General features: G+C 45.8%; 3 protein-coding genes and 4 pseudogenes across 33 annotated transcripts; 1 reads left to right on the top strand and 6 right to left on the bottom strand.

Moving 5' to 3' along the window:
- Positions 1-22,785: 22,785 nt before the first annotated feature.
- Positions 22,786-23,926, bottom strand: Bod1-ps (annotated as a pseudogene).
- On the bottom strand, positions 32,101-32,529 carry Gm6048 (predicted gene 6048; annotated as a pseudogene).
- Positions 35,131-106,870, top strand: Med15 (mediator complex subunit 15). 15 transcript variants are annotated; one of them, XM_006522779.4, is made up of 19 exons: positions 35,148-35,322; positions 51,595-51,679; positions 60,384-60,471; positions 72,574-72,625; positions 74,890-74,919; positions 77,317-77,529; positions 83,420-83,673; positions 84,680-85,009; positions 86,405-86,533; positions 94,582-94,701; positions 102,273-102,400; positions 102,507-102,634; positions 102,797-102,931; positions 103,001-103,064; positions 104,087-104,153; positions 104,473-104,633; positions 104,721-104,887; positions 105,271-105,369; positions 105,815-106,867. In XM_006522779.4, the coding sequence occupies exons 3-19, from the start codon at positions 60,394-60,396 to the stop codon at positions 105,949-105,951; spliced, it is 2,292 nt and encodes a 763-aa protein (XP_006522842.1). In that variant the 5' UTR covers positions 35,148-35,322; positions 51,595-51,679; positions 60,384-60,393; the 3' UTR covers positions 105,952-106,867. The 15 variants fall into 15 exon arrangements, with proteins under 15 accessions (NP_291087.2, NP_001272813.1, NP_001345333.1 ...); NM_033609.3 differs by lacking the exon at positions 51,595-51,679 and having other exon boundaries at positions 35,131-35,322; positions 105,815-106,870; NM_001285884.1 differs by lacking the exon at positions 51,595-51,679 and having other exon boundaries at positions 35,131-35,322; positions 105,271-105,373; positions 105,815-106,870.
- On the bottom strand, positions 45,932-46,451 carry Rpl26-ps4 (ribosomal protein L26, pseudogene 4; annotated as a pseudogene).
- On the bottom strand, positions 54,487-55,143 carry Gm18335 (predicted gene, 18335; annotated as a pseudogene).
- Positions 106,871-107,339: 469 nt separating the features above from the next.
- Positions 107,340-111,624, bottom strand: Ccdc74a (coiled-coil domain containing 74A). 5 transcript variants are annotated; one of them, NM_001166164.1, is made up of 8 exons: positions 111,295-111,608; positions 110,426-110,470; positions 109,952-110,011; positions 109,118-109,283; positions 108,165-108,348; positions 108,004-108,083; positions 107,873-107,929; positions 107,340-107,711 (listed from the first exon to the last, which is right to left on the bottom strand). In NM_001166164.1, exons 1-8 carry the CDS (start codon positions 111,551-111,553, stop codon positions 107,468-107,470), a joined length of 1,095 nt encoding a protein of 364 aa, NP_001159636.1. In that variant the 5' UTR covers positions 111,554-111,608; the 3' UTR covers positions 107,340-107,467. The 5 variants fall into 5 exon arrangements, with proteins under 5 accessions (NP_001159636.1, XP_006522664.2, XP_006522666.2 ...); XM_006522601.4 differs by lacking the exon at positions 107,873-107,929 and having other exon boundaries at positions 111,295-111,624; XM_006522603.4 differs by lacking the exon at positions 108,165-108,348 and having other exon boundaries at positions 111,295-111,624.
- A 1,623-nt stretch (positions 111,625-113,247) lies between these two features.
- Positions 113,248-138,724, bottom strand: Smpd4 (sphingomyelin phosphodiesterase 4). Of its 13 annotated transcripts, none has more exons than XM_030249330.1 (22): positions 138,644-138,716; positions 137,448-137,492; positions 137,316-137,366; positions 136,553-136,636; positions 134,087-134,173; positions 132,216-132,358; positions 132,059-132,134; positions 131,540-131,648; positions 131,387-131,439; positions 131,125-131,276; positions 128,880-129,009; positions 126,021-126,092; positions 122,476-122,596; positions 119,437-119,582; positions 118,714-118,804; positions 118,233-118,333; positions 117,789-117,952; positions 117,017-117,213; positions 116,483-116,716; positions 116,249-116,380; positions 115,781-115,909; positions 114,250-115,604 (listed from the first exon to the last, which is right to left on the bottom strand). In XM_030249330.1, exons 11-22 carry the CDS (start codon positions 128,927-128,929, stop codon positions 115,275-115,277), a joined length of 1,767 nt encoding a protein of 588 aa, XP_030105190.1. In that variant the 5' UTR covers positions 128,930-129,009; positions 131,125-131,276; positions 131,387-131,439; positions 131,540-131,648; positions 132,059-132,134; positions 132,216-132,358; positions 134,087-134,173; positions 136,553-136,636; positions 137,316-137,366; positions 137,448-137,492; positions 138,644-138,716; the 3' UTR covers positions 114,250-115,274. The 13 variants fall into 13 exon arrangements, 11 of the variants coding, with proteins under 11 accessions (NP_084221.2, NP_001158081.1, NP_001158082.1 ...); XM_006522722.3 differs by having other exon boundaries at positions 122,510-122,596; XR_001781871.2 differs by lacking the exons at positions 137,316-137,366; positions 137,448-137,492; positions 138,644-138,716 and adding exons at positions 118,071-118,158; positions 138,418-138,605 and having other exon boundaries at positions 122,510-122,596.
- Positions 138,725-141,569: the final 2,845 nt, after the last annotated feature.

The raw sequence follows: 141,569 nt of genomic DNA, 5'->3' as shown, positions 1-141,569 counted from the left end.
AAGACTCTCAGAGGAGAAAAGCTGCACAGTAGACTCAGACCAGACCAGCTGCCTTGACAAACCAGAAAGCAGCTGGGCTGCCTGGAAGAGGTTTAGGCCATCTGAGATACCTGGAAAGGACTCTCCAAACTCCTCCCCTGCCTGCAGGCTGTGCAGTGTGCTCCAGGCTCCCAGCCTGCTGTGCAGCTGTCTTTGAGTCATTTCTGCTCCTTAAGTAACCTATCACCTATATCCCTGTAAGAAACCTCAATAACCTTGTTGGTTCACCAAGGAGGGCTTCGCTCTGTTGTGGGTTCCTTACCTGGGATGAGTAGGTGTGTGTTCTGTCTCCCCAGGAAGAGTTTTGTCAAACCCTTCAAGATCACATGCACCTAGGAGGAAGGCCAAGAGGAGTAACTAGAAACCCAGCTGAGGGACCTATGGGCCTCCCCTTTTCTAACGAGGGAGTATCATTACCATTACTGCAGACCTAGACAGTACTGTATTGTTCTGCTCAGTTGGTTATTGTGGCTAACAGGCACTCTCTACCCCAAGGTGGCTCTGGGAATGTCATGGAGAAGAAAGCCATACTACAATTGTTATCTTGTTAGTCTTACTGGAGAGCAATACCAGCAAGATCCACCTACTGTCACAAGCACCAGAGTGAAATGACACAAGACCAAGGGAGGCAAAAAGAGAGTTCCCGGTCCATCACCAAAATGTCACACTAGGAAGGACGGTGCCAAGCAGAAGATGTCATAGGAAAGGTGTCACAGAGAAATCAGGACTCTTTTTCCTTTGTGGATTCTTATTCTCACTGATAATTTATTTTCTTTTGGTTTTTGTGTGTTGCGGATTTTTGCCTTTATTTTTGAGGTGGTCTCTCTATGTAGCCTTGGCTTGCCTGGAACTCACTATGTAGACCAGAGTCAGATTCACTAGCCTCTCTGCCTCTTGAGTGCTGGGATTAAAGGCATGCTCTAACACACCTGGCAAGAAGAGAATTTGAAAACGGCCTCAGAAGGAAGCCTGGGGACGCTCCTGTTAGACTTTCAAAGGAAAAGCAACAAAGCAAGCAAGCTAAAGTCCCAAGCAGTGCCAGGAGGATGGAGGTGGAGAAGAGGAGGGAAGGTCAGGCTTGTTGCTCAGATCAACAACAGATGTCTGCAAAGATTTAGGGCAGGGGTCTTCAGAGAAGCACAGAGAAGCCATGTGCCAAGGAAAGCATGTGTCCCCAAAGGCTAAGGCATTCCAACACTTGGTCCCAGTTGGTTGTGCTGTTTGTAAAGGGTGGGGGTGGGGGGTGCAGCCTTGATAGAAGTATATCACCAAGGGCAGGCTTAGACCTCCTAAAGCCTCCACCCATTTCCCGGTCAGCTTCCTGCTACTGCCAGACCTGCCACATGTCTGCCATGTTCCTCTCCACCTTGGTAGACTTTTAATCTCACAGAACCTTAGGCTAAAATAAATTTTGTTTTCCTTAAGTTGCCTTTGGCCATTCTATCACAGCAACAAAAATGTAACCCATAGAGCATGTTAGTTTGCTATTGAAAGAGTAGTAAACTCAGTGCTCCAAGGTATGCTAATCATAAAACAGAGAGCGACATTCCTCCACCCACCTGCTTCCTGGGTTCAAAGAGTGTTAATTCAAAGAAAGTCACCCTGACCCACCCTGACCATTGCTGGAACCCACTATGCAAAGGTGCTATTGCTAGGGGCTCTTAGATTGTTAGGGGCTCTTAGAAACTGTCTTGAGAGATAACCTGACACTTGTGACTTTGTACTTCCTTGTGACTCTTAACTGGTATTTTCGGTATTTTCCAACAACACCCTTCCCACCTCCTTGAGTTGTGGTTTCTTCTTTTAAATACCCCCTTACTCAGCTACTCGGGGCACCACAGTCCTCTACCCCTGCGTGGTGTATGACCGTGGGCCCGAGAGCACTCTTGAATAAAAATTCTCTTGCAATTTGCAGCAAGTCCGTTTCTCGTTGGTGGTTTTGGGGTGTCGCCTCTCCTGAGTCAGAATGTGGGGGAGTCCTCACGTTGTGGGTCTTTCACTATTCAAAAACAAGATACAAAAGGAAACCTGGCAGTGGTGGCAGGCAACTTTAACCCCAGCCCTCAGGAGACAGAGGCAAGTGGAGTTCTGGAGACTAAAGCTGGTGTAGGACAGGCAGAGGTGCACACAGAAAGCCCTGTCTTAAAAAAACAGACAGACAGAAAAGGGAAAAGATAACTTACACGTTTTGAGTTAGAACTCAGAAAAGTGGGCCAGTTTAGCAGTTAAGATGTGGAACCAGCTGCCTTGAGGACCAGAGCTAAGGGGAATTATTGAATTAAGAGGATAATTATTCCTCACATGTCCTTATCATGTTTCCAGGTAAATCGTCTTTTTCTAAGCATATCATGGTCAGGTTTACTCTTAAAGGGGTAATAGGACAATAGTATGTAATATTCTGTTCTTTGGGGCAGAACAGAACATCCTGTCTCTCCCCACACCCAGTACTAGATAGAGAACTCGGGGTCCACGCTTTTGACGAAGAAGTAGCATTTCCTTAGTCCCAACAAGGTGCAGATGCCTCCACCTTCATATGATGCTTTAGATCTTCACCCATGGAAGTTGTGGGCAGGTGAGATGACTCAGCAATTAAAAAGTACTTGCACACGCTGGCAACCTGGGTATTATGTTGGAGAGAGAGAACTGACTCCTGTATGTTGTCCTCTGACTTCCACATCTGCATCCCGGTACATTATGCATACCCAATCAATCAATATCAAGTTTGTTTGCTTGTTTGTTTATGACATAGTTTCTCTACATAGTCCTGGCTGTCCTGGAACCCACTAGGTAGACCAGGCTGGCTTCAAAATCATAAAGATCTGCCTGCCTCTGCCTCCCAAGTGCTGGGATTAAAAGCAAATGCCACTGGCCTATCGATATGTAATTTTTTAAAAGGTGTGTGTGTTGTAACGCTTAGCTCTCTAATGTTACAATGGGAGGAAAAGTCCACAAATTGATTGTGAGGGGGGGAATAGCCCTCCTCAATGGCCTCTGAGCTGCTAATGTCTGGAGCTGCTTGTACTCTAAAGCTAATTGTGCCCCCCAAAACTGTTTGCCTAAGAGGGTCTGCACTTAGTTTCTGGGAACCTGCCTCTAATTGATTCTGATTGGCAAATAAAGATGCCAACAGCCAGCAGCTGGGGGAAAGGAGAAAGAAGTGGGATTTAGGATTCCCAGGCATGGGACCTAGAGGAAGAAGGAGGAAATCCACCATGCCTGAGGCGTGGTCAGGAGGGAGAAGCAGAGCCGTCATGGAGATCTACTGAGAACAGCCCAGAGGATCCTCACTTGGGTCAGGAGCAGGCAAGATGGAACATAGGAATTAGGAAGTAGTAAATTGGACTTCTCGGTGGGCGGTAGATCCTGACATCATGGAGGTCAGGCGGGTGCCCAGCTATGTGCTGCTTAAGGCATATTGAAATATAATGGCTCTGTGTGTGTCTTTCATTCTGGAGCATAAACCACTATGGCGGGAAGCAACCCTGCATCAGGATTTATTAAAAATTAATACTACAAATGTCTTTCTATGTGTCTCAATAAAAATATTTTCCAAGCTAGAACAGATTTAGGAAAGATTAAAGAGAACTTATTAAGAAAATATACTGATAAGAAAGATGTAAATGGGCTGGGCGTGGTGGTGCACGCCTTTAGTCCCAGCACTAGGGAGGCAGAGGCAGGCGGATTTCTGAGTTCGAGGCCAGCCTGGTCTATAAAGTGAGTTCCAGGACAGCCAGGGCTATACAGAGAAACCCTGTCTCGAAAAAAAAAAAAAAAAAGAAAGATGTAAATGAATAAAAGGGAGAAAGTCACCCCGAGACAGGGTAGATCACCTTCGCACTGCCTCGCTCTTTCCCTACCGGAAATCAGCTCGCGCCTCCTTCAGTCTGTCCCCTTGGATAAAAAGCTGAAGGTGTCTCTTGTGACAGAGCACTCAGGCCTTGGGGAGAAAAGAAATTCTACTCCCCCCTATAACTAAAAGCTAAAGTATGTTCCTAGTTAGTGCTGGCCTCTGTAGCCCTTGACATGTAGGCTAGGCCAGACATGACCTCCATGACAGAGAGCAACAACAGGATGTCTGAGAGGAGTCCCAATGAGGTTTCAGGATTAGAGTAGCAATAGCAGAAGCCAGAGGCCTCGTGCCAGATAAATGAGTCATTGCACTGACCATTGCAAGCAAAGAAGTGTGGACAAAAGGGTAGACTGTGGGACACAATGTGACACACTACAGCTTCCACAGAAAGTTTTTTTTTCCTCTGTTGAGGGGAGGTTGCAAGGGTGGGGGCAGGTAGTAGAGGAGTAGGATGGAGGACATGACATCAAATTCACCAAGAACCAACAAAAAAGTAAAGAGATAGCCAGGCATGGTGGCACACGCCTTTAATTCCAGCACTTGGGAGGCAGAGGCAGGTGGATTTCTGAGTTCAAGGCCAGCCTGGTCTGCAGAGTGAGTTCCAAGACAGCCAGGGCTACACAGAGAAATCCTGTCTCAAAAACCAAACCAAAAGAAAAAAGAAAAAGAAAATGAAAAAGAAAAAGACCGTGGAGCAAAGCTCTGCTGTTTAGGAACTCACATGAGAGAACAAAGGATGTCTTTAAGCACATGCATTGCCCCATAAAACCCCCAAGACTACTTTTCCCTTCAAAACTGAGGAATGCTATCCTCTAAACATATTGACTTTAATCCAGTTTTCCAAGTCTGGACTCGTGCAAAGCTATCTCCCCCACCTATCTCTGTCTCTGGTTTGTTGCTAAAGGTGACAGGGAGTTTGGCCGGCCTCCAAGCCTGAGGAATACTAGATGTGTGCTGTTGCTGCTCAGCTGGGCCACTCTTTCTAGACTGAACTATGCATTGCTTACATTATGGAGTCTTGACTGTTTGCTCTGCTACAGTGTGCCATGGAAGTTCCTCTGTTCTGTGAGCATACAGTGACTGCTTCTGGGACAGAGAGCAGTCTGAACTGGAGACCTCAGGGAACATTCTCCCCTCACAAACGAGGCCACTTACAGCCCTGCAATCTTTCTCCCTTGAAAATGTGTGACAGGTCACCTACTGTGACCCTGCAGCCTTTCTCTTCTCAGCTCTCACAAAAAGCTGACACTCCCCACCCCATCCCCAACCCCCTTCACCAGGAATCCCAGACAACCTGAGACCACAGGCGGCTAGTACACTACTTACTAACCAGGTATATACTACTTATTAACAAAGCCTGCTGTCGGGGACCTCCATCCTCCCTGTAAGAACAGACAACTCACTTTGTCAGGAAAATCTTCATTAATAACTCTCCTAGAATCAATAAATGGGACCTCATAAAATTGCAAAGCTTCTGCAAGGCAAAAGAACACCGTCAATAAGACAAAAAGACCACCAACAGATTGGGAAAGGATCTTTACCTATCCCAAATCAGATAGGGGACTAATATCCAATATATATAAAGAACCCAAGAAGGTGGACTCCAGAAAATCAAATAACCCCATTAAAAAATGGGGCTCAGAGCTGAACAAAGAATTCTCACCTGAGGAATACCGAATGGCTGAGAAGCACCTGAAAAAATGTTCAACATCCTTAATCATCAGGGAAATGCAAATCAAAACAACCCTGAGATTCCACCTCATACCAGTCAGAATGGCTAAAATAAAAAATTCAGGTGACAGCAGATGCTGGCAAGGATGTGGAGAAAGAGGAACACTCCTCCATTGTTGGTGGGATTGCAAGCTTGTACAACCACTCTGGAAATCAGTCTGGCGGTTCCTCAGAAAATTGGACATAGTACTACCAGAGGAACCCGCAATACCTCTCCTGGGCATATATCCAGAAGATGTCCCAACCGGTAAGAAGGACACATGTTCCACTATGTTCATAGCAGCCTTATTTATAATAGCCAGAAGCTGGAAAGAACCCAGATGCCCCTCAACAGAGGAATGGATACAGAAAATGTAGTACATTTACACAATGGAGTACTACTCAGCTATTAAAAAGAATGAATTTATGAAATTCCTAGGTAAATGGATGGACCTGGAGGGCATCATCCTGAGTGAGGTAACCCAATCACAAAGGAACTCACACAACATGTACTCACTGATAAGTGGATATTAGCCCAGAAACTTAGGATACCCAAGATATAAGATACAATTTGCTAAACGCATGAAACTCAAGAAGAACGAAGACCAAAGTGTGGACACTTTGCCCCTTCTTAGAATTGGGAACAAAACACTCATGGAAGGAGTTACAGAGACAAAATTTGGAGCTGTGACGAAAGGATGGACCATCTAGAGACTGCCATATCCAGGGATCCGTCCCATAATCAGCTTCCAAACGCTGACACCATTGCATACACTAGCAAGATTTTGCTGAAAGGACCCAGATATAGCTGTCTCTTGTGAGACTATGCAGGGGCCTAGCAAACACAGAAGTGGATGCTCACAGTCAGCTATTGAATGGATCACAGGGCTCCCAACGGAGGAGCTAGAGAAAGTACCCAAGGAACTAAAGGGAACTGCAACCCTCAACATTATGAACTAACCAGTACCCCGGAGCTCTTGTCTCTAGCTGCATATGTATCAAAAGATGGCCTAGTCGGCCATCACTGGAAAGAGAGGCCCATTGGACTTGCAAACTTTATATGCCCCAGTACAGGGGAATGCCAGGGCCAAAAGGGGGGAGTAGGTGGGTAGGGGAGTGGGGGAGTGGGTATGGGGGACTTTTGGGATAGCACTGGAAATGTAAATGAGGAAAATACCTAATAAAAAATTAAAAAAAAATAACTCTCCTAATAAGTGTTTTACCCCAAGGGCAGTTCATCTCAGCTCATCTTTCTTGGACCCCCTCCCATAATTGCATAATAGCCTCAGACCATAAGAAACTTCTTAGGTCTCAAACCCGGGACAAATGGCTAAGTGACTGGGATGCCCATCTAAGGTATCAAAGCAGACCTGGCCACCAGGTTCTCCCAGCATCCTCAGCCCATACCTGTTACAGGATATAGGTAGCATACCACACTCTCCTACCCTAAACTTCTCCAGCCCACAGACTAACCTGTTCTTCCCTTAGTGGCCTTTCTCTATATACGCCAGGCATTTTGGTTACCTGGCACTTTACCCTCTTAATTCTCCCCACTCCTCACATGGCCCAGTTCAGGACTCTGGATTTTCCCAGACGTCTCTTCCTCTGTCTCTGTTCTCCCTTTTATTGACAATAAACCTCCTCCACCATACCTAGTAGGGTCATGTCCTTCCTTCCCATTTCTTTTTACCATTCAATAAAAAATTCATTCATTCACTGAGTTCGGCTGTACTGAGCAATGAGCAATAAGCCCTAGCCTTGGAAATGACTTGGCCCCAGCCTGACCAGTCTACTCCACATGCAGAAACAATGTATGGAAAACAGTATGGAAAACAACTCACCCTTCTCCCAATCAAATCACATTCTCACACACATAAACACACACACACACACACACATACATTCACACACTCACATACAAACGCACACAACACACACACATACACACAGCTGTAACTTCTTGTAACTACTTGTATACATGGTCCTCGACCTCACTCGATGTTCTTAGCCTTCATCCTGTGGAAAGGTTGGGCCCTCGCTGTTCCAATAGAGCAGTCTCAGCTGCAAGATCCCATCTGTTTGCTCCTCTGCCTCGAGCTCCATTTCCCAAATTATCTAACAATCTCATATTCTATTAATGTGGGGTCCACATCTGGATAAATAAGCAGTGTAAATGTGAATTCCCGGAAAGATGTCTGCATTGAATACTGATGAAAACTTTTTTTTTCCCCTTTGGTCTTTTCGAAACAGGGATTCTCTGTGTAGCCTTGGCTGTCCTGGAACTCACTCTGTAGACCAGGATGGCCTCAAACTCAGAGATCCTCCTGACTCTGCCTCCCAAGTGCTGGGATTAAAGGCATGTGCCACCAAGCCTGGCTACATATGAAAACTTTAATAACTGTGGAGTTTGGAATGTTGCTTGACTTAGTTTATTGCTGTGAAGAAACAACATGACAAAGGCAACTTTTTAAAAAAATGGTTTTAGAGCTTTATTGTAGAAAGGCAGGGAGAAAGAGAAAAGGGTGAAAGAGGGAGAGAGGTCAGCCATGGCCACGTGGAGACAAGGGGGAAGGGAGAGAGAGAAGGAGGGCTAGAGATGAGAGTAAGAAAGGTGAGAGCTTAAAAAGCCCAAGGCAACTCTTATAAAGGAAAACATTTAACTGGGGCTGCCTTACAGGTTCAGAGGTTCAGTCCATTATCATCATGGTGGGAAGCATGGCGACACCCAGGCAAACATGGTGCTGGAGAAGGAAATGAACTCTACATATTGATCTATAGGCAGAAGGAGGAGACTGTGCCACACTGAGCATATCAAAACCTGCCTCCACAGTGACATACTTCCTCCAACAAGGTCACACCTAACAGTGCCAATCCCCTAGGGCCAAGCATTTAAACACAAAAGTCTCTTGGCACCACACCTATCCAAACCACCACATTGCCAATCTGATAACCTAATCACAGTTTCTTTGGAGCATAAATAAAATGATAAAGACTTTTGTAATGTATTAAGTTAACAAAACCCTCTTCTCCACCAATGGAAGGACTAAGAATGCTATCAGATAGCAGCTGAGAATGCTCACTTAATATTTCCTCTGGTGTAGTTTACAATGTATTGATTTATGAGCTTCTTTGTTCTGTTACTGTTTAAAAACAAAAACAAAAAACAAAATATCAAAAACTGCCTCCAGAATGAAACAGGGGACCTGGGGTGGCCTTGAGCTGTGTTCCGAAGCCATGATCACTCATATTTGTGTGTGTTTGTGTGTGTGTGTGTGTGTGTGTGTGTGTGTGTGTGTGTGTGTGTGTGTACAGCAGTCATCTCAGTTGTCTTTCCTGTGACTGACATTTGGGGTGAGTCACCATGGGTACTTTACTTAGGAGTTAAGCTGTAGAGTTTTTGTGAGACATCCCAAGTCACTGAACTGGGCTCCAAGGAGTAAAGGTTTGATTGTTAAAGTATAAGCATTTTTTTTGGCCTTTTAATCTTTATAGAAACCTAGGTAGGAAATCTGATGTAGAACTACCTGTGGTACATTTGTGACAGGACAGATGCGTAGAGACACATCTCAAGATGAGCCTGGTGGGGTACCCTGTAATCCAGCCATTGAGGCAGCTGAGACAGGAGAATCACAAATTCAAGGTCAGGCTAAGCAAAATCAAAATAAAGGCTGGGAATGTGCTCGGTGGTGGAGCACTTCCTAGAGTATAAAATGAGCACATGACCACTCCCACGGATTGTTGAGAAGAAGGTGTTTACTGTAGAAATGAGGAAGAATACAGCCAGAGGCATCTAAAAGAACTCAGAGCAAAGAGAGAAAGGAGTACATTAAACAGATCCAACCGGGCCAGAGAGGAGATGGGGTGGTGTTTGTGGGGAGATACCAAGAGAGCAAAGAGAGAAGATGAAAAAAATGGCAGGATTATATAGGAATGAGGGAAGGGAAGCCCTTGCTTGGGCTGGGGAAGTTTAGGGGATATGGTGTTGATCTTAAACTCAGGACAAGTGGCTATTTAACATGTCAAAGTAGACTCTGGCTGCCCCTTTCCCTCAGTCTGTACTCACTCTTACCTGTCATCCTGACTGGCATCCCATGACCCCTACCCTCAACCTCTTCAGCTCAGGGGCTGGGCTGGGCTTCCCTTTCCCCAGCTTCTCAGTCCTATATAACCAGCAACTCTGGCTATGTCCTCCTGTTCCTCTCTCTTCCCACCCCACACCAATATGGCCTGGTGTAGTCTTGATCTTTCCACTTCTGGCTGTTTTCTCCCTCCACCTAACTAGTCATCTTGTTTGTTTTGTTTGTTTGTTTTTGGTTTGTTTGTTTGTTTGGTTGGTTAGTTGGTTTTGTTGTTGTTGTTGTTGTTTTTGTTTGTTTTGTTTGTATTCATCTAATGCTGAAACCCAGGAGTAGCATAAATGAGCTTCCTTCCAAAAGACTCCACCTCTCTGAACCAAGCTGCTGATAACTCTTCTGAGGTATACATGGATCATTTGTTTCTACTGGCTTCTGCCACCCACAAAATTTGACTCCAGATTCTAGAGTCCACCCTTTCAGCTTCTTCTTCACTCCATGGGCTCTGACCATTGGCCTCTCTTTGTCAACTCTCTCAGTCTCTCTGGCCTGCTATGCCCATGTGGGTCTACACCCCTGTGGGCATCTACACCCCTGTGGGCAACTCTCTTCTTTCTTCTCCTACTCTACTAGATAAGATCACCTGGAACTGCCTGCTCTGTCTGCTATTACTACAAAAGCCACACTAGTGTGCCAGGAAGCTCTCCTCACCTTACTGAGTCCCTGGTCACATGGAAAAGGGACGCCTTTCTAGAATTTGGGACCTCAGACTGCTCAGTACATTTGGGAATGCCCAGACTGAAATTCTTGTCATCTTAAAACTTCCCTTTGTTCTCATATCTCCCCACCCCAAACTTCTTCATCTCCCCCGGCAGCTGCCTGCTAAGTCCCGAAGCTTTGCTAAGCAGTCCTGAACCACTACACTGTTGTTAGTAAAGCCTTGCTGTCTTACTACAAGACTTGTATTTGGCTTCAATACAGCTCAGTGACAAAAACAGTAAAATTAAAAAATTAAAATTAATGAAAAAAAACTAAATTGGCATTCTTGCTGGAAAAATGAATGTCTAAAAGCACATGTTTTTGCAGAAGACCCAGTTTCAGTCCCAGGACCCACCTCAGGCAGCTTACAACCGTCTGTAATTCCAGCTTCAGAGAACTGACCCTTTTCTTACCTCCTGGGCACATTCACAGACGCACACACACATACACATTAAAAAAAGTAATAAAAAATTTAAATGGCATGCTCAATTTACAATTTCTCTCATGTGGTAATAACTTCTGACACTACACAAATAATCCCCAAATCTCTGCATGTCCAAAAGTCTCCTATCTCTAAGGTATTTCTATTTACAACTCTTTTCTGTTCATGTGTTTTTATTTTTATTTATTTATTTATTTATTTTTTGAAACAGGGTTTCTTCATGTAGCCTTAGCTGTCCTGAAACTCACTCTATAGGCCAGGCTGTCTCTGGTCTTTGCTACTTTGTGAGTTCTTCTTCTTCCCCATCCTTTATCCCCATCCCCATTTGCTCTTAGACAATGAGCCATCTCTCCAGCCCCACTAGAAAACTTTCTACATTACATGTTCTGTTATGTTCTGGGCCCTTGGAAACCAGTAGAAGTCAGTACAACTGTTTTGTATAGTTACTCACAATATGCTTGAACCTGAACCAGCCACACAACATCACATCCTGCACCTATGTATAAGCTTTTATGGTATTTGTCTTTATAAGCTGCCCCTGGGATGGACCCCAACATGAGAGAGACACTGCACCAATATAAGAAACTATTTGGAATAAGACTTCCATTTTGACTACCAACGTTTAAAATCCCAAGACTTCCCTGGGAACTGACACCCTACTTGGCAGAAAGAGACATGTATGTCGGTAAGTGACATCCTGGTTGACAGGTTAAGAATGTTAACTTGTTAATGAATGTTAGACAAGTCCCATCCTTGTATAGAATTTAGAACAGGAATATTAGACAAGTCCTCTGACACTGTTGAATGCCTCAACCAATGGGAACAAAGTAATTGTACAACAAAGGTATTTTCCTAAGGAATCCCCTATCCATCAACCCTCATTGATGAAATAACTTGGCACAAATGTTTTTGGATATGGGGTTTAAAAACCCTATAGGATCTTAACTCAGGGTTGTGGTTCAGTTCTGGACTCTGGACCATGGCCTTGGTCGACCAGTCCTGGGGGATATGCTCAATAAACTATGCCTGTCTGATTGAGATCAGTGTTCATGTGTTTGTGAGGCAATTCCTGAACCCCAACACCCACCCAGCCCCAGTTTCTTCCCCTAACACTAGCTAGGAGAGAAAGAAGGGGCAGGGGGAAGCTATGAATCTAATTTCTTTCCTTTTCTTTTTTCTTTAACCACAGCTACTAACAAACCTCAACCAACCTCCCTAAATGACCACAACCACACACGCCACCTCCTGGCCTCTTGGGGACCTACCACTCATATCCTCTGAAAAGTTCCCAGAGTTCCAAATGCCACACAATCACAGAAACGATCTACAGCTGGCAAAACCATCCTTCTACTAGAGCATGAGGGCAATCATAACCAGCCTCCTACATCTGGAATTAAAGCTAAATCACATTCTTATAATATTTATCATTAAAAAGAAATAATTAGCAAAACCAAAATTTCAGAATTCTCAAAAATACCACTACACCAGTCTGTCCCATGTCAATGTTGCACTTGTCTCCACAGATGAAGTGATGAGACCAGTACCCAAGCTTTGCAGATACACCGCTTGGGCGGAGCCCAGAGTCTTTCTTTCTCTGTTCTAATTATTCCTAAGCTGAGGCCTGAAAGCTTCTAGCTTCCACACAATCTAATCTTCCAAGCTGACTGATTCAATCTGACCTCTCTTGGCTTCTCACTGAATTGCTCTGCATGGCCTTAAACTAACTTTGGCAATTTCTCTAATCTCCTGGTTCCTTCTTATTCTCTGGCTTTTGCTTCATAAACTGAATGTAAATGAACTCAACCTTACTGCGGTGCCTCTTGTGTTGATTGCACTTAGCTCAACTTGCCACACCCTCCCTGCACTGCTTGTACTGCTGCTCTTAAGCAGCCTCTTTCCTGTGCTGTGCTCATGACAGTTGGGCATAGCTGATCTCTGACTCATTCTGTCAAATCTTTCCATGATTCATCACTTTGCCCTTTAATTAGATGTCACTTTCAAACATGGATACGTCCTTCTACAAATTAACTTTGCCTTCATTGTTTTGGATTAAAGACTTAGACAGGGTTGGAGGGAAGGCTCAGTGGTTAAGGGCACTGGCTGCTCCTCCAGAAGTTCTGAGTTCAATTCCCAGAATCCACACGGCAGCTCATAATTGTCTCTAACTGCAGTCCTATGGGATCTGACGTCATCTTCTAGTGCTCATACATACATACAAACAAACACCCATATACATAAACAAATCTTAACAAAAACAAAAACAAACCAGAAAGGCTTGGGATGTGATTCTTTGTCAGAGCAGCAATATTGCTGGAATACATTTTCTCTGTAGCCTCTTACTCTCAGATTTTCATCTCTGGGGTGCTGGAATCAAAGACATGTGACCACTATGCCTGGCCTACTTCCTATTCTTAAAATCCTCTTATCTCAGAAGCCCACCTGCTCCCACACTAGCCAATTCAGTGCTGGAGAGCTCCCCCTGGTGGTACGCATGTGGGAGAGCTGGAGGGCTGACCAACTGAACCACCTCCCAGGCCCCAGACCCAAAGTTTTGAGTTTGGCTCAGCACATCATCTACCCCATGTGTGACCTGCTGGAGCTCATGATGGGTCAAGTCCTGCTGATCCAAACTACAGATCTCCCTGACTCAGGGCAACAACAGGATATCTGAAAGGAGTCCTGGTGAGGATTCAGTGTTGATAGTATAACAGAAGCCAGAGACCTCGAAACAGATCAATGATTCACTGCAATGAACGTTTGCAAATAAAGACGTTTGGACAAAAGCACACACTGTGCGACACACTATGACACAGCAGCCTCCACAGCGAGATCTGATTTTTAATTTTAGCTTTTTATTTTGTTATGAGGGAGAGGTAGCAAGGATAGATGCAAAGGAGTAGATAGATGGGTGGGGTTGGTGTGCATAATATGAAATTTACAAACAATCAATAATGAGTTTAAAAGAACCCTTTTATCTCTATTGTAGTTGGAATATATTAATAAATTCCTGCTTAGGGTTACTACCTGCCTCAAAAGGGTTTATGTTCCCCAATGAAAGACACATACCCTATAATTAAATCTTCAACTCAAAATTTCAAGGCTCAAACTTAACAGGGACAAAGCTGTAAAATCCTAATCTTAATAAAAAGCTACTAACTTGACCTGGGAAATGGTGGTGCACGCCCTTAGTCCCAGCACTTGAGAGGCAGAGGCAGGTGGATCTCTGTGAGTTCCAGGCAGACTGGTCCTCCAAAGTGAGTTCCAGTACAGCCAGGGCTTTTACCCAGAGACATCCTGTCTCAAAAAGCAAAACAAAATAAAACAAAAGCCTACTGACTTATTGTAAACTGCTAGATAATCAAGACGTGCAAGTTAATGCTCATCACCTTACGAACAAGCAAATTATTTACTGTGCTCGGAACTATGCTCATGGATACGCTAAGTACAAATGTAATTCATTTGGTTTTTTTTAAGCCTCCTTTATGTGTTTTCAAGGTAAAGCTTAAAGCAAGTAACTAAAAACAAGTAAAATTTGCTTAAAGGTTGGTCTACTTAATAGGTTATGGTTCTCAAACTCATCAGAGATCTGCTAATTATGACAATTGAAATGTTTAATGAAAAGGCCTTCCATGGTAGACTCCTACTGGGAATCGGAAGTCTCTAAAGAAGACACTGGAGCACTACTGCCCCACCTGCTGGACTGCAGCAACGTTAACCACTGGAAACCTGCCCCATGCCTCGCCTGCAGGCAGGGCTGGGTCCATGCTGTGGACACTGTTGGACTGACTGCCCTGCTCAGCCTTGTCTCAGCAGGTCAGTTTTCCTAGGTTCCTCCTCCACAGGAAAATCTCTCAGACCTTCTGGGGATGGCAGCCAAGGGCTGATGCGGACCCTGCAGAGCAGCAGAACAGTTACTAGTGTCCTGGGTGACAGCCAAAGCCAATGAAGCCAATGAACCACCAGTGAAGCCCCCTAGACCACTGCGGGAGCCTAGGGAGTGGGTAGTGGGTCTCTGTCCTTTTACTGGATACATAGGCCATTTGGATCACACTTCCTGCTATAATGTACCCTGCTCAGATTGTTGTTTGATGGCTAACAGCAGCCAGCAACCTGGCTCTTCCCCAAGGCTGAATTCTGCTGCCTGTTCAGTTCATTCCATAGAAAAAAGCAGCCCCAGGCCTTACCCTTTTTAGAGCTAACCAGGTCTCCTGCCAAGAAAGGCAAACAGTTTACCTTGCAGATAGACTCACACTCTTAAAGGGAAAAACTCACCAAACAGGTTTCAAAGTAACTTTTTTTTTAAGATTTATTTATTTATTATATGTAAGTACACTGTAGTTGTACTCAGACACTCCAGAAGAGGGCATCAGATTTCATTACGGATGGTTGTGAGCCACCATGTGGTTGCTGGGATTTGAACTCGGGACCTTCGGAAGAGCAGTCGGCGCTCTTAACCACTGAGCCATCTCGCCAGCCCTCAAAGTAACTTTTTTGCTATTCCTTTAATTAAAGGAATTTGATTTACAATATCTGCTCCCAGAAATCAGCCACCTGTGTCTCGTGGTAAATGATTAGATAAAAACAAAAGGTTTCAAGCCTAAATAAGTTATGAGGGTCTAATAAAATGTTTTAAGGTATGTAGGAGCAAGTTGTAAAGGTCTAAGGAAATGATTTAAGGGACACATAAAAAAATAAAATTTTCAGATTCCTAAGCTTTTACCATGTGTCTTAGTCAGGGTTTCTATTCCTGCACAAACATCATGACCAAGAAGCACTTGGGGAGGAAAGGGTTTATTTAGCTTACATTTCCACACTGCTGTTCATCATCAAAGAAGTCAGGACTGGAACTCAAGCAGGTCAGAAAGCAGGAGCTGATGCAGAGGCCATGGAGGGATGTTCTTTACTGGCTTGCTTCCCCTGGCTTGCTCAGCCTGTTCTCTTATAGAACCGAGACTACTAGCCCAGAGATGGTCCCACCCACAAGAGGCCTTTCCCCCTTGACCACTAATTGAGAAAATGCCTTACAGTTGGATCTCATGGAGGCATTTCCTCAACTGAAGCTCCTTTTTCTGTGATAACTCCAGCTGTGTCAAGTTGACACAAAACTAGCCAGTACACCATGACTTAAAGTCTATTGTTCTTTCTATAATATGAATTTCAGTACAGATTATAAACAGTAGTAATGTAAATATGTCTAAATGTCTAAATGTTTATCTCTCTTTTTTAAAGTTTTTTTAAAAGATTTATTTATTATTATATCTAAGTACACTATAGCTGTCTTCAGATTTACCAGAAGAGGGTGTCAGAACTCAGTACGGATGGTTGCTGGGATTTGAACTCAGGACCTTTGTAAGAACAGTCAGTGCTCTTAACCACTGAGCCATCTCTCCAGCCCCGTTTCTTTCTCTCTCTCTCTCTCTCTCTCTCTCTCTCTCTCTCTCTCTCTCTCTCTCTCTCTCTCTCTCTCTCTCTCTCTTCTCTTTCTCCTCTCTCTCCTCTCTCTTTGTTTTTGTTTTTGTTTTTTTGAGACAGGGTTTCTCTGTAGAGCCCTGGCTGTCCTGGAACTCACTTTGTAGACCAGGCTGGCCTCGAACTCAGAAATCTGCCTGCCTTTGCCCTCCAAATGCTGGGATTAAAGGCATGGCCACCACTGCCCCGCCATTTGTCTCTTTTTGGAAACTTGATTCATGTAACCTTCAGAGAGTTGACTTGGATCCACCTCTCACAGGTCAAACGGATTCCAGATAAGTACCCCTATCAACCAGCAGCCTAAGATTTCCTGCTTACTGCCAATTCCTTTGGGTGGGATCTCTCCCCCTTCCCACATCTCCCCTTCCATCCCTTCTCTGGTCTTGGGACTGGCCTCTCCCAATTACCAGGATCATGGGTCTGGAAGTTTCAAGTGTATACCAAGAGAAAAATGTTTCCCCCAAGCTCCTCAACTTTACCTTCTGCTCCTAGTCTATATCTGTCCTAGCAGACCTTCAATCCACTGCAGACTGCAAACTGCAGCAAACATGACAGCCCTGAGTGCTTCTGATGGCGTTTTGGACCAGCCTGACCCTCTGTGACACAGACTGTCCCAAAGCTGGTGCACTTCCCTACCCCCAGGCAGTCCCACTGAGCACAGGAAGTGAGTGAAAGAGAAGTCCTCAGCCTGTGTTCCTCTGTCAAGAGTCATGACCATCATTCTAGCCTTCCTGGTCCCTCAGCAGGGATGCTCCAGTTTCAGCAGAGATATAAGGGATTATATTGCTGCCCCTTTATGATAAACAAAGCCTGGTGAATGACTGAGGTCAGTTCCCAGCAGTCCCTGCTCACTAGTACCTGTTATCCTGAACAGCATTCTCTCCAGCCAAAGGCTGTGCACCTATTTCCCCAGCTTTTGATTCCTAGATGACCCAGCCATTTTAGCTCTGTGGTCTCTTGGTCTCTGAGTTTCCAGCACTCTCTTTGCTCCCTCCTGCCTCTCCTCTCATGGCCTGACTCAGTCTGTACCCTTCCAGATGACTCTGGCTATTCCCTCCCTCCTATCTACAGTAAACCTTCTCCTCACCCCATACTGTCACAAGCAAGAAGGTAGATATTTGTGGTTAGTGGTTAGTATAACAAAAGTTACATTTTATTATGTCGAGGATCATCACACTATGTTCACACTTCAAATTCCTAATGAAGGGGCAACATAAACCCCATTTGTCTCCATTTGAAGACCAGGCCTGATTTTTTTTTTAAAGGCCATAAGACATCAGCTTCAAGAATAGACCGTAAGTCCCAGAAACTAGGTTATAAGATACCAGCTCTAGGATCAGACCATAAAATCCAGAACAAAATTATAAAACCCTCTCCCAAAGAGCAGTCTGGGATAACCACAAAAATGGGGAAATCCCTTATCTCAGAATGGGCCATCTGCTCTCGGCAGCCCTAGTTCATCACATGGTTGAACATTAGTGACATAGGAATGCAGACCTCTGACCAGACCTGATTGAACGCCATGACATAGGAATGTAGACCACTGATCACCTGTGACTCCCTAGCACCCACCAATGAAATTTTAGATTACCTAATTCTTTTAGAGAGTACCCGGTTCCCTATAAGAGGGCTTGTGTGCCTTTGTCTGGGTCACCATTTCAAAGAATGTTTAGCCCCGAATGCTGGTTGTTTTGGCAGAGTAAACGCTCTTTGTTTTTGCAAACTATCTGAATCTGGGGTCTTCCTTCAGTGATTTTCAGACCCTTTACACTAACAACTGTCTTAAGCCTGTCTTTCCAAGGCTACTCACCTGTGCAACATATCTTAGTCAAAGGTCATTTCAAGTGTCTAACCGAAGTCTCTGATTTCAGAAGCAGGATCCTGGGGGAGATTCTCCAGCTTCAAGGAAGATCAAGATGGAGGCTCTCCAGATGTGCATTGCTCTTGGTCTCTACTTACATACTGTCCAGTGGGTGTCATGGCCTCACAGAGTTTAGGACTATATTTGGTTATCTTGAGTGAGTGATGTCACTGGGCTCTGGTTATCAGGAACAGCCTTGGGAGTCATAGAGTTCCTGACTAAGCTATTACTACATGTCTTAAAGACATTTTTTTTTTACTATGCTCATTACACACACATACATGAGCAGTCATGTCCTTTTCTCTTTTTTTCAGTCTTAGGGTGCAGGGTAAGAAAGAGCTGATAGAGCCCAGATGGAGTGTGCAACAGGTACTTGCTATACTGAGAGAACCTGGAGGCAAGCATGCATGTTGATATGTGAATAGATACACACTTAGCCATTTGTCCTGACATCTAGCATCTGCAAAACACTCTGGGTTTGATTTTTAGCACCACAAAGAGAAAAAAAATTCACCACCACCATCCCGTTTTGAGACAGGTATGGTCCTGGCTGTACTATGTTGGGAGCATGAAGGTCCTTGTGTCACAGATCTCCAGGGACCCCAGAAATTGCCTTTCCAATGGGAAAGATGTAAAACCTGTTATTCCACTCAGAAAGCTGGGAATTGGGGGTCCCTACTTCTCTACCTACTCAAATTTCATGCTTGACATTGGAAAAACTGCCCTAAAAATCTCCTAAACATTTGAAACTCCTTCTCCTTTATACATCTTTATTCATTTTGTTTCACACACACAAAACATAACTCATTAGTTGCGGTTTTTAAAACAAACAAACAAACAAACAAACATGTTTCTTTTGGTTTTGCAGTGGTAGTAGTTAAACCCAGAGCTTTGTGCATGGTCAGCAAATGCCCCATGATCTAGCCATACTCAAGCCCTGAGTCTGCTTCTTACTCTGTTTCTTTCTTTTTTGCTTGCTTGCTTTGAAACAGGATCTTAGTCTTCAGTTTAGGGTGACATGGATTGCATTCCTGAAGCGAGCCATCAAGGTCTAGTCTCTTATTTGGCCACTTCTTCCTTCTGAGACTGCCTACTAAGGTCCAACTATTAAAGTATTGAAGTTCAGCAATTAAAAGCCTCCTTTGGATTATCTAATTAACATGTCTAATCAAAATTAAACACCTTATCCTAACACAGGGTTTCCCCCTTTGACTTTATAAATCAACATTTCCCTATAGGCCAAGGCTGTTTCCTCTCTACCCAGAGGCAGTCCTTTTTCCTCTTCAGGAACAAAGATCTCTGTCCTCTCCCTTCTTGTTCCCTTCCCCTTCTCCCTAGTCCTCTTGTCTCCTGTCTTTGTCTCTTATTCCCTGTCCTTTGTATCTCTGGGGCAAGTCTCCTTTTGCTGAGAACTTCTGTCTTGGAGGGCCTAGCCACCCCATGGTCTACTTAAGATCAGACCAAATATCTCTTTCTTTTTGCCTTAGCAGAGATCTTTGTACAAGGATATTTATCATAAATTAGGCATAACAGGAAAAAACAACAACATTGACCTCCTTGTAGAAACAGAAGGATAAAAAGTCAGACCCTAGGAAGGATTCCCAGGTTTGCCACAATATTGTTATTAAAACCATATTAAAACATATTCTCATACATCCCAGATTCTGGGATGTATGAGAGCCAAAGTTATGTTGTTTGTTTGTTTGGTTGGTTGGCTTTGGTGTTTCAGGGTTTCTCTGTATAGCCCTGGCTGTCCTGGAACTCACTCTGTAGAAGAGGCTGGCCTCAAACTCAGAAATTCGCCTGCCTCTGCCTCCCAAGTGCTGGAATTAAAGGCATGTGCCACCACTGCCAGGCTCATAGCTATGTTTTAAGTTTTAATTACTGTGCCTAGACACCCAAGAAATAAAAATGCCTCTAACCTGTAAGACCCTTGTCCAAGGACAAATACTTCCTGAGATCCTGGAGGCTGTCTTAGATAAGACAGCAAGCCTCCTGTTTCTCCCCTAAACAAACTTGTTTAACCCAACTGCACTGAATATGCCTGATCACACTTAGATTGGAGGTAAGCAGGCAGGGAGTACATCAGGATGTATGCTTGCTCATGATTGGACCTGATGGGAAATAAGGCAGCCTTATTAACCTCTGCAAAATGTGACTTGTTGCCATTTTCTGAAAACCCAGGAATGGACCTGGCCAGAGCTCATCGTTCTGCCCAGTATATAATTAAAGCTTGCTTCAGATTTGGCTCAAAATTATGATAATGATTATTCTCACCCAATGGGATTAACAAATAGTTAAATGGTAAAGTCCTTGCTTAGTGTGTGTTTTAGGCAGGGTTCTTTAGAATAACAGAGTTTATAGGATAAATCTCTATATATACATTCAGGAAAGGGATTCATTAAAATGATTTACATGATGCAATTTGGCTAATCCAACATGGCTGACTGTGAATGGGAGACCCAAGAATTCAGGAGTTGTTCAGTCCTCAAAGCTGGTTGTCTCAGTTGGTCTTCAGTAGATGCTGAAATCCTGAAGAGGTAGGATCTGATGACAGTGAAGGAATGGATTTGCTAACAAGGCAAGGGCAAGCAGGCAAAGAGCCAAAACCTCCTTCTCCTATGTCTTGATAAAAGCTTCCAGCAGAGGGTATGGCCTAGATTGGATTTGGATTAAAGATCAGGATCAAAGGCCTATATTTCCCCCAGTTCATAAAATCTGTGTTAAAGAAGGGCCTGATCTAGGTCTAGATTAGAGGTGGATCTTCCTGCTTCCAGTTAAGCAAAATCTGTCACTGATGTGCCCTCCATCTTTGGGTTTTAGTTCCAGATGTAGTGAAGTTGAGAACTACAAAAAGTCTTCACAGCACATATAAGGTCCTGGGTTTGAACCCTAGGACATGTGCATAAGAATAATCTTTTACATCCATTGAAGTTAGCTATGTAAAGAATTGCCATGATATCGTTCTTTCCAAGGTTTTGATTATTATTTATTTAAAATGTGGGGTGTTTTGCTTGCATGTATGTCTGTGCACCACCTGTGGGCCTGGTGCCCATGGAGGCCAGAACAAGGCTTGGATCCTCTGATAATGAAGTTACCAATGTTTATGAGACACCCTGTGGGTTTTGGGGAATTGACTCCAGTCCTCTGGAAGAGCAGCAGGTTCTCTTAACCACTGAACCACATCTCCAGCCCCATTGATAAAATAAGTCTTGTGTGTATGTATCTGTGTACATGTGTATATGTGGGGAGGGAGAGAGGGAGGGAGGGAGGGGTGGGGGGGAAAGAGAGAGAGAGAGAGAGAGAGAGAGAGAGAGAGAGAGAGAGAGAAGTGTATGGGTCTGTGGTGAACTGGAACTCAGTCAGGGAGAATCCTTTGCTTGGCCTGCAGGATTGAAAGGTCTCTTGGCCCTTGGGTGTGGCCAGAATAACCAAAGTGTTATAGCTCTTCAAGGAGAAGCCAGAGCAAGGCGGGCTGCCAGGCCTCCTCCAGGACAGCCACTGCTAGCTACCCTGGACTCTGTGGCAGGTGGTGAGAAGCAGCAGGAGTGAGCAGCTAGGGGCCACTGACAGGAAGTGGCTGCAGTCAAACTCATGCACCCTGGCTGAGTTCCACCGACAAAAGCTTGGGAAGGGACAACTCTCCCCTGGAGTGTTCCTGCCCAACGACACAGGCACCTCAGACCATCTTTGGTGAAACGACTTGTGCACTTTATTCCTCGTGAATAGGATGTTGTAAACATTTTGGGGTGGGTGGGAATCTAGAGTCAGATGCTTTCTATTGGCTTGGTCTGAGATGTTAGGGATGCCTCGTCTGCATGTGGAAGAACTTCAGGTGTACAGTTCTCTTAATGAGGTGTCGTAGTCACCTTTCAGGACGGGAAACTGATTGGGAGTTGATTTAAATGCCTACTGTTTTCAGATAAGAGAATTGCTGGGGTTCCTGAATTGGCTTGACCTTACCAGGTTTTCTGTCTGGTGGCACATTCCACTGCCCCACAGATGTCTATGTGTTGTTTTTGTAAGTGTGCATGAACTTAAATTCCTTTACATGTATACACACCTGGGGAGGCCGGAGAAGGGTATTGGCTGTCTTCCTCTCTCACCCTCTTCCTAATTCCACTGAAGCAAGGTCTCTCCATGAACTTGGAGCTAGAATCTGTTAGCTAGGTTGGCATCCACCAAACCCCAGGAATCCCCATCTCCACCCTGAATAGTGCTGGTGTTAGAGTTAGGGATGCAGCCACATCCATCACGCTCAGCTCCTCACGACTGCACAACAACTTCTCTTAACCAATAAGCCAGCTCTCCAGCCCTACTGTATGAGAGAATTTTGTTATCAACATTATAGTGAAATTGTTCAGTTCATAAATTTGTTAATTCTTGGGGAAATGTTAATGCTAAAATATTAGTTTTACAACACAGGATCCATAATTTCTTTTCTTTTCTTTTCTTTTCTTTTTCTTTTTTTTTTTTTTTTTTGAGGCTTTAGGGAAAGATCTTCAAACAACTTTCTTATAAAACATCCACTATTTATTGGCAGTTTTTTTTTCTTTCTAAAAACACAAACATGAGGACTGAGCAAGGCACCCAGAGTGACTTATCCCTGCGGATGGGGAGGTGCCAGGACAGAAGCTGTGCAGCTTTCCATGCACCCCAAGTCTCAGCTTCCTCACTCACTCCAGGGCTCCAACAAGGAAAGGAAACCACTAAGATTCCCAAGCACAGGAAGGCTACTGATGCTAACTGCCACACGCTGCAGTCTGTAACTCTAGCATATCAAAACCCACCATCAAACAGCTGCTCCCACTGTCTCTCGCTGTCCTGACCAGCTAGCCTCCAGCCTGACTTCTGCACACCACAAAATGCCAGTGCTGACATCCACATGCAGTGTCTGAGTTCAAGTATAAAAGTTCGTTCAGGACAGCCCACGTCACTGTAGTGCTTAAACCTCTGTAGGGTCTACTGGGGTCACACCCCTCGACAGGCTGGTCAAAGGTACACAATCCATGAGCAAGTATGGGTAACTGTCCCACCACCAAACTTGCTCTCCATCTGATGTGGACACCACCGCAGTCAAGGCAAAATCTTGACATCAGTAATGATATGGCCGACTAAAGTTATATTCGTATGAAACAAGAGTCCATTGCTTAAGTAGAGCTTTCCAACGGTACCGGGCAAATTCTTAGGAAGTATCCTGGGATGGTGCTGGAGGATCCTGGCTTTCAGGTTCTGGAGGCAGAGCTGGCACAGCTTCTTTTTTCTGGGCAGCCAGGAACTCATGGATTGCTCGCTCTATCTGTGGCCTGTAGATGTGGTTTAGTTTGGGGTCTACCACTTGGGAAATGATCCTGTCCACTCCTGCTTCCAACATACCTGACTGAACCACGCTCTGCCTCAGCCCATTTTGCAACTGGTTCTTGTTCATTGCAGGATTCCATTCCTGTTTGTCCAGATGTGTTATCCACCTTCTGCCTCAGGTTCTGGTAAACTGGCTTAGTGTCCACATCGGCCAGGCAGTCCCGGCGGAAGCTGTCAAACAGCCCATGGCTCTTGAGCTGCTCCACTATGAGAGCGATGAGTTGCGGGTCTCCCAGAGGCAGCTTAGCGGGATTGACAGGGCCGCCCGCACCACTCGAGCCCCCCCCCCCCCCCACGGCCGTTCCCAGGGCCTGGCCCACCGCGCCTGCTCCCGCACTGTCCGCCATGGCCGCACCTCGCGCCCGCGTCGGGCCCCGTGCTCCGCTGCTCCTCCGGGAGCCGCGGGCAGAGCTGCGCAGACACGGAGGGGCCCACGGAGGTGGTGGCAACAGAGGCAGCAGGGTGTGGGGCGGCGGGGATCTTAACTCAGTTGTGCACAACCTGTAGGTCTCTACCCCTTAGGGACTGCCTGAAACTATCAAAAAAAAAAAAAAAAACAGAGATTTACATAATGATTCATAACAGTAGTAAAATTACAGTTATGAGGTAGCAACAAAAATATGTTTATGGTTATGGGTCACCACACATGAGGAATGGTATTAAAGGTCACAGCATTAGGAAGGTTGAGAACTTCTGTCTAATCCATACTAACATACAAAGAAGGAATGAAAATTCATTGTCCAGTAAACTGCACATCTCAAAGTGTTGCCAACATAAACCCCACAGTTCTTGGGGCTGGAAAGGTGGCTCAGTCACTGTTGCTCTTGCTGAGCATCCAGGTTCAGTTCCCAGCACCCACACAGTGACCCATAACCATCTGTAATTCCAATTCCAGGGGATCAAATCCCTTTTCTGACCTCCTCAGGTACCAGGCACAAATGTGGCACACATACATAGGACAGGAAAAAACACTCATATACCTAAAATAAATATATCTTTAAACAAACAAACAAGAACACAGTTCTCATTTCAAGGACAAAAAGAGACGAGTTATTCTGGAGCCATATATAAACCATGGTCCTGGCACTCAGACTTAGGGTTCCTGCAATTCCCGCATTCCAGTGAAGTAAAAATTTCATGAATTGTTTTATAGTAATTGAACAAGAAAATCAGAAATCAAAACACTTTTAGAGTCTGCCAGTGGGTACATTATGTAGGCAGATTCCCGAGAAGAAGTAAGCTTCTGCTATCAAAGTCATTTATTATCTGATGACAGCACTTCAAGTTCTAGGGTTGGTGGAAGTTAGCAGTCTGTTGCCCACACATTCCAAAGGATTTACCTAATAGCCACAGGAGACTGAGTCACATACAGATGTGAGTAATGAGTTACTACTTAAGGAGCCAAGCTAGCCCAAGAGAATCTGGCTCCCATCTGCAGCTTTGCAACTCTCTATACTCTCAGAAGTTCTAACGAGTCAGGCAGCCTTTGTGCAGTATACAAAGCAGGCACTGCTTCTTTCCAGGAATTTCTGTTCTTAGGCTCTACCACATACCAGCTACTCCCCCCCCCCCCCCCGTATGACAAGATACCCAACAAAATCAAATTTCACAACCCTACCAGCCCTACTCCTCTCTCTCTCTCTCTCTCTCTCTCTTTGTTTTTTGTTTTTTGTTTTTTTTGTTTTGGTTTGTTTTTTTGAGACAGGGTTTCTCTGTGTAGCCCTGGTTGTCCTGGAACTCACTCTGTAGACTGGGCTGGCCTGGAACTCAAAATCCCCCCGCCTCTGCCTCCCACGTGCTGCGATTAAAAGTATGTGCAACCAATGCCCAGCCACCCTCCCGTTCCTACATTCTTTCTGTCTCCTCATCCTCAGTGATTCCTGGCTCTTGATAGAGGGGAGATTTTATTTTGGTCCACAGTTTAAGGATATAGTCTACCGTGGGAGGAAGGCTTGGTGGCTGGAACACAAGGAGACTTCTTACAATCGCACCTGTAGCTAGAAGGCAGAGGGAGGTGAGTACTCAGCTCTACTTTCCTTTATTCAGTCCAGGACTCCATCCCAGGGGAGGGGATGGTGCCACCTACATTCTTTCTGGTTCTTCTCACCTCCATTACACTTCTCTACAGACTCTCTCAAAGACAATTCCAGGGGGGCGTCTCCTGGGTTTTTCTAAAGTCTGTCAAATTGACAGTTAAGATTTAACCTTAGGGGCCTGGAGAAATGGCTCAGTGGTTAAGAGCACTGATTACTTGTCCTAAGTGCAATTCCCAGCAACCACATGGTGGCTCACGACCATCTGTAATGAGATCTGGTGCCCTCTTCTGGAGTGTCTGAAGACAGAGATAGTGTTCTCATATACATTAAATAAATACTATATTTAAGAAAAAAGATTTAACCTTAGACAGCAGTTCACTACACTGAGATCTATGCTCCCCTCGGGAGCCACTGAGGAAGAGGACACAGAAAGAATGTTAGATGGGAAGGTGGGAAGGAGTGGTGGGAAATGCTGACTTCCAGACGTGCTATGCCCAGTGTGCCCATGATCTTAGAGTATCTTGGCCACTTGCACACAATCTGCACAAATCAAGCCAGCCAATGATAACCATGAGAGTTGTTAGGAGCTCACTGTTACTGGAGGGACCATTCTTCTCTGGGGGTGTCCCCACAGGTAAATTGTGTAGGCATAATGTTATTGTGCGCTTTATGAAACTTTATTGTGTGTATGCCTGCATCCTGTCAATAAGAGGCTGATTGGCTAATAATGAGTTGAGGCAAGACTAGAAGGTGAGACATCTGATAGAGAGAGGAATTCTGGGAAAATAGGTGCAGGAGATTTGCCCCAGACACACAAAAAGACAGTTTTATATGAAACTGAAGACCAAGTAACCAGCCATATGGCATGAGATAGAATACAATAAATGAATAATTAAGATACGGGCTGGTTGAAGAACAGAGCCAATGCTACTGGCCTAAGCATTTGTTCATATACAGAAGTCTCAGAGTTGTTATTTCTGAATGGGTGGAAAACACAGGTTACAAGACTGCCTGTGCTGCCCTGGATGGCACCACACCAATGCGCATATGATTGACACTAATTGGACTTAGTAGGTTTTTTGTTTTGTTTTGTTTTGTTTTGTTTTTCTTTTTTTTAAAAAAAGATTTATTTATTTATTTATTTATTTATTATGTGTAAGTACACTGTAGCTGTCTTCAGACACACCAGAAGAGGGCATCTCAGATCTCATTATGGATGGTTGTGAGCCACCATGTGGTTGCTGGGAATTGAACTCAGGACCTTCTGAAGAGCAGTCAGTGCTCTTAACGGCTGAGCCATCTCTCCAGCCCTTTGTTTTGTTTTTAAGGAGTGGAAATAACATTGGGTGGGGGAAATTCGAGTGGATCTTTGGAGAGTTGAAGGGAGGAACTGAGGGGTGGATGTCATCATATTTCACTGCATACTTATATGAAATTCTCAGAATATTTTATAAAATAAAAAAAGTCAAATATTTTTTACTTTTGTGTATGTGTGTATGCCTGCATGTATGTCCGTGCTTGCCTAATGTCCATGAAGGTCAAAAGAAGGTGTCAGATCCTCTGGGACTGGGGTTACTGACCTGGGAGCTGCCACATGTGGGAACCTAACCTGTGTCCTCTCCTCAGCCATTTCTCCAGCTCCTCACAGAATAATTATATATTTATTTTACAAATTTAGGGAACACTGGTAGTAATGCAAATAGACTCTTCCTTTTCCCTTGTTTTTTAATATTTTGATATCAAGTTTTACCATTTAGCCTTGGCTATCCTGGAATTTGCTAAGTAGACCAAGCGACTTAGAGATTATAGAGATCTGCCTGCCTCTGCATCCTGAGTGCTGACTCCAAAGTCAAAGCCCTGAGCCACCATTACTGGCTTTTTTGTGTTTTTTTAAGACTAGGTTCCATGTAGCACAAACTGGCCACTACCTTGCTACATAGCTGAGGGTGGTCTTGAAATTATGGAAGCTCCTGTCTCCATCCTGAATACTGAAATTACAGATATACATCAGTTCACCTGGCTCAGCAGGCTCCATTTTCTAGTGTATAAGTGTATCTCATACGAAATATTGTAATACTTATTCTGTCAGGGCAAGTAGATATATATAGGCAAGAGTTTCAGGTAGCAAGATTTTCCAAGTGGTAGGTTTTTCCTCTACATATCATGGATTAAAAATAGTAGACTGGGAGTTGGGGAGATAGATGGCTCAGCAGTTAAGAGCATTGGCTGCTCTTTCAGAAGTCCTGAGTTTAAGTCCCAGGAACCATGTCATGGCTCACAACCATCTATAAAGGCATCTGATGCCCTCTTCTGGTTTGTAGGTGTACATGCAGACAGAGCATGTATACATTAAAAAAAAAATTACTTGTGCTCTTCCAGAGGACCCTGGTTTGATTCCCAGCACCCACATGATGGCAAACAATCACCTGTAACTCTAGTTCTAGAAGACCTAACACTCTTTTCTATCATCTGCAGGTGTGTGTAGATATACACAGACTAAATATTCATACAAACAAACAAACAAACACCATTAAAAAAATACCAGGATACTAAAGAGATGGCTCAAAAAGTTAAGCATACATGTTAGTCACTCTTGCAGAGGTCCAGGGTCAGTTCACAACATCCACATGGTGGTTCACACACATAACCCTATACTCAGGGGTCCTACACCCTCTTTTGACTTTCTTGGGCATCAGGCATCGAGGCCACATAGGGGCTAGGATTGGAGTTACAGATGGTTGTGAGCTGCCTTGTTGGTACTGGGAATCAAACCTGGGTCCACTGGAAGGGTATACAGTGCTCTTAACGGCTGCGTGATCCCTACAGGTCCAGAACAGATATATAAATGAACTTTGTATTTGTTAAGACAATTTCCTAAGTAGTCAACTGGTAGACAATAGAAACTAAACACACACACACACACTCAAAGAAAGAAAAAAAAAGAAACTAAACACATACTCTGCTTTCAAAACAAAACATAAAGTCTTAAGTCAATTTCCTTTTGTAAATATTACTAAGAGCAGAGTACTGTTTTTGTTTGTTTATTTTGTTGTTGTTTTCCTGAACATTGTTCTTGTTTTGTTTTGTTTTGTTTTGTTTTGTTTTGTTTTGTTTTGTTGAGAAAGGGTTTCTCTGAGTAGCCCTGGCTGTCCTGGAACTCACTTTGTAGACCAGGCTGGCCTTGAACTCAGAAATCAGCCTGCCTCTGCCTCCCAAGTGCTGGGATTAAATTCGTGTGCCACCACTGCCAACCGGAACATTGTTCTTAAGAAGGTACTGCATATGGCATGCACAGGTCTAACCCAGATGGGGGCTCCTTGAATGAGAGGATGTAGACATATGTCCCATCCCTAACCAAGCAGCTATCTCTAGCTGACAACTGCTGCCAAAGGAAAAACATCTTTTTCAACAGTCTTGCTGGGCACACTAACCATACTTAAGGGCAGGACCTATGCCCAGCAGGAGACGTCCACCACAAAATGAGATTCTTTGTCTTGTAACTTTTCTTTTTAACTCTACAGGGATTTTGCTCATACAGTATGCTTTTACATTTACCTTCTTTTTTTTCTTGAGCTTTTTCTTTGACTAATTTTATCTGGTTTTTTTGTTTGGTTGTTTGTTTCGTTTTGTTTTGTTTGTTTGTTTGTCTCTTTGTTTTCAAAGGGAACAAAAATAGAAAGAGAAGGAAAGAGAGAGAGAGAGAGAGAGAGAGAGAGAGAGAGAGAGAAGATGCATTGGGTGGAGAGGATCTGGGAGGAGATGGGGGAGGAAAACCAGATTAGAATATATTGTGCTTAAAAATCGATTTTTCACTGGGCGTGGTGGTGCATGCCTTTAATCCCAGCACTTGGGAGGCAGAGGCAGGCGGATTTCTGAGTTCGAGGCCAACCTGGTCTACAGAGTGAGTTCCAGGACAGCCAGGGCTACACAGAGAAACCCTGTCTCGAGAAAGAAAGAAAGAAAGAAAGAAAGAAAGAAAGAAAGAAAGAAAGAAAGAAAGAAAGAAAGAAAGAAAGAAAGGAAAAAAGAAAGAAAGAAAGAAAGAAAGAAAGAAAGAAAGAAAGAAAGGAAAAAGAAGAAGAAACAAAAAAAATAGATTTTTAATTTTAAAAAGTAAAAAAAAAAAAAAAAAAAAAGGCTCAAAAAGGCCCTGTTGCTTTGAACACAGGAATAGCTACTGGTTTACATCAGTATCTTCATATCTTATCTTCACATCAATATTTCCTTGAACTGATGAATCCTATTTCATTAATTTACAAAACAGATTTTATGTTTGGGTGTGAGTTTCTGATTCTCTCCTTATTCTTGGTCTAAATCCATGATCAAGGTAGACAGAATTCTTCAAGTATGTTCAGATGATTCAATAGTAACAATTAAGCAGCATATTTAACTGAGGCAGGATAGGAAGATAGAGTCTGTTTGAAGCCTTTGCCAGTTGAAAAACAATTAGTTCCAGCACAGTTAGCAAGGACTTGGGGCCCTGCTCTCTCCTGTTGTGAACCTGCGGTTGTATAGGACTCTCACCAGAGACTCCATTTATCGGGAAAGGACATGTGCTGAACTTCTTGGCAGACACAACTGCCTGCTTTACTCTAGCAGAGAACAACTTCATACACCTCAGCTCCTGAGCCACCCTATAAATCCCATCTAACAAAAGAAAGAGAAAAGAAGGGGCTGGAGAGATGGCTCAGCGGTTAAAAGCACTGACTACTCTTCTAGATATCCTGAGTTCACTTCGCAGCAACCACATTGCAGCTCAAAACCATCTGTAATGTGATCCAATGCCCTCTTCTGGTGTGTCTGAAAACAGCTACAGTGTACTCATATAAATAATAATAAATCTTTTAAAAGAGAGAGAGAAAAAAGGAATAATACAGTATTCCTTGCAGTCTTTTAAGATGTAACTTCAGAGACATTAAAACGCTAAAATTTGTCTTAGATTTATCTTGGTTTCCCACCTACTTTGATGAAAATATCCTGACAAAAGCAATCTGAGGGAGGAGTTTGTGTTGGCTCACAGATGTTATAGTTGGCCATGTGAGGGAGCTGTGGTGAAGGACTGTGAGGTAGCTCCTCCCACTTCATCTGCAGTCAGGAAACAGAAAGCGATAAATGCACTAAGCCCAAGATTATAGCTCACAGAATTGTGCTACCCACAGTTAAGGTGGGCCTTCCCACCTCAACTCAACTGGCTTGATAGTCTCTCACAGGCACGCTAGAAGCTAGCCTAATCAACATGATTTCCTAAGAGCTGTGCCTGGAAGTGCCTCTCCTGGGTAATTCTTGATCCTGTCAAGATGACAGTCAAAATTCACCCTCACAATGCTCACTGCTAAGGCAATTCATTCTGACTCTTTCTTGAAAAGCCTATATCACACTTGGCTATGTCTTATTTTCTGAGATTTTCTCTTTGAGGAGTGCCCACCCGTGCACTGGAGTGTGGCTTACTTTCTTCTGAGTGCCTCTTTTTCTCCTGATTCTTGCACTCAAGAGGGTTTTTAGTCCATTTAGAGGGTAGAGGATGATTGTGCCCCCAGGTGGATAAGTAAACAGCACCATCTACGGTGAAGTAGACACTGATAAGTTACTCACTGCTGGGAACAGAAGAGTCCATTCTATAAATGCATCCCGGTGAAAGGAGACTGCAGGGGCACGTGGGAATATTAAAGTCACATTATACAAACCAACAAAAGGGTACACTTGAACTCTATAAAGGGGTGGACTTGTAGCACCATGACAGCATCCCAGGGCTACACACGGATTCGTCTCACTGGTAACCCATGTGTGCACCGGGGCAGGGTACTCCTGCTTGTTCCTGGAGCTTCTATTCAGTCTGTCCCCTTCTGTTGGTGTTGCTCCTCATACCACCTGCTTGATATGTGAAGCATATCAAGGTTGGTTTGTGAACTTATTCTCTGTTTGTTTTTTGTCTAGACTGGACTCTGTCTTCCAGCTCTCCATCCCCTGCTGTATGTGTAGCCCAGAAATCTTCGCTCCTCAACCCTGACACTCCTTAGACCTGGCTTCTTCCATTCTTTGAAGAGGCTGCTCAGAGTCTGGTATCTGATCAGTAAACTCCCTCTCACATTTCTTTAGCCCATGCCTGAAACATCCTGAACTCTGTTGTAGCTGAACTTATATTCATCTGCAACCACATACATATGTGTATGTATTTTATTGGGTACTGTGTGAAATGAGTACATTTTGGCCATTATGATTGGAACAAAAGAAGCTGCACTATGTGTGACTAGATGACCAGAGTAGGCAAAGTGTTGCCATTGAAACCACTGTACCTTTTGAACGTTTTATTATTATTATTAATTATTATTTTGTTTGTTTTGTTTTTTGAGATGGGACTTCTCTGTGTCACAGTCCTGGCTGCCCTGGAACTCACTTTGTAGACCAGGCTGGTCTCAAACTCACAGAGACCAGATTTTCTCTGCCTCCCAAGTGCTGAGATTAAAGGTGTGCACCACCAAGGTTGGTTTGTGAACTTATTCTTTGTTTGTTTTTTGTTTTATTGGCAACTTAGAGTGTAAAGTATTTTATTTTTAACCTTCTAAAGTTTGAAAACAATGTAGCCCAGTTTAGGTGAGTTACCAAGCTAAATGTGTTTGCCTGGAGCTTAGTTCTGCCTGACAAGGAATTCCTAATACCCTAGGTGGGTGCCTGTGTAGCTACAAGTGGCAAACAGCCTGGACTCTACTGGGAATGGTCCTTTCCCCATCCCTTTGGTAGGAGCTTAACAAACATTAGGCGTTTTTCTTGTCTTATACGGCTAATGTGGGTCTGAATGTCGCCTGGGAGGCATGCACCACGAACAAGAAGTCGTCTTCATTCTTCTCATATGCCTTGGAGATAGTCTTACACATACTCACCACGCTGTGCCAGGTCACCACGAGGAAGAAGGCTTGACTATCGTTGAGCTGTTACCGCCTTCTCTTTCTGGTCATGAGCTTACCCATGTTGACGTGGTTGGGTTGATTTTGTCATGGACCGGCAGCTGCCTTTTCTGTTTATAATGCACTATTGAAATCTTTATGGGTGCAAGACATCTTCCACTCTCTGTGTGAAGCTTCCACGCTGTGTGAAGGTCTCTGACTACATGGCTTGGGGAATCTAAGATTTGGATAAAGGGGGCTGGAGAGATGGCACAGCAGTTAAGAACACCTACTTTTCTTCCAAAAGTCCTGAGTTCAAATCTCAGCAACTGCATGGTGGCTCACAACCATCCATAGTGAGATCTGAGATGCCCTCTTCTGGTATGTCTGAAGACAGCTATAGTGTACTTATTTATAATAATAAATAAATCTTTGGGCCGGAGTGAGCAGGGCCCACCGGAGCAAACAGAGGTTCTAAATTCAATTCCCAGCAACCACATGAAGGCTCACATCCATCTGTACAGATACAGTGTACTCATATACATAATAAATAAATAAATAAATAAATAAATAATCTTTAAAGGAAAGAAAGAAAGGAAGGCAGGAAGAAAGGAAGGAAGAAAAAAAGGAAGGAAGAAAAAGAAAGGAAGGAAGAAAGGCATGTACCACCATGCCTGGCTTTCCTATTCTTAAAAAAAAAAAAAAAAAGATTTAGATAAAGAACCTGAATTAGCTTTCTCCAGCTGTACTGCCAAATTTTGCCTCTCAAGGACTGGGATTAAAGTGGTGTACCACCATGCCTGCATCACCATGCCTGTATCACCATCACCGTGCCTGCACCACCAAGCACCACCATGCACCATCATGCATCACCACGCCTTCATCACCATGCACCACTATGTACTACCATGCCTGCACCACCATGCACTACCATGTCTTCATCACCATACACCACCATGCCTGAACCACCATGCTTGCACCACCATGCACCACCATGCCTCCACTACCATGCACTACCATGCACCACCATGTCTTCAGCACCATACCTGCACCACCATGCATCACCACGCACCACCATGCTTGGTGGTTTTGAATTTTCTTTTTAAGTTTTGTCATACTCAGTTTTTTTTTTTTTTTTTTTTTTTTTTTTTTTTTTTTTTCTTTTTTCCGGAGCTGAGGACCGAACCCAGGGCCTTGGGCTTGCTAGGCAAGCACTTTACCACTGAGCTAAATCCCCAACCCCCATACTCAGTTTTTTAAAGACTTACTTATTTTATGTATATGAGTATATTGTAACTGTCTTCAGACACACCAGAAGAGAGCAATAGATCAATGCTCTTAATGGCTGAGCCATCTCTCCAGCCCCCACACTCAGGGGTTTTTTTTTTTTTTTAGATTTATTTATTTATTTATTTCATGTATATACTGTAGCTGTCTTCAGATATTCTGGCACACCAAAACAGTACATTGGATGTGAGCCACCATGTGGTTGCTGGGAATTGAACACAGGACCTCTGGAAGAACAGTCAGTGCTCTTAACCTCTGAGCCATCTCTCCAGCCCTGACACTCAGTTTTTAATTCATTTGTGTTTAAGACTTTTCCAAAGGCCAAAAGTTTTTTTTTTTAAAGGGTGCTTTCTTCTATAATAATAAACACATGTATTTTATTTATTTCTTTATTTGTCTATTTATTTATTTATTTTGGGGTTCATTTTGGGTGTTGTTTGTTTTTGTTTGTTTGAGACAATGTGTCTCTACATAGGCCCTGGTTGTCCTGGAACTCAGTATGTAAACCAGGCTGCCTTGAATTCAACAGAGATCTGCCTGCCTCTGCCTCCCAAGTGCTGGGACAAACAAAGTTCTAAAATGAGGCCTTACATATTGTTGGAAAAAATGAAGACTTACAAAATTGGTTAGTTACCTTGTAATCTCTACTCTAAACTTAAATCATATAAACATTGAAAGGTGAACTCGAGACACATAAGCCCAGCAACAATTATCCACTTAGACCAAAATGTCCTGTATTAAGGGATGCACCACTAAGAAGCAAGGAATATGAACCACAGAGAAAACATTAACAGAAATAATGCTTTTGCTTTCCTTTTAAATATGGAGCTTAATGATTCAATGAGCAGAGATCCTAAACCTAACATTGCTTGTTGGTGAAATACTAGCTTTATTTTGATGACTGTAGAATGTACATATACTTATGTACACTTAACATATGTTAGAAATTAAAATCTCAATATTTAAATACCAAATTTATTTAAAATACCAAAAATATGTTATACATTAGCAATTATCCCAACACTGGCAACAAAATATACATAGACTCTGTATGTGTGTCTGTGTGTGGTGTGTGTGTGTCTATGTGTCCGCATGTGTGTCTCTCTCTGTCTCTGTATCTGTCTCTGTGTCTGTCTTTCTGTCTCTTTTTTCTGTCTTTCTCTCTGTTTCTGCCTCTGTCTGTGTTTCCGCCTCTGTATCTCTGTCTCTCCCTCTGTGTCTCCCTCTCCCCCTCTCCCCCTCTCCCCCTCTCCCCTTCTCCCTCTTCCCCTCTCCCCCTCTCCCCTTCCTCTCTTCCTCTCTCTTTCTGTGGCGCGCATGCGTATACAAAAGCAAGACTTCATTTCCCACAATTCTTCCTGTACTTCCGGCGTGGCCCAGTAGCGGGATCGCTCGGCTTCCGGGTTCGGGCCTGTCGCTGTGGTAGAGGCGGCGGCGCCGGGGGTGGCCGGTAGGGACTCGGGCTACAAGAGTAGGGGCTCCGGGCATGGACGTTTCGGGGCAGGAGACCGACTGGCGTAGCGCCGCCTTTCGGCAGAAGCTGGTCAGCCAAATGTGAGTGTGGCCTGGGGCAAGGACCGGTGGTCGGACCTTCCGGGCGGGGAGGGTGAGGCCGGGCTAGACCCGCTCTTGACCCTGGTCAGAAGCTGCGGTGTCCGCTGGGTGCCGGGGACGTACAAGGGTCCTCCTGGAGTCTCTCTGGCCTTTCTCGGCAGACAGGGACTGCTGGCTAGTTTTTCTGGGGAGGAACTCTGCAAACCCAGCTAGTGCCCTGGCTAGTGAGTCATCGTCCTGAGCCGCCTCGTCATTTGTGTGCAGATTTTCCTTTGCTTCGATTCGCACCGAATATAGAAAGAGAATGAGGCAGCCAGAGATTTTACACGGGTGCCGCGTGGCTTCTTTTATAAAATAAATAAATAAAACGAAAACCACATCAATGAGTTGGAGGAGGCTGGAAGGAAGGTAAATTGGAAGATTGATGTGTTTGGGTTGTAGGCAGTGGAATAGAAGAGTGCTCCGGTTTCTTCCACAAGGTGTGTCAACTTGGCCAAAGGGTAGCAGGAAATAGCTGTGGGAACTTCGGGAGTGAAGGGCAGGGATGCCCTCTGCCCACGGAGCACTGCAGAGTGCTTGTTGCACTTAGCCATTTTACTGAGTTTCCTAAAGTGTTCAGAAAATTGCCTGTGGCACAGCTTTTCCCCTGAGGGTTGGTACTGTCTGTCTGTAAAGAAACAGTACAGTCGTGCCAATGCTCAGTCATTTTTGTGGGTGCTAAAGTGTCAGTTGAGTAGACTGGAGCAGCCTCGAGTAGGTGACAGATTGAGCTCTAGAGAGAAAAGTAGGAGGGTGACAGGCCACCATTCCCAGCAGATGATTGTGAAAGCATCAGGATGGACGGCTGTAGGTGGAGAGTTCTGGGTCTTTGAAGCAAAGTAGTCAAGGATACATCATGAGGATGAGCAGATGCTGGCATGGTTAGTGTTGGGTGTTTTGGGCAAACAACTTGTACCCGTGGTTTTTTGTTTGTTTGTTTGTTTGTTTTTTAGTTTTTCGAGACAGGGTTTCTCTGTGTAGTCCTGGCTGTCCTGGAACTCAGAAATCTGCCTACTTCTACCTCCCAAGCGCTGGGATCACTGCCCGGCCCTTCCTCCAGTGTTTTACACGTGGTCTGCCTTGAGGTGGTGCAGCATTAGTGTTGGGAAGGCCCCTGAGTCCCTGGAGATGAATTAGGGACCCAAGAGAGGCCAAATAGGCAATTTGGGGAGTTTTTTTCCTTTGGAAGGGTTGGTGGGGGTTCTGTCTTTTTTTCATTTAGATCATATGGTCTCATGAGTTGATTGTAGAAGACTTGGTTGGCAGAGATCATAAAGACCAGTATTAAGTGCTGAACTTGAAAGAGGAAGACAGATTCCAGAGAAAGAGGAATGAATATGTGGACAATTGGTGACTAACTGGATGGAGGGGGTGGGGTGGGGTGGGGTGGAGTGAAGCAATGGACTAAATCGGGGAAGCATCAGTACAGTGGAGGGAGTGGGTACTGTGTCAGTGGCTTGGTACCGCCGCACAATAACCCTTGCACGGTTTTGCAGACAGTTCAGCAAACAAGTGTTTTGTTTCTTAATTGTTTTAGATTTAATTTATTTATATGAGTGTTTTGCTTGCCTGTATATAAGTGAACCATGTATATCTGATGATGTCAGAGGTCAGAAGAGCGTATAAGATTCCCTGGGATTGGAGCTACAGGGGGTTATGAACTGCCCTGTGAATTCTGGGAATCGAACCTGCTTCTTCTGTAAGAGCTCAGTGTGAGTGCTTCTAACCTCTGAGCCAAGTCTCCAGCCCACAAGTGCAGTATTGATGTACTTGAGTTATCTCTAAGTGAAGTCTTGAGAAATGGTCTGAGCTCCAGGGCAAGGATTCTTTGGGAAAGCCCAGTACAGTGGATCTGGAAGAGCAAGTTGTTATCACAGACAGTAGGGGAGAGCTGCAGAAGTATCTGAGGTCTGAGGGAAGACTGAAGTATACTGGATACACTGTAATGCCTTGTGAGTCCTGAGGTGCTTTCTACCTCTGTAAGATACTGCACTTGTATATTATTTTGTTTTGCTGTAATAACAATTACCATGCACTTAGCATCTTAAACAACACAGATTTATATTTGATCTTTTTTTTTTTTATGTCAGAGGCTCATGTAAGATTTGGTAGGTGTTAGTTTCAGGGTTGAAATCAATACGATGGCAATATACACATTTTTTAAATTTATTATTTATTTTTTTTATTTTTTTGGTTTTTCGAGACAGGGTTTCTCTGTATAGCCCTGGCTGTCCTGGAACTCACTCTGTAGACCAGGCTGGCCTTGAACTCAGAAATCTGCCTGCCTCTGCCTCCAGAGTGCTGGGATTAAAGGCATGCGCCACCACTGCCTGGTAATTACATTTCTTGATGGAACCTTTGGAACAGAATCTGCTTTCAACTCCATTCAAGTTGCTGTCCAAATTCTATTCCTTACACTTGTAAAACTGAGGTATCCTCTTTCCTGCCTATTTGTCAGGGGCCAGTTTTTGTTCCTGGAGGTTGATTGTATCTTGTGCTTTCTTTGTGGCCTAGTCTAACATTGGCTGGTTTCTCTGACACTCACCAAATTCAGGTAGAGAACATCCTGTGCACTTCCCAGATCAGTTTGGAACAATGGAACACAATCGTTAGTCTGTATCTTCAATCACAGCTATGCGGTCATTTTTTGAGATACAGTGAAAGATAGTCACAGGTTCCAGGGACTGGGGCCTGTGTATCTTGGTGGAGGGGGCAACATTTGTCTACTGCATTTGAGTGAGCCCCCTCAAAGGTTGCTTTCTAAGAGTAAAGGTATCTTAGTTTGCTTTCTGTTACTGTGAAAAACACCATGACCAAGAGCAACTTGAGGAGGAAAGGGTTTATTTCATGTTACACTTTATCACACAGCCCCCAACCCCCAGCAAGAAAAGCCGAGTCAGAAACTCAAGCAAGACTCCAGGGGCTGGAGAGATGATTTAGTCCATGGTGAAGACTGCTTGTAGCTCTTACAAGGCACCAGGGTTCGATTCCAGGCACCTGCAAGGTGACTGACTCAAAACTGTTCATTTCCAAGGGTTCCACAGCCCTTGTCCGATTTCTGTGGGCACCAGGCATAAACTGGTGCAGTCAACATCCATGCAGGCAAAACCTTTGTACTTGTAAAAAGGTAAATAAAAATCAGCTGCCAGTGCCAGGTGGTGGTGGCGCACGCCTTTAATCCCAGCACTTGGGAGGCAGAGGCAGGTGAATTTCTGAATCAGAGGCCAGCCTGGTCTACAGAGTGAGTTCCAGGACAGCCAGGGCTACACAGAGAAACCCTGTCTCAAAAAACAAAAAACAAACAAACAAACAACAACAACAAAAAACCCCAAAAAAACCTAACCACGCTTACTGGGTGTTTTCACTTCTTCGGTTTGCTTGTTTTCTCTCTAGGGTTGACTTTGCTGGTGACTTGATTAACTGTGTTGATAGAGCTTAAGAAGATTTATAATGGGCTAATCTACACATCTTTACTTCTGACTTCTTCCAGGGGTGATGCTGTTGTTTAAATTTGGGGATGCACTTCAAACCATAGTGATTTATATTACATGAGGCATAAAGAAAGTTTAGGGCTGAGAGAGTAGCTTAGTAGAAGATCGCGTATGTAGTCCTCATGAAGCTCTCAGTTCAGTGTCAGTTGTTGGGGAGTGGGGAGCATAGCAAAACACTGGGAAGGTTCTGCAAAGTTTCAGTGGAGAAGCATCTCTCATTGAGGAAAAAGCAAGTTTGACAATTCTTTTTTTTTAATTAATTAATTTATTATATGTGTGTACGCTGTAGCTATCTTCAGACACTCCAGAAGAGGGCATCAGATTTTTGTTACGGATGGTTGTGAGCCACCATGTGGTTGCTGGGATTTGAACTCAGGACCTTTGGAAGAGCAGTCGGTGCTCTTAACCGCTGAGCCATTTTTCTCACCAGCCCCAAGTTTGACAATTCTAACTGGAGTCTAGGCTTCTTAGCCTTTCCTATACTACACAAATGAGGGCAGTGTGTAGCCCGATGCCTTCATCAGGCAGTCCACTGTCCTGTACTCTGGCTTATTGTTTTGTAGTTTCCCCTGTTGTCCAGCGTCTCCGTCTTTCCACTTTAACTTAACTTTACTTTACTTTTCTTTTTTTCTTTCTTTCTCTTTCTATTTATCTCTTTCTTTCATTTCTTTATTTTGATTTTTCAAGACAGGGTTTCTCTGTGTATCCCTGGCTGTCCTGGAACTCACTCTGTTGACCAGGCTGGCCTTGAACTCAGAAATCTGCCTGCCAAGTGCTGGGATTAAAGGAGTGTGCCACCACTGCTCACCCCACTTTAACTTTCAGAGTTCTTCCTTTGTTTCTTTGTTTTTACTTGCTGGAGGTTGAGAGCAGGGCCTTTCATGTGCTCTGCATATGCTCTGCTACTGATCTGTTCCTTTAGCCCCTGCTGTCTCTTTAAAACAACTCTTACTGAGTACTTAGGATATTGAGAAAATTGTGACTAAAGATTCTCTTCACCGTTGTCATGAGCAGATCTTCTTTATGTAGGTGTCTGCTTTGGTGTCAAATACTTCAGATCCTTCCCTGTCCCTTCCTCTAAAGTGGGTCACCCCACTTTATTTCAGCGCTTTTTAGTTTCTCAGGGAACTCCAGTCCTCTGCAGCATGAAGAGTACAGGATGCAGTATTTTCCTGGACCTCCTGATTAACCTTTCCTGTTACAGTGACCATTATGTGTTGTGAAACCCTGGAATCTACCCCTTCTCATTGGCTTTGTGACCTTGGGCACTGCTGACCTTTCTAATCTGGTCCTGTATCTGTGAAATGATACTTGTCTAGTTTGTCTGACAAGGATGCTGGGAGGGACAGTGAAGAGACTTCTGTGCCAGCTTTGTAGGGTCTGAGGACTGGGCAGAAAACTCTTTCTTGCAGGAATAGGAGATACTATGGCTTGGGTTGGTGAAGGTGGAATCCCTAAGCCCAGGTAGAGGAATGCAGTGACATTTAAAGGAACTCAGAGGAGGAGAGTAGGTAGAAAAAGATTGATTGGTTCATACTGACTTTTAATGAAGTACCGGTATTTCCTGGAGAACCATGGGAGAAACCGTTCTTATAGCCTGCTGAGCAGGGTTTTGTGTGGCTTGGGCTTTCCTTGAGGGAGTTTTGGATTAATGGTTGCATGTCCCTGGTCTTCAGTATGCATATATTCTGACTTTTCCAGGCCTAACATTGAGTAGGGTCACACCAAATACATAAGCAGTACAGAATACAAGAGCATTATCAGTCATTTCTCAGCTTTTCTGTGCGTATGTGTAAACCAGAAATTGATATTGTTCTCAGTTTCTCTCTATCATAATTTCTGAGACAAGATCTCTCACTAAATTGGAGCTCACTGATTCAGCTGAACAGGCTGTCAGCAAGCCCCGTTTGCACCTTCCCAGGTCTGGAATGCCATACACGTGCACATAGCTTTGTACCTCAGTGCTGGATATCAAACTCAGGTCCTTGAGCTTTGCAGAAAGGCCTTTACCAACTGAACCATCCCCTAGCCCATTCCATGTTCTTAATTCTGTTAAGTTATCCTCTTTCCTTCCTCTAGGCAAGGACATTAATAAACTGAACACTTACTGAGAACATAAAAACTGATAGAATAAATATATGCAAAATAATCATAAACTTTATGTCAAAGGAAAATTTCCCCTGCTGACAAATTCTAGTTCTGTCATCTTACTCTTGGGGCTTTTATCTCTGGTGGTCTTTAATGTAGCACACATGTAAACAGGAAGGAGTAGCTGCAGCTAGGGAAAAGGTAGTCAATATTTGTGTCCTGGTAAAGTGTAAGAGGGCCAAGCAGAGCATGCTATGGGGCCAGGACAGACAGGCACTTGTCGTATTTTCTTTCGTTTTCTCTCTCTCTCTCTCTCTCTCTCTCTCTCTCTCTCTCTTTCTCTCTTTCTCTCTTTCTCTCTCTCTACCAAAGTCTCACTATTCATGGTAGCAAATGTCTTTAATTCTAGCACTAGGGAGACAGACACAGGTAGATCTCTGACTTAAAGGCCAGCCTGGTCTACACATTGAGCTTCAGGACAGCCAGAACTACATAGAGAGACTATCTTGGTTAGGATTTTACTGCTGTGAAGAGAAACCATGACCAAGGCAGCTCTTATAAAGGACAGCATTTACTTGGGGCTGGCTTACAGGTTCAGAGGTTCAGTGCATTATCATCGAGGTGGTAAGCATGGCAGCATCCAGGCAGACAGTGAGCTGGAGACGGAGCTGAGAGTTTTACATCTTGTTCTGAAGGCATACAGAAAACTGGCTTCCAGGCAGCTAGGAGGAAAGTCAAAGCCCCATAATGACACACTTCCTCCAACAAGACCATACCTTCTAATAGTGTTACTCTCTGGGTCAAGTATATTCAAACCACCACAGAGACCCTGTCTCAAAAAAGAAAAGGATCTCATGTAGCTCAGGCTAGCCCTGAGTGTATTGGGTAATAGAGGTTGACCATGAATTCATGATCATCCTGCCTCATCTCCCAAGTGCATGCACCACACCAGCTGTGTTGAGTTCATACATGTTGTCTTCATGCACCTCTTTTTCTTTTCCTTTATTTTATTCATTAAAAAATTTTTTAAAAATATTTTTGGTCTTGAGACAATATAGCACTGAGTAGAAGGAGTTATTTGGACTGGTCTTGAGATGCTAAGGTTATAGGCATGGGCAGCCAGCATGCTCAGGTCCAGGCATGTATTCCAGTAGTTAGATGAGGGAGCAGGCCTAGGAGAGGTCATTCCTCTTTGAAGTTAGTTATCTCCATAGTAAAAATGGATGCTTATTGGATCATACTATATTAGAGGCAAATTACCTTTTAATATTTGGGAGAGTAAGGTTGTGTTCACTTCATGGAACTGGGTAAGGGGAAGCTCAAAATGTAGAAGTTAGGTCTGGTCCTATATCTCAACCCCACGCTCCCAAAAATAAGACTCACACTCAAACTATATTTACAGATACCTTGGCCATATAGCTATGCTCTTGTCTGACTAGATCATAACTTGAAATAACCTATTTATTCTCACCTACATTCTGCCAGGTGGCTGGTTACCTGTGCTTAGGTACCATGCATATGTCTCTCATCATATCTTCCTGGCAAATCTCCTATGCCTGGCACTATCTCAGAATTTTTTCTGCTTGGCAGATGTTCCATCTCCTACCTAAGCTATAGGCCAAATTTATTGTTGACAGTTCCCAGATCCATACAGACAGAAGGTATTATCTCTACAGCCATGTGAAGTGGAAGTTTTAGAGAAGAGCCTGCTGCTACTGAGCTTCCAATTTATTATTTTAGAAAGTCTCCATAGGCCAAGACTAATACCTTTTTTTTTTTTTTTTGGTGTGTGCGGAGCAGGTCGAGAGTCTCATGCAGCCCAGGTTGGCCTTGAATTCCAGATCTTGGCTTCTCTGCCTTGCAAATGTTGGGATTACAGTCACCACACCTATTTTCCTGATGATCTTTGACCTCTTGTCATAGGCTGAGCCCTACATGAACTTTTTGCAAGTGACCCACCCACCTAGTATTGCTGACATTCCTTATTAAGCATTCCTACTTGAGGGGATCTAAGTGGGAGGAGTGGGTGGCACCCATACCAGGCTGGGCATGCTTCACGTCCTGGTAGATGATGGAAAACTTGCCCAGGTCATCTCTGGGTTGATTTCCTCTTGGTTGAAGATCTTGCCACTGTACACATCCACCATCCTGCCCATCGTCTTGGGCAGGGTGATCATGTCCCTCAGAAGGGTCTTCACCACCTCCAGCTTCCCCATGAGTGGTGCCTCCTTCTTGGCTTTTCTCAGGTGCTCAAGTAGTGAGTGCTGATTCTGCTGAAGGCTGCAGGTGTTGTACATGTTCTACAGTTGGTCCAGGTCCACTGGTGGACTTGGGGAAGGTCCACGTTTTCTGCCCCACTTTAACTGTCTTGGCAGCTGCTTGTGGGGAGGGGGGGAGGAAAGCTGAGAATCTTATATTTATTTTCTGACCAGAGATCTTTCTGCTGTTGCCTGATGGTGACCAAGGCTGTGTCTAGTTGAAGATGGGTATTAGCCATATTGAGGTTGGGGACTGTGGGTATGTTATTATCTACCTGCTGGGAAGAAGCCATTTAAGCATTCTTTAGGCTAATACTTTCAGTTAGATACACAAGGGGACATTTTTAAGGAATTCTAATGAACCTTCCAAGCTTCAAATGGGCAACTAAAATCACAGAGCCAAGCAGGTCATTTCAGAGACCCATGTGTCCCACTTTTTTCTTTCTTTCTTTCTTTTTTTTTTTTTGAACTCTACCTTTTTTCCTCAACTGTTTTGATGTCCCAGATGTGTTTAGTGCTGTCGTTGCCTGTAGACTCAACTCTTGAGGGTTCACCCTGCTTCAAGTGCCTACACATGCTTGCCCTAGTTTTTCCTTGACTGCTGAAAGCCTAGTTTGTTCTACCTAAAAGACCCATCCTTCCTGTGGCTGAGCTGGGTAGCTCTTCTTCCAGGACAGTGGGCCATCTGTCCCTGAAAGTCAGTGAAGAGAAGGAATTTCAGAAGAGATTGCTTGAAGGCTTGTTTCCCACTAGTCTCAACTGTGTAGGGTAGGAACAACATGAATGCTTATGGAATAAGCATTCGTTCCCATCAAGTAGAATGTTAGAATGCACAGGATTCTTGAGTCTGTCTAACATACGTTTTGTGAGCACCGGTTATGGCAGGTTGAGGTGTTGTGGTTCTGGGGCTTATTATTGGGTAGTTAGCTTGGATAAAGACAGAAGTAACCATGAAAATATTGGCCAACCAACTAAATCAGCATTTTATTTTCACATAAAATTAAAACAGACCATTTTTCTAGAATCCCTCTGGCAACAAGAATAGTAATCTTAAATTGTTCACTTCCTCATTCATTTCTTCCAAAGAAATAATCCAAGTGTGTTCATACTCTGGTGAAATGAGGATGCTCACTACTGCATCACGGGATGGAGCTTTTTAATTTTTTAAAAAGATTTACTTATTTATTATATGTAAGTACACTGTAGCTGTATTCAGACACACCAGAAGAGGGCATCAGATTTTGTTATGGATGGTTGTGAGCCACCATGTGGTTGCTGGGATTTGAACTCAGGACCTTCAGAAGAGCAGTCAGCGCTCTTAACCACTGAGCCATCTCGCCAGCCCCACTTTTTAAATTTTTTTATGATTTATTTTTATTTTTAAATTGTGTGTGTGTGTGCGTGTGTGTAGGAAAGCACATGAGTACACGCACCCTTGGAAGCCAGAATCTCCTGGAGCTGGTGTTAGAGGTGGTTGTGAGCTGCTGGAAATAGGTGCTGGGGATCAAATTTAAATCCTTTATAAGAGCAATATGTGTGGGCTGGAGAGATGGTGCAGTGGTTAAGAGCACCAACTGCTTTTCCAGAGGTCCTGAGTTCAATTCCCAGTAATCATATGGTGGCTCACAGCCATCTGTAATGGAATCCTCCTCTAGTGTATCTAAAGACAGTGACAGTTTACTTACATAAAAAACAAATAAATAAATCTTTAAAAAAAAAAAGCAATATGCTCTCTTAACCTGTGAGCCATGTCCAACTTCTAGAGTGAAACCTTTTCCCCCGGCTCCCCACCCCCCAAGACAGGATTCTATGTGTAGTCCTGGCTATCCTGGAACTCACTCTGTAGATCAGGCTTGCAACTTATCAGGATATATATATATTTTTTAAAGAGCCCAATGGTGGTGGCACATGCCTTTAATCCCAGCACTAGGGAGGCAGAGGCAGACAGATCTCTGAGTTAGAGGGCATCTTGGTCTACAGAGTGAGTTCCAGGACAGCTAAGTCTACCTGGAAACATCCTGTCTTGAAAAAAAAAAATCCTTCCATTGTTGAATGTGTTCCACCATACCTATTGAGAAATGTGTGTCAGCAATTCCAGTACTTGCTGCAATTCCAGGACTTCAAGGCCAGCCCTGGCTACACAACTACTAGGTCCTGTCTTTAAAAAAGAAGATAATCAAGGAGAGTGTAAATTCATTATGCATTCCATAGGTAAGGAAATAGACACCTAATCCTAGAGATTAGGGTTAAAAGGGCTTGCTCCAACTATCAATTCGTTTCTCTTTTTTTCTTTACATTATTTTACTTTTAAAGATACTTCCCATGATGACTATGTCTCTCTTTTTTAAAATTTATTTATTTATTTTTTCAAAATACCCTCCTTAGCAGGAGTACCAAGAGCTTCTGAACTTCTTACCTCCACCTGCTGAACATAGGAATGGCATAGTGGAAGTGTACTGGGCCATGCTACCAACAAAGCTGCACCCCAAATCTTTTTGTTTTTCTTTTAGAGACAGGGTCTTTCTGTGTATCCCAGGCTGCACTTAACATACTCCAAGGCCAGTCTACTGAGTCCTGGGATTATAGGCATCTACAACTGTGCCTGGGCTTCTATTCTGCTCTTAAAACATCTCTTCTCTTCTCTTCTCTTCTCTTCTCTTCTCTTCTCTTCTCTTCTCTTCTCTTCTCTTCTTTCTTTCTTTCTTTCTTTCTTTCTTTCTTTCTTTCTTTGACTACTTAAGCAGTCTTTAATGAAAGCCATGCACAAGATGTCTCTACTCCTGCATCTTTTCGATCATTTCTTCCTTGTAATTGCCCTTCTCCTTTCCTACTTGTCGGGACTTGGCTTTCCTCTCCAGGATCTTCTTGCTGTCCTTGTCCAGCTTTAGTCTGGTGATAACCATGTTGCTGGGGTGGATGCCCACATGGACAGTTGTGCCATTAGCCTTCTCTTGATGGACTCGTTCAATGTAGATGACGTATTTCTTCCTGTACACTTGAACCACCTTGCCAATCTGCAGGCCTTTGTAGTGTCCGTGAACAACCTGAACTTCATTATCCTTCCGAATGGGCATAGACCGAACGTTATACTTTTGTCTCAGCTCTTTGGAAAGAGGGGAAGACGTGATCTTCCTCCGAATGTGAGAGGGTGCATTGACATGCCGCTTGCGGTTCTTGCTTCGGTCAGAAGTCACGAAGGGATTGAACTTCATTTTGGCAGCTGCGATCCACCGATGGCCGCAAAAGGAAAGAGCTTTCTTTTTCTTTTTTAACATTTTTTCTTTTCTTTTTTTCCAGACAGGGTTTTTCTCTGTACCCTGAAACTCACTCTATAGACCAGGCTGGCCTTGAACTCAGAATTGCCTGCCTCTGCTTCCCTGGTGCTGGGGTTTGAGGAGGAGTACATCACAACCAGTCAGCTTTATTTTTATGTTATGTGTATGAGTGTTTTGTCTTTGTGTGTGTGTGTGTGTGTGTGTGTGCACCATGTGCATGCAGTGCCCATGGAAGCCTGAAGAGGGTACCAGATTCCCCAGCACTGGAGTTATTGTGGCTGTATGCTGCTGTGTGGGTACTGAGTTATTGTGGCTGTATGCTGCTGTGTGGGTACTGAGTTACTGTGGCTGTATGCTGCTGTGTGGGTACTGAGTTACTGTGGCTGTATGCTGCTGTGTGGGTACTGAGTTATTGTGGCTGTATGCTGCTGTGTGGGTACTGAGTTATTGTGGCTGTATGCTGCTGTGTGGGTACTGAGTTATTGCGGCTGTGTGCTGCTGTGTGGGTACTGAGTTATTGTGGCTGTATGCTGCTGTGTGGGTACTGAGTTATTGTGGCTGTATGCTGCTGTGTGGGTACTGAGTTATTGTGGCTGTATGCTGCTGTGTGGGTACTGAGTTATTGCGGCTGTGTGCTGCTGTGTGGGTACTGAGTTATTGCGGCTGTGTGCTGCTGTGTGGGTACTGAGTTATTGTGGCTGTGTGCTGCTGTGTGGGTACTGGGTTACTGTGGCTGTGTGCTGCTGTGTGGGTACTGAGTTATTGTGGCTGTGTGCTGCTGTGTGGGTACTGGGTTACTGTGGCTGTGTGCTGCTGTGTGGGTACTGAGTTATTGTGGCTGTGTGCTGCTGTGTGGGTACTGGGTTACTGTGGCTGTGTGCTGCTGTGTGGGTACTGAGTTATTGCGGCTGTGTGCTGCTGTGTGGGTACTGAGTTATTGTGGCTGTGTGCTGCTGTGTGGGTACTGGGTTACTGTGGCTGTGTGCTGCTGTGTGGGTACTGAGTTATTGTGGCTGTGTGCTGCTGTGTGGGTACTGGGTTACTGTGGCTGTGTGCTGCTGTGTGGGTACTGAGTTATTGTGGCTGTGTGCTGCTGTGTGGGTACTGAGTTATTGTGGCTGTGTGCTGCTGTGTGGGTACTGGGTTACTGTGGCTGTGTGCTGCTGTGTGGGTACTGAGTTATTGTGGCTGTGTGCTGCTGTGTGGGTACTGGGAGCCTATTTCAAGGTGGATGTAGTGACTTTACTTTCTGGGCTTTGTATGTAGGAAGAGTCAGGGCTGGATTAGGATGTGGCCTCTAGCACATTCTCCTGAGCAGTTTCCTAAGTTTACATTCTCACAACACTGTCAGGAAATTGTACTTGCCTGGCATTTGCACTTGGTGTTTTCAAAGTATCTACCTTTATAACAAGCAGTACTTTTAAATGTGAGATCCTCTCTGGGACAGTGACAGTAGGACTAGACAGGATGGTTTCAGGAGAAATCCTATGAAGAAAGGAGGGGTTGGATTTGGTGACTGTATACCTGTGCATCTGTTAGTGTGGTTGCATACATGAGCATGCAGAGGAAAGAAGGGAGGCACAGTGTTGTGGTAAATATTATTTGGAGGATTCTACCCCACCTTTGATCATTTAGTTCCCAAATAAAAGACATAAAACCTTTATACTTATAAGAAGCCTTTAAGCACCAGATTTGGGCCAGTATCAACCTTCTATGTTATTTTGTCTACTTCCTTGTAAATAACTTAGAGATATCATTTGCCATGTTCCACCTGGGTTGCTCCTACTCCAACATGCTGGCCCTCATAGTGCTCACAATCCACCTACCCTATGGTGTCTTCTTCCTACTTCCCCACTGTCCTCTCTCCTCCTCCTTGTCCCTGCCTAAGACCCCAAGCCTGGGAACTTTGCCCTGCCCCCTTTCTTCTGCCCAGCCCAGGCCATAAGCATCTTTATTAAGCAATCAGGGATAACTTGGGGGGACAGAGTATACACAACAAAAGCTGATATATGTGAGGATCTCTTCATTTTGGAGCAACCAGATCTTGGTGTGCAGGATTTAGCATTTGAACATATAGCCACACCAGACCAACCCACTACACCAGAAGTCAAATATCCACCCTTATAGAGAAAGCCTTACACTGTACTTATTCTGAGAGATGGGTGCAAGATGATCTGGGTTTTTGGGTATCAGTACCAGTACTTTCAAGGAGAAATGTCTAAACAGTAGCTTGGAAAAGCACACTTCTGAAAGGGGTATAGGATGGGCCTGCTGTATGAGTAGACCCAATGGTTTTTTAAAAAGCAGGGTGAATGGTTCAGAGTTTGTCCTTGGAACTCAAATAAAGAAGAAAGGAAGAATCAAGTCTACAAAGTTACCCTCTAACCTCCATACTGCCCATATTTCTCTTTTTCTATCTCTGTAGCCCCCCCCCCCAAACAAATACACATACACAGTAAGATTTTGTTTTTCATTAAAAAAGAATAAAGACTATTATGACCAAAGAGGGATCACTTAAGGTGGTTCTGTTTGGTAAGCAATACAGATACCTAATTTAGAGACCAGAAGAGAAGGGAGCAGGGGCCAAGGCTTAACCACCTCTTAGGTACCTACTACATATACTACCTCAGAAGCTCATCTCTGCCCTTACTGAACCTCCTCCGCTTAGTTTCCTAGAGAAGGACTGTGGGTTGAGGGGAATCAGACTTTGACCCCCTTGGCCTCAAAGAACTAACTCTGTGACAGCAGCCTCAGCCCTGCCTCTTTCTCCTGTTTTGGTCAGTATAGCCAGAATTTTGGGTGTAGCACTTCATTCCTTACCAGATAACATTATATATAGGGGATTGAAAATTGGAAGTGTTTCTGTAATCTCTTTGCCCAGTTGTGGTCATTATTGAATAAGGAAACATTTCCCCTAGACCTGTATGCTATGTCTATTTTGTTGGTAGATGTATACACACATACTTTTCTGAGTCCAGTTCTGAGCTGTAGGTTTTTCTTCCTGTCTGAGGCTGTTTTCTCTGCCTCAGTTAGTTCTGGCTGGTCCCTGTATGCCCACAGCTTCCATTCCCAAGGGGGCATAGACCATGCATAGCCACTTGTGTGGGAAGCCAACTCCAAGATGGCGCCGGTTTCCGGTTGCCATTGTCATAAACAACACCACTGCACAGGCGTCAATTCGAATTTGGCGCCAACCCCTCCTGAGCGGGTGCATGCAAATTGGGTGCCAGCAGACTGACCAATCCCAGGGGGCCACGGAGCCTTCTCCTGTGCTGGGGTGCATATAAGCAGGGCTCCCTGGGCGCCTGGGGTCCCCATAGAAGCATCGAGGCGTTCCTGCAATAAAGGCTGTTGAGAAGAATCTGACTGTGTCGTGTTGTTCTTGCTGGTCGGACACACTTGCTTAAGGAAAGCATCATTTAATGTTTTTTGGGGAAGAGTTCTTCTATGGTTGTTGAGCATTTCTAGAAGTGGAGATAATAGGAATTTTTTCCTATTTCCTTTGAGAGGTAACAATGTATGGCCAGTGTTCTTTCACATGCATTTTCTATTCCCTTCTGGACTACTTTAACTTACACCCAGGATGCCATGTGATTTTAGTTGTGAGTGCTGATCTCTAAAGATAGGGCTCCCTGCCCCAGTACCACAAAACCATGTAGTCAGAGTGTTATGTGAGTTTGCTTGATGACAGTTGAGATGTGCGGAAGCCCCAGGCTAACATAAGGTCAGGCATCAAAAGGTCTTTCCAGCTCTTGGTTCTTTTTTGTTTGTTTATTTTTGTTTGTGGCTGTGCCTCACTACTGAGACTCTGGCTGTCCTGGAATGTACTATGTAGATCATGAACTCACAGGGGTGTGTCTGCCTTCCAGTGTTGGAACTAAAGGCCTACACCACCACTCCAGTTTTCTTATTTAGGTTAAACCAACAGGTTGAAAATAGCTGAGGCTCATGCCTTTGAGGCAGCTCAGAGTTTGAAGGGCACAGGCTCTTCTTTAGACTAACCCTCATTGACCTCAGTCACTGGCATTCCTGGGAGCAGAAGGAGAGTTCAGTTGAGCAGCTGAGAGAAGTGTGAAGAAAAAATGTGCAAGTCTGCTCTCTTCAAGTCCAAAATGTCCATTCCTGTATATAGATGAATAAATTCTGAAATATATTATTTTTGTAAACCTGGGCCTGGAGAGATGCCTCAAGTAGTTGGGAGTATTTACTGAATTTTCAATCCCAGCACCCATGCAGCATGCTGGGTATGTTACAAACACAACTGTAGCTCCAGCTCTGAATAGTTGAACACTCTTTCTGACCTCTGTGTGTGTAAAGATGTACACCTACACATATGTGCTCATATACACACGTGAATGACTGAATCTAAAGTCAAGGAACCTGCTAATGTTTGAAAACCACACGTTTGCTTGCTAATAAAAGGAAGAAGCTGTAGTATAGTTTGGCAGATGTACCTCAGCTACTACCTGTGAGGTCTAGAGTCCAGGTGTTTGCTTTGGTGGCCAAACAATTGCAATCTCCTTCTAAGGTGAAACCACCTAGATACTGAGACAGTGAATTGGCTGCTGCGTCATTAGGCGCTGGGCAGTGATGTGGGACACTGTTGCTCCAAAGAGCCTGAGGAGGTCAGAAGATTAGATGAGAACCAGGCCTGTGTGGGAAGGACAGACAGACCTCTCCATCTGGGGTGAAGTGACACATTGGAACTGCAGCTAGAAGGCACTTTTCAGCTGTATATAGATGTTGGCCTTACCTCCCTTCAAGTCCCTGCCAATTTCAGCTTTGTGACCTGAAGAATGCATGGTTTGTTGATAGAAAAGAAGCTTCATGTCTTTTAGCTGACATAGGAAGGGTTAGAAATGTGAATCAGCAGGGAATAGAGCCTTGCCTAGCATGCACAACCCTGGATTCCATCCTGAGCACCACAAAGAAAAATAAATCAGATTTTCCTCAACAGTGGCTGCTGTTCATTTGTGACTCTCTGTGACATATACTCTTCTTAAGAACCAAAAGACATTTTAGCTTATACTCACTACGAGCAAGCAAATTTCCAAGGTTTTGAACTAGCTTTAAGCCTTAAGAAGCTTTTTATTTTAAGATTTACTTTAAATTGTGTTTCAGGGTGTTGTGTGAAGGTGCCTGAGGCCAGAAGAGGCTGTCAGATCTGGAGCTGTAGTTGCAGATGGTTGTAAGCCACCGAACACAGGTGCTGGGAAGAACCTTCTGAGTGAACTCTTCTGAGAGAGCAGTACAAAGTTTTCACCTCTGTGCCATTGCGCCAGCCCCAGGAGTTTCTGTTTCTGTGCCACATTATGTGCATTTTCTCTTTTTAAAAATAATTGTTTTAAAGTCGGGCGTGGTGGCGCACGCCTTTAATCCCTGTACTCGGTAGGCAGAGGCAGGCGGATTTCTGAGTTCGAGGCCAACCTGGTTTACAGATTGAGTTCCAGGACAGCCAGGGCTACAGAGAAACCCTGTCTCGGAAAAAAAATTGTTTTATGTATATGAGTGTTTTGTCTGTGTGTGTGTGTGTGTGTGTGTGTGTGTGTGTATCACATGGCACTCACTTGTGGCACATATGGTAGTCAGAAGAGGGCATCAGATCTCTGGAACTGGGTAACTTTAGAATTGTGAACCACCATGTGGGTGCTGGAAAATGAATGTGGTTCCTCTGTAAGAGCACCAAGTGCCATAGAGTCATCTCTCTACATCCTACCCTGTGTCCTCTGTCTTAGTTAGAATTTCCATTGCTGTGAAGAGACACCATGACCAAGGCAACTCTTATAAAGGACAATATTTAATTGGGGCTCATTAGCATCATGGTGGAAAGCATGGCAGTGTCCAGGCAGGCATGGTACAGGAGAAGCTGAGAGTTCTACATCTTCATCTGAAGACTGCTAGAAGACGACTAGTTTCCAGGCAACTAGGATGAGGGTCTCATTGCCCACCCTCAAAGTGATACACTTCCTCCAACAAGGCCAAACCTACTCCAAGACCATACCCTCTAATAGTACCACTCCCTGGGCCGAGCATATTCAAACCACCACACTCCCTTTTTGAAACTAGTTCGCACTATGACAGACCTAGAACTGTGAAGTCTGTCAGCCTCTACCTCCTGAATGCTATGTTTAAAGTGTAACACCATCCCCAGGCTAGGCTAGCATCCCACCCTACTTTTTGAGACAAGGTCTCATTCTATAAACCTGGCTGGCTGGTCTCAAAGTTACTTGATCTTCTTGCCTTAGCTGCTTTATATTACAGGTGTGAGCTATCAAACCTTGCTAATTTATTATTATTAATGACAGTATCTCAGTCTCTAGTCCAGGTGGACCTGGAACTCACTCTGTGGGGCAGACAGGCTAAAACTCCTTGAAATCAGTTGCTAGTCAGAGAACTGAGGTGATAAGTGTGAGCCCCACATTCATCTTTCATTAATTAGTGTGTTCCCCCGACCCCCACACCCGCAAATAACCTTATTTATCATTATCAAAAATCTGGATTTTAAACAGATTCTAAGACTGGTAGTTTTACCTGTCAGCTCATTCAACTCCCACTGCATGTATCTCTTCACCAGCAGCTCTGCCAGACCTTCCACCTGCAACAGTGGAGCTCTCTCCCAGATCAGACTTGCTCTGCTTCACCATTTGCTTTTAGGCTTTCTTTTCCAATGAAGACACCCGAAGAGGATAAAGACTGGCAAGCCTTTTCCGTCTCTCCCAGTTTTGGGATTCAACTTACCACTTCTTTGAAGTCATGTGTCTGCCCCTCTCAGGTCATGATTTCTGTCTTCTCCTAGCTCTGGTGGACCTGTGGGAAGGTCTTGCATATCTGGTTATTAACACATTTTTTTGGTAGTAATACCAGCATAGAAGAGATAGAGAAATAACCATCTCTTCTCTTTATAGCAACATGAGCTTCAATCATGGTCTCCCTTTTAAATCATGGACCACATTTTGTCCTGGGTAAGATCCATTGCCCTGAACATCCTCAGTAAGTAGCTTGATTGTTCTAAATCCAACTTTGTTGAAATGTAGATCAGCAAGGCTCACTTTAAGCATATGACCTTTGAGGTAATCAGATGCAGTTTTGCCTTCTTGAGCCCTTGTGACTACTGTTTTCTTGTTTTTAATGCTGAACATTGCTGGAGCTGTCACGTGACACCAGCCCTTCTCAAAAGGGATCAGCCAAAATCTTCCTGGTTCCCTTTTTCCTGCCTGCTTCTTTGGCCGTTATGTCAGACACTCATTTTCCCTAATTGCTATGGTGCTGCTCAGAGCCAGAAGTGTGGAAGTATAACATTCTGGAGACTTTAGGTGAGCAGGTGTCTTAGTCATTGGGTTTGTTTGTTTGTTTGTTTGTTTGTTTTGTTTTTTAGTAAAATTCCAACTTTTTTGAACAAAAGAATAAATGGGTGTTTTCAAGTTTTTGCATCATGGTTATTTTTAAGCCATCTGAACCATGATAGTACTTATCAACACAAGATGTTTGTCTATTTTTGTCATTTGTATTTTGTTTAATTTTACATTCATAAGTATACTTAAATCAATTAGCAGTATATGGTAACACATGGTAATAATGGAACAGCTCTGTAGTAACTTTGTGCAAATTTGAATTTTATGCAAAAATTTTGCTTTATTTTTTACATTACTGGGACCTAATGTCAGCTACAGACAGACAAACACTTCTGTATTCTATCTCTCAGCCAGAACAAACATCTGTGACGTAACATTTTTATTATTCAAGACTTCCTTTTTACGTTTTCAGTAAGAATGCCATATAGCCTTTTCTGAAACAAAATGTCTGGGGTGCTAATGAAGGAAACAGTTTAATAAGTTTATTTATTTAAATCAGTAAGAAATGGAGAATCTGCTATCTTTACTTAAAAGGCTGTGTAAATATTTATCTGTCAAAACTATATACCCACATGAACAAATATGTGCAGTTCAACAGCACTCCCTTACTGGAACACGAGCGTTCCACATCACAGTTCCCATAAGGACTTTTAAAAGCCTCAAAATCTGTGTCTTCTCTGGCTTGCTTCTCTCTGGGTTCCACCCACGCTTTATTAATGGTTCACTTAATATCATTGTCTCCGTCTTCATAAATTTTCTTTAGAACATTTCATTAATCCCTCACTAGGGTCTGCCTCTATGTCGTTGGAAGGCTTTTCTTTCTCTTTGCATTCCTTTTCCATCTTGTGTTTTCTGCTTTCTTTCTACATAGAATAATTACTGTATCCGTCTTTACTTTTTTTTGAACTGCTTTCCACAGAGATAGGTTTCAAAAGATTGTTCCCAATCATGGAGTAATTCTTGCCATTGAGGTTTTTTACTAAAAGATGGAGCAACCTCTCTGTGAGGTGCACTGCACGTTCTCAGTGGGAACCTGATGGACTCTGGTTAAGGTAATGTAGATTTTCACAAACTTATCTGACTGATCGCATCCATAATTACAGATTTTCACGGTGTATCCTGTTGTAAGAGGAGCAACCACAGCAGCTGGCTTTTCATTATCAAGTTCTGGTTTCTTCTGCGACTTCTTTTGCATCTTGTTCTTGAGTTCCGTCTCAATCTTGGACTTTTCACTTGTAAGAGTATCACGTAGTCTTTTCCTAGTGGACTTTTCCAGCAATACTTTGACCTCTTCTAGGTCTTTCTGTAACTCTTCCAAAGGAAGCAATGATGTGGCTCGTTAGACCCGAGGCCGAAGCTGCAGCCGTGCACTGAAGCAGATGGGAAAAGCTGAACTCGCCACCCACGAGCAGCGCCGGCAGTGAGCTCCACCCAGCATGACACGGCGGCCCACCCTCCACACAAGACGGCTAGTCATTGTTTTGTTGCTATGAAGAGACACTGTGACCATAGCATCTCTTATAAAGGATATCACTTACTTGGAACTGGTTTACAGTTTCAGAGGTTTAGTACATAATCATCATGGGAGTACACAAGCAGAGATGTTGCTGGACAAGTAGCTCAGAGGTCTACATCTGGATCCTCAGGTATCAGGAAGAGAGAAGACACTTGGCTTGGCTGGAGATTTTGAAACCCCAAAGCTTACTCCTAGTGATACACTTCCTCCAACAAGGCCACACCTTCTAGTCCCAGCCAAATAGTGTCATCATCAGACAACCAAGCATTCAACTATAGGAGTCATAGGGGCCATTTTTATCAAACCATTACTGCAGGCAGTTTTATGTATTTATTTATTTATTTTGGTTTTTTGAGGCAGGGTTTCTCTCTGTATCCTTGGCTGTTCTGGAACTGACTCTGTAGACCAGGTTGGTCTCGAACTCAGAAATCCACTTGCCTCTGCCTCCAAGTGCTGGGATTAAAGGCGTGTGCCACCACTGCCCAGCGCAATTTAATTTTTAATGACTTAAAAATTTTTTGTGGCTGGACTTAGTGGTACATGTCTTTAGTCTTAGCACTGAGGAAGCAAAGTCAGGCAGATCTCTGAGTTTGAAGCCAGCCAAGTTTGCAGGACCGCCAAGGCTATATGGTGAGGGTCTCACAAAGAACAAAAACAAAGAAGTAAATAAGTAAATTTATTAGAGTAGGCATGGTGGTACACACCTTAAATCCCAGTGCTTGGGAGGCAGAGGCAGACAGGCAGATCTCGGAGTTTGAGCCCAATGTGGTCAACATAGTGGACATAGTTCCAAGCTAGCTAGGGCTACATAGCAAGACACTGTCTCAGGATGTGTGTGTGTGTGTGTAGTGTGTGTGTAGGTGTAGAGACTGTGTCTTAGGGTTTTACTGCTGTGAACAGACACCATGACCAAGGCAACTCTTACAAGGACAACATTTAATTGGATCTGGCTTACAGGTTGAAAGGGTCAGTCCATTATTGTCAGGGTGGAAACCTGGTGGCAGTCAGGCAGGCAAAGTGCAGGAGGAGTTGAGAGTTCTACATCTTTTTCAGAAGGCTGCTAACAGAATACTGACTTCCAAGCAGCTAGGATGAGGGCCTTAAAAACTGCACCCACAATGAGCACTCCCTGGGCTGAGCATATCATATACAAACCATAACAGAGTGCAAGTCTTCCTCTGACACAGCTTTCTCCTTCCTTCCTTCCTTCCTTTCTTTCTTTCTTTCTTTCTTTCTTTCTTTCTTTCTTTCTTTCTTTCTTTCTTTCTTTCTTTCTTAACGATTTATTTATTGTATATAAGTACACTATAGCTGTCTTCAGACAGACCAGAAAAGGGCACCAGATCTCAATACTGATGGTTGTGAGCCACCATGTGGTTGCTGGGAATCGAACTCTGGACCTCTGGAAGAGCAGTCAGTGCTCTTAACCGTTGAGTCATCTCTCCAGCTCCCTCTGCTTTAGTTCTTGAGACAGGGTTTCTCACTGCCTGGAAGCCAGCAAGGCCCAGGATCCACCTCTCTCTGTACTTCCAGCACTTGGGTTACAGATGAGTGCTGTTGCAACTGGCTGCCCATATAGCACCAGTGTCCAGACTCAGAGTCTCATGCTCATAGGCCAGTACTTTACCATGGTGCCATTTCCTCAGCCCCTTGAAATTTAAAGTATGTATGAATTGCAAAAGTCATTAGCCCTTTACTCAGGGACTCTTCTCAAAGGTAGCAACCACCTTTGACTCTTGCTGTGTCTTCTAGCCTGTGCCTGTGTTCTTAGTAGCTTGCATGTGCTGCTTCCTTGTAAGTTGTGTGAATGATATGCAGAGTTGCTCTGTAGCTGGACAGTCTCTTATCTCTGGACTGCTCCCAGTGTTTGACTGAGTAAATCAGTAATGAATGTTCATATTTTATGTCTATACAAACAGTGCACTGAGCACAGAAGCATACTGCACTTGATAGTTGTTCTTGCCTTTGGGCAGTTGGGGGGTGGTTTTCTGGTTACTTGTTGCTAATTCTTCCTATGCCTTTTTTACTTATATCTCAGCACAGTTAACCTTGGGCTTCATGTTCTCTGTCAGTTGTTTTTCCTGGGACCTACCTTCTAGAGCCTGTTGGTGTGATAAGGATAGGCATTAGGGCCTTTTCCAAAGACTAAGTCCCACGTGGTCTCCATGGGATTGTTATACACTGTGAAGAAGGAGAGAGGAGTGGTGGGCAGATCCTCTGAATGCATGAAGCATCAGAGACGCCTTTCCTTGTCTCTTTTAGAGGTGATGGTAAAAAAGATGGCAAAGTGTTGAATATTTTTCTGTTAACAAGCCTACAAAATCTCTGTCATCCGAATACTGGACACCTCTTCTTTACTTGTCTCCTAAGACTTTATTACTAGTGGTTTGGGTTTAAACATTCAGGGAGAGGGGGCTCATATGCAAGCTGTGGGCTTCTATCCTAGGTGGGTGAACAAACCATATACACAGGTAGTGATTTGCCAGCAGTCCACTTACATAATAGGTGTGGGCAGAAATTCCTAGCACTTAGCAAGTGGAGGCAGGATGGTCAGAAATTCAAGGTTATCCTCAGGTATATAGTGTGTTCAAAGCCAGCCTGGGCTTCATGAACCCTGTCTCAATCAAAACAACCAACCAACCACCAACAACAAACAAAGCCAAGTAATCCCAGCACTCAAACGGAGAGTCAGGGGCTCTCTGAGTTCAAGGCCAGCCTGGTCTACAGAGTGAGCTCCATGACAGAATTGCATAGAGAGACCCCATCTGAAAAACCCACCACTACCAACAAAACAAAGCAAAACAAAGAATGAAAGAACACACACACACAAAACCCTTAAAAAATGGGGGGTCGGGCACTTTTTTTTTTTTAATCTGAGAATGGTGATTTCTGACACCCAAGGGAGAAAGAAATCTTTCTATGTTAGACATCTTTAGGAAACCAGAAGAGCAGGTACTCTTTCCCTTCAGCAGTGTGAAAGAAGGTAGGCCAAGGAAGGAGCCTGGCATTGCCTGGGGTGGAGGACAGTAATGAAGAAATGGAGATCAAAGACTCCTAATTGAGAGCTGGGAAGGGGTCCTTGGGTGATAACTAGGGCCCTAAGAATGGGGAATGGAAAAGAGGATCAGGGAAGAATTGGAGGAAAGACTAATCTGTGTTATTAGCACAGCCATGAGAGGGTCCTTTGTGCTTGAGTGGTAGACTGGTCCACTGTTGAGGATACCCCAGATGAATCAGAGTCCAAATGGGGACAGCTTTGCCTGAAGAAGCTGTAGGAACTCACTGGTATCTCATCTGGGCAGACTAATATTTATGTGTGATGGAAGTATTAGAGGATTCCACCTCACTGCACAGTTAAGTAGCTCTGGCTGGCATGGAATCATATAGATCTGGCTGGCCTCAAATTCACAGAGATCCACTCAACACTGCCCCACAGAATGCTAGGATTAAAGCAGTGATTCTCAGCCTCCCCAATGCTGTCTGACCCTTTAATACAGTACCTTATGATGTGATGACCCCCCCATCCATAAAATTATTTTTGTAGCTACTTCATAACTAATTTTGCTACTGTTACGAATTGTAATGTAAATATCTGATATGTGACCCCTGTGAAAGGGTCAGTTCATGCCCAGAAAGTGGTTGAAACCTACAAATTGAGAGCTGCTAGATTAAAGACTTGTGCTACTATGCCCAGTCCTAGCAGGGTTTCTTTTTTTCCTTTTTTTTTTTTCTTTAAGATTTATTTTTGTATGTGAGTACACTGTAGCTGTCTTCAGACACACCAGAAGAGGGCATCAGATCCCGTTACAGATGGTTGTGAGCCACCATGTGGTTGCTAGGAAATGAACTCAGAACCTTTGGAAGAGCAATTAGTGCTCTTAGCCACGGAGACCTCTCTCCTGCCCCAGTATGCTCTTGAGTACCAACTGGACTGGGCTTTTATCCCACTGTGAGTTGAAGCCCAGAGTCCCCAATTTTCTGACTTGTTTGCCAGTAAACCCAGTGCTACAAGAAGACAGGCAGTGACCAACCAGAGTAGCCAGTATTTCAGGCCCATAGCCCCAAGTAATATGTTTCTTTCTATCAGATGCATACCTGTTCTTTCTTTTTAGAAAATATTTATTTTCTTATTTTCTTTTATGTGTATGAATGTTTTGCCTGCGTGAATGCATAATACCAAGTGCAGTGCCCTCAGAGGCAGAAGAAGATACTACATTTCCTGGAACGAGTTACAGGTGGTTGTGAGCCTCTGTGTGGGTGCTAGGAATCAAACTCAGGTCCTCTGAGAGAGCAATGAGTGCTCTTAACCACTGAACCATCTCTCCAGCCCCCATAACCTGTTCTTTCTGTGTTGTGTGTACAGATAGAGGGAGGCAGTACGTGCTCTCTGAGCTCTGGCCCATGTGCATAGCTCTTTCCCCTGGAGTGTGAAAAGGATATCTTTTACTAGGATAGTCCTTTTTCTATCTGTATATAAGATATGTTTTCGATGTTTGTTGTGGTTTTACAATGTACATTGGTGTACTATCTCCTATTGTGCTTAGTAGTTAGAAGTTGGAGCTGGTCTCTTTGGTTCCGTTATGAAGACATTACTTGACATACACAGACTCTTGCCTTGCGAGGATTGGGATGTGGCTTGTGTGGACTGTTCATTTTATAGGTGAGAAATGTAGAACTGCAGTCTCACAGTACTCAGATGTAGAATTGGGTAGGGGCTCAGGCACTCACAGGCCTAGAAATAGAGTCTGGCTAGCCACCCACTGACCTAATCAATAGTGCTGATTGTGAGCAATCTCTTGGGACAGTCCCCCTGTCCTTAATGCCCAGGGGCTTCTCTTTTCTTTAAGGTAATTGCCTTTTCTTTTCAACCTTCTTATGGCCCTGCCCTTTTTCTCAAATGTTTAACTCTGGCCACTGCCCTGCTGAGTGCCTCTCCTTGGTTCCTCCCCAGGACTTCAGCCAGACTAGTTCCCCAGGGATAGTACCTGTCTACCAGGGTGGACTTGGTAATGTTTTGACACATCTCTTCTTTTGTATTTCAGTGAGGATGCCATGAGGAAAGCTGGTGTGGCCCACAGTAAATCTAGCAAGGATATGGAGAGTCATGTGTTCCTGAAGGCCAAGACCCGGGTAAGACCCTGCTGGCCAAAGTCCCCAGCAGAGTAATTCCAGGAGGAGTGTGTTGCTGATACTGAGCCCCTTCTACTTGTATCCTGGAGAGGGGAGTGCTTGCTTGCTGCTCTCAGATACAGCTGGCTTTGCCACAACACTCTGGAACCTCCCATGTTCCATGGAAGAAAAGTCAAGACTCCTAGATTGGCACTTCTGCTACAGGCCCTGCCTCTGACCCTGGCCTCATTTTTGACCATGTCATATATATGTAGTTGGCCCTGTGATTCCCACAGGAAGCTCCTTGGATCCTATAAAAGAGATGCTGGCTTTGTGCTACACATCCCTGAGGCAGGGGTCTAGAGTCATCTTTGGTTTCTCTGTTCAGGGAGGCAGCCAATGCTGGAAAAGTTGAGGGTAGAACTTGCCGGGTAGAATTGGAAGAAGACTTTCCAGGCTAGTACAGCACCAGCCTCTATGTGACCTTCTTTCAGTGTGTTAGTTCTCAGGAGTGGAAATTAGAAGTGAAGGAAGAGGCTGAACGATAACTCAGCAATTACAAGACCATACTGTTCTCGAAGACAACTCAAGTTCAGTTCCCAGTACCCATGTAGGATGGTTCACAGCAGCCTAAAATTCCATGGACACCTGTGCTCACATGCATATCACCTACTGACCCCACCTCACTCCATTCCTGCCCCAACCTCTACACCCACACAATTTTGATTTAAAGCTGGATGCATGCTTTTTAATCTTAGCACTTAGGAGGCAGACGCAGGTGGATTTGAGGCCGGCCTGGTGCCTGGTCTACATATTAAACTCTAGACTAGCCAGGGCTATAAGTGAGACCTTCTCCAAATAAATAAAATAAACAATCTATTTTTTAAAGAAAAAGTGACGGCCTAGAGAGATGGCTCAGCAGTTAAGAGCACTGGCTGCTCTTCCAGAGGTTCTGAGTTCAATTCCTAGCAACCACATGGTGGCTCATAATCATCTGTAATGGGGTCTGATGCCCTCTTCTGGTGTGTCTGAAGACAGCTACAGTGTACTCATACATATAACAATAAATAAATCTTTTAGAAAAAGAAAAAGTGACAAAAAATAGCAGAAAATGAAGTGATATTGAGTAGAGACAGACAGTGTGTTTTTGTGTACAAGTACATGGACAGACAGATTTCCAGAGCTATGGGCTCCTCTGTGGATGGGTAACATACATTTGTTTTCTTTGAAAAGCATTGTTGAGATTGAATTAAGGTATATCAAATTCACTCACTGGAGGTATATAGTTCAATCATGCAGGGTAGAGTTAGAGACTTTACACAAGTTTGTAGGCATTAGCAGTCACACTCCATTTCCTGGCCACCAGCAGATACTCACCTACTTTATTGCAGTGGGCTTTCCCACCTGAAGTTGCTTTATCAGCATAGTCAGCATGACTTGGGTTTTTTGTAACTTACTTTTTTCACATAGCACAATCTTATCAGGGTTCATACATTGACCATGTTGTAGTGCATACCTGATTCTTTTTTCTTCTTTTCAAGCCAAGATTTCATGGTGTAGACTAGACTAGACTGGCCTCAACAGAGATCACCTACTTCTATATTAAAAAGGCATGTGCCGCTGTGACCATCCCTGATCTCTCTCTTTGTTGAGTCATATTTCATCTTGGATGGCTGTATCATTTTCTGTATATTGATGAATCAGACTTCATTTGAGTGGTTTTCATTTTAGAGCTATCATGAAAAATGACTTATTTTAAATACTCATGTACTAGGGGGTGTTGTTGTTTTTGTCTTGAGACAGGATTTCTCTGTGTAGCCCAGGTTGTTCTGGAACTCATTCTGTAGACCAGGCTGTCCTCAAATTCGGAGATCTGCCTGCCTCTGCCTCCTGAGTGCTGGGATTAAAGGAATGTGCTACCACCACCCAGCTTCATCTACTAGTTTTTTTTTTTTCCATTTTTTATTAGGTATTTAGCTCATTTACATTTCCAATGCTATACCAAAAGTCCCCCATACCCACCCACCCCCACTCCCCTACCCACCCACTCCCCCTTTTTGGCCCTGGCGTTCCCCTGTACTGGGGCATACAAAGTTTGCGTGTCCAATGGGCCTCTCTTTCCAGTGATGGCCGATTAGGCCATCTTTTGATACATATGCAGCTAGAGTCAAGAGCTCCGGGGTACTGGTTAGTTCATAATGTTGTTCCACCTATAGGGTTGTCTACTAGTTTTTTGTTTGTTTGTTTGTTTGTCTGTTGATTTGAAGACTTCTTTCATTTCTCTTAGGAAAACAAAAACTCTGTACATACTTGGGGCTCACGTTTCTAAACTGTTTTCTCGAGTAGCTGTGTTGTGCCAGTTCACAAGCCCCAAAAGACCACAAAGGAGCTGATACTGATGCAGTCTAACTAGGGTCTCTTTTATTCAAGCTTGGCTCACTCACCACCAACCCTGACACAGCAGGATGGTCGAGTGCAGCCCCGAGCCCTCAGTGGGACAAGGTTTTATAGGAAATGGTGAGCTAAGAGGGGATTTTAGCCCGGCAAGCATCTAGTTGAATGACTGCTGTAAGACTACTGTAATGACTACTGTGGGTGCTCTGAAGCAAAACCACAAACAATCACAAAAGGTCTGAAAGGACATCTCAGACAATCAGAGTAATCTTGATTGGCTGTTGCTAGGAAGTAGCTAGGGGGTAACTCTGGGGTATGGGGCAAGGACAAGCCATGGGGTTCTTCCTGGTACTTGGGTGCAGCTTGGGTTCAGCTGCAGGTCAAGTTCTCAGGCTCTTCTTTTTTTTTTTTTAAAGATAGAGGCCAGTCCCAAGATTGAGTAGGTTTGTCCTCTAAGCTGTGTGTCATCTACCAGCCACATAAGGCTCTGTTGCCCCCAACAATCACCAATGTCTTTGCTATGTCCGTGTGTGAGAAGTGGTCACCAGTGCTTCTGATTGCTGTTTGTCTTCGTAGTGATGATGTCACACGTCTCTGTAGTGCTTTTGAGCCATCTGTAAACATTCTGTGGAAAAATGTCCATGTTTATCTTTTGGTCTTCTTTTAATTGACTTGTTGATCTTTTTAGTAGTTTTTTTTTTAAAGATTTATTTAGTTATTTATTTTATGTATATGGGTACACTGTAACTGAACAGATGGTTGTGAGCCTTCATGTGGTTGTTGGGGATTGAATTTTTAGGACCTCTGCTTGCTCTGGTTGGACCCACTTGCTCCAGACACACCAGAAGAGGGTGTCAGATCTCATTATGGGTGGTTGTGAACCACCATGTGGTTGCTGGGATTTGAACTCAGGATCTTCAGAAGAGCAGTCAGTGCTCTTACCCACTGAGCCATCTTGCCAGCCCTAGTAGTTTTTTATATATTTGGATACCTAGATCATTTAATTTGCAAATATCTCAGAGATGGAATATTTTATTGTTGAGGTCTATGGTGGTGGTGGGGGAGGGGGAGGGGGAGGGAGGGAGGTTACTGCTCTTGCCAGGTACTTGGGCAAAGTACTTTATCACTGAGGTATATCCACAGCCCTATTATGACCTTTCTTTTATTTTTGAAATATGGTTTCTCATATACCCCTCATTGTCTTGGAACTTGCTAGAGCAAGCTGACCTCAAACTTCCAGAAATTTGTTTGCTTGTCTCCTGAGTGCTGGGATTAAAGTCATACACTACAGTGAAAGGAATTTTGGTAAAGACGTAATTGAAGTCGGGTGTAATGGTGCACACCTTTAATCTTAGCACTTGGAGGCAGAGGCAGCTGGGTTTCTGTGAGTTTGGGGCCCATTTGGACTACATAGTGAGTTCTAAGACAGCTGGAGCTACATACATAATGAGACGCTGTATGTGCTGGGGCTGCGAGGTGGGGGTGGGGACAGATAGACAGGACCAGATGACAACAACAAAAACCTGACTTGAATCATTTATTTCCAAAATGTAAATTTTGTTGGTTCAGCTTGCTTATACCAGTCTAAAACTTAATGGCTTAAAGGTATAACCCTTTGGTTCTCCTAAGTCAGTGGGAAGCTTCACTCATGATTGCATGTCCCTCTAACCTACATGACTCTTACAGTGTCACTAGTGGCATAACTTAGACCTTATTATGTCACTGTGTTTGTGTTTCTGGAGGGAAGAGATGGAAGCTTTTAGTCTTCAGAAGTCCTAGAACATTCTTTGGATACCAGAAGTTTAAGGCCAGTGCAGGAGGTTCAGAGAGAAACTGCCTCTGCCTTTTGGTGTGATCAGGAGCCTGTTTGGACCAGGGAGTACAATGACTATCGCATAGCCACCACAGACACCAGCCAACTCAGACCTTTCCAGTGGCTGATGAATAGGTACCAAAGGAGGCACTAGAGGTCAGCCTTTCATCTGTGCAGTTCACTCTGCCTTGTCTTTGAGTCACAGCCTATTGACTGTTATAAGTAGTACCTTGATGATTTCTTTTGAAGCTGTCTCTAACTCCCTGACTACACAAGGAGGCCCTGACTAACTGGAAGAGAACAGATTGTAAAAGCACTGTTGGCCAGTCTGTATTTTTGTTTTATTTTGCATTTATTTATTTATTTGAGACAGGGACTCACCATGACGCTTTTGACTAGCCTGAAACTTACAGATATCACCTGCCTCTGTCTCCCATGTGCTGGGATTGAAGGCGTATGCCCATGCCTGGAAATCTCTGTAGTTTTTCTGGACAGTGTGTTTGAGCACTGACATCTGACTGCCCTCTTTACCTGCTCTTCCCCATGGAGGTAGGTGCCTATATTGTAGTGAGAACCTTTCAAATTGTGGAAGAAGGGAATGAGCTTTCCTTGAAATCCTGACAAGCATGCAGGTCCACAAGCACCCACCACCTGAAGGAAGCCAGGATTTCATTAGGCGCGCTGGCTGTCCAGTGCAGACTCATGGCAAGGAGAACCATGAATGTTCTTGTCTGGAAGTGTGTACCACACTTTTGGTTGGTGGTGGGCACAGGCGTCCACTGTGTGGGCTTGTGTGTAAAGCTCTCCTCATACTGACATTTTCTGACTTCACATTTCATGACTCACTTATAGACTCTAAAGTTATGTGCATGATAAGTCCATATGACAAGTACTTAAAATATTTGAGCCCACCTGATTCCCCACTCAGCCCTATGAAGTGGTAGATTAGTTACTTATCTTGATGCTGTGACAAAATACCTTAAAAGAAGCAACTTATGGAAGAAAGGGTTCATTTCCCTTTACAGTTGAAGGGCATACAGTCCAGCATAACTAGAATGCAATGGCAGCAGGAGCATGAGGCCCATTGCAGCTACAGCCAGGAAGCAGCAGATGCTGGCACTCAACTGGCTAGCTTTTTTTTTTTTTTTTTTTTTAAATGCAGTCCAGGACACCAGCCCAAGGAAAAGTGCTTCCTACAGCTAGACTGGTTCTTCCTACTTCAGTTAAACTATCTACATAAGCACTCATAGACATGTGCACAGAGGTGTCTCTTTGGTGATTCCTGGTCTTAACAATATTAACTATCATAAGTAGTTACAGATGGACTCAAAGATTCTAATTCCCTACCCAGACTAATGGAGAGTAGGGAGTGACTGAGGGGTTTGGGTGTCAGAACTGACAGCCATGTCTCTTACTATCTTCCATCTACCAAAGCACAAAGTATAAAAACCCACTTATCCCTGATGTCCTTAATACCTGTGAGTTGCACTCCTCTCTCTCTCTCTCTAAAGGAGGTTAAGGGAGAAAATACAGTCAAGATCTGGAGTGATGGGCCGTGTTAGTAATGGAAGCTTCATAGACTCTGACCTGGGGGACAGAGTTAGCACTCATTGGATGAGAAGACGTCACCAATGCATAGCAGGACTGTAGCACACACTGTCTAGAGAACAAGATTCTTTCTGTCCCATTTGAATATATCTTTCGCTATTCCACTTACTTGCCCAGAGGTGAGACCCTGTAAATACTCTATGTAAGAGCTTTTTTTTTTTTTTTTTTTTTTTTTTTTTTTCTGTCTAGTTTTGTTTGGTTGGTTTGTTTTAGACAAGTCTCTACATAGGTTTGGCTGTACTGGAACTCACCATGTAGGCCCGGCTGGCCATACCTCTACCTCCTAAGCACTGGGATTAAAGTCATTCACCATCACACTGGCCTCAAACTCATTCAGATATAAGTTCTTATATTTAGTATTATTTTATTGACATGAATGCCAAAAGAATCCATGTACAAGAGTGACCCTTTTGCAAATTGTGCTGTGACAACTGGATTGCCATATATATAAGATACTGATTTAGACCTTAAATTCACTCAGTGTACAAAAATTAGCTCGTTGTGGCCATTGAGATGGTTTAGTGGGTAAGGACATTTGCTGCCAGGCCTGATGACCTGAGTTTGCTCTCAGGAGCTACATGGTGAAAGAACATGAAAGGCAGGGAATCTACCACATGCCAGAATTAAACTGGTTAACTCTTTTGATGCAGGTACTGCTGTCTTCCTAAATCCAGTTTACTCCTTGCAATTTCCTTTGACCACACATTCTAAACATTAATATTTCTCTTTACACTGGATTTAACAATTGTTTCATTAGAAATGTTTTGAGTTGGAGAGATGGCTTAGTGGTTAAGAGCACTGACTGCTCTTCCTGAGGTCCTGAGTTCAATTCCCAGCAACCACATGATGGCTCACAACCATCTGTAATGGGGATCTGATGCCCTCTTCTGGTGTGTCTGAAGATGGCTACAGTGTACCTACATGTATGAAATAAATAAATAAATCATAAAACAACAAAAACAAAAAAAAAACCACTCTAAAAAAACAATCTTTTTATTCTATCTGAATATTTATTTTACTAAAATACATTAGATCAGCTCGTTGCATGGCTTATACTATATTCAGAAATTATGAATTAGATAAATTATCTTTAAAGATAATAAAATAGGGGCTGGAGAGATGGCTTAGCGGTTAAGAGCACCGACTGCTCTTCCAAAGGTCCTGAGTTCAAATCCCAGCAACCACATGGTGGCTCACAACCATCCTAACAAGATCTGACTCCCTCTTCTAGAGTGTCTGAAGACAGCTACAGTGTACTTACATATAATAAATAAATAAATCTTTAATAAAAAAAAAAAAAAAAGATAATAAAATATCTATCATGCTTTTAAAAGTTCAGTCACTCTTGGCTATGTAATAAACAGAAGCTGTTATCTAGCTCAAGACCACAAGGATTTTTGCCTATATTTCCTTCACAGAGCAAGGTCATAGATTCAGACCCCCCTGCCCACTCACTCCCTTGAGACAGGGTTTCCCTGTGTAGCCCTGGCTGTTCTAGAACTAGCCCTGTAGACCAGGCTGGTGTTGAACTCAGAGATCCAAAAAGAAACACATTCAAATAACAGCATTTATGGAAAGCTTCAGACTTCAACTACCTGGAAAGAATAAGACTCCCTTAATTTAAATACTCTAAGTCAAAATAATCTTCCATTTGAAAGATGATAATAATAAAAAAGCACCAGTCATAAGTGGAGCACATGCCAGGGCTACAAAGACTATCGCAAAACAAACATTATTTGGAGTGAGTTTCAGGGGAATCAGGGCTACATAGAGGAGATCTCTCTTTCTCTCCGTCTCTCTGTCTTTCTCTCAAAAAAAAAAAAAAAAAAAAAAGCAGAATGGAGAGGCTTGAGAGATGGTCCAGTAGCAGAGGACCTGAGTTCAGTTCCCACCCCCACCCTCATATTGAGTGACTCACAACTGCCTACAACTCCAGTTCTAGGTGATATCATATTCTCACTCGCTCCCATGAGCATCTGTGCTTGTGTGCACATAAACACACAGAGACAATGTAAAATAAGGGGTTTGAGAAGGAGCTCAATGACTAAGAACATGAAATGCTCCTGCAGAAAATCTGAGTTCAGTTCCCAGCGTCCACATCAGGCAGCTCCAACCACCTGTTGGCTCTAGCTCCAAAGACAGTACCCTCTTCTGTCTTCAGCTGGCACTGCTCTTATGTGCACCACCCTTCACATATACACATAGTTAAAAATAAAATCAGAGCCAGGCGATGGTGGCGCATGCCTTTAATCCCAGCTCTTGGGAGGCAGAGGCAGGCCGATTTCTGAGTTCGAGGCCAACCTGGTCTACAGAGTGAGTTCCAGGACAGCCAGGGCTATACAGAGAAACCTTGTCTCAAAAAACCAAAATAAAATAAAATAAAATCAGAGATATTATTGGTTCTTTTGGGACTTAGAGTAATAATAGGAGGCAAGGTGACAGTAATTTAACACAGTCTGTTTGTCCTGCTCCTCCATATTGTGGATTGAACCTAGGATCATCTACATGCTAGGCAAGTGCTTGACCACTGAGTTACTCAATGTTTTTAAGCTGTGAAGAATATTAATACAGGATAAAGGATTTTATGGAGAGAAGACAATTTTAGAGTTAACAGTTCTAAAGTTTATTCATTAGGTTCTCTGTATAGTGTATATTGTTAACATAAATTTAAGATAATAAAGCTGGCATGGTAGAACACGTCCTTAAACCTCTGACCTCTACTTGCATGTCTGTATCTTGTCCACCCACATACATATAAAGTCAATCAGAATACAGACTTTTTATGGATTAGAGGACACATCAAAAGAGTGAAAGGACAACTGCTGGCATAGGAGAAAATATGAATAATATTTTCTAGTTTATATAAACAATGCTAAAAAATAGGTAAAGGATTTGAATAGATATTTCTCAAAAGAAGGTATAAAATAGACAATGTGCACAAGAAGAGATATTCACCACCACAAATGGTTAAAGCTAGTGAGATGGCTCCGTGGGTGAAAGCTGGTAAAAGCAGTGCAAGAGAACCAACTTGTAAAGTCTGACCCTCACACATGTGCAGTGACACAGGGTGCTCACACATAGCATAGATAGACACATGCACACATAATAAAATACATTAAAAAGTAGACACTTTGAGAGGTAGACATAGTGACATACTCTTAGAATCCTAGCACTTGGTAGACTGAGTCAGGAGGATTGCCACAAGTTCAAGGCCAATCAAAGATTCTGAGATAGTGAGACCCTGCCTCAAAAACAAAACAAAACTCCAAAACCATAGTGAGATACCAGTTTGTACCTATTACGATGGCTATGATTTTTTTTTCTAAAGGAAATTTAGTAGTAGTAGTGATAAATGTAGTCCCTGTTACTTGGGAGCTGTGGCAGGATGATAACTGGAGACAAGCAAGGTAATATTACAAGACCCCCATTAAGAACTAAAAAAGGCAAGAAGCAGTGTTAGCAAAGTATAGAGAAAGCAGAGCTCTCATCCATTGCTGGAAGAATGTAAAATGGTACAGCTGCTATGGAAAGCACTATAATGATTTCTCAGAGAATAATGGCCCACTCTTTGTATGTACTCCTAGGTGTTATTTAACATAAATGAAACATGACTATTAAAAACTTGTACTGATATGTCCATATTATCATTGATAAAAGCCAAAAGCAGAGGGGCTGGAGAGATGGCTCATTGCTCAAGAGCATTGTCAGCTCTTGCAGAGGACCAGGGCTCAGGTGGTGGCTCATAACACTGGTAACTCGATTTCCAGGGCATCTGGTTCCCACTTCTAGTCACCTTGGCCACTGCATGCACATGGTGCACAGACATACATGCAGGCAAAATACCCATACACAAACTAAAGTAATAACATTAAAGCCCAAAATAGAGACAACTCAAATGTCTATCAACTGATGGGAGGATTAACAGAATGTATCCATATCTAGCAATACTGTTTGACCTTATAAAGTATGAAATGTTAATGCTGCTGGGCAGTGGTGGTGCACACCTTTAATCCCAGCACTTGGGAAGCAGAGGCAGGTGGATTTCTGAGTTCAAGGCCAACCTGGTCTACAGAGTGAGCTCCAGGACAGTCAAAGCTACACAGAGACCCTGTCTCGAATAAAACAACACCCAACAACTGCATCTTGTGTGCATTTGGATAAGCTCTGTAACGGTCAGACTGATGATGAATTACTAGTTTCCTATGGCTGGCATAGTAAATACTGCGGACCCAGAGGCTTTGGTGCAAGTCTCATGGCTTTGTCTGTGGAGAGTCTCCAAGGCAGTTTGCCCATACACAGCCCTAGCATGGTCCTAGGTGCCCAGTACTTGGGAGATGCATGAAATGTATTCTGTCTGTGAGAAAGCTCTGTAACTAATTGCTTTCTGTGTCCCATTCCTCTCTCTTGGTCTATAGAGCTGAGTTGAACCTTATTTAAGATTGTCATACTGTAGGCCAGGCATGTGCTGCTGGGCATCTCCGCATGCTGTGTCTACACCCCTGGCTCTAGGAATCGGGGTTTTTTATTCTTTTGTCCCAGCCTATGTGTGGAAAAGACTTAGGGGACATGCTTCTATGCTTTGTCTATTGTGTCCTGGGTCTAAGTAAACATAGGTCATTCCTTCTGAAACCTACTCCTTCCAGGCATGTCTTTCATGGTGGTAGGAAAAAAAAACCCTGCCAAATTATTTTCAAGATAACATGAGAAGATTGTACCAATCTTTAACAGAAAGCACTTGCCTGGCTCTAGGGTTCTCTTCCACTGGTCCTTGGCAATTTCATTTCCATTCCTGTTTCTTCAGCCCCAAATATCCCTTGTTTCCCACTCACCACAAGATGATACTTTGGATCCTAAGCCTCCACAGATCTCTGTTTGTGGAGATTTTGTTCACCATTCTCTTTTCAGTCAGAAATTGATGAGGCATTGGAAATGTACCCAGAACCTCTTGTTGACAGGACCTCTTTCATTTCCCTCTCTTCCAGCTGTGCCTCCTTCCTCACTCTGACCCTACCCCTTAGAGATAGATTTCTCTGGCTTCCTCTTCTTACTCTATGCTGATTCCTTTCGTTGGGAAACAGTGAGAAATGGAGTCTATTGAAAAGATAGAGAACAGCTGAAGATTTGTATACTCACTCAGTCTATCTTCACCTTTTATCTTGTTTTCATCTTCCTATCTTTGTCATCTCGTCATCTCTAGGTGACTCTGGAGAGCAGTCATACAGAAGAATAGTAGATACTGAGGGATTTTCAGTACAGGGAAAGATAGATGTCATGGGATTGTAAACCAAGCATCTCTTTGTTGGCCTCAGTATAGACTCATAGTAGTAATTTCCCTACAACACTGAAGTGAGTGTCCTTAGATGGACAGAAGATAGTCAGAAGAAGCAAGCCCCACTGGGCAGTTTCTGGAATGGGACAGCATAGATAGGGCCTGTTCAGGCAGTGGTCTTCATCTGTCACATTTGAAATGTGTTTGCTCTTTCTCTCATCTGTGCAACTAACAGAAGAGCATTCTCAGTCATCCCAGAAATTTTAGAGAGCTTTGGAGAAGGAGGAAGGACCATATCTCTCTTTTGTAGCATTCATGCAGATTTGTGTGTGCATATCTGTCTCAGCAGCAGGGGAAAGGCTACTACAATGTTGTCATAGAAAGCAAATCACTCACATACCAGTAGTGTATGCTTGTGACGTTGGGCTGAGGCTTTGGACACGACAAGTTGACTGCCTTGTAAAAAGAGGGTGCTGCCTGTGCCCTTGGGTTTTGGTGAGGGGGCACAGAGTCAGTGGCACTGACTCTGGGAGCAGGTGTGAAACACTGCAGCAAGCACATATGAACACTGCTACAAAGTTCCTTTAATATCCGCCATCTGTGCCCCATTGGTCCCCAAAAAAGCAATTTTTTCCAATTGTCTGGCATTGTCTTTATCAGCAATTTTTGGTGTCTCAGGTCGTCTTCAATTAGGTCCTCCTGCAGGAGATGCCTTTGTGGCTGCACGGCCCCTGGCATTTACGTACCTACAAGAGGGGACTTTCTTACCGCAGTGCTCTGTACATTAGGGTAGAAGCCCTCTACACCCTTCTTAATTTGTGCTTCTCAGGGGGAAAATCATTGACAGCTCCCCTGCGAGAAATGGATTCCAGAGGAAACCAGTGGTGTGAATAGCTGTGGTCATCTCAGGCAGTTTCAGAGGCCAAGGCTTGAAGGATGAAACTCAGCTGGATGGCTGGGCTATCAAGGGCTGGCAAGGGAGAGTCACTTGTCTTTGCTTCTCCATTTGGGATTAAAGTACTTGTGTTTTTACTTTTAGGATGAGTATCTTTCCCTTGTGGCCCGACTCATTATCCATTTCCGAGATATTCGTAAGTATGAGTTTTTATTTCGGGATAATTGTGGTTGCTTTGACAGGCCTGTTTTGTGACTGTGTAGTAGGGACACTCAAAGTAAGCCTTAGCACCTGAGTTAGAACATTGCATATTTGCTGCTTCAGGATTCCCTACCTTCCTAGGCCTCAAATGTGGGACTCAAAGTGATTAAAGTGGGCTGCTTTTCTCACTTATCCATTCCATCTCCTTTGTTAAGATTTAACATTTGCCTCTGGGGAGCCCTTAAGTAAGCAGTTTACCTTGTAACAGGGGTTTATTCCCTAAAAGTTGATTTGATTAATCCTAGGAGGCCTGAACTGTGTGTTTCTATGAAACTGGAAGTTTTTAAAGTTAGTTCCCGGGTCCCTGCTCCCTCTCTTTGCTGTGCTGAGGGTCCCCTTACTTCAACTCTTGATTCCTCTGATTCAGTGAGTACTATTGTGGTGCTGTTAGCTGGCAGGCAGTTCCCTGACTTTTCAGATGTGAGTTGCCATAACCTCCTGGGGCAAGATTCTTGGCACACTTATGTTAGGCAGAGGTATACAAGGGTTGGTAAACACTGAGTTCCAATTTACAGTGCTCCTCCCTGTTGTATAAGCACTAGACAGGCTTATTTTGATGGCCTCATCCTAATTCCTGCATGGTTTGGGGACAGAATATAGGTAGTTGTTGCAGTCACAGCTTCAGTGTCAGGCCACTGAGAGCTCAGTGACCTTGGCTCCACACGACCTTTTAGAAAAATATTATTTTATTATTTATTAAATTATGTGTTTGTCTGTGGGGGGGTGGGTTACGCGCATGTGAGTACAGGTGCCCATGGAGCCCAGAGGCAGCAGGTGCCCTGGATCTGGAGCTACAGGCAATTGTGAGGTGCCAGGTATGGGTGTTGGGAACCAAACTCTGGTCTGCTGCTAGTGGAGTGCATTCTTAGCCAGGTGTGATGGCTCAGACCTTAAGTCCCAGCACTCCAGGAGGCAGAGGCAGAGGCAGTGTAAGTTTGAGGCCAGCCAGAAATACACAATGAGATCCTGTCTCAAAATAAAGAAAAAGAGCAATTCATGTTCTTAAACAGTGTCATAGTGTCTACTGTTCTGATAAACACATGACCAAGAGTAACTTGAGGAGGAGAGCATTATTCTGTCTTTCAGTTCCAGGTAACATCATTATTGAGAACATCAGGGCAGGTACTAAAGCAGAAGCCATAGATGAGTCCTGCCTACTGGCTGGCTCTCAAGACTGGCTCAGCCTGCTGTCTGCTGTCTTAAAGCATCCAGGACCACCAGCTCAGGGGTGGCACTGTGCATAGTGAGGTGGGCCCTTCCATATTAATCATCAATCTCAATCAAGAAAATGGTATCACTGGTTTGCCCACAGGCCAGTCTAATTGGGGGCACTTTCTCAATTGAGGTTCCTCCTCCCAAAACAAAACAAAATGACTACCTTGTGTGCCAACTTGACACAATACTAGCCAGCACAAACGTTGAACTGTCTCTCCAGCCCAATTCCACAGTTAATTTTTTACCACAATGGCCAGCGAGGTAGACTCCATAAGAACTTAGGACATGTAGGGGAAGAGAAAGCCTTAAGAGAGTCTATACAGCAGTCAGCTGGATCTCCTGGCATGGATTTCCACGCCCAGCTCTTTAGGATGGTGGCCTGAGATACACACAGCCCACAAGCTCATGTGCAAGGACTAAGTAGGAGGCTCCTGACCACCATTTGTTTGGGTACTCCTTCTGGGAGACAAGGTTCGTAGCCTTGAGCAACTTTAGATAGCAACTTGTAGGTTGCCTCACTTAGAAAATGAGATAATGCCACAATAGAGTGACCTGAAAGTGGGGATGCTTGAGTTCTCTCTCAGAGGTGTGCTTACAGCCCCAGCCTGGGTTCCTATCACTCCTGTTTGTGATTCAGGATCTGAGTCCTGCAAGAAAGGAACAGCTCAGAGTCTCCAAGCTCAGGATGTACTAGCCTTGGGCACAGCTCACTGAGATGGACCCCAAGTTTCTTTGCCCACGCTGCTTCCAGACTCCCTTTGTATGCAACAGTGCTAGGAATAGGTCTCTCCTCTCTAGTTATTAGGGTACCAGTGGCTCCTTGGGATTGAGGCTCTAGATTCTGTTGACCTTGTTTCTATGTAAGGTCAGCTTAGTTTTAGCCAATGACCTCTGGTCAGCTACCTGCAGAACTGACCTACCCAGGGAAAATGTGTGTTCATGCAAAACTGTTTACTGCGGTTTTGTGTTTATGTTTCTCTGTAGATAACAAGAAATCCCAAGCTTCTGTCAGTGGTAAGTCTTCCTTCTGAGGTACAGTTATTTCCAATCTCCAGTATGGTGTGACAGAAATGAGATAGTGCCTGTGTGCATGGGTCAGCTACATATTGGACAGGAGCATTCCAAAGATCTCAGGTGTGGTGGTACTGATTACTGTTTCGCAGCATCTGCTCCACAGTCTGAAGGCAAGCCAGTGCTTTTCCATCCTGTTTTATTTAGAAGGCTTTGCTGCGTTACCTAGGAGAACCACTGTGGCATAGTATAATAACCCATAGTATTTTGTCACACATAAAAGCTGTGGGAATTCACTTTCTCTATTTCACTCATTTGGGGGAGGAGGGTGTGTGTTTTGAAACATGTTCTCTGTATGTATCCCTGGCTGTCCTGGAACACTTCATTGATCAGGCTGGCATCAAATCAATAGAGATCTATCTCCAATGCCTACCAGGGGCTGAGACAAAAGATGTGTACCACTATAGCCAACTGTATTCACTTTCTTTTTGTTGTTGCTTTGGTTTTTCTGTGTAGCCCTGGCTGTCCTGACACTCGCCCTGTAGTCCAGATTGGCTTTGAACACAGGATCCACCTGCCTCTGCCTCTTGAGTGCTGGGATTAAAGGCATACACAACCATTACCCAACATTTTCACTTTCTTAAGTTACAAAATTGTTTATGAGTTCAGAAATCTTTCTATTTTAATTTCAAGGTTTATCATATAAGGGAAATTGTGTCCATTCAATTGAAACCTGGACTTTGCTTTCTGAGCTGCCTTCATAGGATTTGCCAATCTACTCTGGCCAGCTGATCCTCAGCCTGTCAGAAAGATTGTGAGGTTCTGAGAGAGAGTGCTTGCCTATCGTGTGCAGGGTACTGAGCTCTGTCTGCAGAACCACCACCATCAAAAAAAAAAAAAAATCGCATAGACTGTGTAGCTGTGCAGCCTACCCTAGACCTAGAGCTGTAAGTAGCCTAAGCCTAAATAGCTCCCTGGCCCAGAACTGGTCAAGTGCGTGTAGCCTGGAGAATGCCCGGCTTCTGTAGTGTTGAAGCATAGGCTCATTGGGCTCGACCCAGTTCTATGACCAGCCAGGTGATACCTGTCTATAGGTAATTGCTGTGAGTTTAGACTACTGTAATGATGGCATCTGACTCCTTGTCCTTAGTTGCGGCATTGCTCACTGAACTACAGCTGCTGTCCTGAGGCTTAGTGGGCATGGCTTTGCCCCTTAGCACTCTGTGGAGCCTTCCCATACTCCTTCACCTGCTCTGATATTCTGCTTCTGGCCTCAGATCTGTGTTGGAGTGGTGCGTAGGCTTAGATTTTCAAATCCTATTTTAATAAGGGTTCTTAAACACTTCAGCCTTCTTTCTAGCCCACCAACCAAAGGTAGAAGAGAAAGATGGTTTATAGGACAAGGGCGATGTGGCCCTGTTTAGAAGTAGTTCTCTGGGGCGAACCTGTTTTCATATCGGCAGTCTAGTCCAAAACATCAAACACGAATCAGTAGTGGCAGTGCAGTACAGTCTAGTACAGGCGGCAAGCACCTAACACAAACCAGTAGCAATGACTCAATCCAGAAGAAAACACAAGACTCAGCCAAATTGGCAGGAGTCCTTTGAAGTGGCAAGAAGCAGCTGGAATGCCACAAGAAGCTCTATATGAAGCCACAACAAGCAGCGATCAGTGAAGACCAGCAAAGTGTTGCAAGGCGAACCAATGCAAGAGCGAGCGCCGTCCACTGTGTATTGGGTTAGACTCATGCATATCATACATCCTCTCAAGTGTCTGCCTCAGCAAAACAGCCTCTCACAAGACAGTTTCTAGAAAAGCATCTCACGATACAACTGAGTCTCTAAGGAAACCCGAAATTTCTACTTCAGTGCTGTTCTAGAGAGACCCAGGTGCAAAAATGCTGCATGGAGTCTACTTGTGCTCTCCCTAGGGAGTGTCTGCCTTTGCCCTCTGCTTCTCTAATCTAGCCACTTGTTCCTGCCTGCTGGAAATAAGGGCCTCATACTTTGGTGTCTCTGGAAGTCTGTTGTGGGCTTACTCTGTAGGAGATCTGGACAGAGAAGAAGAGTCTGGTTGCTGGTTGAGCTTGAGGGCTCAGCCCATCTTCAGTGCAGCTGTGCACGTCACAGGGCTCCATTATAATCCACATTAGAACACTGACACAGGCTGGACTGAAACATGGAGTATGCTCTCTGGTTCTGAGCCTCATGTTCCAGCAGTTCCAAGTCTTGGGCCCAGACTTGGGGAATTTCAGGCCTCTGGCTCCTACTTGTTTGGGAATTTGAATGGGTCAAGCACATAAAGGGGAGGGGGTCCTCTATGTCCTGGGAGCCATTTACCTGTGAGATTACTCAGTTTGGGTTCCTTTCCTCAAGACATTGTGCCCTTGTGTTCCCACAGACCCCATGAATGCACTGCAGAGCCTTACTGGTGGACCCACCCCAGGAGCAGCTGGGATTGGCATGCCTCCTCGGGGCCCAGGACAGTCCCTGGGTGGGATGGGTGGCCTTGGCGCTATGGGACAACCACTGCCCCTCTCCGGGCAACCACCCCCTGGAACCTCTGGAATGGCCCCTCATGGCATGGCTGTGGTGTCTACAGCAACTCCACAGAGTGAGTACTACACTCCTTGGCAGGTGACACTGCATGCTATTCTTGTGCTCTCCGTGTTAATGGGAAAAGTGTCAAGGAGCCCAGATAGCTCTGTTGTGGACAGCAGGTATTGCAGGGGAATGCTCTAAGCCTTCTCTAAATTCAGAGGAGTAGTGCTTACCTGCCTGCTAGCTAAGGCAGTGATGCTGAGGAGAAACTTGGTTATTTGTAAACTTGTGGGTTTTTTCTTTGCTTAGGGTTGTTTTGGTTTTGGTTTTTAGAGACAGGGTTTCTCTGTAGCTCTGACTGTCCTGAAACCATAGACCAGCCTGGTCTTGGACTCAGAGTTCTGCCTGCCTTTGCCAACGGAGTGCTGGATCAAAGACTTGTGCCATCACCACCAGCAAGGTGTGTTTTATCAGTAAAATAGGAACTATTGTTAAGGTTTGTGGACACAAATAAGTGAAGTATTTGTACTCTATGCCCCGGTGGTGTGCTTGAGGTTATGGTACATGCGACTCCTTTTATCCCGTGGTCAGTCTGGGTTGTGCACTGCAGTCATTCATTCATTCCTCTGTTGGGTTCCTCTGTCTTGAAGGAGGTGCTTCGCCCTCCTCACTTGTAGCCTAACTTTTGGCTACTTTGTTGATTCTTTCTTCTTCTACCCTTTCCCACCCCTTTTTCAGCCCCTTAACACTAAGTAAGAGAGAAAGAAGGATAGAGGTGAGAGAGAGGCAAAAGAAATCCCAGAATAAAGTCAGGAATAGGAAAGGGGCCAACTTAGACTACTTCCTGCTGATTGGAGGCATTGAGTTCCTTGGGTTAAGTTTGATTTTCATCATCAGGATGTCTAATTCCTTCTCGTTGTACATATGACTTGACAAACAGCAACCAACAGCATCCAACCAGCAGCCAGCCACCTGTGGAGCTCTAGCATGTATTTATCCTCTGAAAAGTTCCCTGGATTCCAAACACCATATGCTTGAAAAAACTATCTGCAGCTGCCAAAATTATACCTCTGCTAGAGCACAAGGCAACCCGTAAGTCAGCTGCTGTGGACAGTCTGAAGCGGCCCCAATCCCACACCTGAGATCAAAATGAAAGCATATTCCCTAAGTCTGAAGTGGCCCCTCATCCCACACCTGAGATCAAAATGAAAGCATATTCCCATATTTCTGTGTTTTTTTGAAAGAAACCAAAATTCTCATTACACTATACCTCTCTGTATTACCTGCCCTGATTTCTACATACTGTTGTCCTGGCTGGGACTTAGGTTATAGTCAGCTACATGGGTATAACCTATACCCATGTATAGGTTGTTTGTTTGTGGCAAGGTCTCACTATATAGTCTTGGGTGGCCTGGACCTTGCCATGTAAAATCAGGTTGGCCTTAAACTTGCTCAGTGCTGCTGCCTCTGCCTCCTGAGTGCTGGCTGTTTTACAGTAAGAGATTGCTTTAGAATGTTGGGCTTGGAGTGCTCATGTGATCTGTCTTGTAATCCACTCCTACGAATTTGTCTTAAATAAATGATTTTCCAGAGATTTGGCGGAGAGGCTATGGTGTCCTGACAGTATCCTCTCTCCATCTGACCTTGGCCCACATCCTGTTAGCATCCAGGGCTGGCCTATTGGGTGGCTCTGCTCCACTTCTACATCCTATAGGACTCTGTTGACAGCTACTTTCCCTTTCTGCCCTTGGCCCTTGCCTCCTAGATTCACCTGAAGTACGTACCAGTGGCCTCCTGCTCTGTCTTTCTTATGCCTTCTGCAAGCACTTTTATGTATTTAGCCAAGATCAGGTCTTCAAGCAGTGTTACTAAAAGATCAGAGCCTGGGTCAGAGATTGTGCCAAAAATAGAGGCTGCCGCTCAACTCAGTGTTAGAAAACCTCTAAAGTCATCAGGGCCCTGGGTTCAGTCCCCAGCACTGTGAGCAGGGGAGGTAAATTTGGAAAATAAATTAAAGTATTGGTAAGAAGAACTTACTGCTAAGCCCAGTGATCTGAGTTTAATCCCCAAAGACCAGATTTTAGAGAGAACTGTCTTCTATAAATTGTCCCCCCACCTTTACGCGTGTAAAGCCACTGTATGCATGTGTCCACCATTAAATAAATATAAAAAAATTTTAAAGTATATTAATAATTATATGTAATAAGTTGAAAATTATTCATAAACAATAGAAATAATTTATAAATTTCAAAGCAATAGGAAAAAGCAAAGTAAGAAACAAAGCAACAAATAACCAACGTATAAAGTTCAGTACAGTTATCAAGATAGACCCTTGAAATTCAGAAACGCAGCAGCTGGACGGATGGCTCCGCAGTCAACATGTACTGCTCTTGCAGAGACACAGGTTCTGTGGACTGGCTCACAACTACCTGTGACTCCAGTTCCAGGGGTCCAATACCTCTGATTGTGCAAACACCTGCATTCATGTATAACACCCATCCCATGCACACATAATTTAAATAAATCTTTAATACAAAACAGAAAAGCAGAAAGCTTAGCAAAACGACAGAGAAAGGCTTGGGATGTAGCTCAGTGGTAAGCTTGCCCATCTACTGTGCATGTCCTGCATTTTCAACTTATAGAGGAGGGCAGAGGAGAAAAAGGTAAAGCTGAGTTGAAAATATAAGTAGTCATAATGAAATGAACTTAGCCGTGTGTGTGTGTGTGTGTGTGTGTGTGTGTGTGTATGCGTATGTACAGGTGTATGTTCATAGAGACCAGAAAAGGGCATTGGATTCCCTGGAAATGGAGGTACAGACTGTTGTGTGCTGGCCACAGCAGGTGCTGGGAACTGAACCTGAGTTCTCTGCAAGAGAAGCTGAGCTCCCTTATTTGTTTGTTTTAAAGATCTATTTATTGTTATATGTGAGTACACTGTAGCTGTCCTCAGACACACCAGAAGAGGGCGTCAGATACCCATTACAGATGGTTGTGAGCCACCATGTGGTTGCTGGGATTTGAACTCAGGACCTTCAGAAGATCAGTCAGTGCTCTTATCCTCTGAGCCATCTCGCCAGCCCAGAGCTGAGCTCTCTTAACTGCTAAGCCATCTCTCCATCCCCAAGTTTTTCTATAAAAGATGAAAATAGATCTGTTTTATTAATATTTTTCAACTTATTACATATAATTACAAATGCAAAGCTTGTTACTATACTTTTTAAACTTTTTACACTTACTTGATGGTCCACATGCATACAGTGGCACACATGAAAAGGTCAGACGACAACTTATAGAAGACAACCCAAAATGTGGGTTCTGGAGATTAAATTCAGGTCAGGCTGAGTAGTAAGTTCTATTACATTTAAGAGACATGCCTGTAGTGTAAGAACTAGAAAAGTATGAAAATAAATGGTAAAGATGTATTAGACAATTACCTAAGTCTCATAGGTAATGGCTAATTAAGTAGACAAAAATTGGTTCATTAGAAAATGTGTTTTAGTTTTCTTATGTGTTTGAGTGTTTTGCCTGCATGTATGTTTGTGTACCATATATGTACCACCTACTGCCTGTGGGAGACAGAAGATTGCATCGGTCTCCCTCAATTGCTGTTATTGATACAAGCAATACATGTTCTTACTGAGCCATATATTAGAAAAGATTTTAATGATGTAATGAATAACTTAATTAAAGTACAGGATGGAATAAATGTTTATAAATATAATTATGAAATAAGCCTCAATAATTTCAGAGTATTGTGGTCCATATTTTTTCTGAGTATCAGAGTTAGAAAAGGTAAATTTAAGAGTTCCCAAACCTACCAACAGTGGCTAAAAGAAATTGTGACAGCAGTGTTAGTGATGGAAAGACAGTCATTCATGTATTTCACATAAGAATGTAAGTAAAATTGTTCTTTGAAAATGAAGCATGTGGGAGCTGGAGGAATGGCTCAGTAGTTAAGAGCCCTTGTTGCTCTTGCAGAGGTATAGTTCCCAGCACCCATATGGTGGTTCATAACTGTTTGTAACTCTGGGCCCAAGGGACCTCTTCTGCCTGTGGTCACTGCACACATGATGTTTACAGCCATACGTGCAAGAAAAACATCCATACACATAAAATAATAATTAATAAACCATTAAAAGTTAGGCATACAGGGACTAGAAATCTGGCTCAGCAGTTAAGGGTGCTTCTTATTCTTCCAGAGGACCTGAATTTAGTTATTAGGCAACCACATTGGGTGGCTCATAATCACTTACAACTCTAAATTCAGGGAATCTAGTGGTCTTTTCTGTCATCGGTGGGCACCTATGCATATGTGGCATACATGAATACAGACTTACACATATATAAAACAAAGCCTATAGCTCAACTGCTACACTTTTGGGGGCATTTATCACAGAAGAATGAACTTTTATATGAAAACTCCATGTGCAAACCTTCATAGTTTTATTTATAATAGCCTGAATCTGCTGTTTCCTCAGATCTTGCACCATGTAAATAGTCAGGTTAGGAAGTATCCATACTGTGATTAAACCATTTGGCAAATAGAGGGAAGGAACTACTGATGCCACCACTGCACCTGGGTTACCAGAAAGTCATATGGGTGGGTAAATGCCAATCACCAAGAGTTCATACTAGCCTCTTTTAAAAATTATGGTTTTGCTAGGCAGTTGTGGTTGCACGGACTTTATTCTCAGTACTTGAGAGGCATAGCCAGGTGGATCTCCATGAGTGTGAGGCCAGCCTGGTCTACAGCCCAAGTTCCAGGTAGCCAGGGCTATACACTGAAACCCTGTCTCAAAAAACATTATATACACACACACACATATATTTACATACGTGTGTAAATATATGTGTGTGTGTGTGTGTGTGTGTGTAATTTGGTTTTTTGAGACAAGGTTTCAGTGTGTGTGTGTGTGTGTGTGTGTGTGTGTGTATTTTTTTAATCTGTCAGCCAAGGTATTAGGTACTAGGCTAATAAGCTAGCCCTCCTTGGGCTGCCCCGCAGGTGGAAAAGGTAGATCCTAGCTTAGCAGGAAGGGCTCTCAGGTGGGCTCTTGATTTTATAGCACATTTGTAAAAATCTTATTTATTTATTTATTTATTTATTTATTTATTTATTTATTTATTTGGGAGGAGAGTATACATGGCACAGGTATGTGAGGAAGTCAGAATAAAACTTCTGGGAGTTGATAGTCCTGAGACTTAAGGTGAGGTGCTGAGGGTGTTGGAACTATTGAGTGTCTTACAATGATGGTGACTGAACCCATCCAGATCCAGTTGTGCTCTTGTCATTTTAACCACTGGGCTAAGTGTACAAAAGATTTCTGCTATTTTTTTCTATTAGCTTTATTGAAATACAGTTCTTATTTGCTCATTCAAAACTCACCTCACTATTAGTGGCTTTTTGTATGTTCTTAAGTTTACAGCTGTCATCCTTATCCATTCTAGAACATTGTTATCACAGTACCTCAAGCATGGAAGTAGCCCAAATGTTTATCAACTGGTGAATGGATGAATAGACCAAATATGGGGGTACAATAGAATGTTATTTAGCAATAAAAATGCCAATGAAGCTAGTACCCTTCCACAATCTGGGTGTACTCCATAGATGCTATCCAAGCAAAAGGAGTGCACACATGCTCTCTGATGCTATTGTGTGCAGTGTTCAGATAGCCATACCCTTAGATAACAGTATATTATTGCTTTCCAGAGGCTGGATACTTTTGGTCTATCCAAAAGACTCACTTGGCCCTTTTCTACTTGATTGTTAGAGAGTAATCCATGATGGTAAATTCCATAATCAGCACAAATGACACTTCCTACTTGACCTGTCTTCCTCTAGTATTGTGTTTAGCTGTCACAGATAGCTTTGTCAGTAGGCAATGGCTGTTGCTGCCTCCCTTGTCATGTCGCTCTGGGACACCTGCAGGGTGGCACAGCCTAAGTCTGGATGCCCATTCCAGCTCAGCTGCAGCTCCAGCAAGTGGCATTGCAGCAACAGCAGCAGCAGCAACAACAACAGCAATTCCAGCAACAGCAGGCAGCACTGCAGCAACAGCAGCAACAGCAGCAGCAGCAACAGCAGCAACAGCAGTTCCAGGCACAACAGAATGCCATGCAGCAACAGTTCCAAGCAGTAGTGCAGCAGCAGCAGCTTCAGCAGCAGCAGCAGCAGCAGCACCTGATTAAGTTGCATCATCAAAGCCAGCAACAACAGGTACCAAGTTCTCTTGTCACTATACTGGGCCTTAGTCCTGTAGTCCTTGAGCCTGGGAACAAGTGTCACCCAAGGTATTATTAGGTGGAAGGCTAAGCTAGCCCTCCTCCTTGGGCTGCCCCACAGGTGGAAAAAGTAGACCCTAGCTTAGCAGGAAGGGCTCTCAGGTGGGCTCTTGATTCTGTAGCGCAGACCCTCTCTATGTGTAGCAGGGTCTATAAACAGTACAGATAAGCTAATGGAATAAAGAAGGAGGCAAACACTCTAAGACTTGAAATGCTTGAGTTGTGTTCCTGGCACATTCTTTTGAGGACACATATAACTCCTCTTTTGTTTCTTATTTGGTGTCAGAACTAAAATAATTAGTAGGACAGTAGTATGCCACACTAGAAGTGCTGCTTGTCAGAAGTTGTTTGATCCTTCTGTGTTTTGTAAGCAGAATCTAGACATGTTCATATCCATTTTTCTAGCAAGTGTTGATTGAAGGAAAAAAGCCCAAGGAAACTTCCTCCATTTTTTGGCCATCCCTGGCTTTGGAATCTCCTTTTCCCGTGCTAGCTGTTGATCTTTAGCTTTGCATGTGTTCCTTATAGCCCATCCCCATGAGGGTCATACTTCTGACCACTGCTGACTACTCCAGGAGAAAAAGAGCCTTTCTATAGAGGTACAAGCATCTGCAGTTGCCTGAACTTAGGCCTCCCTGCTGTAGGTGTGTGTCTATTCTTCCTGGACCCTCCTTGAGCCTGTTTCACTTGAATTATCTTATGTGTGAACCAGCCTTTAGTGGCCAGGACACAAGACAAATTTGGTTTGTTCTCAGTGTCTAGAAAACAGCTATTGTTGGTCTAGAGGACTTAGTCCTGAATATGCCACGTTCCTTTCACAATATGAGAGGCCATCAGGCCAGCCTCCACGGAGGATGAGCTTATTTCACGTGCCCAGGTCTCGTTCGGTCAAGGCTAGCATCCAGGGGTGGAAATGGTCACTGTTATTATTTTATCTTTAGATACAACAGCAGCAACTGCAGAGGATGGCACAGTTGCAGCTGCAGCAACAGCAACAGCAGCAACAGCAGCAGGCTTTGCAGGCCCAGCCACCAATGCAGCAGCCATCAATGCAGCAGCCACAGCCTCCCCCTTCTCAGGCCCTACCCCAGCAGCTGTCACAGCTGCATCATCCACAGCATCACCAGCCACCACCTCAGGCTCAGCAGTCCCCCATTGCTCAAAACCAACCACCACAGATCCCACCACAGTCACAGAGCCAGCCTTTGGTGTCACAAGCACAAGCCCTTCCTGGACCGATGCTGTATGCTGCCCAACAGCAGCTGAAATTTGTGAGTACCCAAAGCCTATGGTGTAGCAGATGCATGTCTTAAGGTGCTGTGTGTGGTTGGCAATTTCTTAGACCCTTTGGATGTAGGTAGCATGTCCTTTATGCACTGGCTTCAGGCATCCTTTCCTGAGCTGGTCTAAGCTTACAATGATTTCAGCAGCATCTGCTGCATGTCTGCTACACACAATTAGGTTAAGAGGAAATCTCACCATGTAGGAGGATATGCTGCATCTGCCAGCTATTCCGTGGATTTCTCTTTCTGTTGATACCAGGGGATGACCCTGGGAACTTCATGAAAACTAAACATGTGGACTACTATGATCTCCAGTCCCAGCCCTTTTAGCCTCATCATTACTACATTTCTGAAACAGATAGTCATATAAAACTTTATTTCCTGCCTCATTGTGCATCTTGATTAAAGTCAGTGTCAAAATATTTACAGAGAATGAAATTTTGCCACCAAACTTCGTTACAATGAAAAGCAACAATTTGAGCATCTTCTCTGCTCTCTTGGTTTTTGTGGTCTTTTCTACCTGTGATACATTAAGAGACATGGTGACAGGGACTTCACCTGAGCTAAAAGTCAGGGTGAAAAGGGGTCAGCGGGCGGGGTTGTGGGTTGCAGGAACATTTACTGTTACCCAGAACCAGCCTACTGGGACCAGAAACTTTGTGTGCTCCTTGGCAGACTGCCTACTAGGATTGGGCCTGGAAGCTTGGAGAGATGTAAGGAGAAGCTCCCAATGTGGATCTGGCCAAGGTCTGCCCTGTCCCTGTAGTAGTGTCTCCACATGGTACTCCCATAGTGATGTGTGTTTCCTCTGTCTTCCATTGCCTAAGGTCATCTTTCTAGCTAAGCTATCTGCTAGCTGGCCAGCCTGCTTTCCTTCACGGAGTCTGGGCTCTTGGGGACACTTGTAGACTGAGCTGGCAGGCTGTATGCTCAGCTTTGGAAGTTGTTGCTTAGCTGGTGATTGCAGTTGGTGTATATGAGAGGGCTGTCTTCTTTCTTGTCAGGACTGGGGAGGTGGGACGTGGCTGATAGGCTGGTATGGGATATTGGTGACCAGGCACAGCTTACGGTGTCCTTACAGTCCTATCCCAAGAGGAAGCTTCTTGTTTAAAAAAAAATTTTTTTTTTTTTGGGTTGGGGGAGAAGAGTTTCATGTGTGCCACAATTCGAGTATAGAGTTCAGAGGACAACTTTTCAAGAGTCAGTTCTCTCCTGCCAAATGAGTCTTAGAGCTCATGCCCTCAGGCTTGGTGGCAGGCACCTTTACCCACTCAACTATCTCAACAGCTCTGTAAGTTCTGTTCTTAAAGGTCCCACACTGGTAGTGAGTGCTCTGCTCTCTGTGCAGATGGTTCCAAGTTGCTTTTTCCTTCCTCCTTCAAGGTCCGTGCTCCGATGGTGGTCCAGCAGCCGCAAGTGCAGCCCCAGGTGCAGCAGGTGCAGCCCCAGGTGCAGCCGCAGGCAGCAGTGCAGGCAGCACAGTCTGCCCAGATGGTAGCTCCCGGCGTCCAGGTGAGGGCCTTGGGAGCCCAGGGTTTCCTGAGTCTCTAGCAGGTGCATGCTGGCCTATGCATAAAGCTCTGTGGAGAGTTCTCGTTGAATTAGAGGTTAAGTTGATAAAGTATAGGAATCTTCTATCGCTTGGACACATGTGTACACACACACACACACACACACACACACACACACACACACACACCCTGAGGCCCTCAGGGTGGTTGTTTCTGCTTGGTCTAGAACCTATTCGTTGTCTAGTGTGTGTCATTTCTGTTTTTCCTTGGGTATCCTCATCTTTCCTACATTATAGCACTTGGAGGAAGATGCTTTAGAGAAGAAAGCTCCAAAGTTTCATCCTACTTCAGCTTCCCCTGGGGCCTCAACACAGATGGCTGAGCTCTAGGGCAGCTCTTTAGAAAGTGACAGGAACAGTAGTAGCTATCTTTTGATGCTCTGGCATGTGCCACAGCAGGAGCAGGGAGAGAGCATCCTGTGCAAGGAAAGCATTTACATACAACGTCCCTATCACTGACAGTCCATAGCCATTCTCTGCATAGCAGATGTCAGTGCGATGACAGCCTGCAGGAGGCCTAGGCTACCTTTTCTTGGTGTCTGAGGAATTGGACATCTAGGGTCCCTGTAATTTGTGTCAAAGATATGCTTCATCTTTGTACTGCCATAATTCTTCCCATCATGTGGGCACACTGAGAGTCCTGATTTGGGGCTTAGTTAGGAGCTATGGCAAGGCTCTTGATGGATCCTATCCAGAGAAAATGCTATGACTACACTGTGTACCCTCAGAAGGCCTGCACTGGCTGGCTCATGAGCTAGGTGAGTTCAGTGTCTAGGTGCATGGCAGCATGGGTTAGGTGCTTTAGGATGTGTCAGACATTTTATTCCATGGAGGAGATCCCCCCAAGTGTTAGATCTGGGATGAGGAAAGATGTTTAGTCGGCCTCTTTTGTCACTGTACTAGCTGACCTGGGTCCAGGGCTCCTGTGCTACCTATACACGGAGATATAACCTCATGTGAGAGCATGTCATGAATTTCCTATGTCTTGGGGAGGCTGAATACTTGATGGGATTCCAGTCCATTTCCCGTCATCACTGTGTATCTCAGGCTTCTGCTGGCTTCTTCCATTTGTACTATGTAGAGAAGCTGTGGCTTAGAATCAGCACAGTAGTGACACAGAACCTTCCCTGATGGTGGAGGCTATTTTCTTGTTGCTTTATGATCCTCCCTCCACTGACCTGGAAGAGATAAACCTCTATCTATATCACTGGCTCAACCCAGTCAGAAAGGGAGATTGTCCCCTTTCATCCATCTCAGCATTGTACAGCAGGTAGCCAGGAAAAGACAACAGATGCCACTGGTTTGCACCTGTTCAGATTGCTTGCTGGCTTCTTGCTGGAGGAAGTGTGTATCCTGTTGCTAGCCAGCTTTATTGGTGTCTTGTCAGCCACCAGAACCAGGGTGTGGCCATGTGTCCTTAGAGCTCCAAAGCAAGCCTCTGTGGCAAGTGCAGGGCTTCCCATAGTTCCTGGCCCTTCTCTACTCCTGTGGGAATATGGCCAGCACAGTCACCTGGAGCACACAGCTTGGTTGTCAGTGTCCCTTTTACCCCAATGGAGATCAGTGGCAGCTGCAGTAAGGCAGGCACAGGTCCTTCCTCATTGGTGGAACAGAGAGAAATTGTCTTACCTGGGAGTGCTTGGTGCTTTGGTTTATTTCCTCATGGAGTTAGGTTTTAAGTACTGTGCTATCAGTGTTTCAAGAAGTGTCACCCACTTGCCATTTTTTGGGCCTTTTGTGTGTGTATGTATTCCATGTCCTCCCTCCCTCCCTCCCTCCCTCCCTCCCTCCCTCTCTCCCTTCCTTCCTTCCTTTCTATCCTGTTTTTTTGAGACAGGGTTTTTCTGTGTAGTCCTGGCACTCTCTGTAGACCAGGCTGGCTTCAAATTCAGAGACCTGTCTGCCTCTGCCTCCTGAGTGCTGGGACGAAAGGCGTGCGCCACCACACCTGGCTAATGTGTTTCTAAAGCAGTGTGCTTCTCAGCCCAAACCCAATGCTGCCTTAGGAGTCAGGCCTGTCACAGCTGACTATCTTTCTCTTTCTTTTTGAGATTAATATAATTACATTACTCCCTTGCCTTTCTTCCCATACTCCTTCAAATTCATGACCTTTTTCACTAATTGTTTCTGTGTTTGTGTGTGTGTGTGTGTATATAAATTCATGTATTTCTAATTATCTCCTATCTGTATAGTGTTACTTGTATATATGTATGTATGTATATATGTATGTATGTATGTATGTATGTGTGTTTTAGGGGATGATCAATTAGTACTGAACAGTTGGTGTGCTCTTCCCTGGGGAAGACTTACTCTCCTGCTCCCAGCTTTTTTCAGTTACCTATATGTAGGGTTGAGGTTTCATAAGCTTTTCCCTGTCTACTTTGGCATGTCCATTGGTGTCATCTTGGTCAGTTTATATTTAGGTAGTCATGTTGGTGAGTCTTTATGGGTGTAGCTTTTGATGTTCCTAGGAGGCACAATCTCACAGCAAACTCCTTGACCCTCTAGCTGGCTCTTACAATCTTTGTTTTCCCATCATCTTCTTCACTGTTCCCATAACCTTAGTTGAAGGAGAGTTTCACAACTCAGCATATTGATTGGTTGTAGTTTTCTGTAACAATTTTCTGTTGCAAAGAGGAAAAAAAATTTTTTTGATGAGGGGGCAAGGACGACACTTCACTTGCACTGAGTGGTGGGCTAGGTTCCCAGTACCAGGTGTGGTTTCCCTCTAGTTAAGTGGATCTTAAGTCCAATTACAAAACGTTGGTTGCTATCAGGGTATTTGTATCAGTGCTGTACTCTGAGGGTTATCCAGCCATGCTGTTCCTTGACACAGTTCACAGGTATCACAGATAGCTAGGTAGGGCTGTTGGTTGCCTCTCTCCTTTGGAAGGAGTTACATGGTGCTTTCTGGTAGCATGAAAACTAAACCTGAGACAGTGGGGGCATTTAGGTCAGTTCCAGTTTAGGGATCTGTGGGCTCTGTTTCTGAACTGCATGATATCTTCATAGGGGCTTATTTTCCACCTCTGGTGGGGGTAGGTAACCAAGGGTAACAGTGATACGCTGTATGTTTGGGAGTCTCTTGGACAGCCCTGGCTAACAACATAAAAGAGGGCTTCTTATGTCCGCTGTTGGGGTTTTGTTGTGTAGTTTTTGGGTCTTTGAGAGAGCACTACTAGCTCAGATGAGAAAAGTTTATTAAACTGTATGTGTTATTTTATATATGTGTGTGTGTGTGTGTGTGTGTGTGTGTGTGTATGTATATATGTGTATTCATGGAACTAACTGTAGGTTTTTTTATTTTGGTAAATAGTTAATATGATTCTTTGTGGCTTTTTAGACATCCTTATTGTTATTTTACTTATCTCCCTGCTCCTTGCTAAAGAGCCCCACCTTTCCCATCCCCTACCAGAACACTTGTATCCTGCTATCTACCCCATTTACCCTTCTCCCACCTTCTCCTGTCTTATCTACGGGGTCTGTCGCAGTTGTGTGGGTCTGGTTGGCTGCTCTCAACAGTGTTGTTCTAGCAGTGTTGGGCAAAGGAGTGTGGCTGGGTAGCTTGGGCGTGACAAGCCCTTCTGAAGGGAAGGGCCCTGGAATCAAGAGTCCTTTGAAATCCAGGTTTCGTTAGTGGTCACGAAAAGGGCTGCAGCAGTCTGATCTGTGAACCTTAACAAAGCTTTGATAACTGCAGAAAATAGAGAGATGTAAGAGAAACACCCAGAGCAGGAAGTAGTGTGGCATCATTTCAGATTTTCTCACGTCACTGAAGTTGTATTGTCTATGTACATTGATTTATTTGGACTTGGTTTCCTGTAGACCTAGCTGGCTTTTAACTTCCTATATAGCTGAGGCTGATCTTGAACTTCTCATCCTCCTTCCTCCACCTCCTTAATATTTGCATTGCACCATGCACCACCATACTCAGTGTATGCAGTAGTAATGGAACAAACTTAGGGCTTCCTGCATTCTAGGCAAGCACTCTGTCATCTGTGTCCATAGCCCCTGCGCAGTTTTATATATGATGCTTTCCACATTAATTGTGTGTTAGTGGCTTTCTGTTAAAGGAAAGGTTTACTTTGCCTCACAGGTGCGGAGGTTTCAGCCCACACAGCAGCTTGCCCCATTGCTATTGGGCGCATAGTGGACCAGCTCATAATGACAGGGAGCATGTGGTAGATCACAGCTGCACTCCAGGCAACTGGAACAAAAAGAAGAGGGAGGAGCTCATATCCTGTAGTAACTAATTGTCCGGTTGCTCTAATAAAATACTCTGACAAAAGAAATGTGAGAGGAGTTTTTCTGGCTTATAGTGCAAGGGTACAGTCCATAATGTCAAGGAGTCAAGGTTACAGAAGCTTGAAGCAGCTGGGCACATTGCATCTACAGACAAGAAACAGGGAGCAGCCAGGCATGCTGGTGCACACTTTAATCCTAGCACTTCTGGAAGCAGTGGCAGGAAGATTTCTGTTCAAGGCCAGCCTGGTCTACATAGCAAATTGCAGACCTACTAAGGCTACATAGTGAAACCTAGTTACAGAGCGAAAGCAGAGAGCAGTGGATGCCTGTGTGCAGATCCCATTCTCTTGTTTATGTAGTTGGAGTCCTGTTACTAAGTAACTTAGGTAAGCTAGTTAAGCTAATCCCTCACAGGTATACTGCAAGCTTGTCTTTTTGGTGATTAGAGACCATTGAGTTGACAACACTATTACTTCTACACATACTGCCCAAAGTAGAGGCCTTAGCCCCTACTAAAATTTTAGAATGAGCTGTGAAAGCATTGTTTGCAGTGTTGAGGATGTTTAAACTTGGAGTGTGGTAAGCAACTGCTCTACCAAGGAGCCTCAGCCCACAGCCAAGCTTCTAAGGCTTGTGATTCCAGAGTACCCTCTGCAAGCAGAAACTCCTGGGCGCCCTTATTTTGAGTGACTATAATATTTGCTGCTGTTCTCAAGTATTGCCTTGTTTTTGGATCTTGAAGTAATCTTATAAGTGTATGGATACATTCAAGACAGTTTTTTGTAGTTTCCCAGGAGTGAGTCGTAACATGGCTTTGAGGGTCTTTGCACAGTGACAGCAAGTTATCTAATTAATCAGGAGCTCAAAGACCTAGATTAGAATTTCCAACCTTGTGTCCACATATTCTGCCAGTATGCAGAAACCACATATTGCATCTTTGTGCATATGAAATACCACACACCACAGACTAGGCCATCAGGCAGCTCTGTGAGAGTTGCTGGTGTGGGGGCACTAAGTGAGTAGTTCTTCAGCTTCATTCCTAGAGTGTACCCTCAGTAGGAGTGTTCTGGTAGAGTCTATACCAGTGCTAGAATGACAGGTGTGATGATCTGTGCAGTAATGGTGGCAGGGCTCTTCACCTGGGCTAAGTGTTCTGGAAAGGTCAGCCAGCCCCAAGATGTCTGTTTTATATAGCTATCTTATCTCATTATACTCAAGTTTCTGAGAGAGATAAAATCACCTTCAATGGAACTTTCTGGGGTCCAAAAAAACAAAACAAAAAAAAAAACCCCAAAAAGCAGAACTATATCTTTATTTTCCTACACATTGGTCTCTTAACTTTCTGTTCTAGTAATATAAAACTAAGCAATAACTTGCAGGTACCAAAGAATTATCAGCCAAGTCAAACATTTGTCATGCATGTATGCACATTCAATATAGCTTACTTAGAAGTGCTCTTTGACCAGACCTTGACCCAGAGGGCCTGTATCCCTGTGAGTCCTCCTAAATTGTTGCCACAGTTGGGATCTGGCAAAGCTCTATTGAGTATTAGAATTCCTTTGCAGGTGGCAGTGTATGGAGAGATAGAGAAGAGTCATCTTTGCAAGAGTTGCACTTGGTAGCTGCTCATCTGATCCTGTAAAGATTTTCAGTGGTTTTTCTCTGGAGTTTCTGCCTCGGGTAGGCCAGGTGGGGCTTTCTTTGTCATAAAGAAAACTAACCAGGGCCTGGAGAGACTGCACTGGCTGCCCCAGGAAGTGGTGGTGCATGACTTTAATCCCAGTACTCTAGAGGCAGAGTCAATCAGATCTCTGTGAGTTCAAGGCCATCCTGGTCTATAGAGTGAGTTCCAGGACAGCCAGGACTGGTACACAGAGAAAGAACAAATGAAAGAAAGAACAGAACAGAACAGAGTTGACTTCTTTTAAAGACCTGTGTTGTGGCTTACAGTCATGTGTGACTCTCTCGTCTGTCCTCCAGGGACACTGCGTGTTCATGTGCACAGACACTCATGCACAGGAAGTAAAAAAATAAGTCTTTAAAAATAAAATAAATGAAGCTGGAGAGACGGCTTAGAAACTAAGAGCACTTAGTGCTCCTCCAGAGGATGTAGATTCAGTTCCCAGCAACCACATGACGGCTCACAACCGTCTGTAAGTCCAGTTTCATGGGATGCAATATCTCTTCTGATCTCTGCAGCTACCAGGCATGTATATAGTACATATACATACATGTAGACAAAACTCATAAACATAAAATAAAAGGAATCTCTAAAAAGTTGAAAAATAAAATAAATTTTAAAAGTAGTTAAGAGGCTTCATAATGATTCCTTCCTTAAGGCTTTTCTTGTTCCTGGAGACAAGTTGGCATGGCAGACACTGGCTGTGAATGGACCTCCCTAAGTGACCCCCAATTATATCAAGAACCCTAGAATACATTTTATCCCCTCCCCCAGAGTAGACAGAGGGCCCTCAAACATCAACCCTCTTTGTGTCTGTCTGCCAGTCACCTGTTGGGGAATAGGCTGTTTGAGACAGCACCCCTAGTTTGGCACCCACTACCAGAACCAAGAGGTTTGTTTGGCTGGTTGCAGAAATGGTGAAAGTTGCCCTTTCTTGGCTCTTAGGATGTTCTCATTAGAGTCTTGTGTGGTGCTCGCTGCATGCACCTCTGTATGATGCCATAGTCTTTATAGGCCTATCTCCCGTTGGGGAGCCTTCTCTCTAGCATACTTTGCTGCACAGATTGGATCTGCAGTAAGGTCCCACACTGATAGCCTAACTCATAGCCTCCCAGGTCTCCAAGGTTTTTTTTTTTTTGTACTGGGATCTTACCATGTTACCTATCTCTTAACTTCAGCACTGAAATGACCCTCTCACATCTGCTATTAGGTTTTTGTTTTGTTTTGGTGTCATTTTGTTCTTGTTTGTAACATTCTGAGGGCATGTAGCCCTTGCTTTCCAGGAGTCAGATTGGACTCCATCCACCACCTCAGAACACAGAGAGGGTAGCCATCTTCAAAGCCATAACAGTGATAACCTGCCCATGGCTGTCATATGACTCAAGAAACAAAAGTTAACCAAGGGAAAGGTCTCTGTTGGTCTTGAAGCTCCTGATTCTGCAGGTGTTTTCTGTCCCTGTGTGGAGCCCTCCCTCATTAGCAAGGAAGCTCTTTGGGAAAATCCCAGTCTCTGCTGCCACCCATCCGCATTCCTCCATACTTGCAGAAGCAGCACCCCAGAAGGCCAGATAGGTCAGTGTGCCTTCTCTCTGGGTTCTTTCCAGGTGCACTCTTCAGAGAATTCAGTACTTATTAGCAGGCTGCTGCTTCAGTGACACTTGACTTTGTTCTTTGTAAGCCTGGCTGACTTGTCCTCTTTTCAAGTTTGTCCCAAGAACTTGGTCTCCTCAAACTGCCACCTGAGCAGTCTGGCTCTGACATGACATAGGGTCTGTTCTGTCTACAGTTCAGAGGTTTGTCCAGGACAACCACCACAGGATACTGGCTAGTAGAATAGAAAGGTCTGGCTTACTTTCTTGGTGTCTTTAAACTTCTGGTGCTTTCCTGAATCTGGAGGTGTAGAACGCTCGAGCACATCCTGGAGCACCCCCTCCCTCTACACATCTGGGTCATTTGATGGGGCCTCACCTCTGGATTACTCCATGAGGCTGCAAACACCCTCACCTGCCATGCACTGCAGTTCTTGTTGCAATTACCTTGTCTGTTGTCCCTCTATCCTCAAAGATGATTGCTGAAGCCTTGGCCCAAGGCGGGATGCACGTAAGAGCCCGGTTCCCGCCCACCTCCACCATGTCTGCTGGCCCGTCAAGCTCCATCTCTTTGGGCGGACAGCCCACAACACAGGTATTTACAGATTGGGCTTCATATGGGCTCGGCCCAAAAGCTTGGGGTTCCTCTGAGCACCCCCATGAAACATACTTTTCATTGTCAGTGACTTTCTTCAGGGTGGCTTTCAAAGCAGTAAAGAAATGTTAACTTAATTTGAGGCCAGGCCTTGCTGGTGTTTCCTCCCTCTCTCTCTCTCTCTCTCTCTCTCTCTCTCTCTCTCTCTCTCTCTCTCTCTCTCTCTCTCTCTCTCCCCCCCTCTCCCCCTCCTTCCCTCCCTCCCTCCCTCCTTCCTTCCCTCCCTCTCTCCTTCCTTCCCTCCCATACCCCCTCTTTCTTTCTTCCTCTCTTTCTTCCTTCCTCTCTTCCTCTTTCTTTCTTCCTCCCTCTTTCTTTCTTCCTTCCTTCCTTCCTTTCTCTTTTGGTTTTGGTTTTTTTGAGACAGGGTTTCTCTGTGGAGCCCTGGATGTCCTAGATCTCACTCTTGAGACAAGACCAACCTTGATCTACCTTCTGAGTGCTGGGACTAAAGGTGTGTGCCACCATGGCCAGCTCTTGCTGATATATCGTGAGGGGCTTTTCCTCTACTTTAAAATTGTCATACTTTTGTTTTCATGGTAAAATAAAACAGAAGACATGGGCTGGGTATAGTTGCCTAGCATGTACAAGGCCCTGGGTTTGATCACCAATTTACATGTATAAAATTGAATGTGACAGTCATTCTAGAACTCATGAAGAGAGTTTGAAGCCAGCCTGGACTATCTGAGATACTATCTCAGAAGAGAATAACCTGTGGCTGTCTAGGGCTCTGCTGACCAATGCTGTAGTGCTCCGCAGCATCCAGCTTCTCAGGAAGTGCACACTGCTGTTGACTTGTACTGTCCAGATCCACTTCCTAGGAGGAGAAGCTGAACAGACTGTGCTCTGTACACTTCAGGGCCTCATGGGAATATGTTACCATGGCCCACATCTGTGCATTCGTTTGCTTAACAGCATTCCATGTGCCAAGAGGTGTTTGAAGATTATGTTATCACAGAGCTCTCTGTTTTGAGGCTTTATTGTTAAAACAAAACAAAACAACAACAACAAAAAGACCTTTAAAATTCCTTTTCCTACACTGGAAAAGTGTATCTCTGATTCTAGCATATAGAGTCTCTGCCTTTGCCTGAGGGCCCACAAGCAGGAACTATCCTCTCTGCATAATCAGACATAGGACACTTGTGTGGCTTTCTTTAAAGGGGGGTCTTGTAGCTCAGTACGCATTGGATTTACAAGCTTGGGTAGAATTGTGGGGATACGCCACTTAGCAGCATAGAAGATTGTTTTTTGTAGAAATTAAAGGTCCCCAACATTTTGAGGGTATGACGTATGTCAAATCTTGAGCTAGGTTCTTCATGTTTAGAATCTTGTTAGTTTTCACTGTGGCAGGTCATAATTCCAGCATTTAGCTACTTTTACAAATGGAAAGGAGCTGTAAGGGAGCGTGTTGAGGATCAGAATTCAAACTTAGACAGGATTCTTCTAGAAACCCCTCAGCCTTGCTTTTGTTGCTGGTCTGACAACCTTGTTCTTTCTCCTGACTGACAGAACCTATCTGTGCATCTTTGACTAGGTTCTGCATCTTGCCTCCATAGCCTACTGAGGAGTCGTTCCTGCACTGTTAGCTGAGTAGGTCTTATGATCTATAGTACTTCCTAACCCTAGACGGCAAGGAAGTGAGTTAGATTGAAGGAAAGAGAGAGGAGAGAAAGGTCAATGCTAAAATAAAAGGTACATTAAAATTTTTGGGTAACTCTCAAAGTATGTTGTGGCTTGGTTGATGGAGCAGTCACTGATACATGCCAGCCTAAGTCCTCCCAGATTGACTCATCATCCCCTGGTAAGTGCTGGCAAGTGGGGCATGCGTCCCTGAAGCTTTGCCCTCTGCAGTGAAGTCAACTGCAGCAGCATGAGGAATCTGAGATGGGTGCTGGCCAGAGGGCCATGGCAGCAGGAGATAGGCCAGGCTGGGCTGGGCTGGGCTTGGATTTTTTTATCTTATTTTATTTTGTGTTTGTTTGTTTTTGTTTTTTTTTCTTGAGACAGGGTTTCTTTGTGTAGTCCTAGCTGTCCTGGAACTTGGAGCTCATTCTATAAGCCAGGTTGGCTTTGAGATTTCCCCTGTCTCTGCCGCCTGAGTGCTAGGATAGAAGATGTGGACCACCACCATGCCTGGCTGGGTTTTTTTGTCTAGTTTTTGTTTAGTTCTGTTTTGTTTTGTTTTAAGCACATTCACTTTTGCTTGTCTACTTAGGGGACAAAGGCCCTGAGAATACTTAAGGGAGAGATATCAGTGGAGAAAACCCTGGAGGCCTCCCTTTTGGCCATACAGTATAACTGTCTGGTCTCAGCCCTTCCTGTGAAGAACTCCCCACTTTCAAAAGGGCCAGGACAGCACCATCCATATTGTCTGTCTGTGGTACATGGTGAATGTTGGCTGGCAACACTGTTCCTTGGCTAGCAAGAGTGTTCCTTGATTCTCTGGAGTGGGATTCCGTGGTTCAGGCTCAGTTCTGGTTCGGGAACAAGGGCAAATGTAAGTGCTAGATGCATGCAGATGGTGAGAGAGGGGCAGCGTCCACGTCGCCAGCCTGTCTGAGGTTCTGGGGCTCCCCTGAATTCCCACTTTCTTGGGCTTCCTTCCCAGCCATGCTGACAGTTCCCAATGTCTACCTTCACCATTGCAGGAGCACTGCTGTTTATAGTGCCTGCCTTTGCTGTCCCTGTGAGCTTCTAGTTCTGTGACCCTGACAAGTGATGTCAATGTGGTCACCAGTGTTCCTGCCTGTAACATGCAAGTGACAAATGGTTTGCAATGTGTGATAGTTTGTATGTGCTTGGCCCAGGGAGTGGCGCTATTAAGGAAGTGTGGCCCTGTTGGAGTAGGTGTGTCACTGTGGGTGTGGGCTTTAAGACCCTCACCCTAACTGCCTGGAAGCCAGTATTCTGCTCGAAGCTTACAGATGAAGATGTAAAACTCTGCCTGCACCATGCCAGCCTGGATGCTGCCATGCTTCCTCCTTGATGATAATGGACTAAACCTCTGAACCTGTAAAGCAGCCCCAATTAAATGTTGCCCTTTATAAGAGTTACCTTAGTCATGGTATCTGTTCACAGCAGTAAAAACTCTAACTAAATTGGTACCAGCATAGTAGAATATTCCTGTGATAATCTGACTGTGTTTTAGGGAGAAAAGACTGTGGAAGGACTTTGGAACTTTGGACTAGAAGAGCCATTGGGTGTTAAGAGCTCTGTGGGATGTTCTGTAGAAGCCTGGAAGATAATGTAAAGAACAGTGCAAACGATAGAGGCCTGGCTTGTGAAATTTCAGAGGGAAGATTAAAGACTTATCAGGGCCATTGATATTTTGATTGTGAAGATTCTTAGGGTTTTTTTGGTTAGCTGGGGCTGAAGAATCAGGCTGAAACCTTTGCATTGCTGGAACCATTGATGCTGGTTAGCTGGAGCTAAGAAATTAGCAGTGATTAAGAAGAGATCAGCATCACTAGGGTGAAATCTTCTGGGAAGTGTATCCTCAGAGCACAGAAAAGCTGTGTTCCAGAGATAGCCAAGGTTGTACCTCGTGCTGCAGCTATACTTGGTAGTGTGTAAGAGTTACCCAGATGGTACTGGTTTTGAAGGCATGAAGGGGTCATGAAGAACAACTGAGGCTCGGCACTGTGAGAGGCCATGGAAGACCATTGGTGAAGGTGCAGCCTCAGTTGCAGTTGATGACCCAGGACTGAAGGTCATGCAAAGGAGTTGAGGCTTGGCACCATGAAGAGAGCCTATGAGAAGCTATAGGTGAAGCCTAGTTGCAGCAGAAGACAACAGTGTTTTGGAGATGCCAATACCATGAGATGACCACCAAGAACAGCAGGAGCAATGGAGTACAGGTAGTTAGAGCCTAGAAGACAAGATGTGTGCTACAAAAGACAGAGCTGGGCTTGCCCAAGCCCTTGGAGGAGCCCAGAAGATTGTGAGTTTGATTAGAGTTTGATTTTGATTTTGATTGTGACTGTGCCCTGATATTTTTCCCTCTTGAAGAAAGTCTTTTATTGGAGCCCACATTTAAGAGACTTTGAATTGTAAAAAGACTTTGAATTTTAAAAGAGATTGGATATTTTAAAGGGATTGAAATTTTAATATGTAAGAATTTGTAAAGACTTTTAAAATTATTTATTTATTTAAAATATATATAAATATATATAAAGTTATTTAGATCTTGGGGATGAATAAGAAAGTAAGGGTGGAGGCTAGTGAAGTGTTTGTGTGTCAAGTTGACAAGGGGTCAGTTGTACTGGCTAATTTTGTGTCAACTTGACACAAGCTTGAGTTATCACAGAGTAAGGAGCTTCAGTTGAGGAAATGCTTCCATGAGATCCAACTGTAAGGCATTTTCTCAATTAGTGATCAAGGGGGGAAAGGCCCCTTGTGGGTGATGCCATCTCTGGACTGGCAGTCTTGGATTGTATAAGAAAGCAGGCTGAGCAAGCCAGGGGAAGCAAGCCAGTAAGGAACATCCCTCCATGGCCTCTGCATCAGCTCCTGCTTCCTGACCTGCTTGAGTTCCTTGGTGATGAACAGCCATGTCCTTTCCTCTGCAGTTTGCTTCTTGGTCATGGTACTTTGTGCAGGAACAGAACCTGACTAAGACACCAGGGGGTCTGTCATGAGTTCGTCCCTGAGGTGAGCCACGCTGGCATTGATAGCAGCTGTGATAGGCCCATGCCTGGGCCATAGGACGTGACCTGAGAGAGCACAGCCTCCTTCCCCAACAGCACAAGCCCCAGGAGCCAGCAACCCCCTCTGGTTCTTCCCCACACCCTTGCTCTTGCTAGGTCACTTCTGTATAGAGATAGTCTTTGGGGTGCTGCTTTGTACCAGAGATATCTGTGGTGACTAGGACTTGAGGAACCTGGCACTGACTCCTAGAAGGTTCTTCTAGGACCTGGCGTTCCTGATCATAGAGGTGAATGGTGCCTTGCCTTGGTTTGTTCTTACTGTTCTAAATCCTTCCACTGCCCCCAACCCATAGGGCATGCCAGCTGACCTGTCCTGGGGTAGCCAAAGAATCCAGGCAGACCCACATACTGGTTCTTCTTCTGGAAGTCTCAGACCTAGTGAAGTGCTGGTGAGGTTTGCTGGGGCACTCACATGCTGTTTATAATGGGTCTGGATGGGCCTTGTGTATAAATAGACTTCGTGCATCTGGACTACAGAGGCCTTGAAGAAGAAGTTTCTAGACTATGTTAGGGGAAGAGGATCATGACACTGGAGTCCAGATTTCCCAATAAGGGAGAGACCCTCTTGTCCCCAACAGCATGACCCTTTGCCTGGGTCCTGGGACGTTCCCTATATTCTAGGCTTCTCTGTCTCTCATGTTCCACTGATTATTGCTCTCTTGTGTCTTAGATCAATGTAGCATTTCTTGGACAGCTGCTTTGACCTCTACTATGTCCTCAACAAGGACAGATGGTATCAAAGCCCATGTCCTGTGCCCAAGTATGGGTGGGTTTTTTTTGTTTTTTTTGTTTTTCGAGATAGGGTTTCTCTGTATAGCCCTGGCTGTCCTGGAACTCACTCTGTAGACCAGGCTGGCCTCGAACTCAGAAATCCGCCTGCCTCTGCCTCCCCAGTGCTGGGATTAAAGGCGTGCACCACCACCGCCCGGCCCAAGTATGGGTGTTAAAGTGGGACATGAACTGCGAGATTCTTCCTACTGTATGGCCCTATTCAGGCCTGCGGCCCTCTGGGTATCTAATGTAGTAGACCTGAGCCTTAAACTAGAGTCAAAGAACAGCTGCCAGGGACAGCTTCTGCATCCAGTATCAGGTACAGGTAGGCAGTTGGGACAGAGAAAGAGAAGGGGTTCCAGGGCTTCTTGAGAACGTATAAGGGTCAAGAACCCACTATAAGGAAGGCCTGACCAACAGGACAGAGCTTAGACCGAGCCTTTGTTGGTACCATCTGCATGGAACTATATGGTCCTGGGACTTTGGGACACAGGTTGATCCCAAGCAGGTTTTATATTGTGTGTGACATGTGCCTGCCTGCTCTGGTATCCTTGGATTCATAGTGCATCCCAGCACCAAAAGTGTCCTGGGTGTGGATAGAAGAGACCTGAACATTTGTTGAGCTTCAAGTCAGAGTGAGTCTGCTAGAAGAGAGGCTGACATGACTATCCCATAGCCAGAGCCTGAACCCACACTCCTTCCCACAGGTGGTTATGGCATTGTCCAATCCACCTTTTTATTTAAAATATTTTAATTGTGTGTGTGTATGTGTTTGTATGTGGAGTGGGGGGATGTACACCTGAGGGCAGTGCCTACAGAAACCAGAAGGTGGAATTGGGGTCTCTGGAGCTAGAATTATAGGTGGCTGTGAGCAGCTCCAGGTGGGGTATGTAAGCTGTTTCTGAATGGCCAAGTGGGCCACTGTGGCAGGCCACGTGTCTTCTGTGACCTGACCAGTGTGGGGTAAGGAGTGCAGGTGTTGTTTTCCCTAAGATCCCACTCAGAGATGGTGTAGGAAGATGTGGAGATGTGTCCCCACATGCCAGCAGTGCCTGCTACCTTGGGAGAGGCACCTGATTGACTTGCTCTGCAGAACAGACTGGCCGCTGAGCTGTGAAAGGCAGGCTGAAGGGGTTGCTTGGTACACAGTGATTGACTGGGGACCTTTGGAGTTGGTGGCCTCTAGGCTGGCCCAGGATGGCAAGAGGCCAACAGGAAGCTGTCTTCTCCTTCTAGAACTGCAATCCTTTCTTTGATGAAAGGCGGGAGTACACATCCTGTCTCTTTGCCTGGCTCTATGGTGTCAGTCCTTGGAGTGCTTACAGAAACCCAGTGCTGCCTTTGCTAGCAGTGGTGCAGTCAGCCCTGTTTCTGTTATCTGAGGTGCCTTGAGAACAGAGGGCACGCTGGCTCCGTGGACAACGCCAGGCCTCTGAGCCCAGGGGACTTTGATATGTCATTCACCTCTTCAGATAAGCTCTGCCAGACTAGACAGGTGCTGTGGAGCCAGTGCAGTCCCCTCATGGATGTGCATGTGGCTCCTTGGGCACCTCACCCAATTAAGATGAGGTGAGGCAGCAGCATCTGCACAGCCAGAGCCACTTTGACCAAGGCCTTGTCCTTGGAGCTGTCCTCCTGGGAGACTCATGAAGGCACTGAGGAAGACAGTCTTCTGGGCTAGCCGGGGAGGGTCTTTACTGGCCCTCAGAGAAGAGTTTCCTAGGTTAGGCAGAATAGGACAGAACATAGGACCTTCCGAGGCTCCCTCCTTATACACCAGTGCTTGAGGAGCAGGCCATTACCATATCTATACCAGCCCAGAAACCTGAAATCCTTGTGGTCTCCCACCAAGGAGCCAGGCTACCTACCTGGCCTTTCTTCTAGCCCCTTGGATACCATGTGTTATGTGTGCCCAGAGGTAAGGCTTGTGCCTGAGTGAAAGAAATAAGGGTGGATAAGATGGGATGTCAGAGCAGTGGGGAGTTTGTACAGGGTGTGTGTAGCATGGAGCTGGCTAAGTCTCTCCACTTCCAGGTCAGCCAAAGCAGCCTCACCATGCTGTCCTCACCGTCACCAGGCCAGCAGGTGCAGACCCCACAGTCGATGCCACCTCCCCCACAGCCGTCCCCACAACCTGGCTCACAGCCCAACTCTAATGTCAGGTAGGCTGCTGGGATGCACCCTTCCCTTAGCCTCCTTCACCCCATTTGGCCTTAGGGCTGGCATCGTGTTCTAGGCTCAGACCTGCTTTTATTCACTTGGCTGCAGCTCCGGCCCTGCCCCATCTCCCAGCAGCTTCCTGCCTAGCCCTTCACCACAGCCTTCTCAGAGCCCAGTGACAGCACGCACCCCACAGAACTTCAGCGTTCCTTCCCCTGGACCTTTAAACACCCCTGGTAAGTTGGGCCTGGGCTGGGTAGGCAGCTTTACAAGGTGCCTAAATCCCCTTCCCTCCCAAGGGCTCAGATTGGGTAAAGGGCTCATGGGACCCTCACATCTCCTGTGACACCTGCTCCACAGGTTGTAGCCATCCATCTTACCCACCCTGTCCCCTATAGTGAACCCCAGCTCTGTCATGAGCCCAGCTGGCTCTAGCCAGGCTGAGGAGCAGCAGTACCTGGACAAGCTGAAGCAATTGTCCAAGTACATCGAGCCCCTGCGACGCATGATCAACAAGATCGACAAGAATGAAGGTAGGCTAGCCAAAAGCAGGATGGGGCCGGACACCCAAGGCCTGTTCTTAGTGTCCCTTTCTTTCCTAGACAGAAAAAAGGACTTAAGTAAGATGAAGAGCCTGCTGGACATCCTCACCGACCCCTCGAAGAGGTGAGTACTGGCCCAGGGCTTTGGGCAGGGCTGTGTTGTGCCACAGCTCACATAGGGTCCCCAAGACTTGGTGACAGTATGGATCTAATCAAAGGTCCAACAGCGCTCTGTGACCATGCCTGAGGCTTAGGTGACTTTACAAGTGAGGTGTGCAGGGAAACTTCACCCCTCCCGGCACCTTTCCAGCACCCACCTTTCAAGGAGTTGTGGTTCTCACACTTTCACTTGTGGCTGTCATAGCCTGGCTCATGGGTCATAATGCTAGGTGCTGGCTTGTAGTGTCCCCTCCCTTCAGCTAGACATGACAAGTTAGCTGAATCTGCCCTGATCTCTTCTTGGCTGCCCTCTGACCTTTGACAGACAGCTTTGTCTCACTCCCCCCTGTGGGCTGTAGGCTCAGCTGTAGCTGTGTGCACTAGTTGTATAGATGAACCCAAATGGAGCCTGGAAAAGCTCGTGGATGTCAGTAGGCTGCCAGGCTGCCAACTCCTGCCCACCAGCCATAGATAGGGTGCTGCTAACACCGCTGTTCAGGGCTGTACCTGCTGAGTGCCACGGCTCAGCACACCTTAGGCTCTGCCTGTCCTTCAGTGGTCACTGCCGAATGGGACCTGCTACAGCTACTCAGTCTTCCAGGTCCTCTTAGGTTGAATCCCTAGAGGCACAGGGCCAAGCTGTGGCACAAGCTGGTCCTGCTGAGAATGAGGCCTTCTGTGCCTCCTGTTCTGAAAGAAGCTAGTGGGATTCTTGTTTGTTTGTTTGTTTGTTTAAGACAAGGTTTCTCTGTATAGCCCTGGCTGTCCTGGAACTCAGTTTGAAGACCAGGCTGGCCTTGAACTCAGGGTGGCCTCTGCCTCCCGAGTGCTGGGATTAAAGGCGTGTGCCACCACTGCCCAGCACTAGTGGGATTCTTGTGACAGTTTCCAGTGGCTGAGGCCCAAGAAGCTACGAGGTGGTGGTCGGGACAAGAGTTACCTACCCTGTCCCTCCAGTAGATGTTAGCTCATGTGCCCTCCCCTCAGGTGTCCCCTGAAGACCCTGCAAAAGTGTGAGATTGCGCTGGAGAAGCTCAAGAATGACATGGCAGTGGTGAGTGGAAGGAGGCTTTCTGGTCAGGAAGTAGCACTTCTAAAGACAGGACCTGTCAGGGTTCTAGCCACCCATCCCATCCCTGCATCTGCAGTTGTGTTTGGGCCCCAGCATGGGGGAGGGGAGCACTAGGATGGGGGAGAGGCCGCAAGGCTGGGAATCCATTGAAGCGGCAGCCAGTGTGTGCGCTGTCAGGGTGGAGGCTTTAGGCAAAGCCTCTGGATCTTGAGTGCTGATGAGGACCTGAGGTTTGGAAGACTCCTCAGAATGGATGAGGCCTTGAGCCCATACCACTGACCCGTTCTATTTTGTCTCTTAGCCCACACCCCCACCACCCCCAGTTCTTCCAACCAAACAGCAGGACCTGTGCCAACCACTCCTAGATGCAGTCCTGGCCAACATCCGTTCACCTGTCTTCAACCATTCCCTGTACCGCACATTTGTGCCAGCCATGATGGCCATCCATGGCCCACCTATCGTGTATGTACACTCAGGTTGAGCCTAGTGATAAGTAGCAGCCCAGAGGCTGTGTGACATCTGCATAATCACTTGGGTCGCTTCCTCCAGGTCGCCAGTGGTGTGTTCCCGGAAGCGCCGGTTTGAGGAGGATGAGCGGCAGAGCATACCCAATGTGCTGCAAGGTGAAGTGGCAAGGCTGGATCCCAAGTTCCTGGTGAACTTGGACCCTTCTCACTGCAGCAACAACGGTACTGTCCACCTGATCTGCAAGCTGGGTGAGTGGCCAGGGTCGGGGGTGGGGTGGTTTGCCATCCATGCTGGCGGCCTGCTCACTGCTGCTCTGTCTCACTCGTCATTCCTCAGGGTATCTCTCCCCCAACTCCCCAGATCCTCCAGTCCCCGACCCTATGCATTTATTTATCTTTCTTCACAAAAGTAGCCGTGGTCCTGGGGCAACCATTGGCAGCATTCTCTCTGCACAAGGTGTTTCCTGCCTTTGGAAGCCTGGGGGTGTAAGAGGCCTCTAGGTCTGTAGCAGGCTTCATTGGAACCCTGTAGAGTGTAGAGAGCCTTTTTAGGAGCAGGGGTGAGGTGGGCAGGGTTGTGTTGGTGTTTGCCAGGCTCTCAGCCAGGTCACATGAGCAGTTTTGTGTCACAGATGATAAGGACCTCCCTAGTGTGCCACCACTGGAGCTCAGTGTGCCTGCTGACTACCCTGCCCAGAGCCCAATGTGGATCGACCGTCAGTGGCAATATGGTAGGTGAGCCTAGAGGAGCCATCCAGGGACCCAATGAACAGAGTAGGTTGGACAGATGGAAGGGCCCCTGTGTCTTCTGCCGTTTGCGTACAACAGCTCCAAGGCACCTGTCAAGTGGGGGAGGGTTGTCACGTTCATGACATTCCTTTGAAGCACTACAAAGTGTCCCAGGGCCACCAGTAGGTGCTCATGTAAGTCTGTCTGTGTGATAGTCTCTTGGGTGAGAACAGTACCTGGGTTCTATTGGCACATAGCAGGGACCATCTGGGGCCCTAGACCCCATAGAAATCCCAGCTCTCAACTGAAAGTTTGACTGGAAAATCCCATCACTGTGGGGTGCAAGAGACTAAGCAGTGGTGTACCTTCCCAGAAGTGCTCTAGGAGCCAGCCTAGGTGGTTGCTGCCTTGCCAGGCTCAGCACTCACAACTGCTGCTGTGTTGCAGATGCCAACCCCTTTCTGCAGTCAGTGCACCGGTGCATGACCTCAAGGCTGCTGCAGCTCCCTGACAAGCACTCGGTCACAGCGCTGCTCAACACCTGGGCCCAGAGCATCCACCAGGCCTGCCTCTCAGCTGCCTAGCAAACTGGAACTTCAGGACTGCCAGCAGCCCTTCTGGCTAAAGATCTCACGCCGCCTACCAGACATTACTAAGTGTTGGCTTCTTAGAGGGCCTGGGTTAGGTTAGCTTTCCTGCTTTTACCTTCTTTGGTGGGGACCTGCCAGCTGTTTCCCATTCTTGTGCAGTATTGACTGGGCAGCTGTGAAGCTGGCTGCTTGAGGGCCTGGCGGTTTCCCCAGAAGGTTTTCCATTGGTTTGGTTTGTTTCGTTATTTTTTGTTTTTTGTTTTTGCAGAGGTCAGGCCCCACACTTCCTCCAGCCTTTCTGGGCTTCCATGCCCACTCAGCAGCATGAGAACTCAGGGCCCCATCAAAGCATCTCTGTTTTGCAATACATTGTACTCATTATGTGGAGAATGTGCAGGACATAGGAAACCCTCACTCTATACACAGTTCTCCAGTCACACTGGGGCTCAGGCGTGCCTCCTAAGGCATGTGGACACGTCACAGGAACACGTCTGAATCCAGGGCACACATTTCAGTTTGGAAGAAAGACCAATAGGGCATCCGCAGGATCTCTGCCACCAGCAGAACCTCCACTTTCTGGGCCTCCTCAGTCATGTGAGGAGGAGAATCAGCTGGAGGCAAGGGGCTGTCCCTGACATTCCTGCGCCAATCTTGGGTGAAGGGCTGTCAGTGCTATGATACACAGGCAGATAGGCAGATACTATCACTGGGACCCACCAGCCTCAACACCATATTCTCTTATTCTCTATACCACCACCAAGCGTGTGGGTTTCCTTCGGAATACTGCAGATGGCGCTCGCCACACTGGGCAGCAATGGGGAGCACTCTGGTGAAAATTCCCCTTTTTATATGTGCACTACTCTGTCATATGATTCTTATAATAAATTTATTATTCCTGTGTTTGTCAGGAGTTTATTGCATCTACCTTTTTGCGAGTCTGAGCCCATCTTGGAAAACCTTGGACTTCATCCACTTTCTGACATTGTATCATGATTCCTGCCCAGGCTGTGGTCTGATTCTACTGAGGGAGTGGGCAGTGGCATTGTGAGGTCTGTGCTGCAGGAGGAGTAGGCCCAGGCTGACCACTTCCAGAAGCTATGGGGGACAGGTCTCTCCCAGTCATCATCCTGTGAGGCCTCAGGCACCCCAGACAGCATGAATGTTGCAGTAGCATTGGGTGTCCAGGCAACACTGTCTTATTCCCAGTATCCATGTGCCCAGTAGAAGGCAGCCCTCAGGCCAGCCATGTAACAAAGCCAGCTGGCCCAGAATGCCACTTCGGATAGCTGGTCACAGTACCCCTAGGATCCACCAGCCTTGGCTGCCTAGACAGGGCACTTCAGAGTAGCAGGGACACTTGCATGAAGAAGGAAGCTTAGGACTAGGAGAAACAATTTTATTTTCAGTCTACAGGTAGGAGAGTAACATTCTATTATGTGCCTTTGCATAAATGCAGGAATAATAAAATCGAGAAAATAGACAATCTCCTCATTTCTGAGAGCAAGTGCTTTTATCTGTCGTGGGTTCTGTCTGTTTTGGAATTGCGTGTGGCTGCAAAATAGGGTTGGTGTGAGCCACTATCGAGAGAGGATGGCCGGGCTCCAGGGCGCCGGCTCAGCAGCACAGAGCGGTGCAGGCGGCGGCTCTGTACTACTTGCAGCCTTTTCTGCCGCTCAGCAAAGTTGTTCTTCAGGCTCTGTTTCAATGCAGGCAGGATGCCTCGCTCTGCAGCAGGCATTGGGCTCAGAATTAAGCTAGGGTGGAGAACAAGAGAGTGTCTGCCAGCTGCCTCAAGGGTGCCCTGCACCAATGGCTGGGCTGGGAGCAGGGCCTGCCTTTTTTTCTGGAAATCCTTGCCTCCTGTCTCTTGTGGCACCAAGCTGCGGGGCACCCACTCCCTGTGCCTGGGACTCACCACTTCTTACTAAGGCCCTTGGAGGTGACCTTGGGAAACTGCATGGTGTCCTGGTCCCTGAGAAAGGAAGTTAGTCGTGAGGTCCACACCCCCTCTAGGCTAGGGCAGGGCGCTGGGTACAAGGCACTCACTTTGGAGAACCCAGCCCAGCCTCCTCAGCTGCAGCTTTGGGCCTTTGGTTCCCTTCCAGGAGTGACTTGAGGTGCCGTAGCTGAAAGGCAGGGAGAGGCGTGTTGGGTACAGTGTCCTGTGCCACTGGCATTCAGGGTCATGTGCCTGCCCAGGGCCTCACCTCCTGGGCCTGCAGGAGGTTGGCGTTCCACAGCTGACGGATGACCACCTCACACTGCTGCACTGTGGTGGGCTTGCGCAGGTGCGGGGGCAGGCTCATTAAGGGGGCCATCCCCGTCCCTTGCCGGCCATGGCTGCCCCCCACCAACGTGGCCCCTGAATTAGAGGGCTCTGCATCCTCGTCTCTGAAACATTATAGCAGCCCAGAGGCGACCTGTGGGAGTGGTCTAGCCACCCACCCACCACCTCCCTGGGGCAGCACCCATGCCTGCCAGTGTGGAAGAGGCCTGTTTCCATTGCCCACTAGCCAGGCTGCCAGGCAACCCCATCCAGCTTGTTTCTTGCCCAGAGTAGTTCCTGGAATTGGGACTGTAGAATAAGAGTCTTGGTTGTACTACTAGGAAACGGGTTACCAAGAGCTTGGTCCTGCTCTGTACTTCCAACCCATGCCTTCCGAAGATAGACTGATCAGACACAGGCCAGCCCAGCCCAGGAATCCAACTCTGGTTTTTGTTTTTGTTTTGAAAGACAGGTGTGGTGGTACACAGAGGCAGAGGCAGGTGGCTTGCTGAGGCTAAAAGCCTTAAGAGTAAGCTCCAGGCCAGCCAGGACTGCATCCTAAGAACTTGGTTGCCCCTCCAACCCTCCTCCAAGCAAACACAGAAGACCAAGTCACTTTGTCTCTTGGTCTGTTCTCTAAGAAAACAGTAATTCAGGGGTTTCCATTGGTCCCCTGTAGGTGAAGTTAGCCAGGGGTCTCTGCAGGACCCCAGGAGAAAGAGTAAAGTAGTGCTCAGCATATGGACGGCAGCCTGGCAGCTCCCTGCTCCCTCAACCCCATTTCCATCAAGATGGAAACAAGGTAGCCTGCTGATCCCAGGGTGGAAACCTACTAAGGGTAAGCTTGGGGCCCTTGGGGTGCGGGCCTGGTCCTCAGGTGCAAGCAGGCCTTACTTGGCCTGTCCCTGAGCCCCAGGGACTCTGTCCAGCTTGCTGCTGTGGGACAGGGCAGCACTGCTGAGTGACTGCTCTTCCAGGTCTGTCTTTTGGAGGGCTTCAGACTTCAGCTCTTGTTTCTTGAAGGAGCTGGGCTGGGGCCTGGTCTTGCCTTGAGAGTTGGCTGCAGGGCACACCAACAGGGCTATCACTAAAGGCCTTGGGAGCCAAAGGCCCATTCTCTAGGATCAACCAGTGTACCCAGGAAGCCCTGACCATGTATCAGTTCCCTCTGCTGTACTGAACACTCTGAGGAGGGCTGCAGAGAACAAAGCGTAGAGTGAAGCCTGTGGTGGTACCTGCTGCTTGTGTCAGAAAAGCCCCAGTGGGGGCTGCTGCCTTCCATCTGGGGTAGAACAAACTGTAGGTCCTGGCATCTGGGCTGCTGGTCAGCTGGGGCTGCTGCTAGTGAAGTTGTGTAGCCTCCCAGAGGAAGTGAGTGGGAGAAGAGGCTCTGTTTATTTTGTCCCTGAGATGTCATGGGGGGGGGGCTTGGTGGAGCACATACCCACCTCCCAGGAGAAAATAGGGGCTTGGAAAGTACTTGAGTTCCTTTGTTAACGGCTTGGCTACTCACTCACTACCCTACCTGGGTGGGCCTGCTACATCATCTGGCTACACTGACAGCCAGGCCTTGTCTTGCTTGTAGCGCGTCCCCTCAAGGACTCCTGGCCCAGTCTCCTTCTTGGTTGTTTCTGTACATAGGATATCAGGGCCACCCCCTTTGCGAAAGAGGGTTTTCAACTCTAGGCAACACCTCCCGCTGACTGCCCAGCCTGGGCCCTGGCTCACCGGACATCGTGGAATTGGAGGCGGACTTGCCAGAGTGAAGGCTCCATGTGGAGATGCTGCCTGTGGGAAGATGCAGGGCTCAGCCTGAGAACCCACTCCTGCCTGTTACCTGGCCCTCCATGTTCGAGCAGGGCTGTTTTCCATACAGGGAGTGTGGTAAGAAACCCCTCACTCAAGTGTAAGGAACCAGCGGTACAGGGCTGGGGAACCAGAGGCAGGCACCACAGCAACCATCAACCTACCAGGGGATGGGGCTGCCCAGGAGCTGTGCTCAGCAGAGGGAGGGAGGGTATGCAGCCACCTCATTGTCCCTACTGCACACACGTCATGCCTTTGGTGTTGAGAGCAAACAAGCAAGCTGTGGCTGGGGAAAGGGCCACCTGTCCAAGTGCCCAGAACTGGTCTCCTCTGGGTTAGCATGCAGGGCTCCCTGCTGCCAGATAGGCTTGAGTGATAACTCCCTGCAAGTCCTACCTTTTTTCTGAGGCTTCTCATTCATGATTAGCTTGTAGTGGAGATCTGAAAGCAAACAAATACTCCTTATCACACTTAAAATCTACAGCCACTGGGAGCACAAATGTGGCCTGCTCTTTGGGTCCCACCAGCTTTTTCCACCAACCCTTTACCTCAGGCATCTCAGACCAGAAATGCCTCTAGCTGATCCCTGTCATCCCCAACACCTGCAAGGTGCCCATCCACTAGGCCAGGCAGGGGCAGGGCTGCAGGGCTGCTGAAGTGAGACAGGATGGCTGGCTAGCCTTCCAGGAGCCCCTGGCAATGGTAAGGTAAGTGGGGTGTGGCATGGGGCTGGTCAGTCAGACATGGGGTGAGTCTCAAGCAGAGCCCTAATGTAATAAGATGCCCAGGTAAAGACAACACCAGAAAGAGGGAGAAACCCGAGGCACAGGGCATGGAGTGGGGGGAAGCAGAGGAACCCTAGCTGAGCTGTAGACAGTGAAAAGCAGTTATGTCACAGGGTGGCCTGAAGTTCTGAGTAGGCCAAGCCTTGGGGGTGGGGGTCGGGGGTGGGGTGGAGCAGCATCCTGGCAATCCCTGCCCAAAATCTGGATGTGCTTAGTTGGTGACCCATTTACTGGAATTTGCTGTGTGCTGTTTAACTTCGGCAACAGTTTTAAATAATGAGCCGGACTACACCCTGCCCTGCACAGAGTGCACAGGAGGGTCAGCGTTCATTTGGGCTGGTGGGCACAGGAGGACTGAGCCTATCGGCAGGCCCTACCGAAGAGAAGCCTCCCGCATCCTTCCCCGCACCCGGAGACTGTTAAGAGTTGATGGCCGTGACCTTCAGGTTGTAAATGCTGGGCCAGCACCCAGAGGCTCACCCTTATTCTCCCGCTTCAGGTGCTCGATCTCCTCGTGGAGTTTGACTAGCGTCTCCGAGTGCTGCTGCTGTAGGAACTGCAGGCTCTTTTCCAGGTCCAGGATCCGCTTCTGTGCTTCGCTGAACCCGAGCGGAGGCGGCTGCGTCCCCGCGTGCTGCAGGCCGGCGGGAGGGCGCGGGCGTAGGCGGGCCGCGCCCCGGGAGCCTGGGGCCGCGGAGCTGAGGGGCCGAGCCCCGGCCGCCAGCCCGGCCCCGCTCATGAAGGCGTCGCCGCCGCTCAGTACTGGCTGCTGGAGCCTGGCACTCGGTCGCCTTGGGAACCGGCGCGCCGGAGAGGGCGGGGCGCGCCGCGGGGCGGGGCCTGCGGCCGCGTTCCGCAAAAACCAAGGCGCCAGACTCTTGAACTGGTCCGGAACAGTAGTTCTTATGAGTGCTGTGTGCGGTGCGTGTGCCTGTGGAGACCAGCACTCGACGTCCGGTCTCATTCCCCACCTCATAGATTTTGAGAAGAGGTCTGTCTCGTCTTGTGACTAGCTGGGCTGGCCCGTGAACCCCAGGATCTTCCCATTTCCCCGGCTTCCAGCGCTTAAGATCCCGGGTGTGCGCCTTCCCTCCCCACTTCTCATGTGGGTGCTAGGGACCCGAATTTAGACCCGAATTTCTCCTGCTTGGGCAGAAACCACTATACCTTCTGAGCCATCACCCTAGCCCCGCTTGTACTTTTGAACCAGGGTCTCACTCTGTAGTGCAAACTAGCTTGGAATTCATTGTGTAAAACCGGGATTATAGATGTATGCCAAAGCACTGGCTTTTTTGTTTTTGTTTTTCGAGACAGGGTTTCTCTGTATAGCCCTGGCTGTCCTGGAACTCACTTTGTAGACCAGGTTGGCCTCGAACTCAGAAATCCGCCTGCCTCTGCCTCCCCAGTGCTGGGATTAAAGGCGTGCGCCACCACCGCCCGTCGCACTGGCTTTTAAAGTGGGTCTTAGTCTTTCATTTTAATAGCTCACATTTTTGGATACATAGTAATAGTTTCACAAATCTTCCAACACTCACTGAATCTTTGTGTATAAATAGAGCTGTCTGAACCAACACAAGAGAACCGGCCAGCCCACTTCTTTAATTCCAGCAAATGGGAGACAGAGGCAGGTGGATCTTCCAGAGTTCCGAAGTCTGCCATAGTGAGTTCCCGGAACAGTCAGAGCTACACAGTGAGAACCTGTCTTCAAGAAAACAAAAGTCCAGTGCTTGCCTTTACCTAGAGAACCCAGCCAGCAGGATCAAAAACAAGAAAGTCCTGGCTTTCTAGACTTTAGTTTTTTTTTTTTTTTCATTTATGCGTACCCGTATGAGTATATTCTGTGGGTGTGCATGTGTGAGCATTGAGCCCCGGAGCTGGAATTACAGGCAGCCTTGGGTGTCTGCTGGAAACCAAACTCAGGTTTTCTGGAAGAGCAGGAAGCTCTCTTTCTTAACTGCTGGCTCATCTCTTATCCACGTGAAAACTAGGCCACTTACTTTTTATGACATGGTAGATTTGTTTGTTTGAGACATAGTTTAGCTACATAGGCCAGGCTGACTTCAAACTCAGAGATCTGCCTCTGCCTCCTTTCTGAATCCTAAGATTAATGCCTGGTTTGGAAACTTAATTTCTAAGAGAAGGCTATGCAAAAGTCACCTCCCAATGGGTCAGTGTTTGACACTTGTCTACCATGTCCATGTCCCAGAGGTCCATCCTTTGCACAGCAAAAAGCCCGATCTACATAGAGTTCCAGGTCAGCAGAGCTACATAGTGAAATCCTGTCTTCAAAACAAACACACACAAATAATAAAAAGATCATTTCAAACTGATCCTTGAAGCTCATACCTATAATCCTAGCCTAGGATACAAAGTTTCATTACAGACTACACAGTGAGATCTTATCCTAAAAATAAACCAAAACAGGGAGATGGCTTAGTTGAGCATCCTATTTTATTTTTTGTTGCTGCGATAAACACCGTGATCAAAAGAAAAGCAAAGTGGGCATCAGAGGGTTTATTTTAGCTTATAGGTTAGAGTCTATCATGGACAGATGCCATGAAGGAACTCAAGGCAAGGCAGAAGCCTGAAGCAGAAACCAAGAGACTGCTTGGGGCTTTCTCCCCAGCTTACTTTCAGCTACCTTTCTTATACAGCCCAGACCTACCTGCCTAGGGATGGTACCACCCGAAGATAGCTACATCAATCAAGAAAAGGTCCCTTTCCCAGGTGAATCAAGTTGACAACTGAACGCTGACAACTGGTGACACCTGCTTTGAGGCCTAACCTAGTTCCATTCCTCAAACCTCTGACCTATGTCCATACATGGCACGCATGCATGCACTGCATCCCCCACACTCCAATAAGTCAGTCTAAAACATTAAACTCTGGGGGCACTTGAAGGAGTAAGACATGACCTGTGTGTGTGTGTGTGTGTAACTGTCAAGAGAAAAAAAATTTAAAAAAATATTCATCTCATAAATAAATACAGGCTAGGTAAAGAGTTGGCACAAGCCTTTGATTCCAACACTTGGTAAGTGTACGTGTATCTCTGAGTTCAAGGCCAGCCTGGGCTACACAAGAGTAACTATCTCTATCCCCCACACAAAAGATAAATATTGATAGGGTTGTTGGTAAGGGCTAGTCATTCAGCTCTGACCAGGGGAATTGGAAACAGTGGGACACTCAAAAGGCAACTTCCCTTCCCACCACAAGGAGGTTGTACTCCTGGGAAGATGCTGGCCTGGAGCTGGCTAGTATAGGTCAGCCCCATCTGCCCATGACTCTAAGATTCTGGAGGCTGAAGAGATGGCTCAGTAGTTGATTAAGAGCACTACAGAAGCCTGGAGTTTGGTCTCCAGCACCCACCCACTCCCTCTTCTTGGCCTCCTTAAATGCATACATATGATGAACAGACACAAGCAACATTCACTCACATAAAATAAAAATGACACTGTTTAACAAAAAGGAAGTTTCTGGAAGCCAATGTGGTATTTGTTCTGGATGACAGCCAGTTCTGAGGTGTTAAGCAGGGAAATCAGTTCTCAGGGCACCACAGGGCCTGCCCCCACCTCAGGGTTAGTCTGCCTTGTCTTGTTTCTGCAGAAGTTGAATCCAACATGCCCTAGGCATGAAAGGGGACTTTCAGTCAGAAAGAACTCCATCACGAGGTAAGGAGGTACCGTGTCCAGGAGCTTGCTCCACAGTTCCCAAATGCCCAGGGACCCTTGGCAGGTAAACAGGCTAAAGATTCAGCCCAGACAATCTCCGAAGCAAGAATGGTTTATTCGGATCCTTGTTCAGTTATGTTTTGAGCTGACTTTTGGTCATGGGTCCCATGATGTATTCTGAAGTTACATCGAAATACAAAGCCCAGTGATAACTTTGAAAAAAAACAGGTTGGTATTTTTTTTTCTTTAAAAACAGCTACACACCCACAACAAAAGGGCTGGTTTAAGAACACCTTGGAGATGGTGGTGTTCACCTGCAGGGTGAACTTGAGCCCTTTGGTGTCTTAGCTTTGATGTGAAGGTGTTTTTTTCATACAGGTGTTGTTACAAATGTGACGCTCCCTTAAATTCCTTAGTTTTACAGGCAAAACCAATGCTTTTTTGCTTTGTGTCCACAGAGGCTGGCCAGACCAAGCTCCAACCCCAAGCTCTGTCTCTTAGAACCCTGCTTCTCCCCTGGAGTGGATATTGAGCTGCTTGTGTGCCCTTGGACTGAAGGTGAGGAGCCATGGCCAGCACTGATTGTCTTACACAATGGCTTATGAACCTTCTGACACTGACCCTTCTGTGTCAGGCCTGCCTGGATCACTCTCCCTTCCAACTCTTTGTTCTTTTGAATAACTCCACCACTGCAGGGAAACTACTCCCAAGAACACTGAAGATGACCTGCCCCTCTATTCCTGGCTTCTAAGCAACCTGCCACAGTCTGCTCAGGAGAGGATGGCCAGCAGCTCAGAGCTGGTGCAGCTTCCCCCGTTCAGTGAGCAGTGTCATAGCTATGGCATAGAGGACGTATCCTAGGACCAGGAGCAAGGAGCAGGACAGGGGCCCAATGCAGAACAGAGAAGCCACAAAGAAGGCCATCAGGAGCAGGAGCAGTGTCCGGTAACTGCCCAGGAAACGGAGGCTGAGCCTGGGGCCCCGTGCAGGATTGGTGACCTGCCTCCGCCCTACAGGGCTCAGCAGATGTCTGTTGCTCAAGGCAGGCTCAGTGAGGTGGTAGCGACAGAAGCTGCCAAGGAAGTCATTCCGGGAGCACAGAGCTGCCATCTGGCCTGCAAACTAGAGAACAAACAAGGACTCAGCAGTTGGAGACACAGAGCACCCTCCCTTCCAGGATGCCTCTGGGACCAAGTGATTCTCACGCAGGGCCGTGAAGGGCAGGATGCTACCTAGGGCAGGAGCACTCTCTGGAAGCTATGTCTAGGGCATCCCAGCTGTCCCTGCTGCTCACTTACTCTACGGTTGATGGCAGAGGACAGCCGGAAGAGTGCACGGACCAGACTGGTGATTTCGTAGCTCCGGATGGGCTGCAGCTCTAAGTCTCCCTGGTACTCAATCTCGAACCTTCGCAGACCATTAATGATCTAGAAACCCGTTCATTTGTGTATGAATTTTTAATATAAGTGCAAGATGTAAAGCATTAATGCAAGCAAAATGTTTCCGTGAACACATTTCAACAGTTCAACTTTATAACAATTATAAATAAACCTGTTAAAATTTTCTGGACAATGCCAGCATTTGGATTTTTTTTTAAATAGGTAAATTTCTTATTGACGGCAAAAAAAAACAAAATAAAATAAAATAAAAAAATCTAGAAACCCAAGCAGTGGAAATAATTCTAAAAAGAATGTATCTTTGCAGATGACTTGAGAAACGACAGCTCATGCGACCATCATATGCCCCTTGCGACAAAAATGGTTTACCTGGTAGCGGCCCAAGGGTGTAAGGATGAGTCCTTCTTCCCCCACAATGCAATCTGGGAGCTGCTGCTTCCCATTCTCGTCCCGAGCACTCCCCAGGGCAAGCGTGAGCTGGGCCAGCTGGGCTTCGCTGAGCTGGAGAGGAAGGCCTTTGCTTTCAATTTCAAAGGGAAGGAAGGGAGAGCTCTTCACCCCCACTGACTGAGACCCTCCTAGAGGGACCTGTACAGGACATACCCGGAATATCTGGCGCAGGTACTCCAGGGCCTTTTCTAAGTACTCGTCTGTCTTGCGGATGCTGTCCTGACCTATTTCATCCAGGTCATTGGCTGGGTAGCAGCTATTTGTGTCTGTGAGGCCAAAGGTCAGCCATGACAGGAAGGAGCGGCCAGTTGGGCTTTCCACATACTGATCAGAGATGGACTTGGCAGTCTGCTTGGCCTGTGTGATGAGCTGAGCAAGGCGCAAGACCTGCAAGAAAGACACAGGCACTGCAAATGGGCTCAAGCACCCACCAAAGGAGGTGGTGACCCTGTCATTTGGGCAGGGTGGCCCTAAGAAACCAGCTCTAAGAGTGTCCACCCAGAGGGAAAAGGGACATCTTATAATTAATAATCTTCATTATGAGAAAAAAACTAGCAGTTATACTTAGAGCACCCACTCAATACCCAGCCTTCCTCCCTTCTTCTCTGCACTGAAAATCCCTTCCTTGGTTCTGCTGGTCCTCACAGCTTCCGGGACCCCACATTAGGAAGACTTTTGTCCACTTACCAGGGTTCGGATTTCAGGACCAAACATTGGGGTATATTTGCAGTCTTGGCCCTCTAGGCTATAGACATGGCTCTTCACCTTGAAGGAGGCATCTGTCACAACAGGGGGCCATGGTGACAGGAAGCTGGTGGTGACTGTGAAGAGCCGGTGTTGGCGGTGGGGGATGATGAGCTCCGGCTCCAGGAACAGCTGCTCACCTAGAAGGCAAGACGCTAGCTAAGTCTGCCACACGCATCCAGGTGCTCCTGGTAAGACTCCAGAAAATTTGCTCTGGCTTCTGAAGAGCCGTGGCAATGCTGTACCTCCAGGCTCCAGGCTAGAGAGAAAGGCCTAACGGGAATATCTGGTGCAGGTACTCCAGGGCCTCTACCTGTGTACTGTCTCGGGGGCTTGGTAGCTCGAGGGCCCAGCTCTAATGCTTAGGAGCCTGAGCAAAAGCAACAGTTGCCAACAGTAGACACTGTGCTAGCAGAGTGACAGCAGCCAATGCCCGCCACTACCCACCAATCTATAGGGTAAAACAGCAGTTCGGAGAGCTACAGCTTAGAGCTCTGATGTCCATGTCTTTGAGCTCAGTATAGCCATTGCCTAGATGCCAGCACTAGGAAGGGGACATTAGCCAAACTTTTACTATACTTTTGATGTGCAAAGTCTGCAAGCCACAAAGAACATCCTTGAGGCATGCAGCAACCCCAAATTCCTCTATGTGCCACTTCTCAGCAGCTAAGGTACTAACTCACTCAGTGGAGCCTGCCCGGGACTGAAGACTCACCTTTCTGGATCATCTCAGCCAGGTTGGGCTGGGCAAAGACCTTAGCCACTCGGAAGACCATGAGTGCATTCTTGGGGCTGACAAGGTCTGTGCGTAGGGCACGGTTCAGAAAGCTCACAAACAGCTTGGTGTACATCAGCAGGTTTTCCTGGATGAAGGGTGCCCTGAAGACAGGTAGCAAGATGGGGGCCAGCTGGAGTGAGACCACCGTGTAGACCCCTTATAGGAGGCAGGGCCACACTGCTCCTTACTCCCAAAGCCTACCCCTTCCTGATGCCCCACCTCAGTCCTCTGTGCTGATAGGGTGACCATGGAGCCAGGCTAGGCCGAACAAGGAGATGGGGTTCTAGGGTCGCCGTGTACTCAAGACCTGAAGCACAGCATGCCTAACTTAGCACCAGAGGGCAATGGCATCACTGGGACAGGTGGGCTGGGGACACTCACCACTTCTCTGACACACACCGTGGCTGGGGATCGCTGCCCTGAGCCTGTTTCTCAGGGGCATACCTCCATGGCTGCAGGTAGCTCAGCCACATCTCCAAGACCTGTGAGGAACATATGTGCCCTGAAGGCCTGTGCTTGTAGGCTGGTGCACTCGACTTTTAGGTGATCTGAACCTAGTCTGTGCCCTAGCTGAAGACTTTAATGCAACGCTGGGGCTCTGAACTCTTTTTCCCTGACTTCAGCGTAGATGCCAATGAGTGAACAAGTCTTCCTCCATCCTCCCAAGAACATCCTACAAGAACATAAGTACCTCATGCCAGCCCCCTAAGGCTGAGTATGGCCAACAGAACGACAAGACAAAACAAGGCTTCATCTCTAAGGTCTGTGATAACAGCCTATCCTGTCCTGTCAGCTGACCCCATAGGCTGCCAACATCATGCCAGAGGTCAATAGTGAGGGCAGGGCAGGTATTTGTGCTTACAGCTCTGAAGGTTGCATCCAGAGGCCAGTGGCCAAAACAGTGCTGCAGGAAGACGTACAGCTTCTGCTGGACAAAGCGAGGCACTGCGGCCCTGTGGGGATAGGAGAGACATGAGCTGTCACTTGCCCAGAAGCCTGTGCCTGTTCCTAAGGACTAGCCCTGGCTAGTGAGTCTGTTCTGCCAGTAGGGAACACTGAACACACTCCCTGAGGTAAGATTTGTCTCTAGCCTGATTCTCCAGAAGAAACCAACAAGGTCAAGAACACAGTGTGTAAGTTGCCTTTGAAGTCAGTGGCAGCAGCCTTCCTCCTGACTAAGGTAAGGGAGAGTAAGATAGAACAGCAAGGCTGTAATCTCTGTTCAGCTGGCTCTTCCCATGGCATAGGGAGCATCTAGAGCAGTGGCTCTCAACCTGTGGGTGGAGACCCCCAAAGGAATTGCATAGAAGATATCCTGCATAGCAGTTATTTATATTACAGTTCACAACAGTAGCAAAATTAGTTATGAAGTAGCAACAAAACAATGTTATGGTTGGGGGAGGGTCACCACAACATGAGGAACTGTATTAAATAAAGGGTCACACAACATTAAGAAGGGTGAGACCCACTGATCTATGAGAGAAGGTTTTCAAAACAGAAGCAGTCAAAAAACAAACAGCCCAACAGGGATCAGAGTGGGCGTAAGAGAAGGAAAGCCCTGAAGCCCCACCCATCCTATACCCACCGTTTGAATTCCTCCAGCGGACTGGTGGCATGGGAGTGTGCAGATGGCGAAGCCTGATCTGGCTTCAGGCTGTTGGCAAAGGCATGCAGGTGCTTCAGCAGCAGGCGTACCACCAGCACGTGCTCTTCAGTAGGCGTGAAGGACTCCTGGGAAGGAAGGAGGGTGTCAAGGCCAAGTGAGAGCTATAGTACCTTCTGCTCACAGGAGATAAGCACCAGGCCAGGCATGTCACCTCATGCTGCCAGATCTGAACTGCCACCAGCTCACACATGGGAACATGTGGCCTTGTGCCTGCCCCGGGAGGGCTGGTAAGAGCAGATGAGTCTGCGAAGAGCAATTTATACCCCACTTTAGCAATACATGGCCATGCACCAGCAGACACTGCAACCTATGCTGGGCCTCAGGGCGAGGCCTCCTGCTGAGCCAGAGAGTGAGAACAGAGTAGGCTCCTAGCCTACCTACACTCTGGATCCAAGGTTGTCTGCCTGCTTCCCAACACGTGCAAAAAGCTCACCAGGACTCACCTTGCTCAAGTAGGAGTGTTTTTCTCCCCAGTTCCTTCTCCAGCCACAATCCCAGCCCCTCCCAGCTGCCTGTCCTGGTCACAGCCAGATGAGGGGTCCACCCTGGAGGAAGCCAGGGAATTACTTCCACCACTGCCAGTAGACCTAAAGTCTCCAGGACGAGAGCATTCTCAAGCTTGTGAGGTGAATTTTATACACAAACACAAGATCTCTGAACCAAAAGGAGACTTATGGGCTCTCAGGCTCTCTGGTTGTTGAGCATGCATTTAGGTGGTGCTTGGAATGTCCTGTGGGGCTGGGAGTAGTGATGCCACCTGGAGGCAGGAGTGAGTCCAGTCAGGCACATCCCCGTCCCCTGCATCTGTTGGGCCTTGATGACTTGTGGAGCTAAGGCTGGTAAAGCCTGGCCCTGTGACACACAGGAGTCCACAGGGCTCTGTCTACTCAGGCCTCCCTGTCATAACAGTTGTGCATGGTGACACATGCCTGCAATCCCAGCACTTAGGAGGCAGAGACAGAGGGACTGTCAAGTTCTAGGCCATCAAGGTCTACATAGCAGGTCAGTCAAGGCTATATAATGAAACTGTCTCAATAAGAAAGAAACGGGGAGAAAAGGCCCTACGGCGCAGGTGGCACCATACTAGCTAAACCTAAGGAGGGGCTGTTCTCTTCTGCTTATTGGAACTTTAAACTTTAAAGGGAATTTTTGCTGCTTCTAAGGAAGAACAGACAAAACACAGTAAAAAAGCCTACCCTATCCCTTCTGAACACGAGAGCTAACCCAATCCCACAGTGCAGGACTAAGAGGTGGGGCCCGAGGATCTTGAAGATCACAAGATTCTGATTAGGGATGCCTGGGGAGGGATCAATCCCATCACATGACCAGTAGGTTGATCTCCTGAGTCTGGCCTCTGGGGACAGAATCCAGGCCTTGAATAAAATCTGCAAGGCCTGGGCACTGAGCTATATCCCCAGCCCTGCACTTTTTGAGATGGTTGCACTATGCAGCTCAGACTGGCCTCAAGTGGCAATCTGCCCACAGCCTCCTCACAAGTGAGGATCTATTTCGGTCTCAATAACACTACTTGTCTCCTACCACAGTGTCAGCAATAAAGCCATCATCAGATACAACCCCTCCCCCACTGTGGACCAGCACTGAGGAAAAAAAAAACAAAAGCACAACACTTTTGTCTTTATAAATGACTAGTCATGACACTTAATAGAAAATGGATTAGAACATACAATAACCACACAGACTAATCAATACTAAAGACCACCAGGCCAGGCTAGCCAACCCATACTCCTCTCTGCACACAGCACCTCTCCTGAGCAGTACCATCAGCTCAGACTCGCAGTTTAGAGAGCAAGCGGCACCTTCCCAGGAGCCCCACGCCCCCAGCAGCAAGCACGGCTCCATCTTCCCCAGCTTTTTATAAAGGCTCTAGATGGTCAGCCCTGCCCACCCTTCCTGGTCAGATAGATAAAGACCCTATCTATCTCCTCCTCTCTCCTAGAATGCTGAGTGGGGGCACTCACGTGCTATTGGTGTCCCTAGTGCCACCTGCACTTTGTAATGACATAAGAATGTGTCCCCTCTAGTATTTCCCACTATGCCCAGCCTCCCAGATCTTCACAGCTCTCCTCCTATGGGGTCTTCCCAGGAAGCCGTGTCATTGCTGAGCCCTCCCATAGGATCTCCTCTCTATCTGCTGCTTATGAGTGGGAACCCCACTGTGAGAAGCATTTATCATCCCATGCCAGCAACACTCAGCATGCAAGCACTGTTTTCTCATCTTTGTTCAAATTCAATGTCAACTGTCATAAGTTCTTCCCCAGGGTAAATCAGACACAGCCCTGTGTGGTAGCACATCTCCCCATTCCCGGGTTCTCACAGATCAGCTAACTCCATTCCCCCAAATACCTGAGGTCTGAACGACACTCTACTGACCTCAAATCTGTTCACACACTGGCCACTTCTGCCTAAGTAGGCAGCAATCTCCACGAGGCCACCACTTGCTCTCATTGCCTCTGAAGAAGTCTGTAAGTGGCTGGGCTCACCAGAAAGACTGACAGACCTAAGGGCTCTGGGGGAATCTGTATCTTGTGATATAACTGCATCCTTCAGGCTAGGAAACAACTCTGAACAGGGCAACAGCCATATCATACATTAGTCCTCTGAAAAGTGAGGGCAAGGCTCTCCCCCCCACCCCCCCAAAAAAAAAAAAAAAAAAAAAAAAAAAAGGAGAAGGTGAGAAAGCTCTGCAGGCTAGGGATTTTGGAGGAAGATTCCATGATATATGCCCTGGCAGGCTGTATGCCTTAACATAGGTACATGGTCATATACCAGAACCAGGCTAGCCTGCAAACCTGAAGGGCAATCAACAATCTCAAGGCCCAGTCAGGCCTACCCTAACACATGGGTTTCATTTTGCTCAGGTCTTGTCTCTTAAGGATCATAGCAGGTTTCTGGGAGACCCTTACTCTGGTACTGTACCAACACACACTCTGCGCCCACCTTGGGGCAGGGGAAGGGAAGGAAAGGCCAGTACTTGGTAGGCGTGGAGGGCCTGGAGGCTGGGTTGGGCAGGGCTGTGGAGGGCGCTGGAGACAGTGAGTCGGTAGTGTAGAACCTCCAACTGAGAGACAACAAACAGAGAAAGGCCAGGAGGCAGATCGGAGGACACACAGGGTGGGGAAGGGAAGGGGAAGGGGTTGGGGAGAGACAAAACACAAGGAGCCCAGAAGAAAGAACAAAGAAGGAAAAACAAAAAACAAGAATAAAAGTTCATCAGTGACAATACAACACACTCTGCCCAGCAGCCCTGGGTCCCACAGTAAGCCCCAGCTGAGCCAGAGGATCCTCAAGATCCTCCTCAGCGGCTCAGCCCTCACAAGATCACAGGAGGTCCTAGGCTACTGGGGCTGAAGGCCTCAGCTACTCTGAAGTCTGCCCAGTTCTGTTTTTCCAGAAGTATAATACTGTCCCTAAGATGATGCTATGTAATACATATATATATACATATATATATATGAATACATACATACATATATATGAGACAATGTCACACATAATGACCTAAAGCCTAGAATCTCATTGTCACTGGGAATGTGCTGCTGCTGCTGCCACCAAGGCCTATGAAGTCTTGAGGCTCAGAAACAAAAACAAAAACCTGAGCAAATGGCCGGACATGGTGGCACATGCCTTTAATCCCTGCACTTGGGAGCCAGAGGCAGGCAGATTTCTGAGTTCGAGGCCAGCCTGGTCTACAAAGTGAGTTCCAGGACAGCCAGGGCTACACAGAGAAACCCTGTCTCGAAAAATCCAAAGGGGAGAAAAAAAAAAAAAAACCTGAGCAAAGAATAGGCTCTGCAGGAAGAGGAAAATGTACAGCTGCCCTCAGTATATATAGGCTTCCACGTGGATTTGACCAACTCAATTTAAAATATTTTAGAAAGGCATCTTTCCCGAGTGTGGGGATGAGGACTGTGTGGGTGGGGTATTATAAGTAATCCTGAAGTTTATTTATTGTCTTGAGACAGGGTCTCACATGGCAGTCTCTGTGGGCCTGGACTTAAATTCTTCTGCCTCAGGCTCTGGAGTGCTGGGATTACAGGCCATGAAGAGAAAGCTTAAAGCAGGACAGTTAAGTTACATGCAAGAGCATCTTATACAAGGGAGCTAATGATGCAAAGATCTGGGAATACTGGGGACCAGGCCCTGAGGCCGTCCCTCAGGTCCTGAGTGAGGAGTACTGAGGGAGTTCCATGGGCTGATTTGACAAGAACTTTATCAAACTCATAGGAAATATAGCTCAGTGATAGATTGCTTAGCATGTGTGAGGCTCAGGAAAGACGGGAGAGGGAATAAATATATTGTTCAAATCAGGGGATAAATATATGAAAGAATCAAGTCTCATACATCTAAAACCATACATATTCGTCCTTTAGTGGCTCTCTCAGACCTAAGGAGATGGGGCCTGGCGCCCAGGCTTGGTCTACCAGGCTGTGCTGTTCCTACACTGGAAACTACTAAATGTGCTTACTAGTTCCAACTGGGAAGACAGCCTTTTCTATGTGTTATCTCTCACACACAGGGCTCCCAAAAGAAGGAACCCTCAGGAATCTGCAGAGTCGCATCCCCCTAGTGGCAGGGACAGCCCAGAGCAGCAGAGATAACAGCCAAGCCAGCAAGCCGATCAGCCCCACTCAAGCCCCCTCTGCCCTACCTCCCTGCAGCACCGCTCACTGCCCAGCGACAGCACACAGAGGCCATGCCCTACCAGAATGCCCATCAACTGCAACCGGAGAGGAAAGAACACTTTTACTAGACACTGATCCTCTAGTGAGGGGAGCTAAGGCCCTTCCACACAGGTTCCTTTGTGCCAGACCCAGGCTCAGCTGCAGTGCTGAGAGGAACCAGGCTCCCTTCAGGAAAAAACACAAGGCAAGTCTCAGCCGCCTATAGGCCACACCTAGCACTGCCCCCAGTCCTGGCAGTGAACACATATTCTGCACATAGGCTGATCAGAATGGAATCTCTGGTGTCAAATATTCTGCATGTGGCAGTCAGGGCTTGGTGGGTACTGGAAAGCCTATCTGGAAGGTATGGTACAGACCCCAGTAACAGAAGCTGTGAATGTGGGCAACTTCTGCAACCATCTTCCCTGGTTTCTAGTCACTGGAAACCTTTGGGCTTTATGGTCTGTGTCAGAAGAAGGCAGTAAAGTACAAAGTTTGGCCAGGGAGCACCAACCTTCCCAGCACATCTCACCCACCCAAGGTCTGGCCAAGAGGAAGCGATTGTGGGGACAAGACGGATGTACCTCACTGCTAACACTGACCCTTCCCTCTGACCACAGAAGCAGAATCGTCAGAGGAGACCATCCAGAAGGGCCTTTCTGGTTGACTCTTGAACGAAAGTGTGGCTTCTACTCACTGGAAAGACAGCAGGCACAAGGGAGATGCTGCAGCAAAGCAAGCTTGCCTCGGCAAGGCCGCGCCACATGCACAAGGCTGAGCCGGCTTGAGGGCTCTGGGAACCTAGGGAAGCCCAGGCCCAGGCTTCCACAGGCCAACCCAGAGCGTGAGTAACTCTGGCTGCAAGCAGGAAGGGTGTCCCAGGCTCTCTGTGGTGAAGGCCTTTCCCTGCCTTCCCTTCCTTCTCCATTGTGATACTATGACAGGAGGTTTGGGGAGCTCTGCACTTTGAAAATAGTAGGACAGAATCTCCAACACTGCGGAAGATTGGAGTTACAGTGGCTCCAGGGCCTCTCTGATAGCAGAACCCAGGGAGCAAAACTGAGTCACAAGACTCAATGTGGATGCCATCATCCACCCACTCCACTTTAAAGCAAGTGCTGGAGAATCTACTTAGCAGTGACAATATTAGTCTACACAGAGTAAGGAGACGCAAGCAGCAGTGTCTGTTGACTCTGCCTATGTATGGCTCTGTAACTCTCAATTCCACAGGCCATTCACTAACTGAACAGTTTCACTCTAACAAGCCCAGCAGAGTACTTTCCCAAGGGACACCACCACCAGAAGATTCCAGGGACCCTGCCACCTCCATATCTCTGCAAATGATTGTGCTACCCAGGGAGGAAGGCAAGGAAAGGCTGAAGAGAAGAGGAGGAAGGAGGCTAGGCCACATGCAGGAGGGTCCCAGAGCCCACACAGCACAAATGGCCACAATTCAGAGCAGCAAGCAGGCCAAAGAGGTATAACACAGCATGTAGGGGCTTGCTCATGGCCACCTGAAAGTATCAGGGCACTGCTGATGACAGTTAGACATGAGAAGTTAAACATGAATCCCAAAGAGAGCCACAGCTTGCCTTGTCCCAGAAGACAAGGAGCATCAGACCCCAGCCATTCCCCAGTGGTGGGAAGGGCTGTGTGGCTGCGCAGGGAGGAGCTCAGAAAGGACAGGGTCACCTCTTCTGTACATTATCTGAGTGAAGGCAAACAGTGAGCCCCCCCCCCCCCCACTCAATCTGAGACAAGTGACTACAGCAGGCTAGCCAGGGCTCAAGACAGGAGAAGGGATAATGAGCAGAGACATACCTTGGCATGAGGGGACTGCATTTTTTGGTACATCTCCAGGGAGTAATGATGAAGCCACATTTCCACAAAAACCTGCAAAAGGACAGTAGCTGATCAAACTGTCACCAGGGCACTGGACCATGTAATGGTGAGGAAGTCTTTCTAACAAATAATGCTGAAAACAGGAGACACACAAGCCAAAGAAAATACCTGATCCCACCCAAGAATTAATGCAAAACGGAAGTGACAAGAGCTGAAACCACAAACCTCAGAAGAAAACACAGGGCAAAGCTTTGGAACTAACAATTGATGACTTCTGTCTGTCTGTCTGTCTGTCTCTCTCTCTCTCTCTGTGTGGTGTGTGTGTGTGTGTGTGTGTGTGTGTGTGTGTGTGTAGGAGTCTTTAAAAGTGCACCTCTTGGTAGGTCAACTGAGCCCCAAGGGATAGCCTCATACTCATGAGTACATGGGCAATGCAGGCTGGACTGTGAGTTACAAAAGCAAAAAAGGAAAGAACAAAAGAAGGAGGGAGGAAGGGAGGGAGAAAGGAAAGGAGGAAAGGAAGGAAGGGGGAAAGGACAAGCACAGGAAGCTAGGAGAAGTAGGGAAAGGGGAGTGGATCTGGGAGGAACAGTGGGGATGAATATGATCCAAATACATTATATGCATGTATAGAATTCCCAACGAACTAATTAAAAATATATGTTTAATGCAGTTTGGAGGGGCTCAGCAGTGAAGAGCACTTGCACTCTTGCAGTGGTTCAGTTCTCAGCACCTACACAGTGGCTTACAACCATCTGTGACTCTAATTCAAAGGAATCTGAAGACCTCTCCTGACCTCTGCAGGTAACTGAATGCATGTGGTACACATAAACCCACACAGGCACACACATGCTCAACAATCGAATGTACGTAACACTACACATAGACTGAGGTACATGAATCAGGAGTTCTAAGCCAGTCTGGATTACACAGAAAGAATGTCTCTAAATAAATAAATAAATAAATGGAAAAAAGTTAAGATGATACAATTCATGCTACACATACTTTTCTATAATTATTTTTTACTTTTTTAAACTTATTATTATTGTTGCTGTTTTTTTTTTTTTTTTCGAGACAAGAGTTTCTCTATGTAGCCCTGGCTGTTCTGGAACTCACTCTGTAGACCAGGCTGGCCTCGAACTCTCAAGTGCTAGGATTAAAGGTATGTGCCATCACTGCCCATCCCCGTTTGTTTTTCAAAACAGGGTTTCTCTGTGCAGCCCTGGCTGTTCACACTCTGTAGACCAGGCTGGCCTCAGACTCAGAGATCCACTTGCCTTTGCCTCCCAAGAGGTGGAGATAAAGCCCTGGGCCACCACTACCCAGATTTTTTTTTAATGAAAAAAAAAATTTTAGGGGACTGGAGAGATTGCTTTTCCAAAGGACCCAGGTTCAATCCCCAGCACCCACATGGTGGGTCACAGACATCTGTAATGCTAATTCTAGAGGCCAGCCTGGTCTACAGAGCAAGTTCCAGGACAGCCAGGGCTACAAAAGAAACCCTGTCTCAAAACAAAAAAAAAAAAAAGAAAAAGAAAAGCAAATAGACTGAAGAAGGAAGGAAAGGAGGGAGGGAGGGAGGGAGGGCAGACAAACAAGCTGGTGCTCTGGCTCAGGAAACAGAATACTCCAACCCTTTTGTAAGCTCTGTCTTTGTCATCTGTCCTCATGGCCCATGAACCATCTACACCAACACAGAACTCCCATGGGAACAGGGATAACAATGACCTGCTGGGAGTGCAGCAATGTGTTCCACACTCCAGTTGTATAAGACAATCTCTTGCACTGTATAAAGACTGACTTTGCATTATTCAAATGCTGATTTTTGTAGCAGCAGAGAGCTAAGTACAGGCCACTATGGTATTGTTATTTCTATGAAGCATCACCTTCTAATAAGCTAAATAAAGAGTTGAATGGCCTATGGCAAAATAAGAGAGGATAAGCAGAACTTCCCGGCAGAGATAAGAACTCTGGGAAAGAGTCAGAGGTAGAGGATTCATCAGCCAGACATGGAGGAAGAAACAGGTGCCAGTACTGGGGAGAGGTACTGAGTCACGTGCAGAACATGGCTAGGGTGTCCGGCTTACTTAGATCAACCAGTTGAGAGTCTGCCAAGCTAAAGCCAAGCTTTCAGAACTATTAAAGAGTCTTGTAGTCTTTCCTTGTGCAGCTGGTAGGTTGAGACAGTCCAGCAATAGTGTACAGCTGGAGATGGAGCTCTACCTACCCAGTTTTCTCTGTCGAGAGCAACACTGGCTGCCATACCAGCCTCAAAGTGCAGTGTGAACCAGCTGATTCTCTCCAGACACCAGGACATAGAAGAGGGTAGGGCCACTCAGTGAGTCCCCAAGGGACACTATCCTACCACTTGCATCTCCTGCTCAATGGTGGGAGCTCACTGCTGACCAAAGAGGAGGTTCTGAGAGCCCACACCATGCAGCACCATACAAGCACTTCTGCAGCAGGACCTAATAACCAGCAGATGGTAATCACTGGAAACCAACTCTAGCAACACAGGAAGAGTCAGAGGAGAACAAGGTAGGGCACGCTGAACATGTGTGCGGATGGAACTATTGGAAACTAGAAGACTGGTGAATGAATAGACCCAATGAAAACAATACAGTGGACAAGAGAAGCCGAGACAGAAAATACTGTTTATAACATTTAGCTTACAAGAGTACATCAGTTTCTCCTTATCTGCTTCCTAAATGTCACAGCAAGAAAATGCCATTTAGACCCAGCCACTGCTGACCGGGTACCTTTGGGATTCTGCCTATCAGAGTGGAAGGTAGCTAAGCAGTCTGTTTTGGAACAGAAGCAGGGACTGGGCTTTCTTACCTGGAGGAGAGTTTCTGACCGCCAGATCTCATGGGATGCAGGGTCTGCATTCACAGATGTCTGATGAGAGATGTGTCGCTTCAAGAGGCTAGTGTGGAGGCCATAGGAGGCAAAGGGCATGGCTGGTGTTCTGACAGGATATACAGAGAGAATAGTAAATTAGGTTCCTCTCTCTGCTGACACGGAAATCAATGATTCCAATAGTCAATACAACAGACCACATCACAGTGACACAAGGTCTGTGCTAAACATTTGACATCCTTGTTATAGACTGTCCACTTAGCAACCATGAGGGATGCAATGAGGTCACACTTACAACTTGCTCTATTAGTAACTGAAACTGAGAACAGAAGACCCTAACATAAATAACAATTTGACATTCTCACCCAGCCCTCAAGTCGGGTACAAAGCACAGATCTGAATTTACATTAGGAAAACCTGGTCACTGGTGATTAAGCACCTATCACCACCACTGCAGTCCAGGAACAACTCACTGCTTGGAGTTACTACTGTGGTGACTAACCCTTTCCTACTTACTCAGCCCAAGCTGGGCCTAGGCATGAGCAGACAGTCAAGGAAAGAGAGCCTGCACCCACCCTGCCAAACACGCCCAGGGACCTCTGCCAGTCAAGTATAGGGAGAATAAGCACCAAAGGACTACAGAGGTAACCTCTGTCCTTGGTGGACAGGAACTCTAGTTACCTGGGAAGAGGTAACTCTAGTGAAAAAATGCCCCCAGTCAAACTGCCTATAGCAAGTCTGTCATGCACTTTCTTGTTCAGTAGTTGATATAGGAAAGCCCAGGCAACTGGGGTGGGAGGCACCTCTGTGCAGATGGTACTGAGTTCATTAGGAAGCTGGCTGAATAAGTCACGAGGAGCAAGCTAATAACAAACATTCCTCCATGGCCTGGGCTTTAGTTTCTACCTCAACTTCCCTCAGTGCTAGAGATGAAATAAAACATTTCTCCCCACACTGCTTCGCTCATGATCTTTATCACAGCAGTAGAAACCTAAGACAACTGCACACAGTGAGCAGCCAGCAGACATGGGTAGGGTAGCTGGTGAACATACAAATTTGATGACAACCTGGTAGCAAGCTATCTTCCCATGGTAGACAGATGCACTGAGCTCAATCAAGACATGTGATGGCTTCTGGGGAACATGCTGGAATACCAAATGGTTACCCCAACACTCCAGAAGTGGAAGCAAGAGGATCGTGAACTTCAAGTTGGCCTAGGCTACACAGTATGAGTGACAGGACAAAACAAAACACCAACCATATATGTTTTACAAAAACACAGACAGAAGATGAGACTTGTAGCTGTGTCAGCAATTTAGAAATCTGGGTTAAAATGCTTGTGAAAGTTCTACCTGGAAACTTTTCTGTAAGTGTGACAGTACTTCAAAATGAAAAGCCAAAACAAGGCAACAAACTAGGTCCGTACAAATCTGCTAGCACCTACATTCTGCTTTGGAGTGGGTAGGAATTTACTGGACCTTGAAGCCCTCCTTCCCAACTACAGTACTACCAGAGTATCAGGGTTAGGTCACCAGCCACGGGCATGACCACCCCAGAAGCCTCACTTCCCAGGTCTCTCTCCATATTTTGAGAGCATCTCCCCACATAGTGAGTTTTAGATGAAGGCATGGCCTGGTATGCACATAATAGTAGACACGAGCTAGACCAAAAACCCTGCCTACAGCCTCCTAGAGCAGGTAGTGGGCCACTGAGGTCAGGGAGGGAGTAGAGGAGCTTCAACAACTCCAGTTGGGGCAGGACTCCTAAGGAGAATGGACCTAGAGGCTCTGGGCTAAAGGCTCACCAAAAACTTAGAACAATCAGCCAGAGAGGCCCCGAGCCACTCTCAGGCTACAGAGGTAACCCACTTCCAACTGTGCAGTGCAGCATAAGGCTATCTTGTGTAGCCTGGCACAAATGGCTTTTCAGCCCAGGCTCTCCCACCGATGTCTACAATCGTCCCTCCCCTCCACTCAATTCATTGCTTTGGTAGGACTCAGACTCCAGCTGCCATGAGGGCCACTGGTTGTGTCAATGAGGCTAGAGATAAGTTTTACCTACTCCTGTCTTTGCCAGGGCGAGAGAAGTTGAGAATTGAACCTAAAAAAAGTTGGGGAACCCTGAACATGGATGATAATACTTAACAGGGCAATGCTTGGGCAATGCCTTTAATGAGGCCACTTCCCATAGAAGAGCCAGGTCTTAATAGTCAAGGCAACCTTACCTGGGAGCTGGTGAGGGGCTGGAGCCTCCTGGACTGGAGCAGAGTGGTGGAGGTACGCTGCCTTCAGTGGGTAGGAACCATGATAGGTACCTATCCACCAGGGTGAAATAGGCACAGTCCGAAGTACGGACATGGAGGGTCATAGACATTGGCTAGAAAACAAAATTTGTTGTTAGTGCTCTAATCAATGGTCATCATAGGCCCTGGCCCTTCACTATGGGATATGTACTATAAGCCATACTCAGAGTTATCCCTTCTGTACCTTTTGAGAGATGAGGCTCAAAGCAAAGTAGAACATATAGTATTCAAATGGATCTGATCAGAGTGTCAAGGGGCAAATAGAGAGGTAGTGGGTCACCTTCCACAGTACGCTGGCCCCTCCCAACCTCCCACACCTTGGGTCAGCAAAGGATACTGAGGGCCAGGTTCAGGCCAAGGCCTCCGGTCGGGGGAAACTGGACTTTGTTGTGGTACAGAGGACTGTCAGGGAGGACATTCTCTTGAATGGATGCCTTCACAGGGCCCTGCAAAGAGAGGCAGTCAACAGCACAGAGACCTTCAGCTGTTCCAGCACTACGGGGGAGGCTGCTAAGTCAGACACCAACACACAGATCCTGCTTTATGGAAAGCGTGTCCATCCTCTGCGCACAGTATGGTTTAGATTTCTCCTCTAGTCATAAAGTTTCACACACACAAGGGTGAGAACTGGGTGTTTCCAGTCTGTCTTCTCCTGAGTGTCACACTTCAACCTGCCCTGAAGGTCTGGAGCACTGTAGTCACTCAGGCTTCCTGCTATTCAGACCACAGAGCCACAGTCTCCACCCGCATTCTAATGAGACTGTTAAGACAAAACTCTCTGCCCACCCAGTCACAGCACAATTTCCCATCTGGGCCCTCTGCCCTTTAGCGCTACTCAGCACCAGGGCTTACTTACAGGAAGACAGGAGACAGGAAAATCAAAGTTATAGTCTTCAGCTTGAAGTTTATAAACCAACTTCATCATTGGACCACTGAACATAAAATTTAAAAGGGGGAGGAGTATGTCAACACAAGGAAGTACTCAGCCCTTCTCAAGTAGGAAACCTGCATACCTTGGGTCTAGAAATTCCATCGCTGTGCTGTACTCCACAGGGTTCACACGTCCCTGTAGGCATCGGAGATTCCAACCAACAAGGACACCATCCAGGCTGCCAAAGATGCTTTCCACCAGCCATGGGAAGACGGCATGCAATTCCTGAAACAGTGCACAGTGAGGCAGCTAGATGCTCGGTCACTAAGGACCACTGTCACACAATGCCCACTAGAGGTCACTCTGATAAAGACCCACAGAAGCTCTGTTCCATGGCGAAGAGTAACTGAATTCTCCCACTAGGACATAACACACCAACCTTATATTTGTGCTAAGTTGCCCTTTGACTAAAATATTTTTAAAGAAATGTTTATTTTTATCACTTCAAAAATTATGTGTATATGCATGAGTGTGTGCACATGAGTACAAGTGTCTATGGAGGTCAGAGCAGATGTCAGATCTCCTGGAGCTGGAGTTACACATGGCTATGAGCTGCCTGACATGGGTACTGGAAACTAAACTTGGGCTTCTCTGGAAGAGTAGCCACTGCTCTTAAGCACTGAGCCATCTCTTCAGTTTCCCTCGCTCCCTCCACTAATGTTTTTGTTTTGTTTCGCTTTGCTTTTTTGAGACAAGAGTCTTCCTATGTAATAAGATGGCCTTCAACTCACAGAAATCCTCTTGCCTTAGCCTCTCAATTGCTGAGCCTACTGTTAGCATGCACCATCATACTCAGCCAAGTATAACATTTTGATGCCTGGTAACGTACTTCAGTGACAGAGCACTTGCACACCATGTACGAGATCAGCATTCAGTCCCCATATTACAAAACACTAACAACCACAAACAAATGAACTCACAGTGGGGTAAAGACATAGCTTAGGCAGTGAGTGTTTGTTGTACAAGCATGAAAACCTGAGTTTGATCAGAAACTCATCACCCATACCAAAATAGAGGCGTTATGATCTCAGTGCTAAGGCAGAGACAGGAGAATCCCTGGGGTTTGCGGGCCACCCAGTCTGGCCTAGACAGCAAGGCCCAGGTCCCAGTGAGATCTCAAAACAAAAAGGTAGACAGCTGCTAAGCAACAAACCTTTGGCATGGCACACACACGTGCGTGCACGTATACCTTCACACACACACACACACACACACACACACACACACACACACACACACACATATATATATATATATACACACAAACACATGTGTACCTTGACACACAAGAACACCACTCCCCAAAACCTTAACAGATATCTATTAAAAAGGAAAGCTATGTTTTAAAATCAAATCATTGAAACATAACAGCATATTAATTCATTATCCAGGTCAATTTCTTGGGCTCAACAACTCTAAATGAATATTAAATACACATTCTCAAAGTACTTATGTCAGAGGCTCTCAATCTTATTAGCACCATGTATGTTTGGGGCTGGATACTTTGTTGTTGCTGTTTTGAGACAAGATCTCACACAACCTTGTAGTATGCTTGCTATGTATCCTGGCCTTGAACTTGGAAGGCCTCTTCCTGCCTTCCAAGTGCTGGGACTACAGTATACATTACTATGCCAGACTCTGGGTTGGATTCCTTTTTGTTGCAAGTTGTCATGTGTATTGTAGGATGTTTCTAGCATTTCTGGCTTGTACCTACTACAGATAAGAATTATAGGTGATGGGGCTAGAGAGATGGCTCAGCAGTTAAGAGCAATGACTGCTTGCTCTTCCAGAGTTCAAATCCCAGCAACCACATGGTGGCTCACAACCATCTGTAATGAGATCTGATGCCCTCTTCTGGTGTGTCTGAAGACAGCTACAGTGTACTTATATATAATAAATCTTTTTAAAAAAATTATAGGTGATATGGAAAGGGAATTGCTGGTAAAGCTGTACCTTGGCTGGAAAATCCTCAATGACTTTCACCAAATCTTGGCAACGTTGTGCAAAGGGCTTATTTATAGAGTCAGCTTTCAGGCTAGCCTAGGAGGCAATGTGAAAGAGTCATGAAGAGATTTGCTATGCAGTTGCAAATAGTCTGTGTTTAATCAAAGCAGAAACACAAGCAACAGAAATACACAGTGTGGTGCATGGTCCCAGCACTTCATGCATATACACAAGAGAGTGAAGCTATAATTCTATCACTTTCAGACCAGAAATTCTCAGGGCTCTCCTCTAAGCATCCTGTTACCTCAAAGTGCTGCATTATCAAAAGGAAACTGACTCCCACTGACCCACAAACAGGGATCAGCACTGGAATCAGCCCTGCAGTCAGGACAGGATCCCTGTTGTATGGGAAACTCTTATTCAGTCCACAAGTGCTGAGTTCATACCCAGAAGGTGCAAACTTTCCACCTCCTTAACAACCCACGACTGTGGCATAAGTGAGAACAGCCAAAAACACATAGTACATAATACCCCTTTTCTCTTAACCAGTGCATAGCATAGCAACTTACTGGAATCACCACCTTAAAAAATAATGCAGTCTGGAGAGGGTTTGGAGGGAGGAAAGAGAAGTGGGAAATGATAATTATATTATAAACTCCAAAAATAAAATAAAAATTTTAAATTACAAATAAAAATGTAGTCTAAAACTACAGATGGCCTCAGCCAACTCAATATTTTTCAAGATAATGAATAAGCCAGCAAAACATTCAGAACAGAAACCAAGGAGATTTATTAAAAGTCTTGGGATGTGGGCACAACACCGACTCCATGGAGAAGTGGCCTCTGGCCAAATAGAGATCAGGAGATGCTAGTCGTTCAATCTGAAGACTTGGGCCAGCTGACCACCTCTAAACAAGTAGGGATTGCAAGAGCCCTCTTAGAAAAATAAATCTGATGGTGCAGGTCACCGGTCACACCAGCTGTCTCCAGAGGGGTACACTGAGAAAAAAATATTCTCTCTCGCGCTCTCTCTCTCTCTCTGTCTCTCTTTCTCTCTCCCCCCCCCTCTCTCTATCTTTATATATATATAAAGCCAGGTAAGGTGGCCAACAACTTTAAATCCAACTCTTAGAAGTTAGAGGCAGGCAGTTCTAAGTTTGAGGCCAGCCTGGTCTACAGAGTGAGTTCCAGAATAGCCATGGTGGGCTGGAGAGATGGCTTAGTGGGTAAGAGCACTGACTGCTCTTTGAAGGTCCTGAGTTCAAATCCCAGCAACCACATGGTGGCTCACAACCATCCATAATGAGATCTGATGCCTTCTTCTGGGGTGTCTGAAGACAGCTAGAGTGTACTTACCTATAATAAATAAATAAATCTTTAAGCTTTAAAAAAAAAAAACAGAATAGCCATGGTTACACAAAGAAACCCTGTCTTGAAAAACAACAAAAACAAAAACAAAAATCATCTGGCAACTGCAACGAAGAATCTCTTTCTATCTGCTTTCCCAGCTTCATATTCTAATACTTAACATAAAGCCCTAACAGGGAGCAGCATCCCTCCGTTTCCCTGACAACAACTATAGTTAGAACATTTCACACATTCACAGAGCTTCTGCATCATGACCGCTCTGGTAAATGTCCTTCTCACTTTGGAAACTAAGGAAAATAACATTTGCATCAATTATTGTTTTGGGTTTTTTTCAATTATTGTTTTGTTTTTGTTTTCAGATGAAGTTTGACTGTGTAGCTATGGCTGACTTGGAATTCACAATGTAGAACCTGCTGTCCCCAGCTCATGGAGATCCACCTACCTCTGCCTCCCAAGTGCTGGGATTTAAGATGTGCGCCACCTTGGTCATGAACTCTTAATGACCTTCCTGTCTCAGCCTCCCCAGTACTGGCTGAATCAATTATCTTGGTAATAAGAAAATCAGAGTTCAGAGACTGAACACACCCAATATCCTGCACTCAGAAGGCATGGTAAGCATTCTAATGCTGATCTGGTATTCTTTACTAGAAAGAAAGAAAGAAAGAAAGAAAGAAAGAAAGAAAGAAAGAAAGAAAGATAGATAGATCGACCCAGTCGAGAGTTTTTGAATCACCGGCCCACAATGATCCCAGTTCATGGGAAGCTGAGGCAGGAGGGATTTGGGTTCAAGAGCCAGGTGACACACACCTTTAGTGCCAACACTCAGGAGGCAGAGGCAGTTGGATCTCTGTACATTCAAAGCCAGTCTGGTCTCAGAGTGAGTTCCAGGACAGCCAGGGCTACATACAGAAACCCTATCTCAAAAATAAATAAATAAAATAAACCACACCCACCCACACACACACACACACAGACACACCCACACAAAAACCAAAGAAAGGCAGCTTGTCTCGTAAAAATGAGTCCTTCAAATCAGTGGGAAAAAGTTTTAAGTTCCTCAGCTATAGAACCATCATCATCAACCTTCCAAAGGCAGGTGACACTTACCAGAAGGAAACTAGGCTGTTGTAGGTGAGGGAACGCCATAGCAGACTCCCAGGGCCGGCAAGAAACGGCTGCCTTAGGGAACCACTGTGGAAAAACAAAGACAAAATCTCAATATCTTCTATACCACAGAATTTCAGGATGCCCAGGAGAACATTTGAACTCAGCACAAATTACATCACATATTCCTTTGATTTTTAAAATGCAAACTCATACAGATCACAGTAGCCAGCTTCAGAACTAGCTTTGTGGTGGCAACTCCTTGATAATGCTTCTATAGCACTTGTTAGATGCCAGGATGACACTAAGAGCTTTTCATTTATTTCCTTACCTAATCACCAGCAACAGGCAGAATTCCTGACTAACCCCCAAGACTCTTCTTGCTTGTCAATTCAATCAAACACTCATCTAAGTGCTATTCTAAAGAGACTTTAAAAGAACCAACTACAGTACAATGTCAGTGGACTTTAAGACATAGAGCATAGCTTAGCAAGAATTCAAGACCTCAAAGAAACTGGATTCTGGCAGCATCTTGAATAAGCCTGGAATCATATTCTTCCCTAGAGCCTGAAGATTAAAGCAAGTCTTGATCTGGACCTTCTAATACCCTAGTGCCTGCCTGAACTGGTCACTATGTGACTATGGGAAAACAAACACAAAGGGGGCTAGGTAAAGCACCACTAGGAAATACATCTTCACAGCCCACAAGGCTGATGCAAATCAGGAAACAAGGGTAAAAAACAGCAAAAGACTTCTCAGCACCCACCTAGCAATCAGCAGAGCCAAGAGTCTAGCAAACTCCTTACAAATCTCGTGTCTGTAAGAGAAGGGTGAAGCAAGTAATGTGTGCTTCTTGCGACAAATGAAGAAGTTCTATGAAGGAAGAATTTGAACTCACCACCAAAAATTAGGCATAGCCCTGCAGCTTCCTACCTCCCAGTGCCTATGGTAAGAAACACAAAACAATCAAGAGCTGGAAAGAGCAGAGAGCCTACTGTGTGCCACCGATGGACTAGTGATAGCTTTTCTGTCTCAGCCCTGCTCACTACAGGAGAAAAGGTGCTAAGCTGGCAATGCCAGTCTGCAAGGAGAGAAGCCAGACAGTAGGAGTTTAAGGCAGTTGTGGTTTTGAAAGACCACCAATCTTTGCCATGTGGCAAGAGAAACAATTCTTAGGTTTTGGGTTTTGTTTTGTTTTTTTTTTTCCAATTCTTAATTCAGTCTCAGTGTTAAGGAAAACTGAAAATGTTTCAGTCCTGACCTACATTGCAAACTACCATGAAATGATCAGGGCAGCATAAAATTGTGGACTACTCGATAAGGGCAGAGATCTAAAGGAGACAAGAAGTCAACTCTCTCCTCAGAAGAAGCAGACAGTTGAAAAATCAGAGATGTCTAACGAAGGTCTTTCCACGATTCCACGAATAGGGCAACGACACTGATACTCTTGCTTTTAGGCCCTGTCACCCACGCCCGAAGCCAGCGTGCATGCAGTGCCGAAGGCCTTTGCTTCGGTCGACCCCTCAAAGTCCACTTTCTTCAAGAACTGCTTGCGACTGTTTTTGAGGTTTCTAATGACTACGAACTCCAGCCAAGCTTAGCGCGCCACTGTCAAGAACTCCCTCGGCTGACTCTGAGAAGCTGCGGCGTGCCCTCATTTGTTGATCACAACTTCCTATACCTCCAAAGTTTCGAGACTACCCTATTACATTACAGAGGAGGAAACTGAGGCTCGGGAAAGTCGCAAGGTAGAACCTAAACCCACAACGAGTTCTACTACCAAACATCGCTAGCTGAGCCCAAGGTTCAACTTTCCCTCCAAGTCCCCCTCCCTCAACTCTCACATCGAGCGTTCATCCACCCCCTACCCGGACCGTCTGCGAGGACCACGCAGGAAGGCGGCAGAAAGCCATGACCCTGGAGAGCGGCGTGAGGTTGCAGCCGGGCCCTGGGCTCCCGGCCGGCCCCGTACAGGCCGAGCTGTCGGGAGGCCCAAGTCCCCCACAGCTCGAGGAGGAACGGAGCCAGCCTCGGCGGGGACCCGAGAAAACCGCACGGTGCTGGGCTGCCTCGCGCGCGGCTCCCGCCACTCACCTGCCGTGCTGATAGCACAAATCTCGAGCTTCTCAGAGAAGGGAGCCGCCATTCGGACACTCGGCGCCTAATGTCGTCATCAAGCTGCGCCGGGTGCCACGCCCCCTTAGTTTGGCGGGAATCCGAGAGGATCAAAGTAAGGTCTGAAATACAGAAGACAACAGGAATACGCGTCTAGAAAAATAGATATAGGCAAGACTTTTCAACACTGTACTTCACTGACACAGAAATAGCCTGGAGAATTAAAATGGGACTACATGAAATGAAAAGTTTCTAGAAAGAGGTTGTTGCCCTGGTGACACACGCTTTTAATCCATGCGTTCTGGAGGCAGAGGCAGGCAGATCTCTTGAGTTCAAAGCCAGAGGTTCAAGATAGCCAGGATTACACAGAGAAACCCTGTCTTGAAAAGACAAACAATCAAGCAATCAATAATTGAAACTTCTTTGAAAGAATTCTTCCTGGTTAAGAACCAACAAATATACAAGTACACAAATAACACCCCCACCCCCAATAAACCAGGTGTTGGTGGCAGCACACGCCTTTAATCCCATCACTAGGGAGGCAGAGGCAGGCAGGCAGATCTCTGTGATTCTGAGGCCAGCTTGGTCTTCAGGGTGAGTTCTAGGACAATCAGGGCTACATAAACCCTGTCTCGAAAACAAAACAAAAATCCTCATACTTCTTAAGCTAATAAAAATTTTAAAAGTTGTTTTTTTAGAGCCCTTAAAGAGTGCTTCAAGGAAGAAACCTGCACAAAATAGATAAGTACATGCAATCCTAAATACCCATCATCCAACAGGATTTACCAAGTACCCAGCATATGCCAGGCACGGTTCTGGGTGCTGCTACCTAAATCCGTCTATCAGGGATCTGATCGTCAGGCAGCGGACAGCTTTCCACCACACCATTCCCATGGCTAACATACTGCCCTATTCACATTAAGCACTCAGAACAAGTCAAGCAAGTATGTAAAAACCTCTCGGGATGCTTGCCCTGGGTTGTTGGAGCCGCTACAGACTGGGAGCTGCAGGGCCTGGCAAGGAAAGAGGTGGCCAGTAGCTGGCGCTGTGGAGGCTCCTCACCTGCTAGACTGCAGCGAATTCTGCAGGGTGGAAGGGAATTGGGGTGGGGAGTGGTGGTCAGGGGAAGAGGCGGGAGAGGGAAGTGGAGGAGGTACGCGGGCCCAACACTCACCTTTTTCAGGGTGCTCGACTGACAGAGGCTAGACTCAGGGCTTTCACAGGTCTGGGGGAGGCCACGCTGCAAAAGCTGGGCATGAAGGGAAAAAGGTGCTGAGCACCAAGGAGATGGGCTGCATGGACTTGGGCAGGTTGCAAGTCCCTGCAGACACGCCTGCTTTGGAACTCTTCCAAATCTCATCTGCTACTCTGAAAAAGCCCCACCACAGCACGATACATACTCTGTCCATGTTCTCTCTCTCTCTCTCTCTCTCTCTCTCTCTCTCTCTCTCTTCCTCTCTTGTCCCAAATATTTATATTTATTTTTCTGTTCCCATACCTTTCCTTTTCTTTTTCTTTTTTGTTTTTTCGAGACAGGGTTTCTCTGTGTAGCCCTGGCTGTCCTGGAACTCACTCTGTAGACCAGGCTGGCCTCGAAGTCAGAAATCTGCCTGCCTCTGCCTCCCGAGTACTGGGATTAAAGGCATGTGCCACCACCACCCAGCTCCCCACTTTATTTTTGTTGTTGTTGTTTTGTTTTGGTGTTGTTGTTTTATGGGTTTTGTTTTGTTTCTTTTCTGGAACTCACTATGTAGACCAGGCAGGCTTCAAACTCTGCCTTCAGGGTGATGGGATTAAAGGCTAGGTTTTCAGGACCATGACCCAGATAGCCACAGTGGACAAGTCTTGGACAAGTCTTGGAACAGGTCTGCCCTGAATGCCACAGGACTCACTGAATACTGCATTTGTTTTTGGCAGACTTGCTGAATCTTACCCTGGCTCCCCTCGCCTCCTTCCTGACGTGTGTGCTCAGTAGCAGCTAATGACTTTGTGTCCATGTCTCTGCCTACATCAGGGACCTGAGGTCAGAGGTAAGCCTTTTGCTCCTTCCTGGCTGTGGCTAGGGGGTTGCAGTTCAACTCAGCATGTATAGGCGAGCCTATCTGTGGGTCTCCACCCTGGGTCTGCAAACCCATCTACCTTCTGGGGCTCTAGTTGGCCTCGCCTCAGGGAGTGTACTGTTGGATCAAGGACTGGTCCAAACAGACTAGGGTCTGTTTGCCTAACTCCTCCCCACCTCTTCATCATGCCTTCTTCTACAGCCATAGGAATAAAGAGGACTTTGGTCCTTGCCCTGACATTACATCTTCAGGACAGCACTCTGAGAACAGGGCAGGCAACCCCTTACCTGTACCTCTCCCAGGCCCAGGTCCAGCTCCTACCCACACAGCAGGTCAGGCTACACACCTCCTATATTTCTATTATATGAATTGCAGTACTAGAGCCACCTGACTGCCTTGGGACAGAATAGAGACCTGAGGTTGCAGAATAGCTCCATGCTTAGCTGTGAAGGTTTCACTTTGCTCTTTCTTATAGCAGAGAAAGGGGAGACCTTAGAAGTATAGAGTAGTGGAGCCTGAGATCGTTCCATGGGTAACATTGTAATGGGGAACTAATTTGAATTCCTGACCTGTGTGAGGAGCTTTGCATGCCTGTAAACAATCCCAGCACTTCAGGGCAGAGACAGATGGATGCTGAGAACTTACTGGTCCAGCAGCATGACTGCAATGGTGAGCTTCTAGTTCAGAGAGAGACCCTGTCTCAAGGCCAGAAGACAAAGAGCAAAAGGAAGGCACCCAGTATTCTGCCCTGGCCTCCACATGTGTACACATGGTCATGCACACTGCCACATATACATATAAACATGTGCATGTGTGGTCATATTCAACATCACATGTACATACAA

The sequence above is a fragment of the Mus musculus genome, chromosome 16, assembly GCF_000001635.26.
Source record: "Mus musculus strain C57BL/6J chromosome 16, GRCm38.p6 C57BL/6J".
Lineage (NCBI taxonomy): Eukaryota > Metazoa > Chordata > Mammalia > Rodentia > Muridae > Mus > Mus musculus.
Note: the sequence above shows the minus strand (reverse complement) of the source record. Positions and strands in the feature narration are given on the sequence as shown.

Bases quoted from the DNA above. Each gene is read 5' to 3' on its own strand.
- Ccdc74a (NM_001166164.1), bottom strand. From the start codon at position 111,553: ATGAGCGGGGCCGGGCTGGCGGCCGGGGCTCGGCCCCTCAGCTCCGCG. The intron at 107,930-108,003 runs GTGAGTGCCTTG...TTCCTTTCTCAG, and splicing joins GCTGGGCTGGGTTCTCCAAA to GGACCAGGACACCATGCAGT. The intron at 107,712-107,872 runs GTGAGTCCCAGG...TCTCCACCCTAG, and splicing joins AAGGGCCTTAGTAAGAAGTG to CTTAATTCTGAGCCCAATGC.
- Med15 (NM_033609.3), top strand. From the start codon at position 35,255: ATGGACGTTTCGGGGCAGGAGACCGACTGGCGTAGCGCCGCCTTTCGG. The intron at 83,674-84,679 runs GTACCAAGTTCT...TTTTATCTTTAG, and splicing joins ATCAAAGCCAGCAACAACAG to ATACAACAGCAGCAACTGCA. The intron at 102,635-102,796 runs GTAAGTTGGGCC...TGTCCCCTATAG, and splicing joins TGGACCTTTAAACACCCCTG to TGAACCCCAGCTCTGTCATG.
- Smpd4 (XM_006522720.3), bottom strand. From the start codon at position 138,462: ATGGCTTTCTGCCGCCTTCCTGCGTGGTCCTCGCAGACGGTCCGG. The intron at 132,135-132,215 runs GTATGCAGGTTT...TTTTATGTTCAG, and splicing joins ATGGAATTTCTAGACCCAAG to TGGTCCAATGATGAAGTTGG. The intron at 116,717-117,016 runs GTAAGTGGACAA...TCTTTCTTGCAG, and splicing joins GTCCTGAAATCCGAACCCTG to GTCTTGCGCCTTGCTCAGCT.